Consider the following 144179-nt stretch of genomic DNA (forward strand, 5'->3'; position numbering starts at 1 on the left):
GGAGCCCTGTGTCGAGGTTATCCCAGCAGCTTGGGACGGCCGGTGGGCGGCGGCATGGGCGTGTCCGCCCGTAGGGTGCCGCCCGCACTCCTCCGTTCTTCTTATACAGCAGTGGGTGGAGTTGCCTCCTCCCACTCTCCGCCCGGGGGCGGAACCTTGTGGTTAAGAGACTGGCAGTGATGTGAGCTCACTGCCAGTTATTGGTTCTGCTTTCATCTAGTCAGTCTGTCTGCAGTTTACCTCAGCCAGTCCCTAGTTGTCTGTCAGCCCTGCTATCCTTTCTCAGCCTGTTTCTGTTGGTCCTGTTAGCCCCTAGTCTGGTCTGTCCCAGTCAGCACTAGTTGCTATTCAGGTCCTGTCTATCTGCCTGTGAGCTCCATCTCCAGCCCTGCTTGTACTTGTAAGTTTTGTTGGTTTGTTCCACCTGCCTCTTCTGTCGGCACTCTGTCCCCTATTAGTAGTTCCATCTAGGTAGTCGCCAGGTCCCTAGCCAGCGCAGGGACCGCCGCCCAGTTGTCCGCCTGGAGTTAGCCAGGGCCGAGGCAAGTAGGCAGGGACAGTGGGGTGCGGGAAGATCAGGGCACCCCATCTGGCGCTCTGGGGGGCAGAGTGCCGTAACATAATAACTGGCCCTTAAAATACTTTTTTTTTCATGGCGGCGATCAGCGCCCTTGCAAACCAGCTGCAAGACCTGGTGCCGGTGATCCGGGATTTGTCAGCTCGCATGGTGGCCCAGGAGCAGTGGGCGTTGTCGCAGGGGCAGAACGCCTTTACCAGTCCCGAACCCAAGTGCCCTCTCCCCGAGGTGTTCTCTGGGGAGAGGAACAAGTTTTTCGTTTTTCAACAGGCGTGTCGCCTGTTTTTTCGGATGCGTCCCCGTTCTTCGGGCTCAGAGGCCCAGAGGGTCGGGCTTATAATGTCCCTGCTGCGGGGCTCTGCCCAGACTTGGGCCTTTTCTATTCCCGAGGGTTCCCCCTCCCTGCAGTCGGTGGACTCCTTTTTTCAGGAACTCGGGGGCATCTTCGATGAGCCGGACCGAGTGGGGTTGGCGGTTTCACGGTTGCTGGCGCTGCATCAGGGGTCGCTTTGTGTGGAGGATTATTGCTCCAGTTTCAGACGCTATGCGGGCGACACTGCATGGAACGAGAGTGCCCTGAAGGACGTTTTTCTGCAGGGTCTCTCGGACGCGGTCAAAGAGCTGTTGATCTCCCATCCCATTCCCGGGTCCTTAAAGGAGGCCATGGAGCTAGCGGTGAAGGCAGATAGGAGGCTCAGGGCTGGGAAGCAGGACAGGCAGACCAGTAGAGTCAGGGAGGTCGTTTGTCCGGTTCCTTCCTCTTCCGTACCAGTCTCTGTTCCCGAACCTATGGAACTGGACCCGCTGGACCCCAAGGAGCGACGCCGAGTTCGGTTATTGCATCATCTCTGCCTCTACTGCGGGAAAGCTGGACATCGGGTGATAACCTGCCCCCTGAGGCCTCAGCGCCCACAGTCCGAATCGGCAGAAAGACTCCCAGTCCTAGGCGATTGCAGGGAGGGTCGCCTAGGACCACAGGTACGTCCTAGACTTCTAATACCCTGCCAGGTTAGATTCCGGAACTTCTCCCGCCTAGGGCAGGCGTTTATTGATTCCGGAGCAGCCGCTAACCTGGTAAGCATGCGTCTCGTTGAGCCCCTGAGGGCGGAATTTTTGGCGCTGAAGACGCCAATTCGTTTTGCTAGCATTGATGCTACTCCTCTGGCTTCGGGCTTGGTACGATGGAGGACCCCAGTGTTACAACTCACTGTGGGGGGTCGCCATTCGGAAGGTCTATCATTCCTGGTGATGGAGAAAATGTCGGTAGACATGGTACTAGGGATGCCGTGGCTGGCGTTGCATAACCCCCAATTCGATTGGGCCACTGGGGAGCTAACCCAGTGGGGGCCGTTCTGCCATAGCCATCGCGCTTCCCGTCCTCCCTGCTCAGTCGATACCGCACTCAGTCCCCGAGGTCTCACTTACCTTCACACCCCGTCCGCCTGCCCTGCTGCTGATGTCGCCACCGATGCCCTGCAGGGGGGACGGAAGAAAGGGGTGGGGTCTCGTATGCAGTTGCGTTGTGAGGAGAGTCTGTCGGTGTTTGAGCCGTACAGGGCGGGACAGAAGGGGTACCGGTCCTCTGGAAATCGCAAAAGGAGGGGTCGCAGGGGGTTCCATAAGTCTGTGTCGAAACCTGTTGTCCCTTCGGTGATGCCCACCTCCGGTCCCCCGCCGCCCACCCCGGTCCGTGATGAAGTTGAATACAAGGCCCAGGAGATCCTGGATTCTCGCCGGGCTACAGGAACCTTACAATATTTGGGGGCCCGGAAGAGTTTTTTGGAGTATGATAGCTCAGATGACAGTGATTTTAAAGTTGGAGATGCCTCAGATTTTGAAGGCAGCGTCATTGGTAGCGAGGATGGGTCAAAAGACAGTGGTGAATGGTTGGACATTGACTCGGAAGACGACCTGAAACATGACGATATGTCAACGGTTGGCCCTGAAGGAAATGGGGCAGCCACAGACTACCGAAGTCATGGACCTGAGGATCAGCCCATGGTGACCGCTCAGGAGGGTCACATTCTCGGGTTGGTACAGCGTTTTCACAGCCGCCTCCTGGATAAGCCTGGTCGAGTTTCCGGGGGCCCGGAGGTCCCCCGTCAGAGGGGGGGTAATGTTACCATACAGCGCGGCACGGGGTCCCGCGGTCGGCGCGCGTCGCTCCGGCGTCGGCTCCAGCAGCCTGGAGCCCTGTGTCGAGGTTATCCCAGCAGCTTGGGACGGCCGGTGGGCGGCGGCATGGGCGTGTCCGCCCGTAGGGTGCCGCCCGCACTCCTCCGTTCTTCTTATACAGCAGTGGGTGGAGTTGCCTCCTCCCACTCTCCGCCCGGGGGCGGAACCTTGTGGTTAAGAGACTGGCAGTGATGTGAGCTCACTGCCAGTTATTGGTTCTGCTTTCATCTAGTCAGTCTGTCTGCAGTTTACCTCAGCCAGTCCCTAGTTGTCTGTCAGCCCTGCTATCCTTTCTCAGCCTGTTTCTGTTGGTCCTGTTAGCCCCTAGTCTGGTCTGTCCCAGTCAGCACTAGTTGCTATTCAGGTCCTGTCTATCTGCCTGTGAGCTCCATCTCCAGCCCTGCTTGTACTTGTAAGTTTTGTTGGTTTGTTCCACCTGCCTCTTCTGTCGGCACTCTGTCCCCTATTAGTAGTTCCATCTAGGTAGTCGCCAGGTCCCTAGCCAGCGCAGGGACCGCCGCCCAGTTGTCCGCCTGGAGTTAGCCAGGGCCGAGGCAAGTAGGCAGGGACAGTGGGGTGCGGGAAGATCAGGGCACCCCATCTGGCGCTCTGGGGGGCAGAGTGCCGTAACAACTCCCCAGTCAAGACTGAGTCAGAGAGAGCAGTGTAAAAGGATGGTGAGAGAGTACATAGCCGATCGTACCACCATCCTCCGTGATGCCTCTGCTCCATACAACTATTGGGTGTCAAAGCTGGACACGTGGAACGAACTTGTGCTGTACACCCTGGAGGTTCTGGCCTGCCCTGCTGCTAGCGTCTTGTCAGAGAGGGTGTTTAGTGCAGCTGGGATGTAGACTATATTATCATTTTTAAATGTTTCTACTTCGAAATGTGCCATATAAAGATTGGTGAACATAGGTGCGAATTTGCTGCCCATTGCCGTTCCACTGGTTTGATAAAAAAAAGTTTTTTTGAAAAGAAGAATAATTGTTTTTTAATGCAAAATTTATTAATTTTAAAATGAAATCTTTTTGTGTTTGGGGCATAAGGAAGTCACTCGTTAGAAACCACTCCACCGCTTTAATACCTTGGTCATGTGGTATGCTGGTATACAGCAATTCTACATCTAGGCTGCACCACATGTATTCTTTTTTCCAGTTTTCTCCAAGTAACATCTCTATTAGATGCCCCTTGTCTTTTATCCAGTTTTCTCCAGGATTCTAAAAAATGACCCCTATCTTGGAAAAACACTAGAAGATACCCCCAAAATCATTTACAGAAGAAATAGAACGATAGGCAATTATATAGCTCCTTCAAATCCGTTGAATAGAGGAGAAAAAAAATTGCATCGAAAGAAAATAAAAATATGTTTACAGGAGGATATAGATGTAACAAAACCCAATGTAAATGCTGTGATCACATGATGCATAAACAACATTTCATTCAAAAACGGGAACAAAAAATCACATGCAAAAGTAAAAATGTTATATATTTATTAGAATGCCCATGCAGCTATAGATATGTAGGGAGAACTACAAATAGCCTAAACATCAGGATAAACCAGCATCGCTATAATATAAAAAGAGGATACACCAAACATAGCGTATCACAACACTTTATGGATAAACACAACAAAACAAGCAAAGGTTTAAAACTAATCCCCCTCGAAATGATAAACCAAAATTCAATAACCAAACTTAGACAGAAAGAAATGTTCTGGATATACGGTCTTAACACTTTAATGCCAAACGGACTAAATGAAGTACTCGAAAAAAATTTAAAAACACTGCTAAATATTGATAAATAATTCAACTAAAGAAGCGACATATTAATCTTTTTAGATACAACATACCTCACAGTAGAAAGGTTGATCAAACATTCAACAGTAAAAGCATCTTATATACTGAAAAAGATGAACACGGAATAGCGGAATGAATTACATATAAAACTGAACAATAAAGTTGTTTCAAAAAAGCTTGGAACGCATAGTGTTCCAAATGAGTTACGTAGTAGGTCAGGTGATCAACAAGCCACCCCCATTCTTAAACACGCCCCTCTGAGAAGAGAATGAGCGTTGCACACTGTGAGTAATTTGGGATATATATATATGTATGGTTACAATTGTAAACGTTAGCTTGACAAAGACAGCAATCGTTGAAACGCGTTGCTTCATTAACCCCTTAATGACATGGCCTATTTTGGCGTTGAGGACCAAGTGATTTTTGGTATTTTTCCATCTCCAGTTTTCAAAAGCCATAACTTTTTTATTTTTCCGTCGACGCGGCCTTATAAGGGCTTGTTTTTTGCATGGCGAGCTGTAGTTTTTATCGGTGCCACTTTTGAGTGCATAGACAATATCGTAAAACTTTTATTATTTTTTTTATGACAATAGGGAGAGAAAACGCACCAATTCTGCCATAGATTTTTCTTTTTTTTTACAGCGTTAATCATTTCTATGTACGGAGCTCTATGAGGGCTTATTTTTTGTGAGATGAGCTGTAGTTTTTATTGGTACTGTTTTGGGGAATGTACGGATTTTTTTTAATCACTTTTATTGCATTTTTTGTGAGGCAAAATGCTAAAAATTAGCATTTTGCCTCTGTTTTTCAGCGTTTTTTTTAACGCTTTTTGTCATACAAAATAAAAAGCATGTTCAGCTTTTTGTACATGTCGTTATGGACGCATCAATACCCAATATGTGGGGTTTTCATTTTTTTTTTACCTTTTTTTATGCTAATTAGAAAAAGCATAAAAAAGGGTTTTTTTTTACATTTTTCTTTTTTTTTACATTTTTCTTTTCTTTTTTTTACACTATTTGAGTCCCTCTGAGGGACTTGTAGCACTGTACCTATGATCGCTGTCATAAGGCATGGCAGAGCTACTGCTCTGCCATGCCTTATCGCTTACACAGGTATCCGGCGTCCTGTTGCCATGGTGACATGCCGGGCTCTCGCGATAACATCGCGAGAGCCGGCCGGAGACACAGAGGGAGCGCGCTCCCTTTGTGAACTCTTTCCTTGCCGCTATCTACTTAGATCGCGGCAGGGAAGGGGTTAACAGCGGAACGCCGGCTGTGACTGACAGCCGGCTCCCGCTGTGGGATAGCGCGAGGTCAGTCATGATCTCGCGCTATCCCGATGACGTACCGGTACGTCATTTTGCGCGAAGTACTTGCCTCCCATGACGTACCGGTACGTCATGGAGCGCGAAGGGGTTAAAAGAAAAAGTGTTTCTTTCACGGCGCGGGATCTCTTTTTTCATTCTTTCCTGTACGTGCTACAGAAATGTTACAGGGGTCTTCCTATAGTTTTGCTACAGGAATGTTACAGGGATCTGCCTATATAAGCACTGCGGAATATGTTGGCGCTATACAAATAAAGTTTATTATTATTATTTATTACTTCTGCTACAGGAATATTACAGGGGTCCGTCTAAACTTTTACTACAGAAATGTTATTGGGGTCCGCATATACTCTTGCTACAGAAATGTTACTGGGGTCCGCATATACTCTTGCTACAAAAATGTTACTGGGGTCTGCCTATACTTTTGCTACAGAAATGTGTCAGGGTTCCGCCTATACTTCTGCTATAGAAATGTTACTGGGGTCTGCCTATACTTTTGCTACAGAAATTTTTTCAGGGGTCTGCCTATTCTTCTGCTACAGGAATGTTACAGGGGTCCGCCTATACTTTTACTACAGAAATGTTACTGGGGTCTGCCTATACTTTTACTACAGAAATGTTACTGGGGTCTGCCTATTCTTCTGCTACAGGAATCTTACAGGGGTCTGCCTATAATGTGGGTGCACAAAGACTGCCTATAGCAGGGTTTAACCGGTCTGGCACAAATACACTGACTGACTAGGGTAGAAATGTGAGCCGAGGTCCTCTGAATCTGATTTCTGTATGTGTAATACCATCTTTAAGTTCCTAGGGCTTGCCTATCCTGTGGGGGCACAAAAACCTCCTATAATGGTGTTTTACCTGTCTGGCACAAATACACTGACAAATTAGGGTAGGGTAAATATATACAAATATATATATGTATACATATATAGATATATAGTCATATAAGGCTGAAAAAAAGAAGTGCCGTGCGTATACTTTCTTCAGCCTATGATGCGTTTTATTTTCATTATTCTCAGTATTGCTATTAATGTTAACCCAGGAGACGGCTATTATATGCCATAAGAGGTTTAAGCGAATCTTCCTGATTTTAAGGAAAGGGTCATGCAAAGGTTTCAAGAATGCAACGCTGCACTGTGGGTGCCAGCAGAAACCTGCCAGCACCTGTGCCTTGTGAGTGAATGTCTTGTCGCCTCAACCAGTAGAAGGGCGGGTGCCAGGCAAAACCTTTTTCGGGTAATAATAATAAACTTTATTTGTATAGCGCCAACATATTCCGTAGCGCTTACATAGACAGGGGATACAGAAAGACAAAAGTACAAACATTACAGAACCACGGTTACATAGTAATCAATTGATGGAAACAATAGTGGTGAGGGTCCTGCTCCAACGAGCTTACATACTACGAATAGTGGGGTGATACAGAAGGTAAAGTGGCTAGAGATGTGCCCGGTATGGCGAGGTGGAGAGTGAGGGATACTATACACATAGACAGTGGTCAGACATTTAGCCGTGTGACGGCAGAAACAGTATGACTGCAGGAGCGGTTTATGATGGCTAGCAGGGATTGCAGTCAGTAGGTCAGGGAGCATGTTATCAGGCGGAGTACAGAGGGGTTTGTTTAGGGAATGCGGTATGCCTCCCTGAAGAGGTGCGTTTTTAGAGCAGGCCTGAAGTTGGTAGTATGTTCCAGAAGACCGGTGCTGCTCTGGAGAAGTCTTGGAGGCGGGAATGAGAAGTTCAAATTAAAGGGGCGCTCAGTCTGGTTTCGTTAGCAGAGCGGAGAGCCCGGGCTGGTTGATGCATTGAGATGAGGGAGGCGATATAGGGGGGCGCTGCGCTGTGGAGGGCTTTGTGGATGAAGGTAGCGAGTTTAAATTGAATTCTGTATTTAACGGGCAGCCAGTGCAGTGACCGGCACAGGGCAGAGGCGTCCGAGTAGCGGCTGGACAGGAAGATGACCCTGGCTGCCGCATTCAGGATGGATTGGGGAGGGTAGAGTCTGGTGCAGGGGAGGCCGATCAGCAATGAGTTGCAATAATCGAGCCGGGAGTGGATAAGGGCAACAGTAAGCGTTTTTAACGTGTCTACAGTGAGAAAAGAGCGGATTCTTGCGATGTTCTTGAGGTGCAGCTGACATGTTCGGGCCAGAGATTGGATGTAGGGGGTAAAAGAGAGATCAGAATCAAATATGACTCCAAGGCAGCGGGCATGTTGTCTAGGAGTTATGGTGGCGCCACACACTGAGATGGAGATGTCAGGAGGAGGTCGGTTAGTGGAGGGTGGAAATACCAGTAAGTCAGTTTTAGAGAGGTTTAGTTTTAGGTAGAGAGAGGACATGGTGTTAGAGACAGCAGACAGACAGTTAGTGATGTTTTGGAGTAAAGGTGCAGAGATGTCACGGGAAGAGGTGTATAGCTGGGTGTCATCTGCATACAGGTTGTATTGAAGGCCAAATCTCCTGATGGTTTGTCCAATAGGGGCTGTGTAGATAGAGAAAAGAAGGGGGCCGAGGATAGAGCCCTGGGGGACCCCAACAGCAAGGGGAAGAGGAGGGGAGGTAGAGCCAGCAAAGGAGACACTGAAAGAGCGGTCAGATAGGTAGGAGGAGAACCAGAAGAGAGCAATGTCCGTTAGGCCAATGGAGCGAAGCATACTGAGGGGGAGTTTGTGGTAAACAGTGTCAAATGCTGTGGAGAGGTCGAGGAGGATCAGTAGCGAGTAATTGCCCCTCGATTTGGCTGTCAGTAGGTCATTGGATACCCTTGTAAGGGCAGTTTCTGTCGAGTGTTGAGGTCGAAAGCCAGACTGTAGGGGGTCTAGGAGGGAGTGCTCTGATAGGTAGCTTACAAGGCGGGAGTAAACCAGGCGTTCTAGTAGTTTGGAGGTAAAGGGGAGGTTTGAGATGGGTCGGTAGTTGGCAGCATCAGTCGCATTCAGAGTCGGCTTCTTTAGCAGTGGGGATATGATGGCGTGTTTGAAAGAAGAGGGAAAGATGCCAGAGGTCAGAGAGAGGTTGAATATAGTGGTGAGATGTGAGATGACCACTGGGGAGAAGGAACGGAGGAGGTGTGAGGGGAGGGGGTCGCTAGCGCAGGTGGTGGGGCAAGCAGAGAAGAGCAATTTGGAGACTTCTTCCTCTGTCACTGGTCTGAGTACAGACAGTGAGCAGGAGCTAGATGCCGTGCTGATGAGACTACGGTCAGGGCTAGTCTGGGATTGGGAAGTTATTTCCTGACAGATGTCATCAATTTTCTTTTTGAAGTAAGCAGCCAGCTCTTCAGCACTGAGATCCGTCACCGGGGGCTGCGGTTTAGGGCTGAGAAGGGAGTGAAAAGTATCAAAGAGCCGTTTAGGGTTGTGCGATAGTGAGGAGACTAGAGAGGTGAAATAGACTTGTTTGGCATGGTGGAGGGCAAGGTTGTAGGTTCTGAGCATGAATTTGTAGTGGAGGAAGTCTGCGGACGTTTGCGATTTCCTCCACAGCCGTAGAGCACCGCCGGATGAAGCGCGTTTGAGGCGTGAGCCAGGGTTGCCGCGGTCTACATCGGATGGCTCGGGTCCTGGGGGGCGCCGCTTCATCCAGGGCATGTTTGAGAGCGGTGTTGTAGTGAGCGGCAGCCAGGTTGGGGCAGGTGAGGAGAGAGATGGGGGACAGAGAGGACTGTAGGGATTCAGCAAAGTTCTGGGTGTGAATGGCCTTAAGGTTCCTGTAGGTACTGTAGGTAGGTGGGTTAGGAGAGATGTTAGGGAGCGTGACAGAGAAAGAGAGGAGGTTATGATCCGAGAGCGGGAGAGGGGAGTTAGTGAAGTTGGAAGCAGAGCAGAGACGGAGGAAGACCAGATCCAGAGTATTGCCATTCCTGTGAGTGGGAGAGGCTGTGAGTTGAGAGAGACCAAGGAAGGAGGTGAGTGATAGAATCTGAGAGGCAGATGGAGAGATGGGGTCATTAGTGGGGATGTTAAAATCACCTAAGATGAGGGTTGGAATTTCACAGGATAGGAAGTGGGGGAGCCAGGCAGCAAAGTGGTCCAAAAACAGGCGAGCAGCACCTGGGGGTGAGAAGAGTTTCAGTACATTACAGCAAGTAACGACAAGTACAATAAACATGGCTAAATGGGTGACCGACTGATACAGAGGAAGACAGGACCCTGCCCGCAAGGGCTTACAATCTACTAGGGAAGGAGACAGTAGTGGAGGGTAACAGCTGCTTATATGGTAATGCATACGATGTACCAACCTGCCATAGGTGGCCATGTTGCCGCTCACATGACTTCCGTGAACTATGTATGCAAAATAAATCGAAATATATTTTCTATCTTCGCACGTATCATGTGCGCCTTTATGCCAAGATAGTACATGGCTTTGATCAATATGCAGCCAGTATGCAATGCTGCACACGTATTTGTCTTGTAGTCTGCATGCTGCTAGAATACGCTCGTCTGTAGGGCTAGAAAAAAATCGTGGCATGTTGTATCTCTTCGTGTTCCTCGAAACGCATCGCCCATTGACTTCAATGGGACATTTAGTGCATTTCATGGTTCTTGCATGCAGTGTGATGTAAATACGAGTGCGATGCGAGGTTTCTTCCGATCCTCTATGAAACGCATGCGAGAGGATCGGAACTTCACAAATATGGTGCGATGTGAAGAACTCGCATCAACAGGTAAATCGCACATTCACAAGCGCGATATCGGGCTGTGTGCGGATAGCCTTAGAGTAGTATATCTCACATGTCCACATTGTGAATATGTCAGTCACATAACAAGCTCCAACTTTATAAGGGCAGCGTCACACGAGCGAATACGCAAATACGCTTACCGCAGTGCAGACTATTTGCGCATAAACGAGGTTTGAAGAGGACCATAATCAGGGTGTTGCGTGCGCATCTCTGCGCATATTACTTTGCACGCACAGGGACACGTCACGTAACGGCGTAACTTTACATGGAATTAAATGGCTATTTAAGCATAATAAGGGCAGATGTCTTCTTTTTCCTGCGTTTCGCGCAGCGTTTCACGCTTTCCCTTGCATATTTTTGCCCCTCCAATAAACTTCTAAGGAATTTTTGTGGCGCAAAACGTAGAAAAGTAGAGAAGGTCCTATTTTGTTCCGTGCACATAAAATGCACGCGCAAAACGCGCTTATGAGAATGAAGCCATTGGAATTAATGGGTTCTACTCTCTGTGTTTACCGCACGCAAATTCTACGTGCGCAAATACCCGCACAGACACGGCCGTGTGGCGCTGCCCTGACTGTCTGCAGCTATCTCAGAGAATGGCGCACTGTTCAAGCCTCTTGGATGGATTACAGAACCGTGATGTCTTTTCCGTAAGCCGCAGATGGAACATGCTGTTCTTTGTTCCACCTGACTTCTCCAAATGAGTTCTTTCAAAGGCATTTAACCCCTTAAGGACACGGTCTATTTTGGGCTTAAGCATGTGACAACTTTTTGAGGATCTCCATCTCTACTTTTCAAAAGGCATAACTTTTTTATTTTTCTGTCAACGTGGCCTTGTTTTTTTTTTTAAATGCTAACCCCCCCCCCCCCTCCATTTTTTAGGCATCACTGCATTCATGACTTCCAGAACTTTCTCATTTTTTCCTCTCTGGAGCTAGTTTTTTACGTGACGAGCTGTAGTTTTTATTAGCACCATTTTGGGGTAAATATAGCTTTTCTGATAACATTTATTGTGTTTTTTGGAAGGCAAAATGAACAAGATAAGCATTTTAGCTTGTTTTTTAGTTGACGTAGGCTGAATGCACATGGCCGGGTCGGACTTCGCATGCGGGATCCCGGCAGACCCCTGTATACCTCTCCAGATTCTTCAACAATTTGTACTATGAATAAAGCATTATAGTTGGGGCCCCTGTTACAGATTTTGCATTGGGGCCCAGGAACCCCAAGTTACACCTCTGAGTGACAGGTTTGTCAGGAGAGGATATCCTGTGGAGCTGGTCCATGATCTATGTGTGAAGGCATGCATGGTCAAGCGGGAGACACTCTTGGAGGTTAAGAAGAGGGATAACGGTCTTGTTCGCATCCTCCTTTGTCTCTATGTTTCGCCCCTTGAGTGGGAAAATATCGCAGATTTTGAGAAAACACTGGCATATCCTGGCAGATTGTTGTCCCGAAGTCAAAGAATTCCAGATGCCTCCGATCATGTCATACCGCAGGGGACCGAATCTGAAGGATATGCTAGTCCATACTGCGTGGGCAGTGAACAATGTACAGCCTAAACAACGGACATTCCTACCCATGTAGAAGGGTAACTTCCCTTGCTTATCCTGCTCTTGCTGCCGGAATTTGGTCAAGGGTGATAAATTTTCCCATCCGCTAACTATGGTGAGACGTATCCTATAAAGCAGGGGTCCCCAACCACCGGTCCGCGGACCGGGGCCGGGCCGTTAGGTTTTAGCGCCGGTCCGCGGCACCGCCGGGAACTTTTGTTCTAAAAACAAGGCCCGCGGGCCGAATCTGGGGAGGGCTGCTTATTACTGGGGGGGCTCGTTATTACTGTGGAGGGGGCTGGTTATTACTGTGGAGAGGGCTGCTTATTACTGGGGGGGTGGCTGCTTATTACTGGGGGGGCTGCCTATTACTGGGGTGGGTGGGGGGGCTGCTTATTACTGGGGGGAGGGCTGCTTATTACTGGGGGGGTGGCTGCTTATTCCTGGGGGGGGGATGCTGGTTATTACTGTGGAGGGGGCGTGTTATTACTTAGGGGTGGCTGCTTATTACTGGGGGGGGCTGCCTATTTCTTGGGGGGAGCTGCCTATTTCTGGGAGGGGCTGCCTATTACTGGGGGGGGCTGCCTATTACTGGGGGGGCTGCGTATTAGTGGGGGGCTGCTTATTACTGGGGGTGCTGCTTACTACTGGGGGGGGGCTGCTTACTACTGGGGGGGCTGCTTACTACTGGGGGGGCTGCTTATTACTGGGGGGGCTGCTAATTACTGGGGGGGCTGATTATTACTGTGGAGGGGGCTGGTTATTACTGGGGGGAGGCTGCTTATTTCGGTGGGAGCTGCTTATTACTGGGGGGAGATAAATTACATGCTGCCCTATGTGTGTGCGGGGGGGGAGATAAATTTTTGCTGCCCTATGTGTGTGCTGGGGGGGGAGATAAATTATATGCTGCCCTATGTGTGTGCTGGGGGGGAGATAAATTATATGCTGCCCTATGTGTGTGCTGGGGGGAGGGCAGGTGGGGGGGGTAGATTATATACTGCCCTATGTGTGTGCTGCCAGGCGGGGGGGGGGGGATATATTATACTGCCCTATGTGTGTGCTGCCAGGACATTCTAAATGGCATAATTAAATAAGTATGCACTAAACTCCAACCCCCTTCATAACCCCGCCCCATATAACGAAAGCCCCTCCCATGTCCCACCCCACCCTGCCGGGCCTTGTAAAAATGGTCTTGTTTGAAGCCGGTCCCTGGTGCCAAAAAGGTTGGGGACCACTGCTATGAAGGACAGATTTACATGTGCTTCGTCCTATGTAGTTTATACCATCATCTGTCCGTGCAGCCTCCTGTATGTAGGCGAGACCACCAGAGATGAGTGAGCATACTCGCTAAGGCACATTACTCGAGTGAGTATTGCCTTATGTGAGTACCTGCCTGCTCATCTCTAAAGATTCGGGTGCCAGCGGGATAGAGCGGTGAGTTGCGGGAGTGAGCAGTGGGGAGCAGAGGAAAGAGAGGAAGAGAGAGATCTCCCCCCCCCCCCATTCCTCCCCGCTCTCCCCCGCCGTTCCCCGCCGGCACCCGGATCTTTAGAGACGAGCGGGCAGGTACTCGCATAAGGCACTACTCGCTCGAGTAGTTTGCCTTAGCGAGTACGCTCACTCATCTCTAGAGACCACCATGGAGGTCTGCAATAGAATCAATGGTCATAAAAGTAGCATCAGGACCAAAAAAAACTGAACTGGCGGACGCCAAACACTTTGTGGAAAGAGGACACACAGTGAGTCAGCTTCGCTACCGAGTTATTGATCATGTGGTGATAGAGAAAAACAACTGAAGATCAAGGAGCGCAGATGGATCTACACGTTGGACATGCTCCCACCACGAGGGTTAAACTTGGATTATAATCCTTTACCCTTGTATTGGGGAAGTTGAATTCAAATCAAAGCATCATTAAGGCAGATAGAATCTATACACAATCACATATGGGGCACTGCGCTGTAAAGAAAGGTCTCTGCCAAGATGGCGTCCTCCTGTGCTGATGTTGGTCTCCATTGTGTGGCCTCGCGAGATGGGGTGGAATTCTCCCGCATGCACGGTAGCCTTCAAGGAGCACTGGTATTACAGCGCGCTCCGTTGCCGGAGGGAGACGCCTCATGCTGCTAATGCTAGGTCTCCATTGGTCCGGAGATCCATGCGGTTCACCTGGGACACAGGTGAGGTTTTAATTTTGTCTGCTTGCACAGTGGTAAGCAGTTTGAGAAAGGCTGAGTGTTCAGCCGAAGTGTCATTATTGTCATGTGGAATTGGATTTACTAATAAAATGAAAACCATCCTTCAATGGACGCCATCCACATGGAGTCTGCGCAAAAATGGAGCATGCTGCGATTTTTCCTCCGCTCGCAGAAACTGCAATCAGTTTTTGCAAGCGTGCAGGAAAAAGCGTTTTCCGTAGCATGCTATAGACAGTATTTGCTGCAGATCCACGGTGCGGACGCCCGCTGCGGATTCCACAGCAAAAATCTATTAGTGTGCAGGAGGCCTTATAGTGTATCCTGTGCTTTGTATGCCTGCTGCCTATTTATGTCCAGTTACTTACTGTTCAGTTAGGGGTTATGTACGTTCATACAGGCAAGGTGATTTAGCTCGGACTCAACGCTTGCATCCATTGAATTCAATGGGGGCCGTCCGCATGGAATCCATGCTATAATAGAGAATGCAGCGATTTTCTTCCACTTGCGGAATACGCAATGACGAGTCGTTGCTCTACAGACCTGTATATAAAGGGTCAGGTATTGATTTGCAGGAATACTGCCATCCAATAGGTGGCGCTGCAGAGGTATCGTTCCATCTTCCTTATTTACATATATTACCCAGAGGAGCATGCATGGCCTTATAAGTCTCCTCACTCACCTTCTTGGTACTCTCCCTAAGGAGAGATGTTACCCCTCCCGAGCTACATTATTGTTCACAGAGCTCCAAATCCCCTGCTTGCTTTCACACAGTCCTAAAGTTGAATATTAGGACTTCAGCTATCTGCATACAAATAAAGGGCTCACTCACACGGGTATTTGTCTAAAGTATTCTGTACACAGCAAACAGACATGTACATATGTATTTGCTGTGTATGTTAACCCTTTCCATTCCACTGTCTGACATCTAAAGACATTCTGATTGAAGGCTGTACAGCTCCGATGTCGGAAGACGTCCAGCAGGGTAGTCTTACTGTATATTACTGGTCGCTCTGTTGTCCGGCGCCTCTCCAGCATGTCCCATACTGCAGTACTGGCTCTAGCTAGCAGATGGCGCCATTGTATAATGGCAGAAAGAGTCAGTAGCTTGAAGGCTTATTCACACAAGGTATATCAGCCGCGTTTTCATGGCCGGCCGATATACGCGACCATCTGATGCATTGGATTCCAATGCATCAGTTCAGATGGCCGATTTACGGGTGCGTAAAAACAATCAGCTCGAAAAGATATACAGTGCACATTCCGGACGGATTACGGCGGCCGGTTTCATAGATTCCTATGGGAGCTGCCGAAAAAGGGAGGTGGGAGGGGGATTAGCAGAGGCTCTGCTAAACTTTCTCTCCCTTTCCGCCCCTTGATGGCTGTTGGCAAAGGGACGGGGTGGGGTGGGAGATTAGCACACTACCTCCTACCCCCTCTTTTCGCCCCTTGTTGGCTGTCAGCAAAGGGGGAGGGGGGAGTTTAGGAGAGCTAAACTCTCTTCCCCTGCCCGACGGTATTCCAAGCTCGGTGTATACTCGTCGCACCCGAGCTGTATAAACGGGAGATGCAGCCGTGACTTGTTTACGCTGTTGAGGAATATGCCGCGCCTGAATTCTATATGACTGACTGTAGATTTTGATGCAGAATTGCCGGCATGATCCACTATTTTCAGTTCCAAACAAAGATCTGAGCATTGGCAGTGCGGATTTTGGGGATGAATATTCCTCAGCAGGGTATATTCCGCAACGCTGTTATGGAGTATTCCATCCTATATTAAAGGTCACTAATGGAATTGCCTGAAAAGGAGTAGTGTAAACATCCCAACAGGATCCTTTTAACCCCTTAGTGACCAGCATCAAAGTGTAAAAAAGTAAACAAAAAGTTAAAGATTCAGCTGCCCTCATGGATCGGATCCATGGGGGGCAGCTGAGATTACTCACCCCCAACCTCCGCGCTGTCCCCCGCTGACCCATCGCCGCTCTTCTGCGCATCCATGCCAGACGGATGATGTCACGCGCATGCGCAGAAGGCCGGGAGCCCCGGCAAATTTAAAATCTCCTGGCTCCCGGCTCCTGAAGGTAGCTGGAAACCAGGAGATGTCACCGGGGACTGAGGTGAGCGGTCCCCAGGGCGTATTTACATCTTTATCAGCACTTCGACCCTATTCACCAATCAGGTTGCTGGAATTGTGAGAGAGACAACCCAAACAACGGATAACAGTGATCATTTAAAGTAAAAAAAGAGTGTAAAAAAAAAAAAGATTTAAAAATTAAAAAAAGTTTAAAAAGCTTACATTTCATCTCCCCTCACGGATCATATCCGTGAGGGAGGATGAAAGTACGTACCTAAGGCCCCCGGATTCATACGCGGACCTTACCCCAGCTTCTGCACACGTGTCCGTTGCCAGAATGGTGGATGCATGCGCAAAAGCTGTGGATTGCCAGGATAACTTAAAATCTCCCCGCTCCTGGCTACAAAACTTAGCCGAGAGCCTGGAGATTTCACGGGGAGCCGCGGTGAGCGGTTCCTGGTCACGTGTTTGCCATTATCCAATGGATAATGGTGATCACGTAAAAGTAAAAAATAAATTGATGTTTCATCTTCCCTCACCAATGCGATTGGTGAGAGGAGATGAAACTTTTTACCGGAGGCCTCCGTATTTGAAACCCGACGCGATCCTCCGCCGTGAACCTTCCCGGATTCTGCACATGCGACCGCCGGCAAAATGCCGGACACATGCACAGGAGTCGGGGAGCCCAGGAAATTTAAAATCTCCTTGCTCCCAGCGACCGACGGTTGCCGAGAGCCTGGAGCAGTGACCTTGTTGAGCGGTCGCCGGTCACGTGATGAAAAAGTAGCGCTCTAACATAGGTCAGTCTCACATGACCGGATAGGAATTACGGATTCCGCATGCGTCTGATCCGTGGTAATATGCAGATCAATCGCATTGGATTACACAATTCGGCTCACATTAGCGGGTTGGAATTGCATAATTCACTCGCAGAAAAGAGAACGCAGCAGGTTCTATTTTACCGCGGATATCCGCAACATAGAGCCCATTGTGCTCCGTGGTCGCAGATATACCCGCAGCCCATACGCAACTACGTTGTATACGGGCTGCGGGTACCTGCGTCATCGCTAAGCGACGGTGCGGGAAATGCAAACAAAAAAAGGTGTACTGCGCATGACCGCCTGTGTGAGTACGCAGTTAAGCGCAGTGCATTACGCGGCCGTACGCAGGGTCACAGCCGGGATCCGCTGCAGGCCTCTACAAGCGGATTCCGCCTACGGCTGCGTGAGCCCGGCGTTATTCAGACCGCTACCTGTAATACGTAATTTACAAGAAGCCCCGGGAACGCTCACCTTCATGCAGTTCCAGGGGCAGCTTGTTGAGCGTCTTCTGTGCGAGACCGCCGCACCTCATCAAGCTTACGGAGACTCACGGAACGCCACTTTTTACACCCCATTCCTGCTGATCAAGAAATACCCCACAAAAAGCATGAGAGGAGGAGGGATACACTGTTTTATTGCCCCATGTACCCATCCCAACCATGCCAAAACGCCAAAAATTGGGGATGGGGGGGGATTATTTTTAGGGAGTTAATTTTTATTCTGTACAAGTCAGCAATGGGGCCTGGAGTTTATTCAGTTGTGCCCTGCAATCCAACGGGTGTTCCCCCCATTATAGGCCTAGCCATGGGTCTTGCAAGTAGATTAGGGCCACAATGGGAATATTTCTGTACACGGGACAAACGGGGGTATCCATTTTGGGGTGAATGTCTTCATTCCTATGTACACTGTACAAAAAAACATGTTTCAAATTGACAAAAAATGAAAATCGTAATTTTTTTCCTTCTGCTTCGCTTAGATTCATTTAAATACTGTGGGGTCAAAATACGCACTACACCCCTAGAGGAATTTGTTAAGGGGTCTAGTTTTCAAAACGGGGTCATTTGAGGGGGTTCCTTATCATTTTGGCCGCTCAATGGCTCTATAAGTGGGCAATGGGGCCTGGAATTTATTCAGTTGTACCCTGAAATCCAATGGGTGCTCCTTCCATTATAGGCCTTGCGATGTGTCCTGTAAGTAGATTAGGGTCACAATGGGTATGTTTCTGAACACGGGACAAACAGGGGGATACATTTTGGGGTGAAAGTCTTCATTTATATGTGTGCTGTATGGAAAAAACTGTTTTTAAATTGACACAATTGCCCAAAAAATGAAAATCGTAATTTTTTCCCACTGCTTTGCTTGGATTTATTCAAAAATTGTACGGTTAAAATACACAGTACACCCCTAGATAAATTCGTTAAGGGGTCTAGTTTACAAAATGGAGTCATTTGTGGGGGTTCTCTATAGTTTTGGCCACTCAAGAACTCTACAATTGTGCAATGGGGCCTAAAAGGCCTTCAAGGAAAATTTATGTTCTAAAAGCCAACGATTACTCCTTTCATTTTGGGCCCCGTTGTACATTCAGACATAAGATTAGGGCCACAATGGGTATGTCTCTGAACACGGGAGAAACAGGGGTATCCATTTTGGGGTGCAAGTCTTCCTTCATAGTGTGCTGTACAAAAAAAGCTGTTTTTAAAATGAAAAATTGCCAAAAAAACGTAAAACCCAATTTTTTCCTTTTGCTTTTGTGGGATCAAAATACGCAGTAGACCCCTAGATAAATTCGTTAAGGGGTCTAGTTTTCAAAATGGGGTCATTTGTGGGTGTTTTTTATGGTTTTGGCCGCTCAAGAGCTCTACAAGTGGGCAATAGGGCCTAAAACGCCTTCAAGCAAAATTTCTGTTCTGAAAGCCACAAACTACTCCTTTCATTTTGGGCCCCATTGTGCATCCAGATATAAGATTAGGGCCACGATGGGTATGTCTCTGAACACAGGACAAACAGGGGGATCCATTTTGGGGTGTCAATCCTCATTTTCATGCGCACTATAGGAAATAGTAAGTCTTTAAAATGACATATTTGCAAAAATATGAAATTTTACTTTTTGTCCTCTAAATTGAATTCCTGAAAAAAAAAACTGTGGGGTCAAAATACTCATGACACCCCTCAGTGAATACATTAAGGGGTGTAGTTTTTAAAATAGGTTCATTTGTGGGGGTATCTATCATTCTGACACGCATGCGCCTTTGCAATCTTGGCTTGGTATAGGAAAACAAAGTGTGCCTCAAAATGCTGAAAAGTAATGTTAAATTTGTATGTCTCCTAAATGGTTAAAAAAAAAAAACACAAAGTTTTTCAAATGTGCGTCCAGAATAAAGTAAGCTGATGGAAACATATATCTTAGCAAAAATGTGTACAGCATGTTTGCACATATTTGATATATTACAATTGAAAATGTGAAAAAATGACAATTCTTTCAAAATTTTCCCAATATTGGCACTTTTAATAAATATACACAAATTATATCGTTCTATTTTTACTACCTAAATGAAGTACAACATGTGGCGAAAAAACAATGTCAGAATCACTTGGATATGCAAAACCTTTACGGAGTTATTCTATGTTAAAGTGACATATCTCAGATTTCCAAAATTTGGCCTGGTCATTAAGGCACAAACAGGCTTGGTCACTAAGGGGTTAAGAGTCTGTTCCATGAAGGAAGCCCATTTCCATGTGTAATATTAGAGCATATAGAAATTATTGAAGAGGTCCCAAGTTTGGAACTGCCCTCTCTGCAGACACTAACAAAAGGTAGCTCTTGCTGCAGACCGATCTGCAGTTCCTGAAGAGTCCCTGAAGCTGGACCCAAAGTGGCTCTACTGTACATATATGGATGTGTAGGACTTATAGGTGATCTTAAAAGATCCATGGTCACATAAACTCAGATGTACTTCATTTAATAACATAGAAGACTGGAGGTGTAATGTCAACATCAAAGGGTGTCACAATTAGTCAACTCCAAGAACATTCCAGACGGTGTTTGAAGATTCCTGACATTATTTCTTAAGACAGGTGACCAAGAAATGATGTCTAAAAGGTCATTTATGTGCAAAATATAAGCAGAAGCAATATGCAATGTCGTAAAGCAATACAGATGTTACACTGTAAATGGCATCGGCATCTATAATAATACTCCAGGTGACTCTTGTTGGCTTCACCCGTCTAATATTGAATACAATTAACTAATTAATTTGATTTACTTACAATACTTCCAAAAATGTATTGAAGGACAACGAATAAAGCCTCATTACAGCAGAAATGTCAAGGTAGGACAACTATTGCACTGGGCTACATACATAATGCATAGACCCTCCATGGTTTGTGATGCCTTGGATTGACATACACTGAACGGACACTTTATTAGAGACACCTTCCCCTTTCATGATTGGAGCTTCCCTGTATGGAAATTAGACATGTGACTCCAGAGTTCAGCATAAAATCAAGTGGGAAGGTTTTTGGTGGATCCATTTTTCAGTGTGAATCCACATCAGAATGGGAAAATCCAGCAATTTGACCGACTTCTAATGAGGCTTGGCTATCGGCGATAGCAAACACTACCAACATTGTATGGCTTTTTTGGTGCAGTGGTGTGGAAAATATATACCAAGAATGGTGTGATCCAGCAAAAACATCCAGCGAAAGGGAATCCTGTGGACCTAAACAACTCATCAACAAAAGGGGTCAGAGGAGAATGTCAAGAATCGTTTCGATGAGCAGGAAGTGCACAGTCTAGCAGATTGCAGCTGAATACAATGCTGGTGCTCCAACTAATGTGTCCGAATGCATAATTCATCATTTTTTAGCACGGATGGACTATAACAACAGGCAACCAGTTCAAGTGCCATTTCTGTTTAAGAGAAACAAAAAGGCAAGACTCTAGTGAGCAGAAGGCCACACAAATTGGATCATCGGGCAGTGGAAAAACATCGCCTAGTCAGATTAATCCAGATTTTTGTTGCACCATGCTGATGGGAGGTTTGCATGGCCAATATTCCTATGGAGCAATTTCAACAACTAGTGGAATCTATGCTATGACAAACTGTTGCAGTTCTGAAGACCAAAGAAGTTCCAACACACTACCAGATGGAGGTCTCTAAAATAGTGGCCATTCAGTGTATATGTCTGTTACTTACTTTAGTCTGTCTAAGATTCTTGGTCTCTATTCGCACTGCAGCTATGTAACAGCCTGTCGAGATTCTAGTGCAAGTTGGCAAGACCTTTGCTGTCGCCAAAAGCACCTGGACCCTTGTGGAGACTTGAGAGACCCATTTATAAGTCAATGGTATTCATCACGATATGTTGGAATCACTTTGATAACAGATCTTTCATACAAGACCCTTTTAACCCTATCCAATCCACTGTCTGACCTCTGAAGACATTATGATTTAAGGCTGTACAGCTCCGATGTTGGAAGACGTCCGTCGGGGTTCTCTTACTGTATATTCCCAGCTTCTCTGCTGTCGGAGCCTATCCAACGTGTCACCTCATGCAGTACTGGTTTTAGCCAGCATATAGCGCCGTTGTATAACGACAGAAAAAGAGGAAGCCCCCTACGAAAACCAGGATACAAATTGGATTGGAAAGGGTTAAGAATAGAAGCCAAGACAGAAGTGTGAACAAAGCATTCATGGGGTTCTCAAGTTAAGAAAAAACATTTTCATATGCCCTATTAAGGAATTTTCAAGCATTAATAGAAGGGAGTCCTAAGTTCAAGAGTCTCATCTCTTAGCCACTGTCAAGAATGACTACAAAATTGGGGGTCTTTTCTACTATTCTGCTTTTCTGCATCTTGGAGTATGTAAAATTCTGTAAATCATTGTATGGATGGATTTGATTCGGAGATTTATAGATTCATGATATATAAATGTCAGATGAAATTTTGAGTGAACCACTTGAGCGACCATTATGTGAGTCTCTGGTAGATATTAGGAACCTCAGAAAGAGTCTATCCCATTTTCTCAGTCATTGGGAAATCTTCAAACCTCAGAAAGCCCACAGTTGGAGTTTCACTATCTGTTGGGCCGAGGGAGTTTTAAATGGGTCTTCAGGGCAAGGACATTATCAACTTCTTCTGCAGGCTGCAGACTATGCCACTGGGCTATTGGTCTTCGTGGGTGTGCAAGCATGTCTGACCAGTGTCTTAAAGCATTTCCTGAAGATCGACAGCCAAGAAATATCTTCCCAATCTGTTCATTCTTATTGACTTTATCATAGTCCCACACAGAGATGATAAGATCCACATTCTAAAGGAAAGACAAGAATTAGAGTTAAACATGGGGCCTACTAATTCTCCCCGATTGGAAAATGTTTTAAGACTCTGACATAGTCATAATGATTTACTCTACTTTGGCTAATAAATGCTAAAATAATTAAGAATTAAACATTAATTTGAAATCAGACCTTCATTTGCTCCAGAGTTACATCAAAGGTAAATTCTTCATTGAAGTAGGGGTTCAGTGTGTTCTTCTTCACTCCTGTTTTCTTACGCTTCCACTTCTTCTTATTCAGGGCAAGCTGCACCTTCACGTATGGATCTGTAAGGATAAAGTGCTAATAGTTTACTGTAACTATTTCTTTAAAAAAAAAACAAGATCATTAGGATCTTGTACTTATACTTAGTGTAAAGACTGTGGATGTGGAACCACTGTGTCAACCCACCGGGTAGGCGAAGGTCTGATCCAGCATGGCTGACAGCTAACCCCAGTGTTGGAGGTAAGATACCAGATGAACATCCCCGTATACGGATAAAAACTAGGGAAGATATCTTGCCCTGAGCTGATAACCAGGAGAAACCCCTGCCTATAAGCGGAGCACTCGTCCCGATAAGGATGACCCAATGGTCCTACTCTAGGCGCTGACTTACCCTGGCGAGCCAGAACACCTATAGCACAAAGATAGAACAACACTGGAGAGTACAGAAACAAAGGAAGAACAAGTGGGCAAGGATAAACAGAGAAGCGGACAACTGGAATAACAGATCACGGAGTACGCGAACAAAGAACACAGAACATAAGCAGACAGCAAGGTAGCTGCTGAAGCAGTGGCTGGACATGAAGTGATAGGAACAAACTCTCAACAACACTGCAGCAAGGTCTGAAAGGCCCAGGGCAGCTATATAGGACAGTGATTAGAAAAAGAGCATCAGCTGAACAGGAGACCAGAAGCTAGAAGCCCTAGGAGAGCTGAAAGAGAGTGAATATAAGCTTAGGGAACAGAGAGAATGAGAGGACGCCCATATTTGCCAGACACAGAAGCAGAAGATTGTGTCGGAACTCTGTGCCTAACACTTAGTATCGAATCTCTCCATTTTTAGCTTTTAGGTACTTCCCCCTAACAGGAAAATGGGTCGAGAGACAAATTGTGTGACAATTCGCACTTAGCATACCCAGAAGGACTTTGAGTGATTGGTTACTTCTCCGATCAAGAAAGAGAATTTTGGCTGCAACACAGGAAGAAAAGGGAGAGAGAGTGCAGTAGTTCAGACATAGGGAAGGATCTGCATTCTGGGAGAGCAGCTCAAGGAACCCCTGCAGCAGAGAGAGAGATGGTAGTGTGGGATATTTGCAGTTTGCAGAGCTCAGAGGACTTCCAAAGTCAGGGAAACACTGCCATGTGGACAAAGAGAAAAGACCCACACAGACCAATATTGTCTCTGCAAGTGCTTAGGGATCAACTACAGTGGAACAGCTGCTGCAAAGGAGGGAAAGCCAGAAGTCTGTGGAACCGTTTGCTCCTTTTACTCCATTGTGAAAGATAACACCAGGAATCTTCAGGAGCATCCACTTTGGAAATTAAACACACAGAAGTGCACAGACAGAGCAACCATACTGGACTTGGAGTACTGGACTTGGTAACGTAAGTGAGGGAGACCTCATAAAACAAACAGTGTGTACACTTCAAGTAACTATATATAGACTTAGCAGGCATGCTGATAGAGATCCAGGGCTTATACTTTGCCTTTGGGATTAAGTATCTGGCTGAGTAATAGGACTATGTTTACTAGCCAGAACTAGCCTGGGACAATGGGACAATTTTGCCACATAGCCACATTACCTGAAAGTCCATTATCGTCCATTTTCTTAAGCTTCTTTGCCTCTAGAATGACGACGATTAGCTTTGAAGTCACAGGGATGTATTTCAGTGAGATGCAGATTTCTCCAAGTCGTTCGGTCTGTGAAGACATATGAGTAAAAAAAGAGGAAGATGTTTAGCAGTCATATAGTTTGAAGCTCCCAAGTCAGGGTGAACAAGCCATACTGCCGGGGATTAAGTATACCAAAGGCCCCGGGCTGTTTGCACAACTTGCTCCTCCCGCAATCATTTTTTTCCATAACTTGGACAATCCCTTTAACCCTTTCCAATCCATTGTCTGACGTCTTCCTACATTCTGATTGAAGCTTGTACAGCTCCAATGTCACAAGACGGCCGACAGGGTATTCTTACCGTCTATTGCCAGCCACTCCGCTGTTAGAGCCTCTCTGGGGCACACACACTGGCTTTAGCCAGCAGATGGCACCATTGTACAACAGCAAAAAGAGAAAGCCTTTTAGGAAACCCTGAATCCAAAATTGGATTGGAAAGGGTTAATGGTATTAATGTTATAGTTAGTATTGAGGTCACTCACATTATTTCAGATTTCTAGGGGCCAGAACAGGAAACCTGCCAAGACTTAAAGGGGTTTTAGGAATGAGATAAAATAACATACTATGCAGTGCGCACTAGTTAGATGGCAAATTTTAGGCTGGCAGGTAGGTACACAGTACTGGTCCATCTCCTCTCCCTATATTGTTTGTGCGCTCATACCGGGCGTCAATAACCCTGAACATCCTGGAGCACTGACGCATGCTTCATCTAATTTATTTATTTCTAGACACGTCTTAACGCCCCTTATGCAATGTCACAGTAGGATCGCCCACTTTCATTCAGTGAGCACGCAATACGTGCGTTCCATGAGATGACCCGCAGTGATAGAAAAGATGTGCCCACGTGATGACATCGCCATGCAATGTCATCGCAAAAATGCCCCTTCCCCTCCGTAGTGAGCGGAAGACGCTCAGAAGCGATCCATGTGAACTTGTACAGGATGGGAGTAGGTAAACTACCTGTTAGGTTGTGAATCTGGGACCTATTGTTCTACAGGCTTCCTGGTGCACATCTTCACAGGTGAGGGGTTAATTGAGCTGGCTGGGTGTGGTTGCTCAGGTCAGCCAATCCCCGGGGTCTGGGTGTAGATATATACTCCAGCCCCTCTGCAAGAGGAAGCAGTTTCTCCTTAGGGCTTCTGTGTTCATCATATCCCCCTTTTTCAAAGTAAGTCTCCGCTGTTTACCTTGAAACTTTACTTTTTGTTTTTGGTAAAGTGTCAGGTTGAGCGCAGGTTTTGTTGTAATTTTCAATTTTTCCTTGTTTCATGCTTTGGGGAGCCACTCTTTTCTAAGAGCCTCCCCATAATCCTTGAAGCTCTCCTCTCCAAGGGTGGATGCCACCAGCATAGGAAGGAGCAATCCAGGATTTGCTCCCAGGACCACAGGTGAGGCACCTGGATCCTCAGCTTGAGCTCAGGTGTCAAGACCAGGTGAGTCCACTATCAAACTATTATCATTCCGAGGCACTATCCTATCTTTTAAAGAATTTCAGACCATCATAAAGGCTTTTTCCAGCCATCACTAATCTCTGCAGACTCTTTCCATCCTACTGCTACCCCCAATTCCCTTTTTAGTGCCTCATCATTGTAATAGTGCCCCCATTTGTACCTTAACAGTACTAGTGCCCCTTTTGTGCCACACATTTACATGTGCAACTGGCATTTGGCATGTAATGTCTTTTGTATCTCTGCATTTATAGTGTCTCTTTTCTCTTTTGTGGCAGCCTACTGTTCCTCCGGCCATAGTGGCCTTGGTGAATTTGCAGGTTTGTAGCCATATTACCATGCCACTAATGTTACATTCACAGAATTGACACTTTATTAACATCATCCCACCCATCTAGTACTAAATTCGCACAATCCAACAATATTTTGAACCATTGGACCTACTGCTCAAACGTACAACCACAGCTAAAAAACATTCCCTGCACCATTACTCCATCTCCACCAGCCTGAACTGTTGACACATGACAAGAAGGGTTCATCAATTCATGCTGCTTGCACCAAGTTCTGATTCATCAGTATGGTGCACCAGGAATCTGGATTTATCTGACTGGTAGATGTTTTTCCACTGCTCAGTGATCTAATTTTTATGCTTTTTTTACCTCCCATACCAGGGTTGCGCGTCGATTTCCATACAGGGGAGCTCCAATCGTGAAAGGGAAGGTGTCTCTAATACAGTGATCGTTCAGTGTATATTTGGTAGTAATATTACACTTGACAATATTGGCATATCTGCTTCTTACCTCCATGGTTGATTTAGCACTCAGCTCCTTCCACTCCTCAATGACATGATTTAGATCCATGTTCCGCAATGGCAGCCTCACCTCACCGATGACATCATGCTTCGAGAAACGATTAAAGTCAAAGACCTGCATCACAACGTCTGTCTCTTCCAGTTCTGTCTGTAGGAGCTGGAGTATAGATCACATGATCAGTGTGGTCCACAAATGCGTACTTAGTAGACAAACACAGTGTATATCAAGGATAGCCCAGATATTATCTCAATAAAGTAATAATGAGGAGAAATCCACTAGAAGACAACTGAGAGCCCAAGTGGCCAATTTGCTCCAGTGGTCAATGATTGTCAATACTGAACTCTATGGTGATAGCAATAACAACTTGAAGCTTCACGTTACACCTCTGAACCACATTCAGAGCTCATCTCTACAGCACAGGAAGTATCAGACAATTTTTAGGCTTAGTGGTCATTGTGGAAACTGCAGGATTTCAAGATCTTGGACTTGGGCATTTTAGTTAACTGGAAGCTTAACTAGGTCAACCAATATCAGGCAGCTGCTGCCAAGGCAAATGGGATCATGGGGTGCATCAAAAGAGGTCTAGGTCTATATATTCAATATATTTTTAGTGGAATATATTTTTTAGGGTATAAAACGTTAGTAATTGTGTATACAAAGTAGAATGCAATAAAAAAAAAAGTACAACATTTCAAAAAAATGGAAATGAGGAAACAAGAAAAATATTCCACAATGGGAATTTTTGTAACCTTGTTCCCTCTTTTGGGAGCAGTTCTCCCTTCTGGCAAAGGGAACTATAAGAAAGAAAGGACCTGTCCAGTGATGATGAGAACTGAGCTTTATGTATAAAGTATACCCTAGGGCAGTGGTGGCGAACCTATGGCGCGTGTGCATTATCACTGCTGGAGGACCACTGTGGGGGCATTATCACTGCTGGAGGACCACTGTGGGGGCATTATCACTGCTGGAGGACCACTGTGGGGGCATTATCACTGCTGGGGGACCACTGTGGGGGCATTATCACTGCTGGGGGACCACTGGGGGGGGCATCATTACTGCTGGGGGTCTGCTGGGGGGCATTATTACTGCTGGGGGACCAATGGGGGGGGGGCATTATTACTGCTCGGGGATCACTGGAGGGGGGGGCATTATTACTGCAGCGGGGGATCGCTGGGAGGGGCATTATTACTGGTGGGGGATCGCTGGGGGGGGCGTTATTACTGGTGGGGGATCGCGGGGGGCGTTATTACTGGTGGGGGATCGCGGGGGGGGCGTTATTACTGGTGGGGGATCGCTGGGGGGGCAGTATAATTGCTGGGGGGACTGCTGCGGGGGGCATTGTTACCGCTCAGGGGGAATTTGTACTGCTGGTGGACCGCTGGGGGGCATTATTACTACTGGGGGCTGTCACTACTATTACTGCTGGGGGGTGTCACTATTATTACTGCTGGGGGGGGTGTAACTATTATTACTGCTGGAGAGGTGTCACTATTATTACTGCTGGGGGCCGCTGGGGGCGTGTCACTATTATTACTGCCGGGGGGTGTCACTATTATTACTGCTAGGGGCCGCTGGGGGGTGTCACTATTATTACTGCTGGGGGGTGTCACTATTATTACTACTGGGGGCCGCTGGGGGGTGCCACTATTATTACTGCTGGGTGGTGTCACTAATATTATTGCTGGGGGGTGTCACTAATATAACTGCTGGGGGGCCGCTGGGGGGTGTCACTATTATTACTGCTGAGGGGCCGCTCTGGGGGGTGTCACTAATATTACTGTTGGGGGGCCGCTCTGGGGGGTGTCACTATTATTACTGCTGGGGGGGAATCACTAATATTACTGCTGGAGGGCCGCTCTGGGGGGTGTCACTATTATTACTGCTGGGGGACCGCTGTGGGGGTCACTATTATACTGGGGTGTCACTATTACTGCTGGGGGGAGGTCGCTATTATACTGGGGGCTGCTGTGGGATGTCACTATTATTGCTGGGGCGTCACTATTACCACTGTGAGGTGTCGCTATTATCGCTGTGGTATGTTTAAATGTGGCAGAAATTGGCAGGGTTGTTTCAAAATAGACAGGGTGCAGATTTTGACTGCTTTTTGGATGTTTAAAATGCTGCTGAATTTGCCACAGAATTTTCCGCTGAGGACTTTCTGCAGTATTTCCACATCCAAAATGCAGTCAGAATCTGCACACTGTCTATTTTGAAGCGGACCTGTCCTTTTGAGGGTGAGCACCCACTGGCGTTTTTTTACCTGCGTTTTGCGTTTTTCCTGCACAGGCATAGAGATAACATGTGTTCCTGTCCACTGGCGTTTTTTTTGCGTTGCGTTTGCGTTTTTAACATAGGAACTGTCAGTTGCATATGTGTCCTTATTTTTCTCCTAATGCACCCATGAAAGTCAATGGTAATTTATGGAAAAGCCGCGAAAACGCCGCGAAAAACACGCGGAAAAATCGCGGGAAACGCGGCGAAAACGCTGCGTTTTTTTCCCGCGGAAAACGCAAACGCCAGTGGGTGCTCGCCCTTAGAATGACGGGGGTAAAAGCGTACGTCGTGATAAGCCCCGCCCCCTGACATGTTGGCACTTTGCGATAAATAAGTGGGTTTTGGGTTGCAGTTTGGGCTCTCGGTCTCTAAAAGGTTCCATCACTGGTCTAGGGCAAATTACTACATATTTTGTATACAATATATTCATACACAAACTGGTTCTTAAGCATGGAAATACCCTTTAAATATTAAGTTCGTTGCAAACCAGAAAAATGTGCTTACTTATCCTTTAGTAGCTGTGTGTTACTTTAAGACAGCGGTCCTTCTACAAATTCTCCCAGGCAAAGCAAAAAGGATTAAAAAGAAGAAGGCAGATCCTAAAATAAGCTTCATCTAACAAGATCCAGGGTGACATTATTGATCTGATGCTCACAAAGCGGTTTCCTGGTTAGATGTTTCTTAGATCGTAAGGTGACAGATACATGGTTATCACACTTGAAAGGTATGTCCAATTGACAAGAAGCCTGTCAAATAATCCCTCAAGGTTTATAGACAATATTCCCCACAGGATGCGGCTGCCGCCAGAATTAGTTAATAGAGAAAAACAGAAATTCAAGGGCAAAGGAAAAAATTTCCAGAGTTTTATGGGAATGTGTGATCAGAAAATTAAATATCATTAAATCAAGTTTTAATGTAAAACATACTTCAAAAATTGTTTTTTTGTTTTTTTTTTAATTTTAAAATTTTGATAACCTCTCTGGGTATTTAGTCTGCCCATTACATTTATTCCTTTAGGTGCCCACCTTTGTACCCGCTCAAGCTCTGATATGTCCTTCTTGAGTATTGATGCCCAATACTGTCCACAATATTCCATGTGTGGTCTGACCAGTGACTTGTAAAGAGGAAAAACAATGTTCTCATCATGTGCCCCTAGACCTCTTTTGATGCTCCCCATGATCTAATTTGCCTTTGCAGCAGCTGCCTGACACTGGTTGCTTCCGTTAAGCTTACAGTTTACTAAAATCCTGCAAATCCCACCATGACCACTAAGCCTAACAATAGTGTGATACTTCCTGTTCTGTACAGATGACTTCTCAGCAGTCCTCTTATTATTATTATCACAGGCAGGATTACAAACGAAGGGTGACACCTACATATCTATACAAGTAGCACAGGATCCCCTATTCAAAACAAATAATGGTCACAGCTCACCTCTTCCCCCTCCCTGCATAATGAACTCTGCACAGATCACAGAGCATAACCACAGTAGTCTCCTATGGAAGTTAATGAGTCCCTTGCAGTCCACAAGTTCCTATCACCGTGTGCCTGCTGTAAGGCACATCTCTGAGTGCTGTTAACAGCAGCTCAGGCAAGATGGCCAAAAGTCATATACAGAAAATCTACAATCAGAAATTAAAATGAGATGTGAAATAAGAATATTTATCAGTGTTTGTTTTTTTTTAATAGTAAAAAACATATATAGGTCATACATGGTTTGCCTTTGTAAAACTGGCAAACTGAGCAATCACCCAGGGCAACCCTTCCCTAAAAGTAGAGTAAAGCCACCCATTATTATTCAGCGGCGTATAGGTAGTATCGCTTTAAAAATGAATTGTAGTATTAGGAAGAAACTATATTACATGTTTCCATGTTTAACGCCTGCATACCTTAAAGTTGAAAGATTCATTAAATGTTGGGCTCAGTGTCTTGCGGTGCACCTTCGTCTCATTTTTCTTGCGGGTATCATTGGTGAGGTAGACAATGACATATGGGTCGGATGTTCCTCCGCTGTCCATAGCCTTCAGACTAGCAGCTTGCTTCACTGCCACAGTTATCTGTAATGAAAAGCACCTGTTCGTTACTACCTGACAGATCCGTTCTGGAATGAGCAATATCCAATTTAAAGAACTCCAGTCCATCGCAGCACTTCTCCAGACTTAAATCAGAGCTGCACAGAAATTTGCTCCAAGTATACAGTATGTGGCGTTAAGCTAGAACTAACCTTTTCCTCCGTAGATACAGTTTTTCTGAGAGCCATGATAGGCATTGTCGTACTTACAATACATAGCATTGCTATGTAGAATGTGATGGCAGTGTGTGCACCTTGGTTCTGCAGGAGCAGAGGAGAAGGGAGGAGGCGCCCGGGCACACACACTTTCACCCACAGCAGCACCGAGCAGAGGAGTAGCGGCGCTTTGAAGACCAGAAGGAGGTAAGTATATGCATTTCAGAGAGGCGCTATTACTGCTGGAGCTACTGTGGGAGTCACTATAACTACTGGGGCCGATATAGGGGACACTATTAGTAATATTGTTTCCTATATCAGCCCCAATAGTAATTGTATTACTACTGAGGCCAATATAGGGGTTACTATTACTACTGGGGCTACTGTGGGGGTCACTATTACTACTGGGGCCGATATAGAGGACACGATTAGTAATATTGTTTCCTATATCAGCCCCAATAGTAATTGTATTACTACTGAGGCCAATATAGGGGTCACTATTATTACTGGGGCTACTGTGGGGGTCACTATTACTACTGGGGCCGATATAGAGGACACGATTAGTAATATTGTCCCCTATATCAATCCCGGTAGTAATAGTATTACGAATGAGGCCAAAATAGGGGTCACTATTACTACTGAGGCCAATATAGGGGTCACTATTACTACTAGGGCCAATATAGGAGACACGGTTACTACTGAGCCCACTGTTGCGGTTACTATTACTATTAGGGCTAATATAGGGGACACTATTACTATTGGCATTGTCGCCCTTACAATACTTGTCTGGAGAACAGTAAACAGCAGCTACCCAATGAAGGGAAAATAGTTTATCAACATCTGGAATGTTTTCAATATTAAAAAGGTGTTCCCATCGTAAAAAGTTATGATTAGTGATGAGCAAACTTTTGAAAAGTTTGGTTTAGCCGGTTTGCTACACTTTTGCAAAAGTTTTTGTTTGGTCCAAATTAGTTTGAACCAAAATGGAAGTTTACCCAAACCCCTAAAACCGGTGTATAACACTGCCTAAAAGCCATAAAGCCACGTATAACACTCTGAGATTGTTATAAGGGGTTTTTATGGCTCTTAAGCAATGTTATACACCAGTGTCCAGGACTACCCTGTTTCGGTTAGAACTTTGCTAAAAACTCAGTTCTAGTTCATGCTCAACCAAAGTTTTAGCAACGTTCAAAATGAAACAGGGTTCTACTGGTTTGCTTCGCTCAACAATAGTTATGACATATGGGTAGGATATAATATTGCTTACTAATTGGTTGGAGTCCAGCCACTGGGACTTCAACTATAGACTAGAACAAGAGTAGCACAATGCTAGTAATACACAATGGCCTTTTTGGGTTCTTCACTCTATATTCCTCCACCTCCAACCTGGCATTGTGCAGGTACTTCAGTGCTGAGATAGCACCCAAAGACCAAGACTGGCGCATTAGATTTGTGACCCCAGCGAGGTATGACTCTTGACTGGGGCTGAATTATAGTTCTCTGCAAGGCCATAGATAGGGTGCAGGGAAATAGCAACAACTTATTTGTTCTACTGATGAGTGATTCCTTAAAACATGCGGCTCTCTAGTCTATCCCAGATAGTCAGAAGCATAGAGATTGGTCATACGACATTTAGGATGCTTTCCTGCCAGTCCGGAAGAGTGTCTACTGCAAATCCTATACTTATCATTAGATAATTTCATACATTTGTCATACTGTAGATGCCAAAGTTTACCTCCTCTCTTTGAAAGTTATACTCCACAGAATATTGTAGTCGTCCGCGGGATTCATTCTCCTGCGATTTCTTTAGTAAGTCTATATCTGGCTGGACCTAGAATGGGACAACATAAGATCACGTTCATCAACTTACACTGTACATCTTCATAACGTTTTGTGTTACGCAGAGGCGTAACTTGAAGCTCCTGGGCCCCAATGCAAAACCTGGAACAGGGCCCCCAACTATAATGCTTTATTCATAGTACTGGTCTCCCTGTATGGAGAAGAGAGGCCTTATGGGCCCCCCAAGGCTCCTGGGCCTGGGTGCAACCGCATCCCCTGCATCCTCTATAGTTACGCCCCTGGTGTTACGTATGATCATGGAAAAGTGAAAAAATGTATCATTGCCATTAGGATAATGAGTAGATTCCTAATGTTTATTGTTTTGGTGGCGAAAAAACTATAAAAACCAAATGTATCACTGACTAACATAGTAACAGAGTATGTAAGGCCGAAAAAAAGACATATGTCCATCCAGTTCAGCCTATTTACCCCCACCCCCCCACCCCCAAATGCTGATCCAGCCTAAAGCAATTTGCTGACTAAGCGGTCACCAGTAGAAGTGTTGTTTTATATTTTTTGGGTTTAGCACAAAATGAATAACTGGACCTTCTATCTAATTGCAAATGTTGCCACTATATACAATTATTTCATTGTAAGATCAAACTACACCAACAAGCATTATGTAGTTGTCTTCTACTACCGTGCAATTGACAAGATATATTGTACCTCCATAAACTCTGATTTTCTTTTATGCGGTAGTGAACTCTTTGGGCGCCCCTGGGTTAGGGTGTGATTGAAAGTGCTGCCATCTTTGTTATCGTGCACATACCCATATTATAAAAATATGTGGTTGAGCTCCATCATATGGTACCCATGGAATTACAGCATATGTGCCAACGCTATGTATAGAAATCACAGCATGCTTGCTGAGTCCTTACCAGGCTTGTAGTAACGCTGTTCTTAAGAGCCCCAAGTTTGATTTTCTCTTTGTCTTTGCCTTTATTCTTCTTCCGCCGACAGCAGCAGCAACAACAGCAAATTATTATTAGAAGAATTAAAAAGGCTCCGACCGCGAACAACGTGTAGACGGCCCATCGTGGTACTGGAAAGAGTACGTTGGAATGGCTGAATAATTGTATAAAAAATGCCAACCATGCAGAACATAAAGAAATACTAGAGAAATCTATCAGTGTTCCCAACTCCAGTCCTCAGGGACCGCCAACAGGGCATGTTTTCAGGATTTCCTGTGTTGCACAGGTGATGTAAGTATTGTCAGTACCTCAGGCATTGTCACAGGTGTTCTTACCATAGGAGATCCTGAAAACATGACCTGTTGGTGGTCCCTGAGGACTGGAGTTGGGGACCCCTGCTTTAGATGATATAGTACAAAGTTGTACAATGATAATTATTCAACAAAGGTAAAAAACTACTTTTTTTTTTTCAATAAACCATGAGGAAACTTTTGAACTTCTTTTTAAGCCCTTAAGCACACAGTTATCTTGGGTCTTGAGCTGACAGTGATTTTTCTTGTTTGTGGATAAGTGCCTTTTCGAGATCCATAATGCATACACGCATCTTATTAAGCTCTGCTTCTAAGTTTGCCTAAAGGCTGCACAGGAGCTAGTATTGCTGGCTCACAGTGGGGAGGCTGCAGGAGATTTCTGTCGTCTCACTCCCCCGCCCCTCTCCACTGCCTTAACATAGTGGCTGTTCAATACTGAACGGCTGCTATATACACTGAGCGATCAGCGATCCGCTCATCGTCCATCATTATGCACCATAAACGATGGGAGATGAGCTGATCATTCAGTGTAAATAGCAGTCCAGTATTGAATGGCCGCTATGTTAAGTCAATAGAGAGGGGCAGGGGAGCACAAGGAGTAAAATCTCCTGCAGCCTCCCCGTCCCCCTGCTGGCTGCTATGTGATTGAGCCAGCGCTACTAGCTCCCGTGCAACAGCACATGAGCGAGTACATGCAGGGACGAGTGTTGGGCATCGTTTGCCCGACATTCGTCCCTTCTAAATAGGCTTTAAGAAGAGTACAAAAATATCAAATCACATCGGGAGGGCAGTAGTGGGTGAAAGTGGAAGCCCCTTTCCGCATTTAACCACTCAGATGCTCTGATCACTGCTGACCTTGACATTTGAGGGGTTAAAAAGCTAATTTCCTGGCCCGATGTAAATGTATATCTGCACCCCCTTAAATGTATGTCAAATGGCACCAAGGGGTTATAGCAGTTAATTGAAAATGTGTTTCCTAAACCAAAGAACCCCCTTTAAAAGCTATGATTTTAGCAATACTGAGTAGCAATTGACTATCACCTTCAGAGAAATGGAACAGACTACCATTGTCCAAAACAATCTATCATGACCATTCAACATTATTACTCTTACTAGTAAGTCAAAGTCCAAACATCAATGTTATAGAAAAGGACAACTGAACTGTAATACTCACATGGAATACGGTTCAGAACGCTGTCAATCCAGGAGACTATCACCGAGCTACTGGAACTGTTGGTCGCGGTGCTAGCTGTAGGGTCAACTGTACTATTTGTCTGATTAGCCATTATGGTGATTGGATAGAGGAAGAATTCCCCTTCCAATGTGCAAGACCTGGAATAAAATGTTGCAGTTATTACAGACTAATTTAATAAGATCAGCTATTTTAAAAAAGTTTATATATTTATAGGCGGCCCATACGTAGTGACCAAGGAGAGGCAGCAATCTCGCAAGACGTCTTCTTCAAGTTATGTCCAAGTTGGAAAGTAATCAGTGTGTGCTGGAAGTTGAAGGAAGGAAGGAAATCACTTCCTGACTGGATGAAATGCAGGAACTGTGTATGGCGCTCAACCTCTTCCTTCATCCTATAACGCTGCTGCTCAGTGCTAACATGTTCACATGCTATTAAGCTATTGGGTTCTGCTGCACTAAGGGGGCTCCTACACAGGCTTCAGCGCCCAACATTCGTCCCAGCAATAATCGCGCAATGCAGGGAAGTAGAGCGGGCCAAAATTCCGAAAGATATGTTTGTCTCAAAGCCAACATGTCACCAAAAGACCCCCAGACCCGCAGTGAAGATGGTGGGGGCAGCATTATGCTTTGGGGCTGGTTTTACGTTTCTGGAACTGAGGCTTTAGTCAAGGTGGAGGGAAATATGAACAGTTCCAAATATTCAAAAGGCTGATGATGAAGAAGAATTTCCCCTTTCAGTACAACAACGACCCAAAGCAGATCTCCAAATCAACAAGAGAATGGCTTCACCAGAAGATCAAATTTTCCATGCCATGGTTTCCCATTTAGTGTGTAATGATGACCTGTGTTTCCCCTTCCCATGTGCAGAACCTTACATTCATCTGTGTTAAACCTCATTTGCCAATTTTCTGCTCCCAACTTATCCAGATCCATTTGTAACCACATTCTGTCCTCTCTTGTGATAATTACTTTGCATAATTATGTATTATCTGCAAATATTAATATTTTACTGCACAATCCTTCAGGTCATTAACAAATATATTAAAAAGAATATGGTCCAATACTGCCCCCAGTGCAATTTACTTCATTTACCTAAAATGTAATTGTGCTAAAAAAAAATACCCTAAAGTCTTGGGCACTACGGGTCTCCCTTCCTGCTAACTTTCTGTCCACTACCTGTTGTCAAGTGTGTCACTGGAGACAGCTCCACAGCAGAGCAGGAGTTGGAGGTGGAGGTTGAGTCATTGTACTTATTGAAGTTTGTGAGTGCAGAGGGGAGAGGGAAGGAAGAGGATGGATAGACTAGCACACAGATGTCCTGCTGGAGCTAATGGTAAGTTATCGGCTGTTATTTAGTCACACTTCCACTGCTCAGTACTGTTGTACATAGTCCTACATGACGATGTTATGCCTGTATGTGTGCGTTACAGGCAGCTAAAGAAAATAATTTGCAGCTCTCTGTGCACAGTGTATAGAACACAGAATAGCAGCCAGGCTCCTCCCACCAGTCCAGAGAGAATTGAGAACCAGAGGGGGGAAATGAATAAAATGCACGATATAGTAATATAATATAATATCCTATAATAGCCAGAAATGATGTTATTCTTCATATATGCACATGGCGTCTTATTCTGAAAAGTCATCTGAAATGTAAGGTACACCTTTAAGAAGCAAAAACCTTTTTTTCAATGAATCCATTCAACATTTTTAAAAAAGTATACATCTAAGAAAGAAGACCCCAACATGGTGTGCCCCTAACTAAAGCAATCCCCTCCAAGCTAAACACAAAAGCAGCAAAAGTCTTCATCTACACTGATAGTGGTACACCGTAACAACTTGCAACGAGGTATGACTGTCTTGCATAAGGCATGGAATTGAAATACAAAGTATATTAGAAAATGACCTTGCTTTTCGTTACACAGTGATTGGACTTTGTCTACATAACGCGGGGGAAACACTTTTAGCATATCGCTCTGCACAACCCTCCAGTCTGTGAGCCCTGATGCATCCTATAGTACAGCAGTGATGGGACCACAGGTTTCCATGTCTTGCACATTATCTTATGTATTTGTCTTTTCATTTGTGACATATATACCCCGCCCTACACCTCTCGCTCCTTGTTATGTGCTGGTTTTACAGGGATTCTGTGCATTCCTCCATATTACCGTCATTCTGCCTATAAACCTTTTGTTTACTTTGCCTTTTGTGATAAGAAAAAGTCTTCCTTCTTCCTGATACTGACTACTGGTCTCTATATACTGAGCCTAGAGAAGCATTGGGTGCAAATAACAGTCATCTATTAGGGCTTCTTCAGATGGGCCTTAATAAATGACTGCTATTTCCATTAGCTGTGTTTTTGCGCAGTGAACGAGGTTGATTTGCGCGTGTCTGCGCATCGTACTGTACATTTTGCGCACACAGGGCAGTTCATATGCGCACATGACACCCCACCCGGATTTAAAAAGCTATTTAGCCTAATGAGGTGAAGATGTGTTCTTTTCCTCGCAGTTTTGCACAGTGTTTCACAAATCCCTTTGCATTTGAGCACGTCCATAGACTTTTATGGTGCGCAAATGTGCAAGAAAATAGAGCAGGCCCTATTCTGGATCCTGTTCTCTGCGTATTGTGCATGCTAATTCTGTGCGCGCAATGATGTTTGCGTGAAGCCACCCTTAAACCCAACAATGGCACTCATGGATCCCACCTATGCAAAAGAAAGGGGCGTCCTGACAATATCTGATCTCCCCCCCCCCCCCATCCCCAACACACACAACACGCTCCTCATCTTCTGCTTAGGTTTCAGTGTAATGTGGTGGTCCCTCTGCTAGGGGGTGCTGTTTATCCTTTTGTCTACACTGCAATGAAGGATCTTGTAGTTCTGTCTCCTTGCATGACCCTGGCCCCACGACGCACCCAATGCTGGGTCTTAGCTGTCATCTTCCTTTCCATACCAACCCTGTCCGGGAGTGCAGCTTTTTGAAATAGCACCAGTCTTGTGTGTTGAAGAATACATTTTCCATGTCTGGACTGTGAAGGCATCTCCTTCACTGCTGACGTTATAATGTTACAAATAAGGATTATTGTATAAAAGTATCATTCAAGCATTGCGCCGGCTACTGCAGTCCGCGTAGATATGGATTCCTTTCTGCTTAGTGTACTGTGTTGTATCTTAGTTCATTCTCAGGGTTATTTCCTTGTACTCGTATCCCTACAGAGGCCGGTTCCAGACGGCGTATTTCACCTCCATATTTGGTCCGTATTTTCTGCACCATAATATGGAACTAATGTAAATCTAGAATACTATTTACATGGCCGTTTTGTAATCCCTTAACGGCGCAGAACGTAGTTACACCCTGTGCGCTCGGGGTTTGTATGGAGGGGCACCGGGAGTCAATCCCCCTCAATACAATGCAGGTGTCGGCTGTTTCTTACAGCTGACACCCGCCAGCACCAGCTTTGTCTTTAATAGCTTCTCTGTTTTTGAGTAAGTTAGGAATGGGTGCAAAGGGAGAACAACAGTAAAACTTCTCTTTATTCTCTCCATTCTGGGGTTTGTGAGCCTGTGCAAGGGCACAACCATAGGGATTGCAGAAGATGGAGTTGCACCCGCGCTCTGTTACCTTTTAGGGCTCAATGGCCCCTCTTCCACAACAGAAGACACCAGACTTATAAATGGCACGTCATATATGTAGGCCTTGTTAGAGTTTTTGCACTGTGACCCGAGAGTTCAAAGGTATTTTCACACATGGCGGAAAATTTCAGCAGCAAAATCCACAGCATTTTCACATCAATAACCGCTGAAATATCTGCACCATTGCTGTGGATTTTGACTCCGATTCAACTGCGTACCAGCAGCTAATTTCAGCTTGAGCATAAGTACCCCTTTTACCTCTAAATACTTTATGCTGCTAGCCCCAAGAGGACAGCACACATCGCCACCTGGCAACTGCAACTGGGTGTAGTACCCGAGAGCTGGGGTCCCACAGCACTGCTATTGCTACCTCATGTAAAATGTGTATATATATTTTTTTGTAAATGTGTATAATTATGTTAACTTATGTGTATGACCTCAAATGGTCAATAATGGGTTAATTTCTGGTGTTCTTACCTCCTAACACTGCATGACTGTGCATAAGACACCCTAACCTGCTCTCATACCTGTCAGTCACCCCTAGCTAGCTTGGGATTGGATAAAGAGTTCCCCTAGCTCAGGATTGGTGGACAGGATAGGTATAAAAGGTAGAGAGTGAGCGGGGTTGGCTAGTCTAGTCCAGGGGAGCCTAAGATGGAGACTGGGAAGGAACCAGAAGATCTTATTTACTTATCAGCAAGAGTCTAGTCCTGCAGACAGTCTAGTCCTGAAGATCGCTGAGAGAAGACAGCCAGAAATAGAGACCAGGGAGTTACAAGGAGAACATCTTCAAAAAGTCTTCCACAGGGAACATCTACCAGTGTGGTGGGGAGCTTCAGTACGAAATCAAGTTTGTCCTGGAGTTCCATAGTAGAGAGCAACAGAAACAAGTAGTCGTAAGTAAGTATGTCACCGGTTAAACCTTTATGGTCCCAGTCCACTAGCTGAATCTATAGTGAATGATGTACATGGATTCTGTGATCTAAATAATATCACTGTAAGGAGGAGAATGGTGTAACTGCTGTTGAGACAAAGAACCTGCCTAATAAAGTTGGAATTGTGTGTTCATCTAAAGTCTGCTTCCTGAAGTGCTTCCCACCACCTATTACAACTGCACTGAGGTACCACACGACACTACAGGAGTGCAAGGACTACTACCCCCATTTTTGTTTAGTTCCACGTTTTTTATACTTTATTATTTTTGTTCGGAATAGGTCCCTACCCATATACGGACTACGGACTGGCCTCACGACAACTACCATGTTTCCCTACGCGACTCCGCGAGTAGCAGGCCATAACAGCTGCCTATATCATTTATTGAATTTTAGTTATTATTTTTTACCACTGGTGTAGCTTAGCCCAACAGACCACCATTTTTAGAGCCACCGTGACCACCATCTTATCTGTGCCCTACTGATTAAATGCCTTCTAGGTCTGGGTCACTGCATGGGCACAACTGCCACTAGTTAGATGATGCCACTTTCGTATCGTCTGACCAGTGGCCGTGTTCAGTAGCATTGCTCGGTACCCTCAGGATCAGCTGTTTGAAGAGACAACACTTGGGTGAGTACTGCGGCCACTTCTCAGACCAGTGGCATCACGTTCAGTCATCACGTGGCCTGAGAGTAGCTCAGTCTCATTAAAGTGAATGGCAGTGAGCCGCTACAAAAGACACTGCTGCTACAAAATGTACAGCACTGTGCCTGGTGTGCCATGAGGATGCCATGGCACTCACTTGAATCCTGTTTTCTTTTTAAACATATGCTTTGCTGGGGTCCTGAGCAGCAGTCCCCCATCAAGTAAATATTGATGACATATTCTAAGTGAAACCGCTTCTAACAATACATGCACACGGGTGTTAACAAAGTTGCGCCTGAGATTCTCGGGCACAACTCGGATAGGGCAGCACATGGCACATTGACATATGCTATTCTTGCCTAAAAATTGGACAAGAATAGGACATCTTGTGATTCTTTTTTACTTGGACTGCCAGTCAGAGTAAAAAAAAGCCTGTGCGCATACACCCACTCAATAGCATAGGTAATATTTCTGTCCGATTTTTGGTCCATTTTTTTCCTGAGAATTGGACAGAAATATTGTTTATGTGCAAGTACCCAAAGGGTGCGTTCACATGTAGCAGATTTGTTGTAGATTTTGGTGCAGAACTGCAGCAGATTATAACCCTTCAATTAGAATACAACTCAAAGGGTGAAATCTACTGCAGATCTGCTCTAGGCTTGGGTCACATGGGACGGAATTCCACCGAAAAACCCAGAGAATTCCGTCTTTAGCTGCGGGTTTTGGAGCAGTTCGGCCACTGGCATTCCGCTGCGGCTTTCTCTCCCCATAGAGAGGAGAGAGGCCGTTGCGGAAAAGAGAAAATAATTGACATGCAGTGAAATTGAATTTCACGCCGCATGTCAGTATTTGTGTGGCTTGGCCGCAGAGTGTGGATGAGATTTTTGCAAAATTTTGTCCACTTTGTTGGCTAATCCCAGGATTAAGAGCCGCGGGCAGAATTATTATTACTGCCGCCAGTATGGGGATCACTATTACTGCTGTAGCCACTATGGGGATCACTATTACTACTGCGGTCACTATGGAGATCACTATTACTAATGTAGCCACTATCTGAGGACTGTTACTGCTGCAGTCACTATGGGGATCACTATTACTACTGCGGCTATTATGGGGATCACTATTACTACTGCGGCTATTATGGGGATCACTATTACTACTGCGGCTATTATGGGGATCACTATTTCTACTCCAGGTACTATTAGGATCACTATTCCTACTACGGTCACTAATGAGGTCACTATTGCTAATGAAGCCATTATCTGGGGACTGTTACTACTGCAGTCACTATAGGGATTACTATTACTACTGGGCCCACTATGGGGAACACTATTACTACTGAGGTCACTATGGGGATCACTATTACTGCTGTGGCCACTATGGGGATCACTATTACTGCTGTGACCACTATGGGGATCACTATTACTGCTGTGACCACTATGGGGATCACTATTACTGCTGTGACCACTATGGGGATCACTATTACTAATGTAGCCACTATCTGGGGACTGTTACTACTGCAGTCACTATAGGGATCACTATTACTACTGCGGCTATTATGGGGATCACTATTTCTACTCCTGGCACTATTAGGATCACTATTCCTACTGCGGTCACTAATGAGGTCACTATTGCTAATGTAGCCACTATATGGGGACTGTTAATACTGCAGCCACTATAGGGATTACTATTTCTACTGGGCCCACTATGGGGAACACTATTACTACTGAGGTCACTATGGGGGTCACTATTACCACTGGGGCCTCTATGGGGGAAATATTACTACTGTGACCACTATGGGGGTTATTATTACTACTGCCCACTATGGGGGTCACTGTTACTACTGCGCTCATTATGGAGGTCACTGTTTGGGCTCATTTACACAGGTGTAAGCACATTTCGGTTATACAAATATGCTGTGGCCCTTAGTGAAATTGAGTTTGACACCCCTGTTCTATAGTAATTGATACAGGAAGACAAAGAATGCTTAGTAAAGTATGCCTGAAGGCTCTTGTCGTCTCTGGACCTAATTTCAAGTCCACTCTAACTATGTCACAATGTATATTTAAAAAATTCTTAATACCTTGCAGTTTTCCCTCTGGCCACTAAGCCTGATAAGAGTCTTACATTTCCTGTTCTGTACAGCAGCCTCATATAGCATAATCACAATAGATTGGAGGGGACTCATTGACTTTTGAGTGTTGTGGGCATGCTCTGTGACCTGGCAGGAAGCAGGAGGTGAGCTGTGACCATCACCTATTGTGAATAGTAGATTCTGTGCTACTGTACCTATATATAAGTGTTACCTTGGGCTTTTAATCCTGCCTGTGATAATAATGAGACAACTATTGAGAAGTTTTCTCTACAGAACAGGAAGTATCGAACTATTTAAGGCTTAGTGGGCAGAACTAAGAGGGTAAAACGCTAAAAAAAAACCTCTTTTTTAATTTTAAGTTATTTCTAAAAATTAATATATTTATGCTAGAATAAAGTATGTCAACGGGTTCTTCATTTTGTTTCAGACATGATATGAGTTGTATAGTCTTGGATTATAAGGTGCATATGGTCACGGTTTTGGTTGACGTCGGTGGTGAATGATTTTCTTTTTTATATATGTATTTTTTTAAATTTGATTCTGAATTTTTTTAACTTATTTTTGTAACTAATTTATGAACTACTATGTCCCCCATGATGTCATATTAGACCTCTGGGGTTCATTCACATTATCTTTTTTTTTTTTTTTTCAATTTCAAATTTTTCCACTGTAACTGGAGCATCCATAATAGCCCCAGTTACAGGGAAAAACATCTCTCGGCTGAGACAATAGTCACTAACAGAGCTGATCTGGGTCTGCTAGGACCCTGCAGCTCTATTTTAGCAGGGGGTCATGTGATCGCCGGGTCGAATAGCGGAAGTAATACTTTCCCTTTCATTCTTCACTACATAGTGCTCATTGAGGCAGACGTAGTTAAAACCGCTTCTGGCTTCTCCTCAGGTTCCTCAGCAGTCACTAACAGCCAAGGACCCGACCCGCTCCTGTTAGATTGCAGCAGCAGGAACTTTAATCCCACACCATAGTTTAACTATTGGCCAGGATTAAACCTCAGGACCAAGTGCCGTAAATTTACTGTGCTTTGCCCTTTTTGGCCTCATGCACACGGGTGGATTTGAGTTGCGGAATCCCACTGTTCAAGTCGCCCATAGGAAGGCATGGAGCGTCCTCAGCTCCACGCACACATGCGGATTTGATTTGCAGATTCTGCGAGCGGAAAATAAATCACTGCATGCTCCATTTTAGCGTGGATTCCGCGCGGACGGGATCCATTGATCTCTATGGAAGCGTTCAATCCGCAATGCGTCTGCAATTACATTGCGGATTTGTAGGCAGATACTTCTCAGGTTGCTTGGAGATCAGGCAGGGAGATGGAGGAAGGCACCATTGGGCTTGTGGATGATCCACTGTGCAGCCGCACGGAAAAACCATTGAATTCGCAATTGCCCGCAAGTATTTAAAATTCAGTTACGCAATGACTCGCAGGTCATCCATGGTGGAAATCTACATGCGGAATCCACGTGTGCCGTGTGCATGAGGTCTAACTAAGACTCGTTCACTGACTTCAGAAATGACAATGTTGATGCACACAGAGCTAAGCAATGACAGCAATGTGAAAAAGCAGGGCTTGGTGTGATGACCCTTGGTCCCCATACAAGTCCATGTACATTGGCTGAAAAATGTGCTGGGGAAGGATATCAGACATACAGGTCCTTAGCCTACTATGGGACGTGAGCTGGAAGAAGCAGCAGCTCAGGTTGCACTTCTTCATCACCGATGATATCATCATGTTCCTTGTAGCGTCACTGCAATATTAGCAGACAACGTGGAGGAATGGTCCGTCTGCATTCTGTGGGAGTGAACAAGCCTCAGCCTTCTTGTTCCACGATGCATGAAGGGGTGGCATAACCCAGCACCAAAATGGAAGCCCTACTTAAAGGGGTGGTCTCGCGAAACCAAGTGGGGGTATACACTTCCGTATGGCCATATTAATGCACTTTGTAATATACATAGTGCATTAAATATGAGCCATACAGAAGTTATTCCACTTACCTGCTCCGTTGCTAGCGTCCTCGTCTCCATGGTTCCGTCTAAATTCGCTGGCAGCTTGCTTTTTTAGACGCGCTTGCGCAGTCCGGTCTTCTCCTTTCAGCACGAGCCGCTTCAGTGTGCTCCCCGCTACAGCTCTTCTGCGCATGCGCAGATGAGCTGTCACTGCTCGGGAGCGCGCTGGAGCGGCCATTCTGTACCTTCCTCTGTTAGAGGAAGGTGCAGAGCCGCCCAGCTGTCCGGAGAAGCCGTCCAGCTGTCCTGCTGTCCTGCCGTCCAGCTGTCCTGCCGTCCAGGTAAGTGATGGGCCGGGGGGGTCTGCCGCTGCGCCGGGGGAGGGGGGGGGGCTGTCGTCGCTGTCGCTGCGATGGGGGGGGGCTGCCGCTGCGATGGGGGGGCTGTCGCTAGGCCGGGGGGGGCTGTCGCTGCGATGGGGGGGCTGTCGCTAGGCCGGGGGGGGGGCTGTCGCTAGGCCGGGGGAACTAGCGCTGGGCCAGGGGGGTAAGTGATGGGTCGGGGGTGATGTTCACTGACAGGTGAAGGCCCCGGAGCCCAGCGCTGGGCTCCGGGGCCTTCACCTGGGCTTCGGAACCTAGCGCTGGGCTCCGGGGCCTTCACCTGGGCTGAGGGTCTAGCGCTGGGGAGCCGGGAGCGTAGCGCTGGGGAGCCGGGGGCTAGCGCCGGTTACCTGCTGCCTGGCGGTGGGTGACTGGTCGGCGGCTGCGGGGCGTCTGGTCGGCGGCTGCGCGGCGTCTGGTCGGCGGCTGCGCGGCGTCCGGTTGCCATGGAGACACAGCTGGCAGCGTCTCGGGAGCGCGCACGTCGGGCTGCAGCCATCTTGGGGAAACTTTTATAAGTTGCTGAAACGCTGGAACGGTAAGTACAAACCAGCTAGAAATGTCATTTACAGGGGGGCTTAGTAATGTATGTTTAATTATGGGGACTGGGCAAAAAAAAAAAATCACTGCTTCCTCGAGACATCTCCTTTAAGGGTGACTACCCAGTAGGGTTTTTTTTCTGCAAATATGCTGCTTTTTTTCCCCAGATGTCTATGGGACTTCCCAATTTTAAAAACGCAACGCAGCTTTGCGTTTTTAACTTTAGAAAGTCCCATTGACCATTGGGGAAAAAAAGCAGCATATTCGCAGCAGAAAAAAAAAACTCTAGTGGGTAGTCACCCTTAGGGCGGACACCCACTGGCTTTTTTTTCCTCCACTGCGCTGCGAGAGCAAGTGAAAACTCTCGCCTCGCAGTGCGAGAAAAAAAACGGTATGAAGCCGGGATATCGCCAGTCTTTTCAATAGGGCCAGTGGCAGCAGCGCTAGCCACATTGAAAAGATATGGAGAATACTGCAGACTTCTGCCACAGCTGTCAGAGCTGTGACAGCTGTGGCAGAAGTGCAGCATGCTATCCCATTGCTTTCAATGGGATCGGCGCTGCTGCTGGTCCCATTGAAAGCAGTGGTTTTTGGCAAACCCTGCAGTATGATTTTTGGGGAAGGGCTTGAAATATAATTGGTAAAAAAAAGTTTTAAAAAAAGTACTCACCTGTCCACCGCTCACACTCGTCCTCCGGCTGGCTCCCCGACACTGCTATCCAGCACTTTCAGCAGGCGGGGATTTAAAAATCCCCACCTCCTCAAAGGGCTGTGCTGATTGGCTGAGTGCTCAGCCAATAACAGCTAGTGCTTAGCTATTGGCGGAGCGCTCAGCCAATTACAGATAGTGCTTAGCTAGTCATTCATGAATAGCACTATCTTAGCGCCGATCCCATTGAAAGCAATGGGATAGCATGCTGTACTTCTGCCACAGCTGTGATAGCTGTGGCAGAAGTCCGCGGTATTCTCCATATCTTTTCAATGGGGCTAGTGCTGCTGCTGCTGCTGGACCCATTGAAAAGACTGGCGATATCCCAGCGTCATCCCGTTTTTTTTCTCCCACTGCGAGGCAAGAGTTTTCACTTGCTCTCGCAGCGCAGTGGAGAAAAAAATACCAGTGGGTGTCCGCCCTCAGTCTTCAAGATATCTCTTATTAGTGCGCAATGTATCTATTAGGCTGGTTTCACATCTGCATCGGAACCTCTGGGTATTGGTTCCATCATAGATGCGGCTCAAAAAAACGGAAAAAAAGCACTGCATGCAGCGCCATTTCTTCCGTCCAAAAGCCGAGAAGCTGGGCGGAAAGCAGATGGACCCCATTATAGTGAATGGAGTCTATCTAGGCTGTTCGCTTGCATCCACAGACTGAACCTTTTGGCCGCAGGGATTCCCCTTTCCTGCTCTACAAACGGAACCCCAGGCACAGATGTGAAACCACCCTAAGGCCTCCTTCCCACGAACGGATTTCCGCCGTGTAATTCGCGGCGGAAATCCGCTGCGCTGCCCGCTGCTATTAGGTTCTATTGAACTTAATAGCGCAATGCTCACGGTGCGGAATTCCCCGTCCTCACCCGCAGCATGCTCTATTTGCTGCAGGTGTACGCGTGGCCGGCTTCCATTGCAGTTAATTGAAGCCATCCGCTCACGCTATTTTCCGCTGTAGCACAGCGGAAGATAGCGTGAAAACGCTTCCCCGCCTACCGCCGCCGCGTCATATGATGCGGCCGGCGTGTCACATGACATGGCCGTCCGCGTCATGTGACGCGGTGGGCGTGTCATGTGACGCGGCCGGCGTGTCACATGACGCGGCGGCGGTGGGCGGGAAAGCGTCCTGCGAGAGCGAGGATGCCGGATCCGCTGGTAAGTATGGGGTCTCTGAGGGGCGCCGTGACGGGCTTCGCCGCGGAATATTCCGCGGCAGAGACCGTCACGGCAGTGTGCAGCCGGTCTAAGGGCTCTTACCCGTTTGCATTTTTTTAACACTGCAATATCGCTGCGTTTTTATAATGCGACTGTCAATGGGACTTTCTAATGTTAAAAACGCATCGCACAAAAATCGCAAAAGCACCAACTTGCGATGTGTGTTTAACATTTAAAAGTCCCATTGACAATTGCGTGAAAAAAAACGCAGCGATATCACAGCGTTAAAAAAAACGCAAGTATGTGGAGCCCTAACACTAAATAATTCCTGCTCTTTCTATAAAATGTAATACTGAACAGCTGAAAGGGTGAAAACTACAGCACCAAAATCTGGGACAAAATCCACAGCAAGTCTGCCATGTGTGAACGAGGCCTTAAAGGTGGTTTCCCACGACTTAAATATGCCTCACAACCACTCTGTCCTTCCTGGTTGCTACTGATCAGCACATGTGACTATTGCAGCCAATCACTGGCTTTAGAAGGTCACTGCTATGGCTAGTGATTGGCTGCAGCAGTCACATGTCCTGGTCAGCAGCAACCAGTAAGGAGAACAGAGTGGTTGTTAGGCAATTTTAAGTCATGGGAAACCCCCTTTAAGACATTTGTACATGACCTAATAGAAATGTAATTAGTTACAATGTCTTCCATGACATCTGTAAGCAAGCAGCAAACACAGAGATGTGGGGGAGGTTTTTGGTTTTTTCCACATGTCTTAGTTATGATGCAAATCTCAACATTGGATTTAAAACCTGTAGTTTTTAGCTACTGAAGCTAAATGCTACAAATTTATAACCATTAACATGATATAATAAGTATACGTTATGCAATAGATTATACACATCTGCTCCACACGTAAAGATACATCATACTTCCATAGCACACATGTCCAACACTATCACTACTAGGGCTACTATGGGGATCAGTATTACTACTGCAGCCACTATGGGGCTTCACTGTTATTACTGGGGTCTCTATGGGGGCACAATTACTACTGCAGCCACTATAGGGGCCACTATTACTATTGCGGTCACTATGGAGGTATACTATTACTAATGGGGACACTATTGGAGGACTATTACTACTGCGGCAACTATGGGGATCACTATTACGGCGGCCACTATCGGGATCACTATTACTATTGGGACCACTATGGCAATAACTACTACTACTGAGACCACAATGGGAAATTACTATTACTACTCGGACCATTATGGGGATAACTATTACTACTGTGGCCACTATGGGGGTCACTATTACTACTGGGGCTACTATGGGGATCACTTTTACTACTGGGACCATTATGGGGATAACTATTACTACTGTGGCCACTATGCGGATCACTATTACTATTGGGGCCACTATGGAGAGACTGTTACTTTTGGAACTACTATGGGGTCACTGTGGGGGTCACTATTACTACTGGAGGCACTAAGGGGAGACTGTTATTACTGCAGCCACTATAGGGTCACTATTACTACTGGGGCCACTATGGGGGCACTATTACTACTGCAGACACTCTGGGGTCCCTATTACTACTGCAGTCCCTAAGGGGGGGGGTCACTATTACTAATGGGGCCATTATTGGGAGACTGTTACTACTGGGGCCCCTATGGGTATCACTATTACTACTGGGGCCCCTATGGGGATCACTAATACTATTGGGGCCCCTATGGGGATCACCATTGCTACTGCAACCACTATGGGGATCACTATTGCTACTGGGACCGCTATGGGGATCACTATTCTGCAACTATGGGAGTTACTATTACTACTGGGTCCAGTATGGGGATCACTATTACTACTGGGGCCCCTATGGGGATCACCATTGCTACTGGGATCACTATTGCAACTGGGACTGCTATGGGGATCACTATTGGGCAACTATGGGAGTTACTATTGATACTCGGTCCACTATGGGGATCACTATTACTACTGGGGCCACTAGGGCGGGTCACTATTATGGCTTGGTCACACATGTATAAAGGTATTTCGGTCTTGCATATTTGCATGATTAACAATTGCTTATGCCTGCGTTTTCTGGCTGCCCCAGTGTGTTTATATGAGCACAAATACACTGCGTATTTGCGCACGCAAAAAAATGCAAACAGGCTCATTAAAATGGTGTGCAAATATGCGGGCTTCCTGAATATTCACTGTGTATTCGCCCACGCCCATTCACTTCAATGATCCATGGTGGTGCATAATACGCACCAACATAGGTCATGCCACGTATTTTTCCACGACGGCTGTACATTGCGTGAAAAAACATGCTCATGTGAATGAACAACATTGAAATCGATGGGTTCTATCCACTGTGTATTATGCGCACAGAAATTGTGTGCGTAATACGCTACGCAAATACGCTCATGTGAACAAGCCCTTACTAGAGAATTACAATCGGCCCTTTGAAGGCAACCATCAGGCTGATGAGGCCCTTAGTGAAAATGAGTTGACACCCATGATCTAAATGCTATATATAATACTTATCTGGCTCTTGTTTGCATGACTCATATGGTTACTATTTGTCTGCGCAGTGTACAGTATGCACCAGATATCTGGGCAGTGTTGGTGGTTTTAGGTGGGTGTTATCTGCACCCAAATATATGTCAGGGATTGGTTCATACTAATACACAGGTAAATAATGACAACAACTATCTGACTGCCTTTCCCTATGCAAATTTCACATGGGGGACATCCTTGACGTAAGAATAGAGGCTTGTAAGGACAGCTGTCATATATTGCACTGTTTGCCTCTGCAGTTTTCTGACATACACAATTAGTAATGCAGTGTCCGGGGAGCAAACCCACAGCCGAGGAGATAACGGGGTAGATAAGGCCTTGCCATGGAGATCTACCATCTCCTCCCCTGGGGGTAGCGCAGGACCCAACTAAGTTACTGCTGGGGGAGTTTCACAGGGAAAACCCAATACGCGATCTACCTTAAGGTCGTTGTCACTTGTGATGCCACCGTTCCATCCTCTGTGGTAAATCCAGAAGTTAGAATAAAAAGTCCACACACAGGGAAAACTTTCTGAGCAAAACTGGGAATGGTCGGTAGTGCTTGTTTATTTGAATAAACTATCAACAGTCCATAAACTTTACATCCACCAGTACAACACCGATGCAAACAGAATAATGGTGTGACAGGGAGGATTCTCAGAATGAAAAAGAATCCACAGTCCCAGTTATCTGTGGGGTTCTGCTCCCGGCAACTCTCTTCACTCTCTCTCCAGCCCTCTACCGGTACACACTCACATTTGGAAGTTGCACTCAGCATTGCATGGCGGCTCCGCTCACTCTCTCTCAGTACTCCATACTAGCTCTGAGGCGGCCTGGGTGAATTGGACCCAGGGCAGACATCAGGGCATCGCTCAGCCTCTTCCATCGTGAAGATTCTCGTAAGACGAAGTACAATTTCTCCCACTCAATGAAAGTTCCTTTTTCTCCTCAAGACACGCACCGCTGCTTGCACTCTTGCAGACTCAGACTGCCTTGGACTAATTTGCACAGCATGCTTGCAAACACATATACAGAGCACAATCACATGACTTACAAGATGATACATTTCTCAAATATAACCCAGACATTAACCCATTCAGTGTTGCAGAGGTGCAATACACATCAAATGCATACAACATAGAAGACACTGACAATACAAAGGCACGAGACAAACACATTCACACTTAGGGCTTAGTCACACGGGCGCATCGGCGCCCGTGTTACTGCAGGAAGAAGACAGACGCACTTCAGGACGGATGTCTCTCTGCAGCGCCGGAAGAAAGAACATGTGACCGGCTTCATTGACGGTTATGTGTTCTTTCTTCGGTGCTGCAGGGAGTCGTCCGTCCTGAAGTGTGGCCGTCTTCTTCCTGCAGTAAGGGCTCAGTCACACGGGCGCATCGGTGCCCATGTGACTAAGCCCTTAGGGTGCCTACCCACTAGCATTTTTTTCCGCTGCGAATTCGCTGTGTTTTTTTTCCAATTGTCAATGGGACTTTCTAATGTTAAAAACGCAACGCACCAAAAACGCAAGTTGCCGTTTTTGGTGCGTTGCGTTTTTAACATTAGAAAGTCCCATTGACAATTGGAAAAAAAAACGCAGCAAATTCGCAGCAGAAAAAAAACGCTAGTGGGTAGGCACTAGAGATGAGCGAACGCGTTCGTCCGAGCTTGATATTCGTGCGAATATTAGGGTGTTCGGGATGTTCGTTATTCGTGACGAACACCATGCGGTGTTCTGGTTACTTTCACTTCCTTCCCTGAGACGTTAGCGCGCTTTTCTGGCCAATTGAAAGACAGGGAAGGCATTACAACTTCCCCCTGCAACGTTTAAGCCCTATACCACCCCCCTGCTGTGAGTGGCTGGCGAGATCAGGTGTTCGCCTAATATAAAAGTCGGCCCCTCCCGCGGCTCGCCTCAGATGCGGTGTGAGTTAGATGAGGGACAGTGCTGTTTATACCGGAGCTGCTGTAGGGAAAGAATTGGTAGTTAGTGTAGGCTTCAAGACCCCCCAAAGGTCCTTATTAGGGCCACTGATAGCTGTGTGTTGGCTGCTGTTAGCAGTGGGATTTTTTTTTCTTTCTCAAAATCGCCTCTGCAGACCGTTGCACCTGGCATTAGGGACAGAAGTGCTGCATAGGCAGGGAGAGTGTTAGGAGTGAGTGTAGCCTTCAAGAACCTCAACGGTCCTTTCTAGGGCCATATTTATCCGTGTGCAGTACTGTCCAGGCTGCTGTTGGCTGTGCTGCATTTTTTTTGGGCTTCTCAAAATCGCCTCTGCAGAGCATTGCACCCTCCATTGATACTGCAGGGAAAGAATTGTATAGGCAGGGCCACAACACAGTTATTATTCATAGAATATACGCAGTGCTGCCTGTTGGTGGGAAAAAACTGAAAAGAAATCTATTTGTCCAGCCTGTGTCCGTCCTTACGCCTGTGGAGACGTGTGAGCTGCGTGAAAAACATTGCTAAATCATACGCAGCCAGCTACGCTTTACTGCTGGGTTCGCCATTTGCTTTCCTTAATTGGGGAAAAAAATACCTGCTCTCCAAGAGTTATAATAACTCTGCTACCCTCACGTTCTGTGACACATAAGCAGGGACACAGCGCAGTTATTAAACTTCGCAGGTTCATTGAATATACGCAGTGCTGCCTGTTGGTGGGAAAAAACTGAAAACAAATCTATTTGTCCAGCCTGTGTCCGTCCTTACGCCTGTGGAGACGTGTGAGCTGCGTGAAAAACATTGCTAAATCATACGCAGCCAGCTACGCTTTACTGCTGGGTTCGCCATTTGCTTTCCTTAATTGGGGAAAAAAATACCTGCTCTCCAAGAGTTATAATAACTCTGCTACCCTCACGTTCTGTGACACATAAGCAGGGACACAGCGCAGTTATTAAACTTCGCAGGTTCATTGAATATACGCAGTGCTGCCTGTTGGTGGGAAAAAACTGAAAAGAAATCTATTTGTCCAGCCTGTGTCCGTCCTTACGCCTGTGGAGACGTGTGAGCTGCGTGAAAAACATTGCTAAATCATACGCAGCCAGCTACGCTTTACTGCTGGGTTCGCCATTTGCTTTCCTTAATTGGGGAAAAAAATACCTGCTCTCCAAGAGTTATAATAACTCTGCTACCCTCACGTTCTGTGACACATAAGCAGGGACACAGCGCAGTTATTAAACTTCGCAGGTTCATTGAATATACGCAGTGCTGCCTGTTGGTGGGAAAAAACTGAAAAGAAATCTATTTGTCCAGCCTGTGTCCGTCCTTACGCCTGTGTAGACGTGTGAGCTGCGTGAAAAACATTGCTAAATCATACGCAGCCAGCTACGCTTTACTGCTGGGTTCGCCATTTGCTTTCCTTAATTGGGAAAAAAAAATACCTGCTCTCCAAGAGTTATAATAACTCTGCTACCCTCACGTTCTGTGACACATAAGCAGGGACACAGCACAGTTATTAAACTTAGATAATTCATTCACTAGAGGCAGTGGGGCCTTTCGTTTTCCAAAAAGGGCAAAAATTATATTTGGCCTGCAGTCTTGCGCCAATTTATTTCCTGCCTGGGAAATCTAATCACTGGTAATACAGCATGCTGAGGGGTAGGGGTAAGCCTAGAGGACGTGGACGTGGACGTGGCCGAGGACGCGGAGGGCCAAGTGAGGGTGTGGGCACAGGCCAAGCTCCTGATCCAGGTGTGTCGCAGCTGTCTGCTGCGCGATTAGGAGAGAGGCACGTTTCTGGCGTCCCCACATTCATCGCCCAATTAATGGGTCCACGCGGGAGACGGTTATTAGAAAATGAGCAGTGTGAGCAGGTCCTGTCCTGGATGGCAGAAAGTGCTTCGAGCAACCTATCGTCTACCCGCAGTTCTGCGCCGTCCACTGCTGCCAATCCGAATCCTCTGTCTGCTGCTCCTCCTTCCTCCCAGCCTCCTCAGTCCACTACAATGACACCTGCTCAGGAGCGGGAACACTCCCAGGAACTGTTCTCGGGCCCCTGCTTAGATTGGGCAGCAGCGGTTCCTCTCCCACCAGAGGAGTTTATCGTCACTGATGCCCAACCATTCGAAAGTTCCCGGGGTCCGGGGGAAGAGGCTGGGGACTTCCGCCAACTGTCTCAACAACTTTCTGTGGGTGAGGAGGACGATGACGATCAGACACAGTTGTCTTGCAGTGAGGTAGTAGTAAGGGCAGTAAGTCCCAGGGAGCAGCGCACAGAGGATTCGGAGGAAGAGCAGCAGGACGATGAGGTGACTGACCCCACCTGGTGTGCAACGCTTACTCAGGAGGACAGGTCTTCAGAGGGGGAGTCAAGGGCATCAGCAGGGCAGGTTGCAAGAGGCAGTGCGGTGGCCAGGGGTAGAGGCAGGGCCAGACCGAATAATCCACCAAGTGTTTCCCAAAGCGCCCCCTCGCGCCATGCCACCCTGCGTAGGCCGAGGTGCTCTAAGGTCTGGCAGTTTTTCACAGAGACGCCTGACGACCGACGAACAGTGGTGTGCAACCTTTGTCGCGCAAAGCTCAGCCGGGGAGCCAACACCAACAGCCTCACCACCACCACCATGCGCAGACATATGATGGCCAAGCACCCCGCAAGGTGGGACAAAGGCCGTTCACCGTCTCCGGTTTGCACCCCTGCCTCTCCCCCTGTGCCCCAACCTGCCACTGAGATGCAACCCCCCTCTCAGGACACAGGCACTACCGCCTCATGGCCTGCACCCACACCCTCATCTCCGCTGTCCTCGGCCCCATCCAGCAGTGTAGTTCAGCGCACCGTTCAGCCGTCGCTTGCGCAAGTGTTCGAGCGCAAGCGCAAGTACGCCGCCACGCACCCGCACGCTCAAACGTTAACCGTCCGCATCGCAAAATTCATCAGCCTTGAGATGCTGCCGTATAGGGTTGTGGAAACGGAGTCCTTCAAAAGTATCATGGAGGCGGCGGCCCCGCGCTACTCAGTTCCCAGTCGCCACTACTTTTCCCGATGTGCCGTCCCAGCCCTGCACGACCACGTCTCCCGCAACATTGTGCGCGCCCTCACCAACGCGGTTACTGCCACGGTCCACTTAACTACGGACACGTGGACAAGCACAGGCGGGCAGGGCCACTACATCTCCCTGACGGCACATTGGGTGAATTTAGTGGAGGCTGGGACAGAGTCAGAGCCTGGGACCGCTCACGTCCTACCCACCCCCAGAATTGCGGGCCCCAGCTCGGTGCTGGTATCTGCGGAGGTGTATGCTTCCTCCACTAAAGCACCCTCCTCCTCCTCCTCCTCCTCTGTCTCACAATCAAGATGTGTTAGCAGCAGCATGTCGCCAGCAGTCGGTGTCGCGCGGTGTGGCAGCACAGCGGTGGGCAAGCGTCAGCAGGCCGTGCTGAAACTACTCAGCTTAGGCGATAAGAGGCACACGGCCCACGAACTGCTGCAGGGTCTGACACAGCAGACCGACCGCTGGCTTGCGCCGCTGAGCCTCCAACCGGGCATGGTCGTGTGTGACAACGGCCGTAACCTGGTGGCGGCTCTGCAGCTTGGCAGCCTCACGCACGTGCCATGCCTGGCCCACGTCTTTAATTTGGTGGTTCAGCGGTTTCTGAAAAGCTACCCACGCTTGTCAGACCTGCTCGTAAAGGCGCGCCGGCTCTGCGCACATTTCCGCAAGTCCCACACGGACGCTGCCACCCTGCGCACCCTGCAACATCACTTTAAGCTGCCAGTGCACCGACTGCTGTGCGACGTGCCCACACGGTGGAACTCTACGCTCCACATGTTGGCCAGGCTCTATGAACAACGGAGAGCTATAGTCGAATACCAACTCCAACATGGGCGGCGCAGTGGGAGTCAGCCTCCTCAATTCCTTTCAGAAGAGTGGGCCTGGTTGGCAGACATCTGCCATGTCCTTGGTAATTTTGAGGAGTCTACCCAGGTGGTGAGCGGCGATGCTACAATCATTAGCGTCACCATTCCTCTGCTATGCATCTTGAGAAATTCCCTGCAAACCATAAAGGCAGCTGCTTTGCGCTCGGAAACGGGGGCGGGGGAAGACAGTATGCCGCTGGATAGTCAGGGCACCCTCCTGTCTATTTCTCAGCGCGTACAGGAGGAGGAGGAGGAGCATGAGGAGGAGGGGGAAGAGACAGCTTGGCCCGCTGCTGACGGTACACCGGCTGATTGCCTGTCATCCTTTCAGCGTGTATGGCCTGAGGAGGAGGAGGAGGAGGAGGATCCTGAAAGTGATCTTCCTAGTGAAGACAGCCATGTGTTGCGTACAGGTACCCTGGCACACATGGCTGACTTCATGTTAGGATGCCTTTCTCGTGACCCTCGCGTTGCACGCATTCTGGCCACTACGGATTACTGGGTGTACACACTGCTCGATCCACGGTATAAGGAGAACCTGCCCACTCTCATTCCCGAAGAGGAAAGGGGTTCGAGAGTGTTGCTATACCACAGGACCCTTGCGGACAAGCTGATGGTAAAATTCCCAGCCGACAGCGCTAGTGGCAGAAGGCGCAGTTCCGAGGGCCATGTTGCAGGGGATGTGCGTAGATCGAGCAGCATGTACATCCCAGGCAGTGCAACAGTCTTTAAGGGCCTGGCCAGCTTTATGGCTCCCCACCAAGACTGTGTCACCGCTCCCCAGTCACGGCTGAGTCGGCGGGAGCACTGCAAAAGGATGGTGAGGGAGTACGTAGCGGATCGCACGACCATCCTTGGTGACGCCTCTGCCCCCTACAACTACTGGGTGTCGAAGCTGGACACGTGGCCTGAACTAGCCCTGTATGCCCTTGAGGTGCTTGCTTGTCCTGCGGCTAGCGTGTTGTCGGAGAGGGTGTTTAGTGCGGCTGGGGGAATCATCACAGATAAGCGTAGCCGCTTGTCAACCGACAGTGCCGACAGGCTAACACTCATCAAGATGAACAAAGGCTGGATTTCGCCAGACTTCTGTTCTCCACCAGCGGACAGCAGCGATACGTAAGCAATACGTAGGCTGCACCCGCGGATGGAAGCTACGTTCTCTCTCACCATCCAAAACGGGGACATTTCTGCTTCATCAATCTGTGTCTAATATTCCTCCTCCTCCTCCTCCTGCTCCTCCTCCTGAAACCTCACGTAATCACGCTGAACGGGCAATTTTTCTTAGGGCCACAAGGCTCACTCAAATAATTTTTCTGAACAATTTTTATAAGTTTCAATGCGCTTAAAAGCATTGGAACTTTAACTTGAACCAATTTTTCGTTACACTGGGCTGCCTCCAGGCCTAGTTACCACTTAAGCCACATTAACCAAAGCGATTAATGGGTTTCACCTGCCCTCTTGGCTGGCCATGGCCAATTTTTGGGATGTACATTAGTACTGTTGATACAGCAATTTTTGTGGGCCCTCGCCTACAGTGTAATCAAATTAATTTTTAGCCCACCTGCATTACAGCTGACGTTACCTCAGCTGTGTTGGGCAATGCAATGGGATATTTTTGTGTACCGCCGGTGGGTTCCAGGGAGCCACCCATGCTGTAGGTGCACACTGAGTTTTTAATACTTCTGTACACTTCTAAAGAACCCGTCTGACTGGGGCATGCAGTGTGGGCCGAAGCCCACCTGTATTACGCACGACATTACTACCTCAGCTGTGTTGGGCAATGCAATGGGATATTTCTATGTACCGCCGGTGGCTTCCTGGCACCCACCCATGCTGTAGGTGCACACGGAGTTTTTACTACATCTGTACACTTATAAAGAACCCCAGTCAGACTGGGGCATGCAGTGTGGGCCGAAGCCCACCTGCATTAAGCACGACATTACTACCTCAGCTGTGTTGGGCAATGCAATGGGATATTTCTGTGTACCGCCAGTGGGTTCCAGGGAGCCACCCATGCTGTGGGTCGACAGGGACTTCACAATAGGGAGTTGTACCTGCCTGTGTCTATGAATTAAAAAGCCCGGTCTGACTGGGGCATGCAGACACCTTGACAGAATGAATAGTGTGTGGCACATAGGTTCCCCATTGCTATGCCCACGTGTGCAGCTCCTGATGGCGGTGGCACAGGATTCTATTTCTCATTGCTTCTGTACAGCATTGTGGGCTATCGCTCCGCCACTTTTAAAGAGGGTCGCTGCCTAGCCGTGCCAACCTCTGCAGTGTGTGCCTGCGGTCCCTCGTCATGGCAGACGCAATTCTAAATAGACATGAGCGTGGTGTGGCATGAGGGCAGCTGAAGGCTGCGCAGGGACACTTTGGTGTGCGCTGTGGGGGGGAGGGGGGGCGGTTGGGCAGCATGTAACCCAGGAGAAGTGTCAGTGGAGTGTCATGCAGGCAGTGATTGTGCTTTGTTGGAGGTAGTGTGGTGCTTAGCAAAGGTATGCCATGCTAATGAGGGCTTTTCAGAAGTAAAAGTTGTTGGGAGGGGGGGGGCCCACTCTTGCCGGTATTGTGGCTTAATAGTGGGACCTGGGAACTTGAGATGCAGCCCAACATGTAGCCCCTCGCCTGCCCTATCCGTCACTGTGTCATTCCCATCACTTTCCTGAATTGCCCAGATTTTCACACATGAAAACCTTAGCGAGCATCGGCGAAATACAAAAATGTTCTGGTCGCCCATTGACTTCAATGGGGTTCGTTGTTCGAAACGAACCCTCGAGCATCACGGGAAGTTCGTTACGAATAACGAACACCCGAACATTTTGGTGTTCGCTCATCTCTAGTAGGCACCCTTATGGAGAGGCCCCGTTAACTCTGGGTCACTACAGTAGCATAGTAGTAACATAGTATGTAAGGCTGAAAAAAAACATATGTCCATCCAGTTTAGCCGATTACCCCCAATGTTGATGTAAAGGAAGGAAAAAAACCCCAATGAGGTAGAAGTCAATTTTCCCCTTTTAAGGGAAAAAATTCCTTCCTGCCTCCAATCTGGCAATTGGAATAATCCCCGGATCACCGACCTCTCTAAAGTTAGTAATGATTGCAACGTGTAATATTGTATCGTACTCTTTTATCGAGTTTGCCATCCCACGTACTCAGCCAGAGAGTTCCATAGTCTCACTGCTCTTACAGTAAAGAACCCCCTTCTATGTCAGTGTAGAAACCTTATTTCCTCTAGACGTATAGAGCGCCCCCTTGTTACTGTCACAGTCCTGAGTATAAATAATTGACATAATGACTGATGCTATGTGTCTAATGATGACTTAAAAACATTAAGATATGATAGGGCACATTTATTGCTCGTGTTGGGGCAGAATTCTGGTATTTCGACAAATTTATCATTGATTTATGACAAAAAGAACAGATAGTGCAAAGGTTAAACGGTAAAAAAATAGAAGATTTTGGTTAATGCGAAAATACGCTTCTTAGCGGCAAGCATCTGAGAAAGCCCTTAAATTGCAGAAGGGAAGAAAAGCTGACAGAAAACTCACATCAAATCTCTCCTGAGCATAAATATAACCTGGATGGTCCTATGTCTTGTACAACGGTGCAGATTTACAAAGACTGTTTTTACAACTGCGGCAGGGTTCCGTTTTTTTCCGAATGGAGCAGGAAAGGGGAATTCCCTGGCCGAACAGGTCCATCTAATGACTGAACCAAAATGCACCAAACAGACCCCATTGACTATAATGAGGCCTGCTCAGTTTCCGCTCAGCTAATAAAGAAGCGTGCAGCACTATTCATTCCAGTATTTTGTCCCATATCTGCGACGGAAATTCCCAACGAAGGTTCCAGCACAGATGTGAACCCGGCCTAATCCTCTGTAATATTTAGACGCAATGGCCACTTTTATTATTGGTATTGCGCCAGAGTTTTGGCATAAGTTGCACCTTCTTCAGTGCAAATCAGTGTAAACAAAATTGACTATTGTGTTTGCGCCAAAAAGAAGAGATGTTGCCTCTTTCACGCACTTTTCACGGATTTAGAGACATTTCTGAAATACAATTTTTTAAAAAGTCACAAAGTTTGTCATAATCTCACTCCAGCAGCAAAGTGACTCCACGTCTCCAGACATAATATGCAAAGATGCAAGAAATTTATCAACATCATACGACACTTGATACAGTTACAGAATTTCAAACTGAAGAAGGGGACAAAAGTAGAGCGCACCAGAAAAGTGGCAGCAAAAATCACCCTGATGATAAATCCCCCTCCCCCCCATGAGCGTAGACCACACAGTCCAAAAATGTGTCAAATTTATTACAGGGATGCATGATGTCAGATGAATTTGCTGCACCGATTAGTTACTTTTGTGTATTTTTGCACCACCTGTTAGGCCGGCTTTACACGGATGCGAGCACATTTACACCTGCATGTTTGCGCGATGGGCGTTGCAATTTTACACACACCTCTGTGTATTTTACTGTATTTTTTGCTAGGCGTGTCAGGCGTATTTGTGTCTGCCTATAAAGACAAGCATGCTCCCATTGATTTCAATGGGTAATTAAAGGGGTTGTCCCGCGGCAGCAAGTGGGTCTATACACTTCTGTATGGCCATATTAATGCACTTTGTAATGTACATTGTGCATTAATTATGAGCCATACAGAAGTTATCAAAAGTTTTATACTTACCTGCTCCGTTGCTGGCGTCCTCGTCTCCATGGTGCCGACTAATTTTCGGCCTCCGATGGCCAAATTAGCCGCGTTTGCGCAGTCCGGGTCTTCTGCTGTCTTCAATGGGGCCGCTCGTGCAGAATGCCGACTCCGTGTAGCTCCGCCCCGTCACGTGCCGATTCCAGCCAATCAGGAGGCTGGAATCGGCAATGGACCGCACAGAAGAGCTGCGGTCCACGGAGGGAGCAGACCCCGGCGGCCATCTTCAGCAGGTGAGTATGAAGACGCCGGACCGCCGGGATTCAGCGCCGAACGGGGGGGGGGGGGGTTAAAAAAAAACAAAAACCCGTTTCGGCGCGGGACAACCCCTTTAAGTTAAATTAGCGTAATATCTGCTATGCTCGTGTGCATTGTGCGCAATTTGCACACCCACACATGGACTTCTATGAGGACCTTTTGGTGCGCAAATGTGCTCAAAAGTAGAGCATGCTGCATTTTATTTCGCATGCGCAAAAAAGTAAGTGAACTCAACGACATCAGTGGGTTTTATTCTCTGCGTACTATGCATGCAAATACGCCCGTGTAAAACCCGCCCTAAGTTACCTTATTGTCTGACAACATTTTGCATCAAATTCTTTAGCATAGCTTTGGCACATAGTGTCCCATTTTTATCCGCACCCCCTTCTCAGTAAACAATGCCGATTTCCGCTAACCCATGCCCTGGTCAAGTGAAGTACAAAACATGAGTAAGGCCGGTTCACATCTGCTTTTCTCCATCTACACAGCCCCTATTGGACAAACCATCAATGCTGTCCGTTTGGCGTTGTTCAGTTCGTCATAAGGCGATCCGTTCGGCCAGGGGATTCCCCTTTTCTGCTCCCTGAACTGTGAAAGCAGCTTAAGGCTGGCTGTCCACGGGCGATGTGGTATCCTACGGCGAGTCTCCGCCGTGGGAGCTGCTGCCCGGGAGCAGGAGCCACTGCCGAATCTCCGCAGGTCAGCCCTATCTAATAGATAGGCTGACCGTGGAGAATTGGGGCAATTCGCAGCATGCTGTGAAAGGCCCGCTGCGAGCGGAGAATCGCAATGATTCTCCGCTCATGGACAGGTGCCGGCGCTTTCCATAGCAATGCTATGGGAAGCATCGGTCGGCGTGATTCGCCGGCGGTTTACTGCCGGCAAATACACTGCCGTGGACAGGGGGCCTAAAACACATCATAAATGTTGTGCGCGGCAGGTATACCAGTCTTCTGCACAAACTGAACCACACTGAGCTTAGTAAAACTCATCCATTGTACAGAATCTTAAATCATGAATGTAGCAAATCCAAGCGTATCATGTGTCACCCGGGTGAGATTACCACAGTGGATTTAAGCATGGAATAGGATCACAGTGTCAATAGAAAATATTGGTACGTGTTGCTTGTTCTTGTATAAGGTCACCCATAAAAAAGTTTGGCATTGTGCCAGAACAATTTGCATTCTTCAAGCATGTTCCATATCCAAGCTGGTATGTCTAGCTGATTTTTGTTGTAAGGCAAAAATTCTTTGAGATCTTGTCTGACAACGACTTTATCTGTGGGAACAAAAGGATAAGCATCAGTTATGCTGAAATTCAACATACCTGATCTAATATTTCCTCGATATCTGCAATCAAGGGACATTTGGGCAGCCTCTCTCACATCGTTGACCGATCCCAGTGGTGAAACTATTGGGGATGCGGTTGCACCCGGGCCCAGGAGCCTTAGGGGGCCCATAAGGCCTCTCTTCTCCATATAGGGAGCCCAGTACTATGAATAAAGCATTATAGTTGGGGGCCCTGTTACACATTTTGCATTGGGGTCCAGGAGATTCAAGTTACGCCTCTGCCAATCACATTAAAAGTTGCATGTGACACCGGCAGGTAAAACCACAACTTGAGCAGTTTTATACTCACTAGCTTAAGGAAAACTGAATTAGAATGAAAACTGCTAACATATACAGAACACAAGTTATACATGTTAATGGTTGGAAATAGGGGTATTCGTCATGTACACACAAATGGCACTGTACTCTCAAAAAAAAAGTCACCTGAAAGTTTGTGTACACTTTAAGTTCAAAGTTGCATAAGGCTGGGTTCACACAGGGCGTATTCCCGTCGGAAATCTTGCCGTTTGGCCGCAGCAAAAAACGCGAGATTTCCGCCGGGAGAACCGCCGTGGAAAAAGCCACGGCGGCTTTGAAGCAGCCCGGCCGCTCGCTTTTCCGTTGCAGCCGGCGCTCCATAGAGGAGAGCGCGGCCGTGACGAAAATAAACAAAAAAGAAAAGTAAATAGACATGCTGCATCTTCTGAAACCGCGACTGCGGCAGCCGCAGTTCCAGCTGGACTTACCGCAGCGGATTGGCCGTCCCGTGTGGACAAGATTTCTGAGAAATCTTGTCCACATGGCTGGCTAATCCCGATATTAGCGGCAAAACCGCGGCAAATCCGCCCTGTGTGAACCCAGCCTAATGGTAAATTGTGTACAATTATGGCACTAATGTGATTGTATTAGATTATAGGGCACCTGAAGGCTAAATCGAAGGGTGACTACTCCCTACTGATCCTCCTCGATCTCTCTGCAGCGTTTGACACTGTTGACCACAAATTCCTCCTCAGTATGCTTCACTCTTTTGGACCAAAGGACACTGCCCTCTCCTGGTTCTCCTCCTACGTATCCAACCGTTCATTCAGTGTCCGCTTTGCTGACTCAACCTCCTCTCCTCTTCCCCTTGTTGTTGGGGTCCCCCAGGACTTATCTACACAGCCCCCATTAGACAGACCATCAGGAGATATGGCTTTCAGTATCATCTCTATGCTGACAACACCCAGTTATACACCTCTTCCCATGACATCACAGCAGCATTCCTCCAGAACGCCACTGACTGTGTGTTCGCTGTCTCTAATACTATGTCCTCTCTACCTAAAACTAAACCACTAAAAAACTGTCCTACTTGTGTTTCCGTCCTCTATTAACCGCCCTCAGCCTGACATCTCCATCTCAGTATCTGTCACCACGACAAATCCCAGCACACCCGCTGTCTTGGGGTTATACTCGACTCCGTTCTCTCCTTTACCCCCTACATCCAATCTCTTGCCCAAACATGTCAGTTGCACCTCAACAACATTGCAAGAATCCGCCCCTCTCTCACTGTGGACACGCTAAAAACGCTCACTGTTAACCTGATCTACTCCCTTCTCGATTATTGCAACTCGTTGCTGATAGGCCTCCCCTGCGCCAGACTCTACCCTCTCCAACCCATCCTGAATGCGGCAGCCAGGCTCATCTTCCTGTCCAGCCGCTATTCGGATGCCTCTGCCTTGTGCCGGGCACTGCACTGGCTGCCCGTCAAATACAGAATTCAATTCAAACTCACTACCCTCATCCACAAAGCTCTTCATAGCACCACACCGCCCTACATTGCTTCCCTCATCTCAATCCACCACCCAGCCTCCGCTCTGCTAATGAAATCAGACTAAGTGTCTCTTTAATTCGAACCTCTCATTCCCACCTCCAAGACTTCTCCACAGCAGCACCAGTCCTCTCGAACGCGCTACCTCAAACTATCCTGGCTATCTCCGACACACACAACTTCAGGCGTGCCCTAAGAACGCACCTTTTCAGGGAGGTATACTATATCTTCCAAACCAAACCCTTCTTTACTTACACTGATAACATGCTCCCTGACGTACTGACTGTAATCCCTGCTAGCCGCCATCAACCGGCACCTGCAGTCATACCGATTCAGCCACTATACGGCCTGACCATTGTCTATGTGTATAGCATCCCTCACTCTTCACCTCGCCATACCGTGCACATCTCCAGCCCCTTTACCCTCTGTATCACCCCATTATCTGTAGTATGTAAGCTCGTTGGAGCAGGACCCTCACCCCTACTGTTTCCATCAATCGATTACTTCATGTCACCTTGGTTTTCTTTCTTTCCCCTGTCTTGTAAGCGCTGCGGAATATGTTGGCGCCATATAAGTAAAGATTATTATTATTGTTTTATGATAACTGTATTACATTTTTCTCCTCATAGGGTTCTATTAAAATCATATGTTCTAGAAAATCATGATTTCATGTACAATCGCCACGTAGTTTTCCAGACAGAAAGAAATATTCTCCCCTCAATGGCAGAAAGTTAGAAGTAAAAAGAATATGTTCATACTTTCCCTAGACCAGTGTACTGTAGTGGTTCCAATGGACAACTTCCAATGAAAAGCTTCTCTTTGTAACACGTAGTCCATATTTGAGCCAGGATTTACTACAAGGGTGGTTTCATATAAGGGCTTCAACAGGCGAACGTATGCGCAAATACACTTGCTGGAAAAGAGCGTATTTGCACATAAACAAGAGTTGTCTGCAGGGTCACACCCTTTCCCTTGATTTTTATAACCTGCCATAGACTTCTATGGCAGCTTTCTATGTAACACGCAGAAAGATAGGGCAAGTCAATGGGTTTGCTTTGCCACGTTATGCGGGCGTGAGTTTCATGCATACTAGAAAAAGTGCGCAAATGCGTTTGCCTGTTTAAGCCCTCATGAGGTGCTTTTTGGAAAAACACCAATCCAGCAGGAAGGAGAAGTATAAGGCCGGCCTCAGACTGGCGTATTTGCGCGCACAATACGTAGAGAATACAAGGCATTGATTTCTATGGGTCAGTTTACATTTCCATATTTATTCGGGTTTTTTCAGTCACGCAAAAAAAAAAAAAGAACATGCTTTATTTTTCTGCATAATTATGCACCAAAGGTCCCTATAGAAGTCAATGGGTGAGCGCAAATGTGCACGCGATATGCAAGAAATGCGTGAAGCACTGCGTAATTGCGCAGGAAAAAGAACACATTTGGAACTGGCTAGCCATTTTGATTGGTGTGTCTTTGTTTGCCCCGCGCAAATGAACATGCCTTGCAGGCGCAAAAACTACAATAAAATACGCCAATGCACGTAAAGCCACCATTACTGCTGTATATATTTAGTACAGATGTCTATACCAGAAGCTCAACTGTGACTGCGCAATTAACCCATTAATACAGGGATACAGCTACTAGAGTCGGAGAAAGAAACGTATTTAATCCATTGCCACTGTGATAACCCAGCAAAACCCCTTGCTGGACCTTGTGGGAGTAATGCGAGATATTGGGGTGCCATGCTGATGCACTTGAGTAGAGGGGCATTTGCACATTGCCCACTGAAACCATTACAAAGCACTTGTCAAAAGTTTGAGCGAAGTTTAGGCTTCAAGAAGTTCAGACTGTGTCAATATTTATACTGCTACTTCTTCAATGCAGATAAATCTCGCACAAGGAAAGCCAAAAACCTACCAACTTCCATCAAAAGCAACACAGTATGCCCTTGCCCCAACCAGACAAATAGCATAGAAAGTTAAATGAGCAACAAGGGGCTTACCAGGACCATGCAGTATGTCCTTTCCGCTGGCACCAGCCTTGTTTCCTTGTCTCTCCTGTACCCTCAACGAAGTCACACAGAACTGGAAATTCAACTATATTGCAACCTAGAGTGACACCACACCCACGGTCACACAAAGACCATTACAGTGACGCAGGGAGATAAGTACATAGACTGTCACAACTGGGAGGCTCACTTAGAAAGCATGTAGTTGTAAGGGCACAGGACCTGGCAGCAATCATGGCATGAGAATGGCACGCTATACAGGGTGGAGTCAAAAAGATGGATCCAGTGCTGTATCTCAATAACAATAGTATACTTGAAAAGAAAGGCATGGATGGTATAGCGCTCGGGCCCCTGTAGGCACTAGAACATGGATTTCAATTTCGTATTATGGCCCCTGTAAACAAGAGAGTAAAACCCAGTTGCAAATTTTGTATTATGGCCCATGTAAGCGAGAGAGTAAAGCCCAATTGCAAAGTTGAAGAGTAGCATGTGAGAAGCAGAAATCCACTTCCACGGCTCTCTAGGTCCTGTGGGAGCACTGCTATAACTGAGTTAAGGAAAGTGTATTAAACAGCGGTCTCTTTCTGCTAGGATACATGCAAGGAGCCGTCGTTGAACTTGTGTTCATTCCAGGGACTCTCCACACGGATCGGTACCTGAATCTCCTATAGACAACAGTGGATGACTTCCTAAATGGTCCAAGTGGATTTCTGCTTCTCCCATGCTACTCTTCAACTTTGCTGTTAGGATCTCTTCTCTATCTCTTACAAGGGCCTCAATATAAAATTGAAATCCATGTTCCAGGGCCCCCAAGGGCCCATGTGTCATATCATCATGTAGAGCATCCATGTCTTCCCATTCAAGTATGCTATTATTATTTCAATATAGGACACCAGTATTGAGATATAGCACTAAATCAGTCTTTTGACTACACACTATAAAAAAACTCATGTAGAAGAGTTTTTAGCAGTGCAAGAGTTAAACAGAGGTCCATAAATATGACAGCCCACTGATTTTAATAGTTTAATATTATAGAGGGGATGCAAAGAGTGTCTCTCACTCTGGAAGATCCAGCATGTCCATGCATTACACAGATAGCCACAGATTTCAATGGGAACTGTGTAATTCTTCATTTGCCCTGTGGAGGTGCTATAGGGAAATGGAACAGTTGCTGCCAGAATTTCTCAAAGATTAGGTCTTATCCAGACAGCGCCCGTTGGAATGCTTGGGAGTCCGAGCTGAAGCACTGCTCTGACCCCTGTGTGGTAGCCAGCATTTGTAATTGCAAGCGTAGCTCTCATTGAAATCAATGGGAGCTGCAATTGTAATTGCAGGCTGGAGTTCCATTGATTTCAATGAGAGCGCTGTGCTGGCAATTACAAGCTCCGGCCACTACACAGGACTGGAACAGTGCTTCTGCTCCGACCCCAGGGTATCATGGCGGGTGCTGCCTGGATAACCCCTTTAATTGATGAGATCTATCCAGATCTTCTACCAAAAAGATATTGTAACAACTTTAAACCTCCCTTATAGTGAAGCTATATTCAAAGATGGAGCTTTAAAGTTTTGACAGAAGTACACGTAGTTCTTCGATCGCTCATTGATCACCATTTAGTGATTGTGAAATGCTTCATACACTATTGTGGAACTACAACCTCCAGAGTCTTGTTGCAGAGATTATATACAGCATACGGATGTAACAAAGTTTAACTTGACTGCGATATCTTTCTATGAGAAGTTATCTGATCTTAAGCCGTTGAGAATCAAAAGTTCTCTTATATTAACACAATAGAGGCCATTGAAAAGCTATTGAATGGCAAATAAACTGCGGTACTGAACTCTTTCTTAACGTGTTAAGTCTCACGTTAAACTTTGGTACCTCTGTGCCACGTGAAGATTTGCATTGAAGACTGACAGACACTGAAAAACATGTTTTGCATTTTTCCCCACCGCCGACTAACCTGCAGAAGAGTGACTCATTTGTTCTCGTGTCAGCTGCTTCATCGGTAAATCCTATCTTGGAAGGAAAAACAGATTAATAGGAGTTTGGGAAGATAAAGGAACAGTTGCCAGGTCTTACGGGTAGCCTCAAATCATGCAAAAGCCCAACCACGTTGACAACTGTGGCTGTAATCATTGCGTCTCCCCTTAACCCCTTACTGACCGCATTATGTATATATACGCCATGTTGTTGCGAAAGGTGTATGGAGAGTGCACGGTAGCCACTTCATATTTAGAGGGTGTCAAGTGTTTTCAACAGCTGGCAATCACCAGCAGCGGGCATGATCAGAGAGGTAGCTCCGATTATTGCCGTTAACTATCTAGATACCATGGTCAAAGCTGACAATGCACTATGCACTTAAACGGCAAGTTGGAGAAGGGTGCTCCATTGGCATCTCCATTACATAATCGTGGTGTGCCAATGGGTGAAGGTGGCAGTATAGGACCTAGGGAAGACTCCCACGGCTGTCATGTATGGATGCCTATTAAGCCCTGCCTGTGTTAGGGCTTAATAGGCATCAGTAAAGAGTACTTTATACTAAAATGCTGAAAATATTGAATAAAAAGTAATCCAAAAAAAATGTACGGCACTAATAGAAACTACAAAAGTGAACAAAAAAGTTATGGGGATCAAAATATGGCAACATAAAACAAGTTTTGTTTTTTTAAAAAAAAGTTTCCTTACTTCTAAAAATGTAGTAAAACATTGAAAAACCAAATATATTTGTTAGCACCGTAATCATACTGACCCGCAGAATAGAACGCACACGTCATTTTTACTGCACTGAGAACACTGTAAACTAAATCCCTAAAAAAAGCACTATAGTCTTCCCACAAAAAACAACCCCTCACAGCTATGTTGCTGGAAAAAGAAGAAAAAACATATGGCTCTTGGAAGGACTTTAGTCTTGAATGAGTTAAAAAAGTTGTCCAAATCTGGAACTTTACCAAATAGTCTTTGCTGCTGAAAAACTCCTCTAATCAACAACTTGAGCATCAAAAATGTTAATGCACCCATGTAGCCCATTGCCAAAATGTAGCTTTCGCAAATACAAGGTGACGTCATTCTGTCCTCAACCTGCTTGTCCGGTTACTGTAGCGTCTGCCTAGACCGCAAATATCACTTTCCAACAAAATCCAGTCGGAAATTTGGTTATTTTCAATATAAGAAATTTTACACACTACGAACTGTAAATGACAATTAATAATTGGTGCAAACTGGGTAAAACCAACCTATATGGGCAGTATATCTGGTAAACTAGACACATGGGGTATGGCCTGGCAGAACAGCAGATCTAGTTGAGCAGGAACATATAATGTTCACCTGATCTTTGATAATCTTGAATGGGGCTCTAAAGAGGTGTCTAACCAAGGCAACCCCATTCCTTATGTCCCCTTAGGATATCATAGAGGGGGGTCCTCTATGAAGAACTATAAGGCTAGGGTCACACAGGGCGGATTTGCCACGGTTTTGCCGCAGCAGATCCGCCCGCGGCCGCTAATCCTGGGATTAGCCAGCCATGTGGATGAGATTTCTCAGAAATCTCGTCCACACGGGACGGCTAATCCGCTGCGGTAAATCCGGTCGAAACCGCGGCTGCGGCGGGCGCAGCCGCGGTTTCAGAAGAAGCAGCATGTCCATTCTTCGCTGCGGCCGCGCTCTCCTCTATGGGAGCGCCGGCCGCAGCGCGGCCGGGCCGCTTCAAAGCCGCCGCGGCTTAAACCGCGGCGGTTCTCCCGGCGGAAATCTCACGGTTTTTGCTGCGGCCAAACCGCGAGATTTCCGACGAAAATCCGCCCTGTGTGACCCTAGCCTTAAGGACTTTCCATTAATAGTCAGATGAGAGCTCTGGTGAACGTCCTCCATGACAGCCAAGTAGACCACCAATGCGAAAACAAAAATCTGGTATTACTTTCCAATGAACGTTCTTAGACGATGGGATCCAATATCCACCTCTTTTTATTTAGTGAATTAAAAGCCAGCAGAAGATATATGTTTTCAGGATGAACCCCTTCATCAGTCAAGCTGGGAAACACATCACTCTTGGGGCTGCAGAGGTATGCACCCAAAAGTGCTGGTGACACCACTACCGGAAAGGACTTGGGGCTGTGACACCAGGAGAAGCGCCTTTCATTGGAGAGTTGCACCAAGATATGTCCCTGTTTAAGCCAGGCTCACATTTTTCAAGTGACACATAAAAAAGTTTTGTGCAAATGCAGGTTACATCAAAATGTCAAGAGAGCCGAGTTGTAGTAGTTAGAATGTGTAGCAATGAGGATCATAATGAAAGCGAACCTAGCTGGTAAAGTCATCATTTACCTTGTAGGACCAAACCCAAACTGCATATTTGAACAGCTCAGCTTGTTGTAAGAACACCGAGGGAGTATTGTTATCTTTCAGCTACTAGAGATATATATAACCATTATTAATCATTTCCTCGATCACGGTGGCAGAATCGCTTTTTGTCACAAGGTAATAACTTCCGTGCATTACTGTGCTACAGGGTTCTGCTCTTGGTCAGCGATGGTGAGCCACCTATAGAGTTCTTCTTCAGAAAGTTATCACTGCAGTGCTATGAAAAAGTATTTGCCCCTCTATTCTGCATATATCTCAGACTTTAAAAGTAAAGAGAAAGTAATGTTACATAGGGAAGGGAATTCAAGGGCTTTTTTAACCCTTCCTGTCTGCCTCATATAAATGACACGGTATTATTAGTATATTGTTTCACCTGCAGCATTTGTTGATTTTGTGCGCTCCCAAATAGTAATAGAGCTCTTTTTACTGTCTCACATAGTAATAGTGCCCCATATGGATCCCTACACAGTAATCATGTCCATCTTTGTGCCCCTACAAAGTAATAATGCCCATTTTTATCTCAACAGAATAATAACGGACCCCTTTGTGCCCAAAGTACAAATGATCACCTTTGTTCCTCCTGGAAGGTAATAATGCCTGTTTGTGCCCCTTACAAATCAGTAATGCCCTCTTTTTCCCCCCAAACAATACAAATTCCAATGTTTGTGCCCTCTAATAAGGAAAAATGCCCCATTTGTTCCCTTGAAAATAATGAAATGTGTACTCATCTATCCCTGATCCTGATGAGGGGAGCAGCTGAAGTCTCCCCTATCTGATGTGTTCATTGAGAATGAGCATGTAGAATGATGCAGTAACATTATTGTGCCACCTGGTTCGGGGTACTAACTTCCAGTATGTGGTCCAGTCATCTTGCAAGCCACAGCCTAAAAGCAGCCTGTGACTTATGGCTTCCTGCCATAGGTGTCAACTGTATCCATGTCCCGAGATGCAAAAACAATTGAAAGTGGTGACTGCCTGGGAATCTAGGTCACTAGTCCAAAAATCACATGCATGTGCCCCAGATGCCCAGTGCTAGCAATGCCACTATCAAATATAGAAGCTGCTACCAATTGCTAGTTAGGCTCATGCCATGATTGATCACATCATAGAGTTCAATGTGCAAATAAGAATTTCGGCTTGTGGAGAAGATGTGATCTAGACCAACAGTTTTTGAGCTGTCAGTCTTTCACATATAGAGGGTCAGAAGACGATTGCCCTAAAGACGATTGCCCAAGTGAGCTTCCCAGTACACTAGCAAAACCTTATTAAATGCAGCTGCTGTCCTGATGTTAAAGTGACCCACCAGTTTTGGGATAAAATTCTGTCCCGGGACCAGAGGGAACCAGTTATATTACCTGCACTTGTTGTTCTCTTCTGTCCCTGTGATTCATAGGTTCCAGGTCCCATTTTAAGTCATCCAAGATGGCCAATGCAATCTTCATGTTACCTAATCCCCACAGTACATTGGCAGTGTTAGACTACCAATTCATTTCTGCTCTCTGATTGGCCAGAACTTCTTACATGATCTGCACTAACCAATCAGAGGGAAGTGAACACTGTGTGTTAGGTAGTTTGAGAATTTGTGCAGTCATCTTAGACATCTGATGCTCAGGTTATATACTGTATATCTTGTCCTGATGCTCAGGTTATATACTGTATATCTGGTCCTGATGCTCAGGTTATATACTGTATATCTGGTCCTGATGCTCAGGTTATATACTGTATATCTGGTCCTGATGCCCAGGTTATATACTGTATATCTGATCCGGTTTCTCAGGTTATATACAGTACGTCTGGTTCTGATGCTCTGGTTATATACTGTACATCTGCTCCTGATGCCCAGGTTATATACTGTATATCTGGTTCTGATGCTCAGGTTATATACAGTATATCTGGTCCTGATGCTCAGATTATATATAGTGTACATCTGCTCCTGATGCTCAGGTTATATACTGTATATCTGGTTCTGATGCTCAGGTTATATACAGTACATCTGGTCCTGATGCTCAGATTATATATAGTGTACATCTGGTCCTGATGCCCAGGTTATATACTGTATATCTGGTCCTGATGCTCAGGTTATATACAGTACATCTGGTTCTGATGCTTAGGTTTTTGGTTTCTATGTAATGTCAATTGAGCAACTTTACCCTTCAGCTATAAGACATTTAAAGACAATTGTGTTGCAAATATACAAATTATAACTGGCTTTTCAGGCTATGTACTTTTTTTAAGGTCCATGGGACCTGAAAAATCTGGTCTGATCATGTCTAAAAGTGGACTTGTCACGTCCTCTAACCAATAGGGTGGGCTGCATACCTTCATGCGGTTGCTGCTTTACACATATGACTGGAGCCCCTAGTTTAGATCCTCTTTCTGGCATTAGTCATACTGTAGTGGATATAATCTGCGTGCATATGGTAGATACAGAATGAAAAAGTAAAGTCCCCTGGTGCACGCACCGAGTCATGACTGACTTCTAGGGTGACGTCACATCATGATATTTTTCTTGGTAGACTGTCTTTGCAGGGTGGCTTGCCATTGCCTTCTCCAGTCATCTTTTACCCTCCAGCAAGCTGAGTACTCATTTTACCGACTTCGTAAGGATGGAAGGCTGAGTCAACCTTGAGCCGGCTGCCTGAACCACACAACCTTCAGGTCATGAGCTAGAGCTTAGGACTGCATTTCTGCTGCGTTAACACTGCGCCACACGAGGCTCACAGATACAGAAGAGTGGGGCACAAACCCTTTTCCCTAAATGTTCCTTTGTCTCCTGAGTTTCATTCCTTCTATGCCCCACAATGGACCAATGATTAGGAGATGTATACTACACTTTGTATGACCTGTTAAGAGGAGTGTGGGCAGGGAAGTGACAACTGTTCTACGCATACTTCTGGGGCAGAAAAGTAGTGGCTGATTTGGGTGGAAACTGTGGAATATTTGTTTTTCTACACCCACAGTAACTACTATATTGTGTCCAACTATGGACACAATCTTGCATCAGAACCTGCGGAAAAAAAGTTAATTTCTTACAGAACTTGTTTTCTTAGTTAGGAAATAAAACGCAATGAAAATAAATATTAGCTCCTATGCACATAAACTCCTAATCTGGAAAAGATGTTGTCCTGATAATCTCCTTAGCTCCCCTCGTGCTAAAACTGGCACCTACTCACCCGCTACCGGCTAAATCTTCTTTCCTAGTCAGGCTGAATGTGCGTCCTGTTCAAATCCCATCCTACATCTAATGTAATTAGTGACTGTGCTAATATTCCTGGGCCCCAGAATTACCTTCCAGCCAACCAGAACGTTCCCAGCAATAGATAATTTCAGGATATTTATAAGGTAACCTCATGGGAGACCAGCACCCCTCTAGCCATTGTCCATTTAATAGGTTTGTCCAGTTTAGACTACCGGCATGATCTGCTTTTTTGCATGCAGAATAAGGCTGGGTTCACATATGCAACTGCATTTCCATTTTTCTGCTGCATCATAGAAACAGAAAATGATATCAGTGCCGGATCTGTCACATAACACTCATCAATAGAGCCCTAAAAAACCTCATTCACTATAATGTGTTTAAAAAAAAAATCTTATTTGTATAGCGCGAACATATTCCACAGCGCTTTCAGGTAATTTATTTATTACCCCCCACCAAGCTGGGTACTCATTTTACCAACCTCGGAAGGATGAAAGGCTGAGTCAACCTTGAGCCCTGAACTACACGGGTATTGAACCCACAACCTTCAGGTCATGAGCAAGACCTTAGGACTGCATTTCTGCTGCCTTAGCTCTATGTGTTCCATTGGAGTTTCATCATGATGTCTGTCATTTTGCCAGAAAAACATACCGCAGCATGGTGTACTATTTTTTCCAGCATCTATGGCAGAACTTTTGCATTTATGATAGAACCCCCAATGCAGATGTGGACCTAAACTAACACTGTATAATTCATCCTTTGAAGGAAGCCCTCGATCAGTTACAATTCACTACCTAACCTCAGGAGAAGTCATCAATAGTTGATTGGTGGGAGTCAACTGCATGGGATCCCCGCTAATCAGATGATTGCTGGCTCTGCTGTCAATGAGGATAGCGCTGGAAGCAGATAGCACCATCAGTATTGTAGCAGTCCAGTTTGGTACTGCATTCACAGTTCCCATTCAATTCAGTGAGAGTGGTGGCCGTAGTACCAATTCAGGCCGATGCAATGTTGACAGAGCAGTCTGCTTCCGGTCCAGCGATCAGCTGATCGGTGGGGATCCTTAACGGTGGAGCCCCACCAATCAACTATTGATGGCCTGAGGATAGGTCATCAATAGTAATAGTCACAGACGAACCCTTTAAAGTCACCAAGAAAACTTTTGGGAGCCACACATTTTTCCTGTATTAACATGGTGCTCTTTGCAGCTGTTCTTCTCAACTGACTGAAACTATGTGCAAAGCAGAGGGACCCCCTCCGTGACATCATTGTGCCCTAATAACGAATTTGACCAGAAACTGGATATGTTTCCCAGTGTGTAAAAGTGATAATTACCTCCACTTATGAGATACAATTCCCAGACATGGAAGTTGTCATAGCACTGACTGCACCTGGACTTCCAGGTTGGTCTGGGCTATGATGCTCATATTGGCATATGCACGTTTCACTCAGCCTTGTAGGTCGAGGGTTAAACATCCATTCTGCTGTTTAGCCGCTGAGCTGGCTAAGATGATTCATAACTTAGCCAGTCAATCAGGTGCTTTCTTGTGCTATTTCTAGAACTGCTCCTCTGAACAGAGGTTGCTGGTTATACAGAGTATGTACTGGCCATGCTGTGCTATTGGAATTGTTAGTGAAGTCCTCAGTCCAAGTATTCAGTATTAATGATTTAGTTAGCTCAGTACTTTGGGTTTACTTAGTATCAGAAGATAAGTGTTTAACTTAGTTATCAGGTACTCTCAGACTGGTCTCTGGTCTCTCTCCTACATTGGGGTTGCCCTTTTCAGGGCGGATGCTTCGCTTGAGGGATCGGTTCAGTTCAGGTGGATCTAGCGATCTTATCTGTAAAATCCTCCGTAAATCTCTAGATCCTGTTATCTTTATTAATTCTGAAAAGATCGGTATTGCCAGTCACCAGTTTTACCCCGCCCTTTTTATCCAAAATTTGTTACGTCCGGTTGTGCAAACTAGTCAGTCAAAATGTGATAGAAGTACATAACATAGAGGAAACCCATGCAGCTACAATGGAGAGGATGGTACCCAGCTCAGGTTGGCTCTATGCTTTCTAATAGTGAATATGGTATGATAACCAACTAATGGTCCTTGCTTCCTTTCCCTGCAACAAAGGATTGATGGGGAAAGTTGAACAAGGGCCAAGAACACTTTGCAAAAATTAATTGATGTAGTGGTATGAACGTCACTCACTGAGGCAGAGGAGTCTGTCTACTCTGAAAATAAGCCCTAGTTTTATTTTTCAAGATGCAGAATGATTTTTCAGGATGCTTGAACTATAAGCCCTACTCCAAAATTAGGCCCTAGTTACAGTTAATAAAAAAGTCAATTTAAATAGTGTCCAGGCAGCTATGCATGTAAAAAGTCTTTTGAAGCAAAAATTTAACATATGACCCTGTCTTATTTTTAGGGAAAATGCATAGATAACACAGGTATCCATCATAGATGGATTCAACTTAAAGTAAGAAAAAAACCTTTGGGGATACCTAAATCATTGAGCAAACAAACAACAAATGAAGAAAAACTAAGGATCTCAGACCAACAAACCCCCTATGACAATACAAAGGGTGAGAGAGATCAAGTCAAAGAGTGACCAGCCACGAAGCGGTCATGACAAGTCCAATTCAAAACAAGTCTTTCCTAATCCTAGTGCTACCGGACATGGAGACTATTACATAATAGTTCACTGCCTAGTCTCCCTCTATAGGTCAACTTCCAGTCCCACAGAGACCAACAGGTTGAACTGGAAATGTGCGACCACTCCAACCTAAAGGTCTACTTAAAGGTCTTATAATAGGGATATAATTGTTCAATAATGAAAATAATAGAGTACTACCAAAAATTCTGGAAAATCATGCTATGTCTTATTTTCAGGGAAACAGGGTATCGCCATCTCCAATTCAGTTTGTAAAAAGTGGCAATGCCAGTATATCTATCTATGATGATTCTAGACAAGTTCTATTGGATCAACGCGTTTCCCTGGAGAACAGAGTTCATCAGGAACCATATTACTCCTCTCAATGGACAATAGCTCGAAGGCCCTGCAGAAGGGTGCTTATTAGCTAAGTCTAATATTAAATTAAGGCTGAATAGACTGTATCAAAGAATGCATGAGACAAAGTCTAGGTTCTAGCCTAGTCTTAGGTTAATAGACCTGCCAAACAAATAGATCCACCATGTAATCTCTAGATCAGCATGTAAGCTCTGAAGGCTCTGGTATGTCTGATGCATTCTTGACGAAGAGGAAAACAATCCTAACAGATCTTGTTTCAAAGTAGAGCCAAGATCAAGCAGCCGTCTGCACAGTAGGATTATTAGTGTGTGTGTGTGTGTGTGTGTGTGTGTGTGCGTGTGTGCGTGTGTGGTGGTGGTGTGGGGGGGCAGGGGGCTTCTTCATTGCCAGAGGGACCTGAGAAAGTATGGAGTTGTGGGAGTCCTTGAGTGACCAGGTGACAGAGAAATGAGCTGCATCTCAGACAGATACTTCCTGTCTGGGTATTGGAAGAGCACAAATGACTTGAAGGGGAAAGGGACTTTATTTGTATAGCGCAATTCAGGTAATTTATTCATTACCCCCCAGCAAGCTGGGTACTCATTTTACCGGCCGAGAGCTTAGGACTGCATACTGCTGCCTTAAAGGGGTTGTCCCGCGCCGAAACGGGTTTTTTTTTTTTTTAAACCCCCCCCCCCGTTCGGCGCGAGACAACCCCGATGCAGGGGTTAAAAAAACCACCCGCACAGCGCTTACCTGAATCCCGGCGGTCCGGCGTCTTCATACTCACCTGCTGAAGATGGCCGCCGGGATCCTCTGTCTTCATGGACCGCAGGGCTTCTGTGCGGTCCATTGCCGATTCCAGCCTCCTGATTGGCTGGAATCGGCACGTGACGGGGCGGAGCTACACGGAGCTACACGGAGCCCCATTCAGAAAAGAAGAAGACCCGGACTGCGCAAGCGCGGCTAATTTGGCCATCGGAGGGCGAAAATTAGTCGGCACCATGGAGACGAGGACGCCAGCAACGGAGCAGGTAAGTGAAAAACTTTTTATAACTTCTGTATGGCTCATAATTAATGCACAATGTACATTACAAAGTGCATTATTATGGCCATACAGAAGTGTATAGACCCACTTGCTGCCTCGGGACAACCCCTTTAACCCTTTCCAATCCACTGTCTGATGTCTAAAGACATTATGATTAAAGGCTGTACAGCTTTGATGTTGGAAGACGTCCGTCTGGGTTCTCTTACTGTATATTGCCAGCTTCTCTGCTGTCGGAGCCTATCCAACGTGTCACCTCATGCAGTACTGGCTTTAGCCAGCAGATAGCCCCGTTGTATAGTGGCAGAAAAAGAGTAAGCCCCCTAGGAAAACCAGGATACAAATTGGATTGGAAAGGGTTAACACTCTGCGCCACATCAGGTCCGTTGATATTACAAAAGGACTGCATACATTTATTGTACATTGGGGTGAAGGAGTTTTTTGACTGGGGGTACACTTTAAATTGAAGCTTTCTCTTTTACCAACTTTTACTCAAAATGTGCAGTATAAAAAGTACGACATTTGGCTGTGTAGCTTAGTTTTGATTGCCATTGGCTCATTTTGGCGCTAGACTTGCACCACAATAGTATCTGGTTGTCAGGCTGCTCATTAGCCAATCACTGTCTTGATTTCTTATACGTATTCAGAATGCTGAGCAGCACAGTGCACAATTGTCCTGGTAGTACATATCACCAGTGCTGAACTTCTGAGCACATCCAGTTATATATTTAACCCATACTAATTCCGCCACTGTGTGCACTATCACCTTTTTGAGTAATGATGCTGTTAGCTTGAATATGCTTACAATCCATCTATTTCAGAATGCATGCAAGCCTTTAGGCAGGAGCTACATTTCAACTTTGGCCTCAACACTTTTCAAAGTTGCCATGTAACTCTAGCCGTAATAGGCTGTATATAAAGGCTGTTTGTGCCATTTTGGTTGAGTAGTGAAATGTCCGGATGTTCTACAGTTGGCGTGCACTTTATAGCATGTAAATCATCAGTCATGTCACCGGGCCATTTTAGTCCATTACCATAATTAAGTCATCATAGTTCTTCATGAGCTTAGAAGAAGCCATGCTTCTCACTGGAGAATGAAAAAGGTTGGGTACCGTGTTAGCCAGTAGAGCAAAATGTGACTTTTCTTAGTAAGAGAAACCAAATCATCTTGTAGATATGAGACCTTTTAATGGCTAACAAAAATACATGATGTTAATGCTAGCTTTCAGACCTCTCAGGGCTCTTCCTCAGGCATAATGGAATAGATCCAAAGAGGCATGCATACTTATGGCAAGGCACGGACATTGATGTGTTTGTGTTATGTCATTTACAGATCCTTACCAGTGATGGTCATGGCGGAAGCTCCCACAATCGTTATTTCGTTGCTCCTCTGGAATTCACATGTTTTCGCATTATTATTGCTCATATATAATTTACTTTTGTGTGCCCTTTTATACTACACTTTCTCTGCTCTGCTTCCATTCACTGAGTAATGATAGTTCCTGTTTAAAAGCACAAGGACGTTCATTACGGGGACGACTACTCAGCACTCTTCGTCCGACAAGTCAACCTATGCAAAAGGGCCTCTACAAGTATTAATTGTGCAAAGTAAAAAACTCCTTTTGGATTTTTCAGAATTGCTCTCAGCAGAATATTTGTGATCAATCATATTACAAGGTGTTAACCCCCACATAGTAGTGGCTATGCTCATATAACTGCCCATTAATATTATTTCAGCCACATGGAGTTTGGCCATAACATGTGCTAATGTAGTGGCCCAGTGCATGCTTTCCTGGCCCCCTCCATAATGTCATACATGTATGTCATATGTAGATGCATTGTGCAAAACTGTCTTGTCATTTTGTTATGTGTATTGCACAGCTGCAGCAAATGAGAGGTTAATGTCTGCAAAGTGTGAGCTGACTGTCTGTAAATGTATCAATTCATGTCCTGTCACGTGGTATGAGTGAGGTTATAAATATGAGTGCTTGAGAGCGGGAAATGAGTTCAGTTCAGTTCCATCTTGAGTTCCATCTGAGAGAGTAAAGCACAGAGGCACATGGGGGCACCTTTAGCCCTCATGTGTTGAAGATGGAAAAGGAGGAGAGATTTCCCTAATGAAAGGATCAGCATGATCAGTAAGTGAGCCCCCAGAGAGAGAGAGAGGGAGAACTTGAGCCAGTCCTAAGGCTTTTCTACACAAGGCCCGGTGCATAGGTAGTCTTCTACTCAATTGTTCACGCCCAAGCGTCCTGATGTCTGGTATCGCTGGGTGGAGGTATGCGTTTTCTATTGTCACATGCACAGGCATCCTGAGGTCTGGGACAGCTGTGTGGAGGTACTCATGTTCAAGTCTGTCTGTATATATCCATAACGCTGCCTGCACTTGGAACACTGTCTATCTTTGCCTTGTATTCTTGGAGTGTTTATTCAAGTAAAAGTTAGTCCAGGCCCTGACCATTCCCAGGGACCTGAGGTACTCTATTCCTGTCTGCAGCTTATTTTTTCCCTGCCGGAGTTCAATCTGGTGTGTACTGGAACAGTGGCGTCACCTGTGACTAACTCTTTCACTGTTCTACAATCTATTGGGCATCCCTATCCTAGGGGTGTCCGGAAGAGGCCCAGCACTACCCTGGCCTTGGCTGCGTGTGTCCCTCCAGGAAGGAGCGTCGTAAGTGCCGCTGTGACAAGCCAGCATCTTGCCCTCGAAGCTTCTCAGCGTATGCCATGTGTCCGGGGTCACCCTATGGGACACTGCACCAACCGCATAAGAAAGTATACAAATAACCCAGGCATAGTGGTTCCAATACTCATGTGCCAGTCATGGCAGCACCCACAACATAACAGTGCTGAACACATTTGCCATAGCAGCTGCCTGTATGTAATGTTCTCTTCTTGAGCCATAGAAGATTTATGTGGAGTGATCTATGACTGATCATTCCTGTAAAGACAGTTCTGCCTATGGCCTTGAAATTCATGGAGTTTGAATAGTCAACAAAAAAATCAAAAACCAAAGTGCCTGTCTGTTTAACACTTTCCAATCCAATTTGTATCCTGGTTTTCCTAGGGGACTTACTGTTTTTCTGCCGTTATACAATGGCGCTATCTGCTGGCTAAAGCCAGTACTGCATGAGGTGACATGTTGGATAGGCACCAACAGCAGAGAGGCTGGCAATATTCAGTAAGAGATCCCTGATGGACATCTTCCAACATCGGAGCTGTACAGCATTAACTCATAATGTCTTTAGACGTCAGACAGTGGATTGGAAAGGGTTAAGCTCTTAGTCAGTATAAAGAAATGTGCTCCATAAAACCCGGACCGAGAATGAAAGAGACTTGGATAATGCGATTTGGCTGTAGGTATCCAAGTAATGTCGCCTTTAGTGGCAGGTCTGGTCATCAGGAAGAACGGCTATCAAAACAGGAAAAAGGAAAGGTGATTGTTTCCATTAAACCATAAACAAAAAGTATCCAGTAATTCCACCAGCTGATTTACTGTTTCCAGAAGGCATATACAAACACATACGTACATATAAGCAATGGATCAACCAATTAAGGAATTGTGACACCTAGTGTCCAAAGCTAGGAACACAACCTAGCCACATTCTTCCAGTGAAGTCATGTCACCTCCTATGTATTCTTTCTGTGCTATTAGGCCCCCTGTCCACGGGCAAGGCAGAACATCACTAGCGATTTTCCACAGCTGGGGAGCAGGGGAGAGAACTGACAGTTCTCTGCAGTGAGCCTATCTGACATATAGGCTCACCGCGGAGAAACGCGGCAAATCGCAGCATGCCGCGATTTGAATACTGCGAGCGGAGAATCACTATGATTCACCGCTCATGGACAGGAGGCTGTGCTTTCCATAGCAATGCTATGGAATGCACGCACTACGCTACTTGCTATTGCTCTGAAGCTCATTTATTGAATGGCCAAGCACTGCGTGTGATTGGCTGAGTGCGATGACTAATCACAGGCAGCACTCAGCTGTCATTCAATCAATGGCTGAATACTGCCTGTAATTGGCTGAGCGTTCATCCAATCAGATACAGTACTTTCAGAAGGCGGGGATTTTAAATCCCGCCTGCTGAAAGAGCTTCAGAGCAGTGCAGGGAGAAGACAGGCAAGACGCGCCTGAACCTCAGAAGCTGAAGAGAGGTGAGTATATTTATTTTTTTATTTTTAACACATTCTAAGGATGATTTTCAAGAAAGGGCTTATATTGAAAGCCCTTCCCTGAAAATCCCTGCAGGGCTTGCCAGCAGCCCATTGCTTTCAATGGGACTGCAGAAGTGCTAGTCCCATTGAAAGCAATGGGAGAACATCGCGATCTTCTGCTATAGCTGTGACAGCTGTGGTGGGGGATTCTTTACTCCCTACGGGGAGTCCCTTTGTCACTGATCACTGTGACAGTGCTGTCACAGTGTTCAGTGGCAATGGGACTCCCCGCTGGGGAATATTGAAGCACACCACGGACCTATGGTGCACACATGTCCTCTGTTTTGCAGGTACATAAAACACGGACATGTGAACACACCATAGGGAACCAATGGTTCTAATAGGCACGTGGTGTTGTGCGAATCCACCCTCACAGTACAGTAAAAATGACACGTGAACTTTTTTCTGCAAGTCAATATGATTACAACAATACCAAATTTATACTCATTTGTGTTCTAAAACTTTTATAAATGTTTTAAAAATGCTGTTATTTAAAATCACCATATACTGAGCCCCACAGCTTTAGGGGGGGGTAATAAATAAAAAAGTTACCTGAAAGTGCTGTGTAATAAGTTGGCGCTATACAAATAACAAGATTTATTTATTTATAGGTAGTCAGAAACATATTGGCCTATCTGTCCTTAATCATAGCTATCCACTGTGTGCTTATTGTGTATGTAGAACACATCCCATGACATGAACCCTTAAAACACAGATTTAATACTGATAGATGGTAATATAATTAGAATAGTATGAAGAAAAACTCATATTTATTAATGTAGTGCAACAGGACACAATTCACACCAACACTAGGGCTAGCATGCAAGACAGAACACCATTAGCACTGAGCATGCCTGTTCACACCTGATGTCCGGCCACCTGCACAGACACTGAACATGACACTGTTCGCACACATATACACTGAACACATGTAACAGGCATGCAGGAAAACCAAACCCTAGAGCAGTGTTGGCGAACCTTATAGAGACCTACTGCCCAAACTGCAACCCAAAACACACTTATTTATCGCAAAGGGGCCAACACGTTAGGGGGCGGGGCTTATCACGGTGTATGATTTTTACCTCCATCGTTATAAAAAGGACAGGGCTGTTTCAAAATAGACCCGGTGCAGATTTTGACTGCTTTTTGGATGCAAAATTTGCCACAGAAATTTCCGCTGAGGACATTCTGCAGTATTTCTGCCATGTGTTAACATACCCCAGCAGTAATAGTGACCCCCAGAGCGATCTCAGTGGTAAGAGAGACCCCCCCAGAGTGACCCCAGTGATAATAGTGACCCCCCACAGAGCAGCCCCAGTGGTAATAGAGACACCCCACAGCGGTCCCAATGGTAATAGTAACACCCCACAGAGCGCCCCACCAGTAATAGTGACACCCAACAGAGCAGCCCCAGCGGTAATAGTGACACCCCACATAGCACACCAGCGGTAATAGTGACACCCCACAGCAGCCTCAGCAGTAATAGTGACCCTCACACAGCGGCTCTAGCGGCAACAGTGACACCCCATAGAGTAGCCCCGGTGGTAATAATGACACCCCACAGAGTGGCCCCAATGGTAATAGTGACACCCCACAGCGGCCCCAGCCATAATAGTAACATCCTACAGTGGCCCCAGCGCTAATAGTGACCCCCATAGCAGTCCCAGTATTATTAGCGACATCCCACAGCGACCCCAGTAGTAATAGTGACATCGCACAGCGGCCCCAGTAGTAATAGTAACATCCCACAATGGCCCCAGTAGTAATAGTAGTAATAGTGGCACCCCACAACGGCCCCAGTAGTAATCTTGTCTGCTACCTGGGTTCCACCTAACACAGAGCCACATGGAGGCACCTTCAGCCTCCTTGTGGTGAAGATGGAAGTGAAATAGAGATTTCCCGTGCTTATTGTGTTCTGGATGTGAGTGGAGTGAGCCCCAAGAATACGAGAGAGCATTTGTAAGTAACTACTTCTTCTCAAAGCCAGTGCAGAGGTACTAATCAATCCTCTAAGCTTTCTTACACGGCCATCCAGAGCCAGGATCACCGCGTAGAGATACACCCTTTAATTGTCACACACGCACGACTCAAGGCAGGGAGGAGGTGCTTCAAGTCAATAGTTGTTGCCTGAGTGTCTGTGGAGCGACCCTACCCCTTTCCTCCTCCAAAGTGTTCCCCTTCCAGGAGCTGTTCCTGACAGATAACGTAGACTGTCAGGAGCATCACCGCTAGCAGCCCCGCCGCTGAGTAAATACCGGCAGGGGAGCCATGGCACCCCGGCTGGTATTCACTACCATGGTGAGCAGCCGCCGGTGCACGTGCCAACAGGGTGGGCTCTGCCTCTGGCACGCGTGCTATAGGTTTGCCACCACTGCCCTAGAGTGAAGGAGTACCAGCTTCCTCTAGCAGAAGGACTGGTATATATATGCAGAAGACCTGTGGGGATTGGCTGAAACTCAACACCCAGCCAGCTTAATTAACCCTCACCTGTAAAGCTGTGTTCATGCAACCCTGTAGAAGCACAGGTCCCAGAGGCACACACCTAACACCTTGTCATTGTAGTGTATATGTGTGCACAATGACTCAGCTAAAAGCATAGTAAAATTAATATTCTTTATTCTTACTGGATTTCTTACGTCTCTTTCACAGGTGATAATCAAATAGGAAGTGGATTGTGGGTAGCTGGTTATCTGCCCCCCCCCCCTTCCCCCCCAAAATGTGAGCAGTCTGAATGAATTTTTTTATAAGGAGACAAATAGAAAATTAAAGTGCACTTACAGATGGAAGGACTGGTGTAACTATAGGGGATGCAGAGGATGCGGTTGCACCCAGGCCAAGGAGCCTTAGGTGACACATAAATCCTCTCTTCTCCTTATAGGCAGCCCAGTACTATGAATAAACCATTATAGTTGGGGGCCCTGTTACAGGTTTTGCATTGGGGCCCGGGAGCTTCAAGTTACGCCTCTGCATTAAGGGTTTAAGAGACGTTGGGGGGCTCCAAGATAAACTTTTGCACCCAGGCCCATGAGCCTTTCGCTACGCCCCTGGATGGAAGCACTTGATTCGATGAGCCCAATAGCGAGAGCTGTAGGGCCATGGCAGCCCCTTCATTCTAGTGCTTAGTGGTTCATACAGCATGAATTTCCATGGTACGAAAAAAAACATTTTTTAGAATGTATGGAAAGAAGTGTACAATCTAAAGTGCACCTTTCACTGCATGGGAGAAAAGCTTTGTACTACTTGAAAGTGAAGTACAGCACTTGTGAATGAGTGAAGTATAGACAGGCGTGCCAATTGGCATGTTTTTAAATTCCCAAAGTTCAGGAATTTCAACCTCACATACTATTCATATGTGAAACTTGAGTGGTGGAGGGGATCAGCAGCAGTGGCCGACCAATGAATTGTCTTCTAATGTTCTTCATTTCTGCTATATAACTATTAGACACTACTTTAGCATGCGTTCTAAAAAATACTTTAGTAGTTGTTAGGGATGGGTCTTCAAGTCAGTTTCTATAAATGAAGCCCTTGGATCGGCCCCCAAATAGTCTCTCTGCATCTGAAGAGTTCTCTCAAGTCGGCCATACGCTTCAGCTGAACTCGCCAATATGCTCAGTCCTTTTGTTCTTAAGAAGATAATCCACTGCAAACTGACAATAGCTCTCCCTTTTCAGAACACATACATGCCGGGCCAAGTTCAACATGTATGTGTATGGGGCGGAGGCTTGGGGGTAGGTTACTCGGATGACCGCTATCTGAAGTACATGGACAGTTTCAGTCCCCATGATAAAGCCACCTTGTGCCCCATCCTACCTTATAAGCCGGTTGAAGAGCTCCTCTTCCTCTCTTGATCACATTAATGCGCTCCAGCTCTCTAAGACCCTCTTCTGGTTCAGCTATTTATTCTGTACTGGACCATTCTGTGGTTCCATATATGTACTATTGGCGATAATTCTGGTGAATGGGCAACCACAGAAGTGTGACAATGTTGTGGAGGCTTCCTGTGCCCCCTTGTGTGTGCGGCTGAGTATTATCCCGCTGGAAAATGCCTCTTGGAAGCCACTATGAGAGGAACACATGTGGCTGCAGGATGTCCTGAACATATCACTGAGCTGTCATTGTCCCTCGTACCACTACTAGGGAAAAATGACTATTCTATGCGACGGCGCCCCAGACTATGACACCAGTAGTGGGGGCAGTATGCCCAGGATTGAGGCACTCACCCTGAGGTCTCTAGACATGAACACGACTATTATCCCAATAAACCGGATTCATTACTGAAGACAACCCAATTCCAGTCCATAGCAGTGCAGTTTTATCGTTCATGACACCATTGCAAATAGAGACAATGGTGGGTGTCAAGGGCAGTACATGTAATGAGCGTCGTGAAACCAAATGTCTTTCAGCCAAGTGCCTGGAAATGGTCCCCACAGACACAAAGGTCTATAACGATGGCACCACCTGTCTCTGGATGGTGAACAACTAAACAGATGGAGCTGCTCGTGCTTGTCAGACGATCAGATGAACCTCTCTACTGTTGTCTGTTGAGGGCGCCCTGAGCCCAGTCGCCTTGTGTACGTGCCGTCATGCATCCACTGGTCCCCTTACCTCCTAATAGTCTGGTCACAATGGCCCAGTTGGCGGGCAATTCATCAATATGACCATCCAGCATCTCGCATTTAAATAATGCGCCCCCTCTCAGACTCTGGTAATTGGGCAAATTCTCTTCGATTGCATTGTAGAAGCATGTCTAGCGGCCAACAAGCTCTACACAAGCGGAAGAAGTCACTACACACAAGTAGCCTCTGAGAGCCTTTTTATAGGCCGAACCATCAGTTCCCCCCTGAAAAAAAAATGAAAAGGGGGGAACTGATCACATGTTTTGCCCAGATCCCTCCACTAATTTGAAATCCATCTATAGTGTTGGAATTAAATAGACATCTGCCAATCTAGCATATGTGTCTTGTCAGTGACTCTATAGCCATGTAGACGTTTTTTATTCTGTTTTTAGATGTCTATTAATCTGATGACACAACACGACCATCTCGGTACACGTGAATGGATGATAGTTACTAAATTACTCAAGAGGTTTTCAAAATCAGGATCCTGAAAGAAGAAGTATGTACAATTAAGTAATCCATCAAAACTGACTCAACAGTTTCTCCAACACTATATCTGAGTTAAAGTTCACACCAGCTATATACAGCAGCCCAATATATCACAGCGGTCATACATAATCATTCAAGTTCCAATGTAACAGGAGATCTGTGTGATGACGTGATGATAGGTTTGGTTATAATCGGTATTACACAATATCTCTATCCCCAATGGGTGAAAATGCTGAAGTACTCCCTGACAATCGCTTCGTAATAGTTCAAAATATTAAATCAAAAACTTTCTAATATGCTTTCTTGTTAGATTTGGCTGAGTTCCTTTGCTGCTGGTTACTCGAAACCCCCGCCACTTTGATCGATCACTGAGTCCTGTTATTGGTTGCAGCCTCTATGACATCCCGTAAACTGGGCGGGACTGCAGCTGTAAACACAGACTGGAGCGGTGGACTGAGCACCGCCGCAGAATGCAGCAGGAGCAGGGAGAGGTGAGTATATCACTGTTTGTTATATTAGTGCATAGGGAGGGGGTTTTCCAGCTACAAAATAGAAAGTCTGACAAATCTAGGAGGTCCAGCTAAGTAGCAGCAACCTGTAACTTTCATCTGCTGCTCTGGACCCTCTGCTTCATCCTGTACAGCTGCCAATCTGCCACTGTGCTTACATGCATCAAGGGATGAAGTAACAAATGTGGATAAGTTCCAGATGAATTACTTCCTAGGATACTAAAGGAAGCAGCGGAGGTAATTTCTGAACCACTCGCCATAACCTTTGAAAATTCCTGGAAAACAGGAGACGCCCCAGAAGATTGGAAAAGGGCAAATGTTGTCCCTATCTTCAAAAAAGGGAGGGATCCAGGAAACTACAGGCCTGTGAGCCTGACTTCTATACTGGGAAAGATCTTTGAACAAATTATTAAACAGCATGTAAGCAAGCACTTGGTTTAAAATGGAGTATTTAACCAGAGCCAGCATGGGTTTGTAACAAACAAGTAATGCCAGACGAATATAATTTCCTTCTATAACAGAATCACCGACTGGGTTGATCAGGCTAATTAGGTGGAAATAGTATATTTTGACTTCAGCAAAGCATTTGACAAATTATCTCATTCCATACTTATTGCAACTGTTAGGTGGATTCACAACTGTCTGAGTGATCGTACTCAAAGAGTGGCCATAAATGGCTGCACATCCAAGTGGAAGAATGTTTCAAGTGTGGTACCACAAGGCTCAGTCCTAGGCCCAGTGTTGTTCAACATTTTTATAAATGATCTGGAGGAGGGAATTGATGGGAAACTGATCAAATTTGCCAACGACACAAAGCTTGGAGGGATAACTAACACTAGGGGAGAGAGAGAGGATTCAAAAAGATCTAGAAAAGCTTGCACAGTGGGTGGCGACTAACAGAATGGCATTTAACAAGGAGAAATGCAAAGTCCTACATCTGGGCAAGAAAAATGAAAAAAGCACACACAGAATGGGAGGAATTAGGCTAAGCAGCAGCACATTTGAAAAAGACTTGGGTATACTAATAGTTCATAGTCTATGAGTCTGAACATGAGTCAACAATGTGATGCAGCATCCAAAAAGGCAAACACAATTCTGGGATGTATTAAGAGAAGCATAGAGTCTATATCACGTGAGGTAATCATCCCCCTCTACTCTTCCTTGGTCAGACTTCATCTGGAATACTATTGTCAGGACTGAGGTCCGGGATACCGGAGGTCCCTGAAAAAACCCACAACCCCTGTCCCTACCTACTTGCCCCCCTGGATTAAGCCCCAGGGTGACAACTGGGCGATGGTCCCTACACTTACTAAGGAAGGGGAACACGGGGACTAACGAATAGACAGACATTGGAACAAAACAACAGCAAAGCGGGTCAGACTTTCCGGGTCAACAACGAGAGGGTACACGGTACAAGAGGGTCAGGCAAGGCAACATCAGGTCCAAAAGCAGGAAGTCAAAATCAGGAGTCAAAACACGAAGTACGCGGGTGTAGCAGGAAGACCAAACTAACACTGGCACTGGAATGCAGACACAGGCAGGTTTAAATCCTGTTAGAACTCCCGCCCCAACAGATGATTGGGGCGGGGAGTCTGACAGGAGCCAGGTACAGCCAAGCATGCTGGAGAACCTTCCCCCCCCCTCTCCCTGCAGAAAGTAGAGCAGGAGAGGCATGCTGGGTTGCCATGGTGCCGAGGACATGGCGCTGGGTGGTCCTTGCTGTGAGTTGTGGGAGTGAGCAGGGGGGAGAGAGTGAGAGAGAGATCTCCCCTCCTTTCCTCCCCGCTCTTCCCCGTCGCTCCCCGTCCCCCGCCGGCACCCGAATCTTTAAAGACGAATAAGGTACTCGAATAAGGTACTCGAAAAGGCACTACTCGAGCGAGTAGTTTGCCTTAGCGAGTATACTCGCTCATCTCTAATCAACATGCATACAGCATAACTTTTTGCACAAGGGTGTGTGGGCGCTTCTCTCATTGATCCTTATGGGAGAACACTTGCACAGAGTCGGCTAAAAAGAATCAAGCTGTGTGCATGTGATGCTTTCTCAGGGGGCAGGAGCACAGGAATGGGGAACCCGGTGAGTATAAGACACAGATTCTTGGAACCCCACTGTTCCCTCACCTTAGTTTATGGGGCTCCAATGTTATAACAAGGCCCTAAAAGTTAGAAAAGGAAGTTATAACTTACTGAAGTGCAGCATCCGGAAATCAAAAATGAATGTGTATATTTTCTGTACATAGAGCGGAATGCTTTACTCTCATTGGACCAAGGAACTCCATTCCGCCACTGGACAGAGGGAACTGGATGAAGAATATGCAGCGTCCCTCCAGGTATCTTATGAATGAGAGTTACATGGACTTGAGCTTTGCACATTTGTTGGTGCTAACACCTTATAGCTGATTATAAATGCATGCAAGTACAGTATATATATATATATTAATCATTTAATGGCATTTTATTATAGCAAAGCCGCTAGTACATTATAAAGAAGCCATGAACATTAACTGATTGTTTGTTTCCAGATCTCAAAATAATGACTTTGGCACTTCATTATGGGAGAAAGGGAATAACCTGACAATCTCCAGGGAAACTAACGCGAAGCAACACTACTCATAAACAAGGGAAGTGTGATTGAGCAATGGATGTGGCTGCGAAGCACCAAGGGAAATTGTTTAAATGGCGCATAGAACTATTGTTGGTTCTTACACTGAGCCAACAATACTCCTATGTGCCATTTAAATAACAGTGAGAGTTGGTGCAGTCATCTCTACTCAGCACTTACATGCATGTAGTGGCGTGCCTTGCAACTTCTGAAGAACAAAAAAGAGGGGCAGATTCATAATGTTTCTGTTAGGCCACGCCCCTTTTACAACCCCGCTTCCAAAAAAGTTGGGATGTTGTTCATAATTTAAATACATGTAAAGAAATAAAGAATACAATGATTGCGATTTTTCCATTAACTGGAGCATTTCAGACATACTATCTTAGCCTTGCCAAAGCGGTACAAGAAATCCATACTGGCGACCTTGACGATATCAGCAACAGTTTCCCAAGAATATGTTCTGTTTCACCTACCGCTATACATTGAGACGCAGCACTAATAAAGACATGGAAGAGACGTTGTCTAGATGGGAGCTTGTGTTGTTTTAGGACCTCTATATACTGCTCTGCATTGATAGTGCCTTTCAGGATGTGTAAGCTGCCCATGCCATAGGCACTATAGCAATACTATGCTATCAGAGATGCAGGCTTTAGAGCTGTGCGCTGATAACAAACTGGATGGTTCCTCTCCTCTTGAGTCTGTGGGACACGGCGTCCGTGGTTTCCAAAAAGGATTTCAAATTTTGAAGAACAGTTTTTTGGTAACAAAGCTTCGAGGTTCATAGCCCCCAATCCTTTATTTTGTCCTGCCCGCTTTGCTATATAATGAGTGGTGCCTATTTTCAGCACAAGCAAAATAGGTGAGCGCACTCCTGCCCTGTTTTTGTGTTTTTTTTCTGCGAATCTGTATGCTACGAGGGGCTACCCAGAAAGAAACGAGATAGGAAGATGAAACTTTCCATTTATTCCACATACTCTTCATTGATGCCAACACACTTCTTACATCGGTATTCCAAGTTCTGTAAGCCTTGCAAAAAGAAGGATTTCGGTTGTGCCTCGAACCAGTCATTCGTAGCAGCCATGGCATCAGAAATGGTGTAAAATTTGGTAGCCTTGAGGTGTTTCTTCAGGTTTGGAAACAGATGATAGTCTGAAGGAGCTAGATCTGGTGAATAAGGTGGGTGGTCAACCAGCTGGAAGCCTAGCTCCACCAGTTTTGCCGTGGTCGCTTGTGCAGTGTGAGCAGAGGCGTTGTCTTGCAGGAACAAGATTCCTTTGGACAGCTTGCCGCGCCTTTTGGCCTTCAGAGCTGCCTTTAATTGGTCCAAAAGTTCAATGTAATACCTTGCACTGATGGTGGAACCATTTGGAAGGTAGTCCACTAGCCGCACGCCCTCCTTATCCCAGAACACAGACGCCATCACCTTAGTGGCTGAACTTCTTTGGGCGAGGAGAACCACTGTGCCTCCACTCTTTTGATTGCTCCTTTCTTTCAGGGTCATACAAAGGAATCCAGGTTTCATCCATAGTGACCAGTCCATCCAGGAAGTTCTTATCATATCACCGAAAAAGAAAGAATAAAAATACTAACTTTATTAATTAATGGTAATAGGACAGATTCAAAACATATATTAAAAAAAGAGAGGGGGGGGGGGGGGGATCTGGTTAAATAGATGGGTACCAGAAGTCCTCACACCCCAAAACCCATTACTCCTGATTGTACTATCACAGAGGGAAACACACATGCATACAACTAATATAGGTTAAAATGCAGTATGTAAATTAGCCTTTAGTTGTGAATTAACAGTAAAATCACCTGGGTAGGGAAGGAAAAAACCTTTTTAAATTTTGTCTGAAGAGCACCTAGGTTTGCTATACAGACTGGTACTTATTAATCCATGAGACAAGGCAATCGCTGCCGATTGTCACTTATTTTGATCTTTCAGAATAGGGAATCAAAAACATTTGTCACCGTCACATTGTACGGGGTAGAAGCATCTCCTTACGGGCTGTGCGAATGTATGTTTTTGACATGTTACGTTATTTATGCTTTATTGGACGTGAAAAATCATCTGTTTTAACTGATATGTTCCTCTCATTGCACCTGTTGTGCGTCAGCGATCTGCTTCTCCAGCCATGTGGGTGTGATGATTCTCAAGAGTTGAGTGTCATGCCCTAAACAAAAAGTTTCTATGAAGTAATGGCCTCAGGCTTAATGTTGATTTAGAGTCCAATGGTATGACGAAGTGTATGTGAGAGCGGAAGAGTGTAATCACAATGCATGCACCCACATGAGCGTTAGTAGAACTATATAAGGGAGTGGCTTCCCACTAATGGTAGGTCAGTTGAGTAGTTTGCCAACAAAAAAGCTGCCATGTGGCAAGCTAGTACAGGAGTAATCGGATTGCCTAAGAAACACTGTGATTGCCAGGACCATAGCGGTTGTATGCCTTTGCTTCTGTGCATTGATCCCTCAATTATAACTGGTGTTGAGGGATCAAAGAGTGTCGGACCAACTTTGTGATCATCTGTGGGTTGGAGACAAGAGAAAAAGTCGAAGAATGCCAGGGCTGTGACCAAAGTTCCGACTGTGAGCCTGAGACAGAGGGGAGTAAGAAAGTGACCAACTACTACCAGGCTAGGTACCAGAGGATGTGAGTGAGATGTGTATTTATTCACACCCTGATAACCATTGCACTAAGCCACTTGTTTAAGTGGAGGACATCTCTGCAAGGAGAAGAAATCACTTGATTACATTGAACTTGGACTATATAGAGACACTTTCCCTTGAGGCCCATTGCTACAGAGACTAAATGACTGCCTTGTTAGGGCTGATAAGACCTCAAGACTTTCACACCGTGGCTGATTTATGTTGTACTCGGATGATAGTCAAGTTTTCAAGAATGTATCCCTCTGCCAGCCTTGTATCTCAATCACTCCATGGCGACTCCAGGAGGATTACTGGCATCACACCTCCTCCTGAACCTTACAACGCCTTTTGCCAAGCCCTGGTGAACCTTGTACTTCCTAAGGCATAAGTGACAAACTCAATAAAGTCCTTTTGGAACAATGCTACATCGTCACTCACTTATTCGTGCCTTTCAAAAAGTTGCAGAAATCTGTCAGGCTGAATGGGTCAGCTGCAGGAAATTGTTGCATTGTTGCCACTGCGCTTCTTGCCTAAATTCTGTAGGTTTGAGCTTGGGGGGGCGTACGGTAATGGTATCATGCGTTACTTTATATAGCGGCAGGTCTCACAACTTTATAAGGACTCTCCTGGAATGTCACACTGACACTTGTTCCTACTAAAAATGTTGCACCCCTCTGAATGAAAGGATATTATTGTATAAAAACATCGATGCAAGCGAGTAGGAAGACGTTTGGAAGAACAGTGACTATACAGTTATCCCGCAGACAATAACATCAGGACGTTGAGTGCTTTCCAGAACACCAACATATAAGGAGGATTAGCGTGCCTCGTGCCCCCCCTTCTCCTGGTCACATGGTTACTGGGTCAGCTGATACATCTCATGAGATGAGTGAGACTGCTGGGTCATTGCTGACAACAGAGGAAACACAGCGGGCATAAGTATATATACAGAATAAAGGTGACAACAAAGCCTGTCACTATGGATGTGTCAGTAGTGTGGGCTCTGCTGCTTTGTGCTTTGGTCCAGCATGGATCAGCGCTCATCAGGTGAGAGAGAACCTATGCACAGATTATTCTTTCCATACAATTGTGTATAGCACATTGCAACAATATTGCAACATTGTATTCTGTATGTTCTATCTATGTATGTATCTATCTATGTATCTATCTATCTATCTACGGCTTATTATTAATAACTGGATGGAGTTCTGACTGTATGCACACAATTCTGTACATTACCGGTATCATGTTTAAAGGGGGCTCATAAAGCTTAGATACCTAATAGCATTTAGTGCTCTATGATCTCATTGCCATTGCTGCAGGCAGTTATTTACCTATCCACGCCTATGCAGACTGGTATATGTTCCAAGAGAATAATAAATAGATCCTATCTATGGGATGTGAATAAATACGATCACAAGATCAATGCTTACGGACTAAATATTGATATACGGTACTTCGGGCATCTCTATTAATGCAATTGCTCTAGTTATCTGTGTAATGTTGAGACTATTGTGCAATAACCTTCCATATGGTTGAGTGAGTGCCCACCAGCCTTACTAGGTATGCATCACTATGTTAGGATTAGATGTGTTTGAAGAGGTTCAGTCGCCTACTATTTGGAGTGTAAGGACAATAAGCAACCAAAAGGGTCCATGGCTGTGACTAAGGATTGGTGTTTTGTATATGTCTACTCACAGTCTGCACCCCACCGTGCCCAGTGAAGTTTGCTGATAAGTAGTCCTGCTATTGTCAGCCGGTTATGAGTAGTCCTCAGTATGCATGATACCCAGGTTATACCAGTATAGTCCATATCACTGTATGCAGGATGTACAACCTATACTAGCTGTACACTATAATTATATACAGAAGAAACCCAGGTTATATCAGTATGGTCCATATCACTATATGCAGGATGCACAACCTATACTAGCTGTACACTATAATTATATACAGAAGATACCCAGGTTATACCAGTATGGTCCATATCACTATATGCAGGATGTATAGCTTATACCAGCTTACATTAAAATTATATACAGAAGATACCCAGGTGATATCAGTGTGATCCATATCACTATTTACAGGATGTACAACCTATACTAGCTGTACAGTATAATTATATACAGAAGATACTAGTGTGGTCCATATCATGATGTACAGGATGTATGACTTATACCAACTGTACACTATAATTATATACAGAAAATACCCAGGTTATGCCAGCATAGTCCATATCACTATATACAAGATGTATAACTTATATCAGCTGTACACTATAATTCTATACAGAAGATACCCAGGTTATGCCAGCATAGTCCATATCACTATATAAAGAGTGTATAACCTATTTCAGCTGTACACTATAATTCTATACAGGAGATAACCAGGTTATACCAGCATAGTCCATATCACTATATACAGGATGTATAATTTATATCAGCTGTACACTATAATTCTATACAGGAGATAACCAGATTATACCAGCATAGTCCATATCCCAATATACAGTGAGATGTATAACATATACCAGCTGTACATATACAATTATATACTGGAGATATTTAGATTATACCAGCATGGTCCATATCACTATACACAGGAATGTGTATAACTTATACCAGCTATACAGACATAATTATATACAGGAGATACCCAGGGTAAACTAGCATGGTCTATATCATCACCTTTTCCCCAGTGGACCACAACTCCAGACTGTTATCTGCACACGTCATCAAATCTTCTGGGCCTCGCAGTCTTATGCTGCTCCCACAGCTCCTCCTGGGAGTTGTCAGGTGCTTAGTACAGCAACAGCGTGAGACTGTGAGGCCTGTAAAATAAGATGACGGGAGTGCAAATAGAAGCCTGGAGTTGTGGTGCTGGGGGCCAGAACACCAGGGGGACGTTCTCCTGGGATCTTCGCTACAATGGCAAGGGGGGCCTCTGGCCCCCCCTGTCTTAGCGGCTAGGTTATAAATACAACCCCTATAGCTACTCCACTGTTAATGTATTCCAGAGATCCCCGCCCATCTCCGTTCAGTATGTCACCAGCAGGCGCGCTACAGATCCCACGCCTATGTGGCTGCGCTCCCGTTCTGAGCAAGTCATCTCTTCATATCACTGCGTCTGCGCTTTCATACTATAGTGTTTCTGGCCAATCAGTAGAACTATCAGCTGAATCTCGCTGTCACTGCCACTCACTCACTTAACCCGGCGGCATCACAGCGCGACTCTTTATCTGTGTCTCCAGCGCGGTCTGAGCACTAAAGACACAGTGTAGGAGTTGGGCTCTGATGCTGCCAAGTTATGTGAAGCAGTGGTGAGAGGGACTCAAACTCCCTGTCACCACCATGCCACTAATTTGTAATAAACGTACTGGATAGTTGTAGCATTCACCAAAAAAAACTAAAAAATAACTGTGTCCCCTCAATAGGTCAGATTATTCCATGTGAAATCCACTTACGAGGGGATGCAATATTTTAATCGTTTGGACTGTTATGGAAACAGCAATACCACTTTTTAAATTTTATTTTTTTAATGTGACAACTGGGAAAAGGGGAGTCATTTAATGACTTGAACTTGTGATAGATTGCTCATACAGTAATGCAATACCATAGTAGTGCATTATTTTGTATTCTGACCGGCAATCTATCAAGACTTACCACAGGCCACAGGCACACCTTGAGAGACGATCATTCCTGACACCCTAATGGGCTTCAGAACACCCCTGGCCACAATGGCACCCGAACGGTTCACAGTGATCGTATCGTGAGGAGGCTGTTTGGGCCCCTAAATACCAACTGGGGCATTTAAAGGGTTAACAACCACGATTGGTTGCTTCATACACAGAAAGCCAGTGTGCATCGTACATGTACAGCGCATGTTGGAAAGGGTTTCCAATCCAATTTGTATCCTGGTTTTTCTAGGGGGCTTACTCTTTTTCTGCTGTTATACGACAGCGCTATATGCTGGCTAAAGCCGGTACTGCATGAGGTGACACGTTGGATAGGCTCAGACAGCAGAGAGGGTAAATTACAGCTGCTGCTACCGTATATAATGATCGAATCGATTTATATGTGAAATTGTCTTGAATAGGAGGTCATCTCATTATCAACATTCTTTGACTAATTTCGTCTGGGTACCATCACAATGGATTTGAAGCAATGCCATCAATATGTGATATAAGTGTAGACTTTCAGTGTTACTCTAAGGGGTTCAACAAAAATGAACTGGTTAGGAATTACAGCCATTTTTTACATTTTTCCTCGAGTGTCACAGACTCAGAAGTAATTGGACAACTGACTAATAAGCAGTCTGGTGTGGCTGTTATATCATTACCATGTGACAAGTTAAAAGGTCTGGAGGTGATTTCAAGTGTTGAATTTGCAATTGGTAAGTGTTCATGAGACTCTCAATGTGTCAGAAAGAGGCATCAATGCAGGTGAGGTAGGTCACCATTAGGGTAAAAAACAAAAATCTATCCAAGAGATAAGAGAAACTTTAGGAAAAGGCCAAATCAACAATCTGATACATTCTTAAATAGAAGAACGCACTGGTGAGCTCAGTGACACCAAAAGGTCTGGAAGAGTCAAAAAGACAACTAAAGTGGATGGAAAACCCCTTCACAACATCTAGCTGACCTAAGAACACTGTCAGGGGGGTAAGCGAATCATTGTCAAAGTCAGCATATGTATAGATGCCTTAATGAATCGAAATGCCAGAGGGTTTATCTCAAGATGCAAGGCACTGGGTTCACTCAAGAACAGAAAAACCAGATAAAACTTTTCTAGAAAATATCTAACAAATCTTCCAGTTCTGAAAAAAGATTCCCATGATTTTGATACCAAGATTAACTTGTAACAGAATCATGGGAAGAAAACAGTATGAAGAAGAAAAGCAAGGGGCTCATGATCCGAAGCATAGCACGTCATCTGTCACCCATGATGGAGACAGTGTTGTGCCATGATCCTGTATGATGTCAATCAAAGGCATAACTTAAAGCTCCTGCGCCCCAATGCAAAACCCCAACTATAATGCTACTGGGCTCCCGATATAGAGAGGAGAGGCCTTATGGGCCTCCTAAGGCTCCTGGGTCCTGGTGCAGCCGCATCCCCTATGGTTACACCAGTGGCATCAATGGAACTGGGTCACTGCTGTATATCGATGATATGACTGTGGATAGATGGAGCAGGGTGAATTCTGAAGTGTAGAGAGCAAGATTTTCTGCTCAGATTCAGTCAAATGCTGCCAAAATGATCGAACAGTGCTTCACAATAGATATGAATAATGGCACAAGGCAACCTAAAAGTTTCTTAAGGTAAAGAAATGGAAAAATCTACAACAACTGAGTCATCTGACCTTAACTTGATTGAGCTTTTTCCTTTCTGAAGGCCAAGCTGAAGGTAGAAGGACCCACAAACAAGCTGCAACTGAAGACAGCTGCAGTAAAGGACTGGCAAAGCATCTCAACGGAAGAAACCCAAAAGTTAATGATGTCCATGCCTTCCAGACTGCAAAGTATTTACACCCAAATATTAAAATTAATCTTTCTATTTATCATTATGTTAGTTTGTCCAATTATTTTTGAGCCTATGAAAATGAAAGGACTTTCTAAAAGATAGCCTTACTCTGAGATGTAACTAGAAGCTCTTGGGCCCCAATGCAAAATCTGTAACATGGCCCCCTACCTACCAAGTGCTGTTTATAATACTGGTGTCCTCTTATGTCATGGAGGGGCCTTTGAGCCCCCTAAGGCTCCAGGCCCGGTAGCAACTGCGACCCTGAGTCCCCTATAGCTACACCCCTGGCTGTACTATCTAAATGGTTGAGTTATCATTTTGGTTAGGCCCCTAGAATTAAAGCTGAGAGGCTACACTTCACATCTTGGTGGGTTTGCTTCAAGTCTATTGATGATCTCATGAACTTGTGATGAAAACGTAAACTGCTTTCACCGGTAAATCCGGGTCAGACTACCGTCGTAATAGAGGAATTAGGGACTGTAAGCACTAGTGCATGCACACCCTTCAGTTTACATATGGGATTAGTCAGCACAAAGGTAAGTAAATACATTCCTTGACTTTCTTCACCAGGATTTATAGCCTATAATACATATTATGGGCCACAGATACATTTACAGCTCTGTTGCCTTCAAAGTTGAAATCTTCCAGGCAGATGAGAGAAATTGATTTGTGGCTGATTCAGTTGCTAAGTATAGGCCCAACTAAAGAAATCTCATACAGCAAAGTGGAAGAAACCTCATACATCATTACTGTTAGCTATATTGATCCAGACCTCTACGACTGCAGCAGCTCCGGTGAGACTATATTACATCATTTCGGTACATAAGTACAAAGCGCTGCCCACACTTACATTAGTATAACCTGCATATTTTAATGTACATTGATGGGCATAACGGATAATGTTTGCACTTCAGTTATGCTTTGTTCTCCTAGCTTAAGCTTAAAATGCCACAACCAATACCTTTGCCAGGTTACAGTATTTTAACATGTCATATATGACATAACTGAAGTACAATGTGCATGAGTTATGCCAATCGCTTGCACTGTGCAGGACTCCCATCTACGGAGAAACTGCATTATTCGCAAACAACAGGGTAAAGGCCCATTTACACACACAAATATCTTTAAAAAGATTGAAAGATCAGCGATTGTTTTGCATAAAGTACTAATAGTCACTAATTGGTATTAGTACTTTATTAGCTTCAATTGCATGCAAATGAGCTTCAGAGAGTTGTTACAGAACTCAGCAGGAGGTCTGAGCTCTGTAATTAGCTCCATTGTTCAGCCAAGGACTGCTAAGAGAAAACAATGTAATCTCTAGGTCCCTGTGGAGAATTCAGCACCATGGACAGCAGACACAGCAAGCGGTCCTGCTTATCAGATATTCTGCCAGCAGGGCTGAGAGATGAGAACAGCTGTAACAATGTTATCAGCTGTAATCAACTCTCTGTGGGCAGAGCACAGCATGTGGTCCTGCTTATCAGCTGTTCTTTTGAACAATGGTTTTCAAGCAGAACTGAAAACCGTAATTCGGCCAAACAGTGAAAGATGGGCACATTTAGACACAACGAACATCGGTCAAAAGACAGCTTTTGAGTGATTTTTGAGCGATAATGATTGTGTTTAAATGGGCCTTTAAGGAAAATACGCCAGTGTTATGAAAAGAGAGTAAATGGGAAACAAATACCAAGGTATTGTCCTGGCAAAACATGGCACCACAATAGAAGTCTCCATTGATATTTTCTATGGGATGCTCTCTGTACCATGTGCAAAGGTATCTTGACTTCTTAAGTTTGCTATTGCTATACTGCTTTAATATGCTTTCTATTACCCTTACATGTCCATGTCTGGAGCCATCCAAAGAAATGTATGCTTGACTGAACCATTTGTAAGCCAATGGACAAGGGCATAACTGCAGGGGGTGAAGAGGTTGTAGTTGCACTCAGGTTCTGGTGCCTGAGAGGGTCCAGAAACCCCTTTGTCAGATAAGAATACAACAGCCATAATGCTAAAGTGGACAAAGCCTAAGGCCTCATGCACACGGCAGGTCTGGATTCCTCCTGCTTTATCCGCGACCTCTCCGGAATGACAATTGCGGATGGGGTGCGGGTTGGAAGGCTTCCATTGACTTCATTAGGAGCCGTCCATGCGGGAACCGCAGGTAAATGGAGCATGCTGCGATTTTTTTTATCCACGCCAATTCTTCATGCACACGAGTGGAAATTAATTGTGATTTCCGCACACGGGTGAAAAATCATTGCAATCTCCATTTTCCTGCGGTTCTCGCATGGACGGCTTCCATTGAAGTCAATAGAAGTCGTACGACCCGCGGCCCATCTGCAATTGACATTGAGGACTGGCTGAGAATTCCACGGGAAAAGCAAGAGTTTAGCAAAAAAATCTGTACTGTGCATGTCCAATGGCGAGCCACACAGACCATCCGCAGTACAGAGAAGACAGGTCCAGGCAGACGCCGGCAAAGAAGACGATAGGTAGGCAGCGTCACCTGCCGCAGTCAGGGCCGGATTCCACAGCCGGAATACAGACTTTCCGTGTGAGCGTGGCCTAAGGGTGGTTTCACATCTGCAGCAGGGATTCTGCTTTCTTGCTCCGTTCAGAAGAAAAGGGAATCTCAAGACGAAACTAAACAGCGCTGGGCAGACCCCATTCACTATAATGGGGTCCGCTCCTGCTTTCCACCCAGCTGCCCGGCTTTTGGACAGGAGAAAAAGTGCTGTATGCATCCGGCAATTTCAGCCGGATCTACAACTAAACCTCTAACTGGAGGTTCCGACGCAGATGTGAAACCAGCATACCATGGAGAGAAAGGTTACAGCAGCATAAAGGCTTCTTTCCTGTAACAGTTGTAAAATGGGGAAATATTCTACCTCAGGAACTAGTGATAACAAGTACGACCAATCACTGCAAGAGAGTCTCATTCAACATCCTTCACCATTAATCTACTCCTAGGACAACTATAAAATGCCATACTAAGGATTTATACTCATGATTCATTAGCTAAACTAATACTCATATCTTTCGCCTCAACATAGGATACCGTTAACAAAGTTTACCTCCATCCGTCGGACTTTTTCTGAAGCTGTTGGGGAGGTGGAAAAAATAACTGGAAGTGAAGGATACAAGAAGTATTACAATGGATTTCCACCAAACGGAGGTCCTACACCGGAGACACTAAAGAACTATCTGGATGTAAGTCATAGAGAAAATATGCTGTTAGTTATTGTCTAAAACCTCCAATGTCTACAACATAGTAGATACAGAAACATGGCTGACTCCCTCACCTATCTCCTCGCCTCCTCTAGGCTCAGTACTATGGAGAAATTGGCATTGGAACCCCTCCACAAACATTCACTGTCGTGTTTGACACAGGATCTTCTAATCTCTGGGTACCATCAATCCACTGCTCCCTTCTGGACATTGCTTGTTGTGAGTACTTTAAATCCAAGTATATAACATTATATATGTGTTTACAAGGAACAGTTAAATTATGAGGTTACCAGTTATGCATTATTAGTTTTAATATTTGATGGGTGACAACCAATATGGCATCCCGGTTAAAGGTCTGAATCGGATGCTTTAAACACCTCTTCTGGATCGGACATGGTAGTTGTCCAAAAGGACACATATACACTCTTGTAAAAACATGGAGAACAAAAGGAGCAATTACAAGACTAAGCAAGGGGAAAAAAGGAAAATTTCATCCAAACGTACTAATATGGGAAAGCCCTGCCTACAGTGGGACGATCGCCCTGATAAGGGCGGCCACATATCAGGAACCTGGGGGCTGCCTAAACAGTCCCTAGATAGATAAGGGAATTGCTATGGACAGATGTTAGTAGCAATAGTCTGAAACGTTTAAGGAGCAGATGTAACATCACAAATAAAAATATCAACACCAGGAGCTTATATGATTGCAGGATGACACCATCGAAACATGACTAGACCAGAATTCCACCAACAGAGGAATAACTGGAGCTCTCCAAGAGGAGGGGCTGGAGTATATATACTATAACAGTGGCTGATTGGCCAGCTGTGGATAACACCTCCCTACTGACCAATCAGAATGCATACCACCAGATAGATGTGACCTGATCACCGCCTGGTGCACCAGCGCTCCTGTCACATGAACAGGGCTGATGTCATGAAGTTAGCCCAGGCCTTTCTCCATGTAGATTTTGTTGCGGCTGGTGTGCCATGACACCCAGATTCATGAATGAACAATCTGCCAAGTTATACTGTGAAATAGACCATATCCATGTGATGCACAACTGAGCAGATTTTCACAGGACAAGACATTAATGACCTCTCGATAAGTAATTCTACATTCAACTGATGCCTTAGGATATATTGTAGGCAATGACAATGACTGTTTATCTTAGCAGTCTCTTCTTTTTTCAGTGCTGCACCACAAATACGACTCATCCAAATCCTCCAGCTATGTAAAGAACGGCACAGACTTCTCCATCCAGTATGGCAGCGGCAGTCTGTCCGGATACCTGAGTCAGGACACTGTGACGGTGAGCTCTCAAGCAGTCTTCTGCTTCTGTTATATCCCCCAGAAACTATTGTCCATGTGGGGGGGGGGGGGCGCCAGGGAGCTGAGAGGAGAGAGAGATCTATCTCACTCTCCCCCCCCCCACCGCCTCCGCATGGTGCTCGGATGAGTAGTCAGTTACTCGAAAAAACCGAAGCTCGCTCGAGCATCAGCCTTATATAGGTATTTACTGACTTTGTTTGGTCTTGGACTCACATATACCTCCCTGGAACTTTGTTGGTCTTTCATGTCATCAGTGTCATACTACTTAAGTTTTTTATGTATTTCTATTGCTGTGCGATCGGATCAGCCCTCTTTGGGTCTCTAGGTTGTGTAGCCTTTGTTGTGGATTTTATCTATAGCTTCTACCTTTATATACAGGTTCACCTGTGCGACCATTTATCCGATTGTGATTTCTGGTCTGTCTGTATTTTGGTTTTAAATTTTATTATCCAGGGATTATTCCGACTACCATTATGGAGTCGGGAAGGAATTTTTTCCCCAATGGGCTAAATTGGCTTCTACCTCATTGGGTTTTTTTTGCCTTCCTCTGGATCAACAAGGGGGAGTGGAAACAGGCTGAACTAGATGGACATTGTCTCCCTTGAGCCTAACATACTATGTTACTATGCACCCATATAGCAGTCTTCGGTGTCTACACTCTATCAATAAACTTTTCATTTTGTGTTGTCGGTGTGCAACAACTTTCTTGTGATTTATTTTTTTGGACTTACATTGAAAATTGGGCTTTACCATTCCCCTTGTCAATAAGGTATATCTGACAGTATAGGGATAAACACCTTTGACAAGAAGAATGGTAACCCAGTTGTCAATTCAGTCCCACTTTAAAGGGGTTGTTCTGAATTTTTCTTAAATACTGCTGTTTTATCAGAAATAGCGCCACTAATGTTAATGGGCAGTTTCTAATAAAATGGTATATATATATAAATGGAGCTAACTTACAACACCAATACCATACACAACCTTTGACTGAGAGTGGCGCTGTTTCTTGACAAATACAAGACAAACTTTTTTTTTTTACTAATCTTGGACAATACATATAACCCTGAAGATTTTCTATATTTTTTTATATCACAATCAACACAAAACCCAATAGCTTTTATTGTGTAGTCCTATATGTATATTGTATATAAGGACACATTCATCGCTCTACATTTATAAAGGTACAATGGTAAAAAATGTGATATGTAATTTGCTTAACTCCAGTCACTACCTACTGGCTAGTAGAAATTTTGGGTTGTCCAAGCCTACTCGTTGGTGTCTGTACAGAACATACTCTGCTGATTAAGGCCTCATGTCCACGGGCACACATGCATTTCAAGTGTGGAATCCCGCAGCGGATTCCACCTGCGCCCACAGACATGAGGCCTAAAAATACATTTTCTTACCTGTCCGGTTGCCGTTTGCGTCTTCTCCATCACGTGCATGCGCCAGGCTTTCTTTTTAAATCTCATGCTTTCCCGCGGATTTGCGGCACGGATGCAGTGTCAGCTGCGTCCGTGCTGCGGATCGGACGGCTTCCATTGAGTTCAATCGAAGCCATCCGTGCAGGAATCTGCAGAAAATGGAGCATGCAGCATTTTTTCCCCGCGCGTGCGATACGCACACCGGCAAAAATGGCTATGCTCCTCTGGGAAAATCTATGCAAATCAGAAAGATGGAAAATACCTTAGTGACTTTATATAAAAAGGTATTTTTCCATCTTTCTGATTTGCATAAATTTCCCAGAGGAGCATTGCCTTATAAGCCTCCTTACTTAGCATTTAGGTGTCCCCACACCCCTTCTGGGTGCTCTTCTTGGGGAGAGACTATACCATCCCCATATCCACTCACCCTTAGGTGTCCCCAGGCACTTTTTGGGTGTTCTCCTTAAGGAGAGACGACGACCCCCCGACCCAAGAGTTATGCACTAACAGCAGACGTTGCTACCAACAGATGTACTATGAGGAATACCCCACTACTGGAATAGGAATATTTGGAGGAGAAGTGATGGGATTTTTGTTCTTATGTATTGTCTTCTTCCCTCTATACCAATTGTATCCTCAGATTGGCAACCTAGCAGTGAAAGGACAACTTTTCGGGGAAGCCATCAAGCAGCCCGGTATTACCTTTATAGCAGCGAAGTTTGATGGTATTTTGGGAATGGCTTACCCACGAATCTCAGTGGACGGGGTCCTTCCTGTTTTTGACAACATGATACAGCAGAAGTTGTTAGAGAACAATATTTTCTCCTTCTACCTGAACAGGTAAGAACAGAATCCTTAGGAGAAATGTTGTATCTGTTTGCAGCAACTGACATTTAGTGATTAGATATTCTGGCACAGTGATGGGGTCATTGTTCACCTGTGCAAAACTCCAATGTGCACTTCGAGGTTCTCAATGATCACAAAGGGGCTTCAGGCACATAGTAACTGTGTGACCACCTTCTGCATTGAACTATCAGACTTCTTTCTTTAGATTCAGGGATTCCCCACATCTCTGTGGCTAGAAGAATGCCCCTCCTACAGGCTGACTGGCCCACATGTAACCCGTGCATTTTGCCACATATTTGGCTGCAGAAATTGTTATTTATGAAAAAAATCATATATAATCTATGCGCCATGGACAAGTCCTGAATGTCAGTGCAAAAATAATGGAATTTGATCAAATACTCCCTTATTTTCCTAGAAACCCAGAATCCCAACCTGGCGGCGAGTTACTACTAGGTGGCACCGACCCCAAGTATTACACAGGAGACTTTAATTACTTGAATGTCACCCGCAAGGCATATTGGGAAATACGCATGGACCAGTAAGTAGTAGGCAGATGCGATATTCTTTTTAATGTGCATTGTTTTTCTTTGAACACTATATAGCAATTAGGGCCATATGTCGACACCGGAACTGTGGCAAAGGGTAACGCCCAGGTCACGCTCACAAACTTCCCATTGGCTGCCGGTAACATATTGCACTAATACCAGAGCACCCTGCATGCAGCATTTTCTTATTGTCCCAAAAACTTGCAATTTTTTTTTCTTTATCATCCTTTTCATAAAGCGAAAAAAACAATCAGCTGGCGAACACATCCCAAATACGGAAAAATGAACGGCCTGCAATTTCAATTTTCTTCTTGGACAACTGGTGGCGCCGTGGAAGCATTTGATATCTCACACGATTCATTTGTGTGAACCCTGAGACTCTATTAGGCTCCATTCACATCTCGGTCTGTTTTCGGGATTTTGAACAGACACCCGGACAGGCCCCCTGATCAGAGCTGAAAGCGAGATGTGAAACAGAGTTTCTCAGCACCAGTCTTCAAGTACCCCAACAGATCATGTTTTCAGGATTTCCTTAGTATTGCACAGCTGATGGAATTATTGTCAGTGCCTCAAAAATTTCCACTGGTGCTCTGGAGATAGGATATTCTCAAATGACAAACTGTTGGAGGTACTTGAAGACTGCAGTTGAAAAGCACTGCCATATGGGGTAGGTGATAACTGTCTGAAGGGTAGGGGTCTCTGACTGTTGGGACCATCCCCAATAACAGGAATGGAATTTCATGCCCCCTTTTAAATGGAGCAGCAGGGGAGCATGAACACTGCTGGTTCATTCGACTCTGAAGCCGGCTTCACGCGGACGGATTTGTGCATGTAATACACAGAGAATAAAATCCATTGATGTCAGTGGGTTCACTCACATTTCCATATTGTTCTGTGCACATTTCAGTCACGCACCAAAATATATCCGTCTTATATGGATTTTGACGAATGTGTTGCTTATGTGATCCCTATAGGTTGGGTGTTGGAGATCAACTCACACTATGTAAAGGTGGCTGCGCAGCCATTGTAGACACTGGGACCTCGCTGATCACTGGTCCAAAGGAAGAAGTGATTGCCTTGCAGAAAGCTATCGGAGCCATCCCATTAACTCAAGGAGAGGTGAGCTTTTTCCCCCTGAACATGTTTTTCAGCTACTCTATTCAAGGAAAGCCTATTACAAATAAAATAAGTATTCTAAGGGTATAGGCCCATTTACACAGGACGAGTGTCGGCAAACGATGCCTGATACTCGTCCCTGTGTCTCCGCGCTCCTGCACAGGATCTAGCAGAGCTGGCTCGCACAGTGACCCAGCCAGCTCTGCTAGTTCCTGTGCAGGAGCACAGGAGTAAGGAAACACAGGGACGAGTATCAGGCATTGTTTGCCCAACACTCATCCTGTGTAAGTTATGGTACTTTCAGTAGCTGTTGTGGTCAACTGACTATTTGAATGTGAAGGAGATGGGTTGGGTGTGCTTAAGAGCCAAAACGTAATGCACTAAAGGTGTTGTGCCAGGACAGCCTTTCATCTGAATGGTCATCTTGTAATACTACATTTTCCCTGTGGTGGCACTGTAGGTAAAATTTCTGACTTGCCATGAGCTATCCAACAAAATCAGTTGTTTGCTGGGCTAGTGAGAGCAGGATCAGGGGCCATCACCTGTTTCACATTCTGAAAGGGGATTTCTCTGATGTGAGGTATAGAAGGTAGGGAGTGCCACACAAGTTGAGGTTACTGTGTAGCCATAGTAGTGAAAAGCACTAGCTAGAATGAGAAGGTGGTACAAGGTTGGCGTGGTTGGGTCTAGTTTTATTTTATGACAAAACCGAACAGCGCCAAACAGACTCCATTGACTATAATGGGATCCTTTCCACTCAGCTACCCTGCTTTTAACCAATATTTCAGACCTGAGGTTCTAACACAGACGTGAAGCCACCCTTACCCTTTTACTGGTTAAATTGTTTTTAACAAAAGTGGTAAAATTTAGGCCACAAAAAAAAATTTGAAATGATCACTTTTGAGAACATTGGCATTTAAAGAGTTTTTAAACATTGCGTAATGTGTCGAGTGTCCCCGGAGCCACGCAAGGTGTGATAAATATTTAGAGACTGTGTAACTGAAGTGGCCTACTACGGAACTAAGTGATTGTGCATATGTGAGAAGCTTGATCATTAGCAACTGGCCTAAAATTGTGCTAGAGGTGGAAACTTGTTCCTGCCAAGGCCAGCAAACCAAAATAGTGTTGCAAAGAGCAAAGTCGGGAGGGGTATTGTCTCTCCTTGAGGAGAGCACCTAAAAGGGGAGTGAGAAGACTTATAAGGCCCATGCATGCTCCTCTGTGTAATATGCAAAAAGGAAGGTGGAACAAAGAGCAAAGTCAGCGCTAGTAGAGTGTTGGAAACTGTCTCAGCATTATGAAACTGAGTGTCAAGTTAATGTACCCCTAATTCCTCTTAACCCTCGTGTGGGACCATGGGGTCTATTTGAGCCGACCTTGTTCATTGCAGCCCTGGTAACACACCAGGGTTAAATTAAATGTACCTCTGATTTAGCTGCCAAGAAAAGTTTATTGTTGTTTACTGGGTTCCATGTTCTGCTTCTTAGGCCTCATGTCCACGGGGAAAATCAGGCCCACTACGGATTCTCCATGGAGAATCCGCAGCGGGTCCCTCCTGCCCCGCGAATATGAGGGCTGAAAATAACAATTACTCAACTCTCCGCACGCTCCGGATCTTCCCTTCTTCGCGGCTTGATCTTCTCTCCATCGCGGCCGGATTTTTTTTTTTCCTTCGTCCCGGCGGATGTGCTCATCACGCCAGCTGCGTGCTGCGCGCATGCGCCGGGCATATCCACCGGCCCGAAGAAAGAAGATCCGGCCACGACGAAGAGAAGATCAAGCAGCGAAGAAGGGAAGACCTGCATCGTCCGGAGCAGGTGAGTTTATTCTGGTGCCGGTCTCCCGCGGATCCGGACGGCTTCCATAGGTCTCAATAGAAGCCTGCGGGAGCCGTCCCCGCGGAAGACCCGCACTAAAATGGAGCATGTCCGGATTTTTTCCTACACACGGGACCCGCGCCTGCAGGGAAAAATGACATCCGCAGGTATTTAACTACCTGCGGGTGTCTAATGCATCCCTATGGGGTGCGGATCTGCGTGCAGGAAAAACGCTGCGGATTGTAAATGTTAAAGGAGATGTCCCGAGGCAGCAAGTGGGGTTATACACTTCTGTATGGCCATAATAATGCACTTTGTAATGTACATTGTGCATTAATTATGAGCCATACAGAAGTTATAAAAAGTTTTTTACTTACCTGCTCCGTTGCTGGCGTCCTCGTCTCCATGGTGCCGACTAATTTTTGGCCTCCGATGGCCAAATTAGCCGCGCTTGCGCAGTCCGGGTCTTCTGCTGTTCTCTATGGGGCTCCGTGTAGCTCCGTGTAGCTCCGCCCCGTCACGTGCCGATTCCAGCCAATCAGGAGGCTGGAATCGGCAGTGGACCGCACAGAAGAGCTGCGGTCCACGGAGGAAGAGGCCATCTTCAGCGGTGAGTAGAGAAGTCACCGGAGCGCGGGGATTCAGGTAAGCGCTCCGGTGAGCTTTCTTTACCTCCCTGCATCGGGGTTGTCTCGCGCCGAACGGGGGGGGGGTTTAAAAAAAAAAAAAACCGTTTCGGCGCGGGACATCTCCTTTAATTTGCCCGTGGACATGAGGCCTTAGGGTGCTTTTAGAAAGAGCGATTTTAGTGTTTGAGCTAGAAAGCGACCAATGACAGAGTTCGATGTGTAGTCTGTTTATACAGGCAGATAAATCGTTCGGTTGTCCACATTCGCTCTAGCCGTAAATGTGAACGACTGAATGATCAGTATTTAAACTGAACGATTAGCGAGTGATCCAACGATAATTTTCATGCTTCCATGAAATGAACGATAAGTAAATGAATTGGCTGTGTTTACACGGAATGATGATTGTTCAAATTTGAACAATCCAGCAATATTTTTTTTAACAATTATGGTTCCGTGTAAAAGCACCGTTAGTCCACCTGTACGTGGGGTCTTCCACAGGCAGCAGGAATGCCATATCACAGTCTCTATTACTTTTTACCATTACCTCATTACTAAGGCCTTCTTCTGATTACCATATTTGCACGTGTTTTTGTGCGTGTAAAATATATACACCCAATGTGCAGGGAATAGAGCCCATTGATGTCAATGGGTTTGATCTCTTGAGTTTGTGCTCAAGCCACCATAGAAGTGTGAGGTGTGCGAATACGCACTCAATATGCTCTCAAATACACAATACGCTGCGCAATTCCGTGAAGAAAACAACACATCTGGACCTCATTAGGCTAAATAGCCTTTTAAATAAACTCTTACATAAAGTTTTATAAGAAACTTTAAAAAGAAAGTTAAGGTAAAACTCTTTTGTTTTTCAGTACATGGTACAATGTGAGAAGGTCTCCTCATTACCTGTCATCTCTCTGAAGCTTGGAGGGCGAGAATACACCCTGACAGGAGAACAGTACACACTAAAGGTAAAGTGCTGAGGCCACTGTAATTTACAGGGAAAGCTCATGTTATACCAGGTAACTACATGGTGAGAAAGATGCAGGGGTGTAGCTACAGGGGGTGCAGAGATAGCGGCTGTTTCCAGACTCTGGTGCATGAGGGATCCTTCTGCTACATAGGAAGACATCAGTACTATAATTGCCTCAGGATCAGTGGACGTGGATCCAATGAGCCACAGACTGGTTTGACTATGGGCCAAATCCCGGCAACATCTGGGGTACCTCGGTCTTCACCCTGTAACTCCACTAGTCGGGATGTGAGTTTTGCTGTGGAGTCCGCAGGCCATTACTCAGGAAGTAGTCCCAGTACTGTGGTGGCTGACACTACTTAAGGCCTAGGCGCTTATGTGAGGGTGTGAACAGGAGCATAGTCGGACGGCCTTCATCAGGGGAAGGGGCACACTTCAGCATAAGGAGCAAAGCCAGAGGTTGGGTCACAGAGAAGAGGCATGGAGTGGAAATTCAGGCTAGACGTCAAGGCAGGCAGTGGACAACAGAGTAATTGATATCACAAGCCAAGGTCATAGTCAAGGAAAAGCCAATCTCAGGAAACTAGGTAGTCAAAACAACTTGAAAGCACCTTGAGCAGACCAGAAGGACCTCAATACTCGGACACCTTATGGAGGGTGCCTAAGTATTAAGGTCCTTCTGGTCTGCTCCCTTCCTGGGAGGGAACACTGGGATTTGGCAGGGGACAGATAAGAAAGTTGTGTGCTGGCCCTTTAACAGTGCTTCTGAGTGCATGTGCGCCCTTCAGGCTGCTATCATGGCCAGGCTGCGGCCCGATCTCTGCCAGGAAGGGGGGGCTGAGTGTGTACCCCAACTGCCAGGAAGGGTAAGTCGCCAGCTGCAGCTACAGATTGTAACAAGATGTTCGGGGGGAGGGAGGGCTCTTACAGACTGGGGCCAAGAAGCCTCAAGTCACATATATGAAAAGATGCTCTAGAAGAGTCCTGAATATAGCTAGCCTTACACTTTTTTATATTTTGACAGGTGACACAAGGAAGCCATACAATCTGTGTGAGTGGCTTCATGGGTCTCGATATTCCTCCTCCAGCTGGACCCCTCTGGATACTGGGAGATGTCTTCATTGGACAATATTATACTGTATTCGACCGAGCTAATGACCGGGTTGGGTTTGCTAAAGCGAATTGATGGAAGTAGAACATAGTCCCAGGAATTTCCGATCTTCCCATGAACTTTATGCAGCAACGACTGACTATCTGGTTAATTAGAAAGCACTTTGGTAATATTTCAGTGGCATCACTTGACCTGTTTTAGTTGCACCAAATTAGCCTCTGCCATTTACTCTTGAATATCCTCCACAGTGATTAGCTGAAGAAATTCTACTCACTCGGTGTCTATGGAGAGCATTTATAGACATGGTACCAGTAACACCCAGCATGGTACCTAGTAAACACCTTTATATAACACCTAGCAATAAATGAAACTCCATTCTGGGGTCAAACTAAGTGAGTTTTTGTATTTATGAGCAACTTAAATTGTTTTGTGGTTGTATCTGTTAACAAAAGTAGTTACGTTCAAAGAAACACAAGTCCAAATACTTTTCGTTAGAAGGTTATGTTCTTAAGAGGTACAACTAAGGATGGTTTCACATCTGAGCTCGGGGTTCTGCTTTCCTGCTCCGTTTGCGCCGTCTCTGGAACGGAACCAAAGAGCGCTGGACGACCGCATTGACTATAATGGGGGCCACCCGCTTTCCGTCCAGCTCTTTCTTACAGCATTTTGAGGCTGGTCTGTGACGGAACCTCCAGCCGGAGCTTACGACGCAGATGTGAAACCGGCCTAATCGAGTTGCATGTTCACGGAAATAAAACTGTCCTGAGTGGTATTATCTATGCATCTTCTGCCACATTTGCCCAAAACACTTATGACTAGTCCACCCAATTAAGGGCCTTCCTGCCACAGAAAGAAAAAAATACATCAACCTATTACCATGTTTCCCATTAATTTTTGTTCAGAAAGGTTTAACTTTTTTACATGTATAGCTGCCTGGACACTATTTAAATTGACTTTTTTAATTAACTGCTAGCAGGCCTTAATTTTGGAGTAGGGCTTATATTTCAAGCATTCTCAAAAAGCCTGAAAAATCATTTTGCACCCTCAAAAATTCTGGAAAATCATGCTATGTCTTATTTTCAGGGAAACAGGGTAGTAGGCAGGTTGCTATGCTCATATGTCCTAGCAACAGAGTTACCTATATGTGACCAATTTCCAAAAAAAAGACTTTTATAACAAGTCAATTGGGCATGTAACAAAAGTTAGAGAAGTTGGCAGCCCGGCAGCTGAGGACTTCTCCAATCTTGGACTTTTATGACCATGACAAAGTTATCACCGTAAAAAAAAACATAAATAAAAAAATCTAATCTGGTAGTCCGATAACTGGCATAAGGCACAATCACCATATAAAGACTGTATTGTTTCCATGTCTACATTGCCGGGAATGTCTTTTGTAAGAAACAATGTCCTTCAGTTTTCTCGCTTGTATGTTGTGCGCTTCCCGACTTGACTCATTTTACCCAGCATGCAATGTTTCAGCTGTATGCAAGAGTAATATTACTTATATTACATTGCCTTTATAATCACACTTCCAATACTATTAGATATGTTACTAAAATAAATCTACCCATAACGATGTGGTTTGAGAGGATTTTGTATGCAAGTTGTTTCCACTGCTTCATTCTCCATAACGTTATATAGGCAGTTAGTATTTCTTACTGCCGACATATTGAATTTAGCATGCCCGATCCTTTTGGGTGACTGGGAGTTGCTTACTCCCCTCTCGCAATGGGGGTTTCTGAGGAAGTTGGGAAATAGTTGGCCCACGGTTGTCTTGTGTGTTTGGCTAGCTTTAGAAAGGAGGGCCAAGCTGAACCTTGCCACTTCCTGCCATCCCAAGCCTTGTTTGGCAAGAGAGGAGAATGACCTATAGGCTCATGTACTTTCTTTGCTTGCATTGTGGGTTATTGAAAGAGATGGGACGCAAAGTAGGTTCACGTATCCTATGGTGAATGGGGAGAGAAAATTTGAAGTTAGGAATTCTCTTTTCTGTAAACATCACAGCTGCCTCACACCTCAATACTAATTATTCATGCACCTTTCTACCACTTAGACTTTCACCTTCTCCTCTCACCCATTGATTTAGGCTTAGTTCACATCAGTGTTGTGTTTTCCACTTTTCTGCCCCATCAAAAACTAAATAAATAGGTCTGTTAAAAGTCCCATTGATTTTAATGATTAAAAAAATCTCTTCCGTTGGCTTCTGTGTGAATGTGTTCCGTCATGGATCTTAGAAAAAGCATCCGTTTCGGATCGGTATGGCTTCAATTTATAACAGATCTGATACATATTGCTGATGTGAATGGCGCCTTATAGGGTTCAAATTCCAAATTCATGTAGATTTTGGATTAAAATCATATTGATTTTTTTTTTAAGGCTTTGAGCTATAAGGTGTCAAACTAATTTACTGTATTGTATTGAAAGCAACCCTCCACTTTTGGGACAACATTCTGTACATGCAGCTCTTCTTTTCTGCTGCCCCTCTAATCCACCGGTGTCCGGCTCTGTTTTTGGCTATTCAAGATGGCTATTTTTACACTACCTAATACACACTGTTTACTGCTCTCTGATTGGCTAGTGTTGATAACATGAGTAGCTCTGGCCAATCATAGAGCAGGTATAATGCATTAGTAGTCTAACACTGCCAATGCCCTGTGGAGATAAGATAGTCTGAAGATTGCGTCAGCCATCTTGGATGGCCGAAAGCATTACCTTGAACCAAAAGCTTGGAAGGACAACGGAGAATCACAACTGCAGCTAATATAGCGCCCCCACCTCTCCAATCCGCGGACAGAATTTTGTACTGAAACCAGAGAGTTGCTTTGATTTTCTTTTGCACTAGATGTCGTATGCACTGAATCCTCATCCTTCACTCAATGGGATAGTGATTGATAGAGATGAGCAAATCAATCAGTCACTTTCGATTTCTACGCACCATTAGTCTACATTGGGTGACTTGACCTACTGTGTTTGCTGTTGGCAAATCGAAGTAAAAATACAGCAAATGGGTTTTCCCTGTGGCAGGCATTTGCTTCCTGTGTTGAAAACTATACTTATAGGGCACTTGTAGTATTAATTTAGGTACCAGTAATGATAGCATTGAGACACGGATGATGGCACGAATTCTTCATCCTAATGACTACTAGTTGAACGAATATATATATATACAATGTAAAGTTACAGCATCCCTTATAATACTATGATTATCCAACCATTCTTGAAAACATATGGTAAGAACTGTTAGATCTCAAACTAATCTTGTGAAAAGCAAGAATTTACAAAACAAATCAGTTCTCTACAGGGGTGTAGCTATACGGGGTGCAGAGGTAGAAGTTACACCAAGGCCCTGGTGCCTGAGGGGGTCTGAAGGCCCCTCTGCCACATTAGAAGACAGCGGTATTATAAATGGCACATGGTAAATAGAGGGTCTCTATTACATAATTTGCATTACATAGTATACTAGGCTGAAAAAAGACAAATGTCCACCCAGTTCAGCCGGTGTCTACCCCCCCCCCCCCCCCCCACTACCACCACCACCCTTGTTGATCCAGAGGAAGGCCAAAAAAAAAGCAGTGGGCAGAAGCCAATTTACCCTCAAAACATTGGGGTCCAGCATCTTCTAGTTCTGCCTGTTTCTGTACTTTCATGGATGAGGCCTAGAATATTGAAACATGTTCTAAATTACTTCTTGCGCTGTATTGGAGTATGGCGGCTTTGTTGGCATTGAAGGGTGTTTGTGAAAATCCTTGACTGTAATAGAGAGTAATGTCCTCATGCAAAAGTTATAAAAACTACCCCAATCCCCTCAACTTGCACATACTAATGATAGTGTGCTCCAGGGTCCTAAACACTAATCCTTATTGTCCAAGAGTGTAAGTTGGTGACCATGGCTCTTGTGGTATTACAGCTGACTATAGACACTAAAGGGAAAATTTATTCAGAATTTTGCCCAGTTTTCTGGCATTAAAAAGTCAAATATTTTTGTCTAAGCCCTACTTGCTCAAAAATTCCTGACTTTTCCTCTTTTTGCTCCCTGTACAGCACTTGCAGGTCTTAATCAGGTAATAAAACACTAGATTAAGGCTGGTTACTGGGTGTGCGATTTACACCTGAGAGGTTCGGGCGCAACTCGCATCGGACACGTGTACTTGTGCCGTCCGATATACTGACAGCCCGCACATTGATATGTATATGCATGCCCTAAATCTCGTCTGTGATATGGCCAAGAATAAGACCTGTGATGAGTTTTTTCACGTGGACCATCAGCGGTGTGCATCGACTATAACGAGTCCGTCTGCTGTCCATGAGTTAACAGCAAAAGGCTCCAAAATACGCTAGTGTGCCCGAGGCCTAAGTACATTTCCCTTTAGGTTCTTTTCAGCAAGTTAGACAATTTTGGTTATATATGCTGACAATCATGGTAAGCCATAAATGTTACATTGATGACATATCCCACCATCTCTGGTTCTATAGTACCTGCTAATAAATCTATGTACCTGATTTAATGGTCACTTCCCTGTATGGTACTTGTAATGCCTGTTCCGTGGTGACTATTGTAATGACCCATGTTAGAGGTGCCTTCAACTCTGATCACGGACTGATGGTGAACAATAACCTATGTGGAGGCTCCAGCTTATTGTATGGAATGTACTGATGTCGGAAAATAAAGAACAAATCTTCCCATTGTCTCGGTTGTCTGTACTTTACTTACTGGTGTAATAAGGTGAATGAGGAGAAGCGACTGTGTAGAGTGATTGGTCCTCGAAGGAATATAATAGTTATCTATACTCATAAGACAGAACTCGGCTGAACCCAAGATGTTGGGGAAACGATCAGTTCTGATGAATTTCGCAAATATGAATTTTCTGGCACAGGCACCTACGAGCAAATACTGTGATAATCAGTGGTGTAACTATAGAGGTTGCAGTTGCCACTGAGGGGACTCATGAGATCTCCTCTTTACACACTTAGGCTTCTTTCACACGAGCGCATATTCACCAGGCCATCTCCCATTTCCCCTCCCTCCCCATCGCAGGCTCACCTCTCTTCCTCCCCTCTCGTTCTGTGCAATGGGAGGGGGCGGAGCCAGAGGCGTAACTTGAAGCTCCCGGGCCCCGATGCAAAACTTGTAACAGGGCCCCCAACTATAATGCTTTACTTATAGTACTGGGTTTCCTATATGGAGAAGAGAGGTCTTATGGGCTGCCCAAGGCTCCTGGGCCCGAGTGCAACCGCATCCCCTGCATCCTCTATAGTTATGCCCCTGGGCGGAGCTAACTGCCGGTCCGCCTCCTCCTATTGATGGCCATGAAAAAGGGGCGGAAAGAGGTGTCCCGCCCCTTGTCCATGGCCATCAATGGGAGGAGGCGGGCGGATCGGCCCTTAGTTCCGCCCTGTCCCCTCCTATTTCAAAGAACGAGAGGGGAGGAAGGGAGGGAGGAAGTTTAGCAGCCACGCTGCTGAACTCCCTCCCGCCTACGGCTGCTGCCATGGGCTCCCATAGGAGCCCATGCAGCGGGCCGACGTATTCTGGCCCAAACTTAGTTCCAGGACTATGTTTTGGGTCCGACGTAAAAACGCCCGTCGCTATATTGGCCGGCCGGGTGATTTTACATCTTACAAATACGCCTATGTGAAAACAGCCGGCCGATATGCGCTCGTGTGAAAAAAGCCTAAGGCCGGGCTCACGGTCCGTAAGTGTAAAACGCTGCGAGGATCTCGCAGCATTTTACAGTATTCTTACAGCTATGGAGACAGCTGTGACCCTGCAAATTGCTGTGCACGGTGGCGAAATTGTACTGCGCATTACAGCTCACGTGAGCCTGGCCTGACTCTCCCCTTAACCCGTTAAGGACCAAGCGCTGTAAGTTTACGGTGCTCGGTCCTAGGCTTTAATCTCAGACAATAGTAAAAATATGGAATGGGAATCAAGCCCCTGCTTTTGCAATCAATCAGAAGTAGGTCAGGCTGTCAGCTGTTAGTCACAGCTGATAACCCGAAGGAAAATGGAGAAGTGGTTTCTAACCCCTTCTGCCTTCTCTTTTCCCTAGTACACAACACTAAATGAGTGCTATGTACTAAAACGTGAAAGTGGAAGTATAACTTTAACTGCACAAGCCGGCAGTCACATGACCGCTGAGATATCCTGCTACAGAAGGGCTGCAATGTCTTAGCAGACCCTGATCAGCTCTGCCAGTAACTATGGTCACTACAAGGGGATGTTTTATCTTGTAACTCAGGCTCCAGCTACAGTGGAAAAGTGTGTAATTAAAAAACAAACAAACATGTGAATGACCCCCAGAGGTCTTCTATGACGTCATGGGGGACATAGATGGTAAAATAAAAAATAAACACATGTTCGTGTCTGAAGACCTAGGGGTGAGCAACTCAATCCTGTCTTTGCTGTGGAGCTGCACACTGCCCCCACTGCTGGTGTGATGGTCTTGGCCATTGCGTATGATAGTCGGTTTCCCCTAGTAATGGTATGAGGGACAATGACAGCTCAGCGATATGTTCAGGACATCCTGCAGACACATGTGTTCCTCTCATGGAAGCTTCCAAGAGGCATTTTCCAGCAGGATAATACTCACCTGCACACAGCAAGGGTGTCACAACATTGTCACATTTCTGTGGCTGCCCGGTTGCCAGATTTAGCGCCAATATAATATGTATAGGACCATCTGGGATGCCAACTTCAGCAGCCTACGAGTTCGCACAATCTAGAAGCCCAGTTACAGCAAATGTGGCGCAATATGCCGCAGGATATCATAGGGAACCTGTTTGCGACCATGCCCGCCCATATCACATCCTGCATTCAAGCTAGAGGGGGGTACAACTGGGTACTAGAGCCTCCATGCCCACCTGTATCACATCCTGTATCCATGCAAGAGGTGGCCCAACAGGCAACTAAAGCTTTTCTGTCCGCCTACATCACATCTTTTGTGAGGTTGTGCTGCTGGGACCTGTTGTTCTACAGATTTCCTGGAGCACGCCTTCACAGGTGTGGAATGATTGTGCTGAATAGGTGTGGTGTTCTCCAACCAGCCAATCACCACAGGTCTGTTGCATATAAATATCAGCCCCTCTGGCTGAGGGAGCTGGTTTTCCTTATACCCCTGTGTGTTTGCATTCATGCTGTTTGTTTGGTGGGTGTGGGCTGCGGTGCTGGTTGCCAGACATGTGGTGTGAATAGTCTGTCTTGTTAGAGTAGGGTCCCGCGAGACAACGAGGACCCTGAAGTGGGCTCACGGGCTTAAGTATCTTGGACAAAATACGAACTAATACCTCGTACATTCTATAGATATTCCATCTGGCTATGTGTGCAGCTATGAGGTGAGTGTTTTGAGCCTTTGTTAGTCATGAGTTATGTCTGTTTCTTAGTTATGTTCCCTGTTTATGAGTTCTATCAATTTCTGAGTTCCTCTTGCTGTTTCCGGGATGTCTGTCCTTGAATTATGTCCACTGTTTCTGAGATGTCTCTCCGCTGTTTCTGAGTTCCGCCGGAGTTTGCCAGTTTGAGTATGAATGGCGTAACATCTTGTATCCAAGCTAGAGGTGGTACAACAGGGTACTAGAGCCTCCCTTCAAATATTCAATTTTCTGCAAAAAATGATCCTTTTGCTCTGATACTGTAATCACTTATATTAATGTTATAATCACATCTTAATAGATGTTGCATGCACGGCAGCACAACACAGTAGCGAAGAGTAGGAGTGGCATCACACTCGTCTCCAGAGGAGTCAATGGTATTTCTTTATACACTGAGGCCATGTAAACAACCCTCTTGTATTCAGCCCGGACCAAGAAAAAGTCAGGGAAAATTAGTAACTTCCTAAAACTATTCTTCCTCCCTCAAATGAAAGAAGGCCAACTAGCTACCTTATGGGCTAATGCCCACGGCCGGATTTCCGCCGCGTGAAATCTGCTGCGTTTCACCGCAGCTATTAGGTTCTATTGAACCTAATAGCTCAATGTACAAGCTGCGGAATTCCACCGCGGAAATCTGCAGCGTGAAATTACCAGCGGCATGTCCTATTTGCCACAGGAATATGCATGGACGGCTTCCATTGTAGTCAATGGAAACCGACCGTCACGCTAAACTTCTGCTGTAGCACAGCGTGAATACGCGCCCCGCCGACCGAGTCATTTGCGCATGCGCGACGGCAGTGTCCTACAGAGCTGCGCAGAGGATCCGGTGGTGAGTATGGGGTCTTTGGGGGGGGCCTCGTGACAGACTCTGCCGCGGTATTCTGCTTGCGGAGCCCATCACAGCCATGGGCATGAGGCCTAAATGCTCCTATAGCAGGAGAAGAGCTAATCAAAGCAAATGGACCTAAATAAACTGGGGGCTTGGGTAGAAAATGGTAAATGAAGTTCAACATTGATAAACTTAAAGGGGTGGTCTCGCGAAACCAAGTGGGGTTATACACTTCCGTATGGCCATATTAATGCACTTTGTAATGTACATTGTGCATTAAATATGAGCCATACAGAAGTTATTCCACTTACCTGCTCCGTTGCTAGCGTCCTCGTCTCCATGGTTCCGTCTAAATTCGCTGGCAGCTTGCTTTTTTAGACGCGCTTGCGCAGTCCGGTCTTCTCCATTGAGCACGAGCCGCTTCAGTGTGCTCCCCGCTACAGCTCTTCTGCGCATGCGCAGACGAGCTGTCACTGCTCGGGAGCGCGCTGAAGCGGCCATTCTGCACCATCCTCTGTTAGAGGAAGGTGCAGAAACTGGAGCTGCCCAGCGGAGAAGACCAGCCCAGCCCAGCAGCCCCCCAGGTAAGTGATGGGTCGGGGGGGGGGGGGGGCTGCCGCTGCGCCGGGCTGCGCCGGGGGGGGGGGGCTGCCGCTGCGCCGGGGGGGCTAGCGCTAGGCCGGGGGGGCTGTCGCTGCGCCGGGGGAGCTAGCGCTGGGGAGCCGGGGGCTAGCGCCGGTTACCTGCTGTCTGGTCGGCGGCTGCGATGCGTCCGGTTGCCATGGAGACACAGCTGGCGGCGTCTCGGGAGCGCGCACGTCGGGCTGCAGCGAGCGACGGGGAAAGAGCCGGCGGCCATCTTGAGGAAACTTTTATAACTTGCTGAAACGCTGGAACGGTAAGTACGAACCAGCTAGAAATGTCATTTACAGGGGGGCTTAGTAATGTGTACTTAATGGGGGGGGACTGGGCAAAAAAAAAATTAACTGCTTCCTCGAGACATCTCCTTTAAGGTTATGCACGTGGGTTTTTTTTGCCTTCCTCTGGATCAACAATCATAGAATGGTAAAGTTGGAAGGGACCTCCATGGTCATCTGGTCCAAACCCCTGCTCAGTACAGGAAGGGGGTTGGGGGTGGAAACAAGCTGAACTGATGGACATTTGTCTTTTTTGCAGCCTAGCATACCATGTACTATATATATGAACATCTCAGGCCCTTTTCACTCTGTATCAGTTCTATACTCCTCACCTACCACCTGCCAGGTTTTCTTTTTCGCCCCTCACATTGCAAAAAGGTATTCGTCAGGGATGCATTTGGCGGCCTGATCACACCACCACCCTCTGCAAAATCTGCATTTCTCTCCTTCTGCTCTGAACACAACAGTCCCTCTCATGAACATACTGCACAACCACTTCCTGTCCGGGCTGGAACTCCTCCCTAGGAACAGACTCTGCAATTACAGTGGTGTCTAAGAGAATTCTCTCTCCACCCCCCCATCCCCCTGCTACCGCCCGCTGCTCACGCCCCCCCCCCCCCCCCCCGCTACTGCCCGCTGCTCACGCCCGCCGCCCCCCCCCCTTCCCGAGCATGCTTGGACCAGTAAGCAGTTACTCGAGAAGAGCGATGCTCGCTCAAGTAACTGCTGTATCCGAGCGTGCTCGCTCATCTCTCACTGGTCCCTAAGGGGTTAATGTTATATTTTGAGAGAGAACTGTGTTTTTCTCTCTATATACAGATATACAGATCAGTGAGGGTTGTCTTTCTAGTAAGTAGGTCATTAGGCTGGACTCTGCAATTACCATCCCTGCATTTATCTGCTCTGAAGTTATACTTGTCCGATATGATGTCATCCATGTGCGTATATAATAAGCCACACCCACCAGTTTACACCTTGCACAATCGGCGTATGCATAAGGGCTCGTTCACATCAGCGTTAGAGATTTTTGTTTTTCTACTGCGTTCGGGGAGCAGGAAAATTGCACCACCTGGCTGGACAGTCCCGTCTTAGGGCTTTTACCCGCTTTTTTTTTTTATGCTGCGATAAAATCGGAAAAGCACAAATTTGCGATTTTTGTGCGATGCGATTTTAACATTAGAAAGTCCCATTGAAAAAAAATGCAGCGACATCGCAGCGTTTAAAAAAAAACGCTAGCGGGTAAAAGCCCTTTATGATGGAACCGAACGGCTCCTCATTGCTTATAATGGGGTCTATACGATTTCCCGCCTGCCATCAGGCATTTCGCCAGAGGTTCACAGGACAAAATAGCGCTGCTTGCTGCCCTATAGTTTCCTATTTGCTACTGGAAATCAGCAACAAAGGTTCCGTACGGAACCTCCAGCGCCGATGTGCACGAACCCTAACCGAAGTCAATGTTGTTTGTCGTCATCAACAAGTGAGGTTACCTTCAGCCATGGACTGAACACATGGCACAAAGTTGTCAAGCTTTAACCCCTTTAAGGCTGGGTTCACACGGGATGGAATTGCCGTGGATTGTGCACACAGCAATTTCGCCCGCTGGTCCTAACCCCGGATTAGCCAGCAAAGTGGACGAGATTTAGCAAAAATCTTGCCCACACGCTGCGGCCGATCCGTGGCAGCCAAGCCACGCTGAAACGGACATGCGTCGCGGAAAACAGAGACGCAGCATGTCAAATCATATGTTGTTTCTGCAGAGGCCTCTCTCTTCTCCATGGGGAGGGAAAGACGCAGCGGAATGTCGAAGCAAAACCGCTCTAAAACCCGCGGGTTTTGAAGCTGCGTTTTCCAGCAGAAATCTCGCGTTTTTTTGGTGCGGCCATTCCGCGAGAATTACACTGGAATTCCGTCACACTGGGCGGATTCCGGGCGGAGATCTCGCAGTTTGGCCACAGCGAAAAAACACGAGATTTCCACCAGGAATCCGCTGCTTCAAAACCCGAGGCACTTAGCTGTGGGTTTTGAAGCGGCCTGGCGCGACGCTCTTCCGCTGCGGCTGGCGCTCCCATAGAGGAGAGCGCGGTCACAGGGGAAGAAGAAAAAAAAAGAACTTGCTGCGGATGGCTAATCCGCGCCACAGCGCCGGTTTCTGCCAACTTTGCCACGGATTCACCGTCACCCGTGTGGATGAGATTTCTGAGAAATCTCGTCCACATGGCTGGCTGATTCCGGGATTAGCGGTCGCAAGCGGATTTGCCGCGGTGAAATTCCGGACGGAATTTCCACGGCAAATGCGCCCAGTATGAAGCCAGCCTAAGTTTTCCAGGGAGAACTGTAAGCACAGCTTGCCTTGATTTCAGTCAGAGCTGTGCCTGCAGTTACAGGCGCTGGCCACTACATAGAGGTCAGCACTGAGACTTCCGCTGCTTCCGCTCCGACCCCTGCGTATTTGTGGCGCTGAGAGCGTGCGCAAAAATAGGACACGCCGAATAAAAAAACTTTTATTTAAATTTTATGGACAAAAAAAAAAATTATGGAACTCGCGCAAGGAAATCGCATGTGAACGCAGTCTTTAGGCCGCTCGCACACCATTTTTTACAGCGTTTGAAACGCCGCGCTAAACGCTGGAGAAACGCGACGTTTCTAGCGCTGCGTTTTTTTGAATACTGCTCTATTTTCGTGCGTTTCAGCGCAGTTAAACGCGCCTCATTGTAATGATGGGGCGGGTTCAAAAAATGCTGTCGACCGTGTTTGAAAACGCCATTTAAAATAACGTTGCAGACGCCGGTGTGAGAGCAGCCCGAGGCCGGATTTACGCGAGCGAGTGCGATATCCGTCTGAGTAACTTGAGCTGATTGGCCACATGATGATTTTAGAGTTGCGCCTGATATTCTTGCATTTTCTTTGCGTTGCGAGACGCACATAACGCACGTGAATATGAGTTTCATTCTTTTGAAGTCATATTTGAACGACGCTGCGAGGTGAAAAAAAGCTCTGCACGTTCTATTTTTCCGCGTCCCTCAGAACACATCGCGCATTTTTCTCACAATGCCGTGCGATGTCAACGCGAGTGCGCTGTGATGCTTCCCATTGAAATTAACACTTGCTAATCCTACAACGCATGTAAAACAAGCGCCGGACGAACAGAAATTCACGGAAGTGATGCGAAGCTGATTTAGCATGAAGAACGCCTGGCATCCATGGGTTAAATGCTAAGTGCGATATTGGGCTGAGAACCCCGGCCTGATATCGCACTCGCCTGTGTGACGGTAGTCTAAAAAAGCTTTTTCTAACCAATTTTTCAGTTCGAAAAACGTACAGAAATATTCTCCGCCTGCTGTACCCTAACACGTGCGATTTCGGATGCGAGCGTTCCAAAGAAAGCGCTTCATACCTGCGTCCTTGCAGTTTTCACGTGCATGAAAAAAAACAAGCACTTTCAGTGCCAAAAAAAATCGAAGCGCGCTCGTAGACAAATCGCACGGCATGCAAGGGCGATGCAATTTTTTTGAAGAACCCATTGACAATAAAGGGCAATTCTTAGTGAGGAAACACCCAAAAATAGGACATGCGGCCATTTTTATATCTGTCCAAAAAAAAAATGTACATGTGAATATATAGGTATTTTTCGTGTGCGTGTTTCATACATATCGCTACATGGCGGACGGAACTCGTGAGTGAAAATCACCCATGTAAATACAGCCAAGCAGAATGGAAGCAAAAGGGCAGCATTCATGTTTTTTTGTGTTATTGAACCCCCCCTTGAAGCCAATGGGTAAAAATAAATGGAACATAGAAATTGAGCGGGAAAGCTTCATGCTCAGAACCTTCTACAACAGGCAGAGGGCGCTGGAGAGCACACCGTGTGGTGAGTGCGTCAGCTGGTCAGGTGACTGGCAGGTCAGGTGACGGTCACGTGTGTGCGGAAAGAGGCTGCTGATCTGCTCTGTTGTGTCCGGACTGCTGTAAGGAAGCCGCCATGGACTCTGCGCTGTTGTGGACGCTGCTGCTGGGCTCTCTGCTGGTAGAGCCGGGGACCGCGCTCGTCAGGTGAGGAGGAGCGGGTTGTATATAGACATGGCGGCGGGGTGAACAGCTGCTGAAGGACTACAACTCCCAGAATGCCCTGCTAGGACTTGGTTGCCCTAATTTTTTTTTTTTTATTATTGGGCTAATTGTGTCGGCGAGGGAGGACTGAAGCGTCCGTTTACAGTAAACCATTATTGTGTGTCCGAGCGGACGGTGTCCGAGTCCGCCTGTGCGTCCAAAAATGGCCGATCTTGCTGCGGATTATGCACCATTGAAATCCACGGGCGTAAATATGTGCCAAAATCTCAGGATTCCTGCGTAGTTTTTGCGTGCAAAATCAATGCGAATTCGTATGTTTTTTTTAATATGCGCCGTGCCTCTGTGAATTATAAGACTGCCGACGGGTAGAAAAAGGCAAGGCGGCAGCGTATTTCAGCCCGCGAATACACCGTGTATTCAGAATTGTCGCAGCGGGTTTTGACCCGGCCGTCTGCGTTCACCCTTACTCAGGCCGCACTCACACGGGACGGTTCCAATTGCGGAATCCGTGGCAAAACGCGGGCGTTAGAAAGCACGTAAAACCGCTTCTGCGCTCACCGATACGAATTGCGTTTTCCGCGAGCGGAGATGCTCTAGGTAGCCACGGATTCTGTGCGGACGGCCTGCATTGGAGTCAATGGAGGCCGCCTGACCCGCAGACCTTGCGCAATTAACATGGCATATAGCCAGCGGGTACCTGCCGCATCACTCAGTGACGGCGCAGGAGATACGGTAAAAACAAACGGTACTGTGCGTGTCCGACAGCGAGCAGACGGGTCATTCGCAGTACATAAACTCTAGTGTGCGGGGGCGCCGGCCGGCTCACAGACGGTAATGCCATGGTCAGGAATGCCGTCAGCATCGGCGGGGGTTACACGGGGCAGCAGAGGGCTTAGAGGAGCGAGTCCTCGGCATTCCACTCCTTTTCTGGGAGCTTCTCAGTAGTGGATCAGTGGGCGTCTGCCACTTGCCACAATCCGCTATTGTCGAGCCCGCTGTCATTACCGACAGAGCTGGAAGCGGACAGCTCTGTCCATGTTACAGTGGCCGGTGGTGGTAATGCAGGTACGGCTCCCATTCAATTGTATTCCATGATGGGTTAAGTCCTGGAAGCCCCTATAATAATGACATTCCAGACTCCTCACCCGTCCTCCCAGAAGATGTTACAATAGTAGCGGCGGGGAGTTTCTCATTCTGTCTGCAGGAAGGTAACAATGTATCACTATAAGGAGTGTTATGCTGCTGTGCTGTAGGCATGCTGATGCTTCTAGTCCGCCTGGTGACCTCCCAGCGAGTGATACTGAGGGCGTATAACAAGGTTGCCCGCCCGTCTGCAGGTCTGCACAGGTTGTCTGATGGGGTAATTAGCGTGAAGCTCATCACGAGGAAGAACTGGTCCTGCCCATAACTAAGGCACATGAAAATGGTTTATGGCTGGCGTAATATAGTCTGATTATTATACATGTATACTTCACTACTGTGGTGTAAAAGAACGGCCCCCACAAGTATGAGCGCTCGGCTGTCTCCAGAAGCCCCATGGAAACAACTGTGCACACATGGCCACTGCTCCATTCCTTCCGGACCCTCGGGGACCCCTGTTCTCCTCACTGGTGGAGGTGTAGCGGTTGGTCCTCCACCGGTCAGATACTTACCCCTTTCCACATGATAGAGAGTAAGTCATTTTTCTGGGACAACCCCTTTATTTAGTCACGGGGCCCTTCGCTCTTGTCCTGGCAGTATTCTCCCCATCGTTTTTTATAGCAGAGAAACCAGTTTAAAGGGCTTGTCCGGGACTTTTACTATTGATGACCTAAGCTTTCCTGAGGATAGGTTCTGACTAGTGGTGGTCCGCCGTGTGGGGTCCTTGCGGATCAGCTGATCGCTTGGCACTGCTGTCAGTGCTGGACTACAAGCACAGCTTCGGCTGAATTGAATGGCAGCTGTGCCTGTAGTACCAAAACGGGCCACTGCAACGTCGACAGCGAGTCAGGTGACCAGCTGATGCCAAGGGGGGAACCCCCGGCCAATCAACTACTGATGACCTATCCTGAGGATAGCGTGAATCAACAAAGGCTCCAGACAACATCTCTAATGCTAACCGAGTAGAAACTGTAGTTTCTGGTTATGTTGAAGGGGAAGCGCTGGAAACGTCCTGTTTGTTATTTTGTAATCTGTTGGATTGCAGAGGATCCCCAGACTGGATACAAGTAAGCGGGACAAGGTTCACAAGAGGAGGTATTACAAATAGTGAGGCATTGAATCCCGAAGTGCATCCTAAAGATGCTGAGCTTGTTAGCTTTAGTTACATTGGACCAAAAACCCTGTAATGCAAAGTTAAAGAGTTCCTTTTGTTTTTAACCCTGTTTTGTCTGACTTTGCTGTTTTCTCTGCAGGATCCCGTTGAAGAAGATGCCGACCATCCGCCATACTATGGCTGGCGCTGTTGATGACATGCAGAAGTGGTTTGGAACTAAAGGCAAATATTACCCCGGATTTCCTGCTAGCACAGAGCCCACGCCAGAGAAGCTGCTCAACTACCTGGATGTAAGTGTGGCGATGCCTAACTTACCCTCTGTACACTCCATAAACAACCTTAGTACCCCAGCTATTGGTACAAAAAAGGAAAATGCCACTTGAAGGGGTTGTGCCAAGATAGAAAGTTATCCCCTGTGCGTTTGATAGTGGCTAACCTTCGGATGGGTAGGGATTTGACCACTGGGACCTCCACTAATCCTGAGAGGCCCCTGTGTGAAGGAAGCAGCATGCATGCTGCCCCTCCATTCATTTCAGTGGGAGCACCAAGGATTGTGGGAGGAATGTTTGACCAAGCCGGAGGCGGTCGCTTCCTTGGTTTGTACAAACGTAACAATGTTTAGTGTGATTGTTTCATTTTTAATGTTCCTAGCTAATATTATAAAAAAGGGAGACTGATGTAATTCTCACACTGACTGGAGAGATCTATAGTGATCCAAAAATAGAGAAAAATCCCAGCACTTCCTAAAAAGTTCAACTTCCTTATAAATCCATAAAAATGACAGACGTGGTGACGGCACATGGCGTTTCAAGCGCTGGCGCTCTTAGTCATGGCATACAAAAGAATGAAACACTCCAAAATTTGAAAGCGGTAATACACATCACATGTTAAGCACGCGTCAGTTGATATATTAAGCCCATGAGTGCCAGAGGAAGGGGGACAATGGTCACAGCTCACCTCCTCCCCTGTACAGTGACCCATCAGAGAACATGCCTACAACACTCTCCCATAGAATTCAATGAGTCTCCTCCTGTCCATTGTTTCTACGGACTATGAGGCTGCTGTAAAACACCTCTTAGTGCTGCAGTCCAGGAAAGATGACCGCCCCTGTAGTCGTCTACAGACAATAGAAAAAAAAAATCTACAATCTGAAAATAGATAAGAAAAATTGAAAATGTTTCACTATCTAATTTTAATTTGTGTGTATATGTGTATATATATATATATATATATATATATATATATATATATAATATATATTGTGATGCAGTTCCCTTTAAGACTTCTGGAGCCGGCGGTCACATGACTTCGCATCACAAGGTTGCATACAGTCCATAACAATATGGGCCTTTTGTCCCATGTCTGGAGCAATCCTCTGTGCTGAATACATCTGCAGCACAAGTGGTGGTGTGCTGCAGTGTGTCCGCCTGTGCTCCGGCTGTTTAGCTCGCAGAGCATGGTGTATACTGCATATAACTGTATCCGTTCTTCAGCTGAGGGGATGCGCCACTTACCGGGTCTGCAGCCTCTGAATGTAAACAAGTTGTTATTCAGTGGCAGCAAACAAAAAGATTAAAGGGGTTTGTCCAGGGCTAGGAAAAATGGGTCTGCTCTTTCTTCCAGAAACAGCGCCACATCTGTTCATGGGCCATGTCTGGTATTGCAAGTGACTGTATCTGAACAAAATTACTAGACACAACCCACGGACGGATGTGGTGCTGTTTCTGGAAGATTGACAGACACTTTTCATTCTAGACAAACCATTTGTGGATGTTACCCTTGAATCCCTTCCTGTCGATCAGCTGTTCATTGGGCTGATACAATCCTGCATGAGGCGATTTCTGCAGGAAGCAGACAGCTCCGTTTCCATGCAGTGGCCAGGTTTGATATTGCACACGAAGTTGCCATTCACTTTAAAGCCTGCAATACCAATCCTGACCAGTGCAGGGGGAATGAAGCCGTCTGCTTCCTGCAGAAGTCAACTCCATGAATGAGCACACTGACCCTGAGAGCAGTTAATTAATGGGGGCCCCGAGCAGCGGACCCCCACTGATAAACCATTGCTGCCATATGCTAAGTGTTTAGTGTTTCGAATGGTTGTCCACTTGTAAAGGCCCATTTGGACACAACGATTATCGCTCAAAGCCATCTTTTGAGCGATAATCGCTGTGTGTAACTGCACGTACATCGTGCAGTTTTCGTTAAGCCGTCGCTCATCATTGTCTTTCAGTGTGCTGCACACCGAGCAGAGAACAGCTGGATGCAGAAGACAAGCGGGGACACCACGCTTGTCTTCTGTACCCTCCGCTCAGAGCGCTTGGATGTACAACAGCCGGGCGCTCAGAGCGGGGAACAGCTGGATGCAGAAGACAAGCGAAGCGATCATCTTGTGCTGTAAATGACACAATGATTGTCTCACAAGACATCTTTTGAGCGTTAATCCTTGTGTCTAAATGGGCCTTAAGGCTGGGTTTCCACGGGACGGAAATCTTGCGGTTTGGCCGCACCATAAAACCGTAAGATTTCCGCAGGATGAGCGCAGCTTCAAAACACGTGGCATTTTGCCCTGGGTTTTAGAGTGGTTTTACTGTCGGCATTCCGCTGCGGCGCCTCTCCTTTCTACGGGGAAAAAAAAGAATTGACATGCGGCGCAGAATTTTAAGCCGCAGCATCGCCGGTTACGCTTGGCTTTGCCGTGACAGATTGGCCACCCTGTGTGGACGAGATTTTTGAAAAATCTCGTCCACGTGACTGGCTAATCCCGGGATGAGGAGCCATGGGCGGATTTCCCGCACGGAATTTCCGCAGGAAATCCGTCCCGTGTGAACCCAGCCTTAGGTTTTTGTCGGTGGAAACCCCTAAGCACAGAAGTGATATGTAATGATGGAGCGTGCTTATGTAGACTGGCATTTCAGACTAAGTAAACTTTGCACCGGTGTGAGTGCGACACATAGTTTAAGAAGTGTGAGCCTCTTAATACTGTTTCCCTGAAAATAAGACCCTGTCTTATAAACTTTTGCACCTAAAGAGAGAGGCACTAGGCCACCTTTTCAGGGAAGGTTTTATTATACTTGCCTAGCAGGCTCGGCCCAGGTCCACTGCTCTCCACAGCTGGGATGCACTTTCCGCAGTTCTCGGCTGCTCATACAACATAACTTTCTGACTGAACAGCTGTTGAAGAACCAAGCAATGCAGCGCTGAATGGACCAATGCGATGGCTGTGATTGGTTTATCAAGCGCCGCATTGATTGGCTGAGCAGCGCTAGAAGAACCAATCAACAGCCAACGAATTATAGAGGTGGGTTTTATGAATTAGGTGAGCCACGGCCAATCACAGCTATTGCATTGATTCATCCAGCGCTGCAATGATTGGCTGAGCAGCGATCGAGGAGCCAATCCCAGCCATCGCCTCTTGAAGGTTGGGTTTATGAACCCCGTAACCAGGAAGTGATGTTGTACGAGTGGCTGAGGACTACGGGAAGCACGCCAACCCTCTAGAGAGCAGCAGGAGGGATCTGGACCGAGCCTGATAGGTAATGTATTCTTATTTTAGTTTATTTTTTTAAGGTAGTGTAACTGGGACTTATTTTCAGGGTAGGGCTTATATTTCAAGCCTCCCCAAAAATTAGTCTAGGGCTCACTTCCGGAGTAGGTCTTATTTTCGGGGAAATGGCGTACACTCCTCACATCTGGCAGCACCCAAGTATACTACTAGCTGGCGTATGTTTCAGCTATAACTTACACCGGGTACTGGCATAAACTACAGTAAATCCAATTGGCCAGCGAGGCTCCACCCTCTTCTAGAACCGTTTCAGGGGCCGAGATTAAAAGGCCAAAAGTTGCAAATTATTGCGTGCCATAATTTGTGGCTTTATATGCCAGAAATCTAGCATGCAACGATTAAGGCTGCGTTCACACATAGCAGATGTAGGCCGTGAAATAATCTGCACCGTGTGATGTGGATTTTGGTTCAGATCTTTGCAGAAAATCCTAATTCTCTGATATGAATCTACTATAGTCATATGTCCTGGTGTGTTCATGAAGCCATGGAGAGTCAGTGCCCCCGCTGCTCTAGGGTTACCATCCCATGTGATGATGTATGGTGCACGGTGAAGAATAGACATGTCATCTTCTTGCTATGAACGACACATCATCACGTGATTGAGGAGCCCAACAGATCGCTGATCCGGGGCCAGAAATATATAGATCCGAAATAACTGGGGAACTCCCGAAAGGTCTACCGACTTACTAATAAGTGAATCCATCTTGTATGGGCTGGGCTGCCCTCCAATCAGCATCTACCTGCAGCGTGCACTAGAGCAGAGGTCCCCAACTCCAGTCCTCAGGGACCACCAACAGGTCATGTTTTCAGGATCTCCTATGGTAAGAGCCCCTGTGGCAATGTCTGAGGCACCGACAATAATTACATCACCTGTGCAACACTGAGGAAATCCTGAAGATCTGACCTGTTGGCGGTCCCTGAGGACTGGAGTTGGGGAACCCTGCACTAGTGTGTAAGCACTTTTTGGGGCAGGAGGCGTTGGAAATGTATGGAGGTTCAAAAAAGTGGTAAAGTTGCTTCATAAGTTACAGGATGTTTTTGACATTTTTGTTGCTAAAGTTCGTCACTTTAAAAAGACAAGAAAACAAAAGTTGTTTCTAAAATAATCCTTGGGGCCCGTTTGCACGGTCATTGTGACCCTCGCTGGACTGCGGGAATCTGAATAACAATCGTTCAGTATAAATGCCCACATGATTGGAAGGACAACCGATGAAAATCAAGCGACGATCGGCCCCTGTGAACAGGCAGTCGTCCATCTATGAATGACTGCCTGTTTACTGTGAATGGAGGCGTATGGCCAGATGGAAGCCCAGCGCGCTGCACCTTCATTCACTGAGCCCCTAGAACCCGCTGAGAGCGGAGATCCTCTGTACGGTAACGTGAAGGGCCCCTAGAACCCGCTCAGAGCGGAGATCCTCTGTACGGTAACGTGAAGGGCCCCTAGAACCCGCTGAGAGCGGAGGTCCTCTGTACGGTAACGTGAAGGGCCCCTAGAACCCGCTGAGAGCGGAGGTCCTCTGTACGGTAACGTGAAGGGCCCCTAGAACCCGCTGAGAGCGGAGGTCCTCTGTACGGTAACGTGAAGGGCCCCTAGAACCCGCTGAGAGCGGAGGTCCTCTGTACGGTAACGTGAAGGGCCCCTATAACCCGCTGAGAGCGGAGATGCTCTGTACGGTAAGGGGTCAGCGGAAGCTGTTGCTTCTCTGCGGTGTTCTCCTCAGTGTCCACATCTCCTTATGTAACAGTCTTCTGTTGCTCAGAAGTATGTGATCATTTCCTGGCTTTTGACACCAGTCTTCCTGCTTATACTTTCCTCCAGCAGCCGTGAACGGTCTAACTGGTTCCTCGAGTCTACTGTAATGTCTACCCAGTTATAATGGGAGAATCAGATTTGCAAGCAGTTGTAGTATGATGTACCTACTCCCAGTGTCTGGTGCTGGAAGGGGTTGTGCCAACGTTATAGCTATTTGATTGGTGAAGTTCTAACTGCTAGGATCCCCACCGATCACAATTAGGAGTGCCAAAGGCCCCTGAATGAATGGCCTTGCAGTCAGAGATGCGCACTATCGCTCCATTCATTTCAGTGGGACTGACAGAAATAGCCGGGCACTTGAACTCGACCGCCCGTGGCCTACTGAAGGGAATGGCGCTGCAATGCTCAGCCGCTACTCTATACAGAGGAAAATGGGGGTCCCAGCGGGCGGAGGATAAAAGATTTGCTTTTCTCTGGCCGCATACCAAGAGCGATTTTAGAACTTTTATTTTTCCAGCGCAGGGAGGACTTGTTTTTGGCGGGATGAGCTCTAGTCTTCAATGATCCCATTTTGAGAACGCAACGTTTTGATCACTTTCTTATTCCTTTTTTTTTTTTTTAAAGACTTAAGATGAACAAAATCTGCAGTTTTGGCATGTTTTTTAGTTTTTGTCCTTTTTACGGCATTCACTATGCGATAGACTTGATTATGGTGATATTTTTTTGCAAATTTGTATTTAACCCCTTAGTGACCACACTTTTTTTTGCTTTTTTTCCATTTTTGTCCCCCCCCCCCCCCTTCTTTTTAAAAATTCATAACTTCTTTATTTATCAATCGACGTCGCTGTATGAGGGCTTGTTTGTTGCGGGACGAGTTGTATTTTCCAATAATGCTACGGTATTTATTATACCATATAATGTACTGAAAAACTTTTAAAAAAATTCTAAGTGGAGAGAAATGGGGGAAAAAAATGACATTCCACCATCTTTCAGTGCGTTTTGTTTCTACGGCGCACAAACTGCAACAAAAACGACATAACTTTATTCTATGGGTCGGTACGATTAGTACGAGACCAAACTTGTATAGTTTTTATTTCGCTGTACTACATATATATATATATATATATATATATATATATATATATATATATATATATATATGATATTTTTTTTTTTAAGATATTAAATTTTTTTAAATTATTTACTGTCTCCATCTTCTGCGCACAATAACCTTTTTGTTTTTCCTTCAATATAGTTGTGCGAGGGCTCATTTTGTGCGTTACATCCTGCAGTTTCCGTTGGTACCATTTTGGAATACATAGGACATTTTGGTCGCTTTTTCTTAGATTTTTTTTTTTCTTGGTAACAGTGTTTGTTTTGTTTTTTATTTTCTGTCAACGTTCCCCTTGCGCAGTAAATAATGCATTAGTTTGATGGATCGGACTTTTATGGACGCAGCGATACCAAATATGTATTTTTGTTTATTTAGATTTTTTAAAATTGTAAATATGTCGGGGGGGGGGGGGGGGTTGAACGTTTATTACGTTTAAAAAAAACAAATAATAAGTAAAACTTTATTGTTCTTATTCTTACTTTTTCTTTCAGTCCCCCTGGGGGACCACAACTAGCGATGCTTAGATCACTTATGCAGTATGATGTAATGCGATAGCATTACATCATACTGCATTTTGATAGGCATTCTGCCATGACAGCCCTGGCGCCTTTCAGAAGGACCCCGGCTGCCATGACACCCATGCGGCTCCCCTGATCTCACCACGGGGATCCGTACGGGACCCCCGAGCATCATTTGGGAGATTTAAATGATGCTGTCAGATTTGACAGCGGCATTTAAAGGGTTAACAGTCCCAATCGGCAGAACGGGGCTGTTGCCCGCAGGTTTCAGCTGTAATAAACAGCTGACACCTGCGGTGTATGGAAGGAGATAGCAGCGCTATCTCCCTCCATACATGTCCTGCAACGGCAGGAGGTAAAAAGACTATAGCATGGTGACTAAAGGGTTAAAAAAAGATGTTTTTATTTGGTTTTTTTATTGCCACATACAAATACTTCTAACATGGTGCTGTGCGAGTTGTACTATCTAATGGTACCGTTTGGTGATCCATATGACTTCTTGATTACTTTCTATTCCTTTTCTTTTTGTGAGATATGCAATATTAGCTATTTTCGACATTTGTATTTTTTTTAATTAGTTGTTCCACTAGAGGACTTTAATGTCACTACGTTTGCTTGCCCCCCCCCCCCCCCCCTCATTCAGCCTTTTACATGCCATGGTAACGTCAACTGTGGCATGTAAAGGGTTAAATGGCTGCTATCATCTGTTTCTCAGGTCCCATCGATATAGCTGGAGCCTGGCTGTCATTAAACATCTGAGCCCCTATTCCCCTGGCTCAGGTGACCCGTGACAGGCTTCTGAAGTAACGCTGTGAAAAGGCCTATGCATCGGGAAAAGGCCCCTTTAATGGATGGGAGTAAAGGGGTTAAATATTCATGATTAGATCATACGCAACAGGACTGGTTTCAGTTGTCTAAGTACCATATATAAAGATACTTGTTATGGCGCCCCCTGCTGTTCTTTTGATTCCTTCTCATGGACACCAGACACGTCTAGCGGGGAGCAGACTCTTATACTGCGCTGATTCTCATTGGAGGCCAGCTCAATAGTAGGAGGCGCTCCGATACCCATGGCGGACTGGCAGAGCATGCGTGACCTCCAGGCTGCGACCCGTATGCACACACCCTTTGTGACCTGAGTTAATGGATATTAATTAGTAAGCTAATACATTAAAGTCTTTGCTGCTAGTACTAATAGTCCATGAAGATGAGAGAAGTGTCCCTGGTCGGGGCGGACGGACACAGCGGACCACTGATAGCTGGAGTTTGGCTCAGCTATGTCCCCTTCCTAGCCCACGTGGTCACTTCATGCACCGCCAACCTCTAAACTAGTTTCACTGTGATTGATATAAAACAGGAAAAATGTCCAGATTTAACCAGTTACTTGCTGGCATCCTGATGGGTTCCATATCTTGTCACCGGGGTCCGATTTTTCTCTGCAGTTGGGGTATTCTCACACGAGGCGTCAGTGCGGAGAGTTGAACAAACTTTGCTCGCGGAATTGACGTACGCTGCTAATTTCACCTGATGCAGTTGCACACCAAGAAAAAAAAAAGCGCTCCGTGTGGATGTCGCCAGGGACTCCATTGTAACCGGTCTATGAAAAGGATAAATGTCCGTATACGCTGCTTGTCGGACCTTTCTGTGTTAAGTGCATTGATGTAACTGTTCTATTCATTCTCGTCAGGCCCAGTATTATGGGGAAATTGGCATCGGAACCCCTCCGCAAAACTTCATGGTGGTGTTCGACACCGGGTCCTCCAACCTCTGGGTGCCGTCGGTCCACTGCTCGTTTTTGGACTTCGCCTGCTGTGAGTTTACTCTTTTTCTGTGTTTGAGCCGATGCGTTTCGGATGATGTTTTGTACATTTAAAGGGCTTTTTCTCTTCTTTTATCTCACACTTTCAACTTCTTGAATGTGCTGAAAATAGAGATGAGCGAGTATACTCACTGAGGCTAACTGTTCGAGCGAGTAGTTCCTTAGCCGAGTATCCTCCCGCTCGTCTCTTCGGGGGCCGGTGGGGAGCGGCAGGGAGGAACGGAGGGGAGATCTCTCTCTCCCTCTCTCCCCCCCCCCCGGCTTACCGCCGGCCCCGAATCTTTAGAGACGAGCTGGAGGATACTCTGCTAAGGAACTACTCGCTCGAGCAGTTAGCCTCAGTGAGTATACTCGCTCATCTCTAGCTGTAAAGTAAAAAGCATTAAATACAATGTTTACACTAGCCGCCAGGAGATCAAAGGAATGTGGAGGCAGCTGCCAGGAGCCCAATGGAATGTCGCGGCAGCCGTTTGCACAGCTGGGAGTGTATTTAAATACAGACTGGGCTCTGCACACAACTCCTGGAGGTCCTTTTACATGAAAATGAAGATGATAATGTGTTATTGGCCATTAACACTTTATGAAAATAGATTGCTAAATCTTGCAATTTGGACACAAGTGGTCCTACAACACCCTCCTCTAGTGGGTTGTTCAGGATTGGAAAAAAACATGGCTGCTTTCTTCTAGAAACAGTGCCACACCTGTCTGTGGGCTATCCGGTATTGCAGTAGAGCTCCGGAGTAATTGAGCCTAGGCTGCAGTATTGTACGCAGCCTGTAGGTAAGTGTGGGGCTGTTTTTGTAAGGAAGCGGGGATTTATTTATTTATTTTAATCCTATACACCCCCTTTAAGACCTCAGCGTTACTGCTGGTACCATAGAGTACTGGATTTGCTACTCGATATGACTGAATTTGCTTTCAAATGAATAAACCCAATCTCCCCTTGTAACAGGGATGCACAAGAAGTACGACTCCTCCAAGTCCTCCACTTATGTGAAGAATGGTACAGAATTCTCCATTCAGTATGGCAGCGGGAGCCTGTCCGGATACATCAGCCAGGACGCTGTAACAGTAAGATCAAGGACTCGTTCTATTCTTGGTCTATTATTCTTAGACTTTAGTTTTATAGACTTTATAAGGCCAAGCAGGGCAGCGTCTTAGAAGATACCAACTTCATTCTCTTAAAGACAGGGTGTTTTGTACCTTAAGAACCAGGCACTTTTTAGGGATTCTACCCATGTGGTGGTTTTACTGCCCTATTTCTTTTCTCCAGCTACCAAAATTATTTTTGTTGTTTTTTTTTCCCCCGTGTGTCCTTTCTGTGGTTTTTAGGGCTTATTCATATATAAGCTGCCCCTCTTTGCAAGGGGAGGAGGTGTGACGTTCCAGGAGCTAGTGCACTGAGCTCCCGCCCTCTCTCCGCCGCTCGCCACTGTTTGCAATAGGAGGGACGGGGGCGGAGCTTAGTTTCATGCAGCTTCGCTGTGACAGAGGGCACCCGGCGGTCACATGATCGCTGGTTTGCATAGTGGAAGTAACTCTTCTGCTTTTCACTTTTTAGTATAGCGCTCACTGAGCTTCTCCAGGTCCTTGGCTGTGTTTGACAGACGAGAACCTGACCTGTTCCTGCATGATTGCAGAAGCAGGGGCTTTAACCCTTTCAAATCCACTGTCTGAAGACATTCTGATTCAAAGCTGTACAGCTTTGATGTCAGAAGACGTCCGGCAGGGTATTCTTACTGTATATTACTGGCTGCTCTGTTGTTAGGGAACCTCTCCAGCATGTCCCATACTGCAGTACTGGCTCTAGCCAGCAGATGGCGCCATTGTATAATGGCAGAAAGAGAGAGCCCCCTAGGAAACCCTGAATCCAAAATTGGATTGCAAAGGGTTAATCCTGTGCTGTATTTCTACTATCGTCCAGAATTAAAGCCCAGGACCAAGCACTGTATTTGCCGCACTTGGTCCTTAACGCTGCATGGCATATAGTTGCGTCCGGCAGCTTTGGGGTATGAATAGAGGGAGATCACGGGTCAATCCCATTCCATACAATGTTTCTTACTACCGCCTGCAGCAGCTCCGATAAGCTGCGCTGCTTTTCGGAGCTGTTAACACTTTAAATGCCGCCATCAATTCTGCCTATGGGTTTGCAGGTTGTCATGCAGAGTGCCTATCAAGCCATATCGTATGCATTCCAAAATGGGGGGGGGGGGGCACATCCTTAAGGAGTTATGGTATGGCGCATAAGGAAGGTTATATCTTAGCCCTGCCTCCTAGTTCCTGCTATATTGTGTGTGTTTCCACTGCTCAGACACCTTTTGGCGCCATGATGGGTCGTGTCTTTTCCACTTCCATGAATAAATATTCTCATTTTCTTCTTCAGATCGGAAGCATTGTAATAAAAGGCCAGCTGTTTGCAGAAGCCATAAAACAGCCGGGGATTGTATTTGTGGCGGCAAAGTTTGATGGCATTTTAGGCATGGCCTATCCCCGAATCTCTGTGGATGGAGCACCTACTGTGTTTGATGACATCATGGATCAGAAGCTCGTAGATGATAAAGTCTTCTCCTTCTATTTGAACAGGTACGATTTAGGGCCGGGTGATATGGCCTACAATTAAAATGCTTTTTTGTTTTCTTAAACAAGCCCAGGTCTTTCTCACATCTGCGCTAGAAGCTCAGTTTGGAGCCTCTGACACAGATTGGTACAAGATGGCACAGCAAAATGCCAGGCGGCGTGTCGGAAACCCACTGAACCCCATTATAATCAATGGGATCCGTCGAACACCATTCCTGCCAGTTATATGCTGAATCCAACACTTCAATCCTCTTTGTTGGAGCCGAACAACAGAAATAATAGCACAGATATCAACATAGCCTGAAAGAAGATCAGGACGCATTCTTATCTCCTAAGAGAGTTACATACACAGTGATTCTTTAAAGGGGTTATCCCCAAAAGGAAGTTATTACCTATTCATGAAACGGGAAATACCTTGCTGATCAGTGGGAGTCTGACCGCATTGTGAAGCGAGGGCGGCCATACTTATACACCCTCACTTCATTGAGATAGCGGAGCGCTTGAACTTGGCTCGCGTTGAACGGCGCGGAGGTGTGCATGGGAGTCTGTTCCCCGATGATCAGCAAGTTATCTCCTATCCTGTGAATTGGGGATAATTTGCTTTAGTGGGACAACCCCTTTAATGTATACTGATTGTCAGAATGTTTAGGATAATTCGTGTGTGTGTGTGTGTGTGTTTGAATTGCTGTGCATCCACATCACTTATACAATAGAATGGGGTGTGAACTTCAAGGGTACATACATTCCCCCATGTACGGCACAGCCCGCCCAATGTAAGTAGGGACCACAAAGAGGTGTTCAGAGGTCTATAGCAAAAATAACTACTACAGGGCAGAACCCAATAATAGTTGGCGAGTGTATTGTATGGGGTTTAGATTTGTCAAGGAGAAAATATAGTACCAAGTGTTGCCACCAGGGGAATATGTGGCGCTGGACACGACTAGTATTGTAGATATAATGTAGCTAGTGAAGGGATTCTGCCAATCTGTTACTCGGTATGGTACGACTGCAGAGCGATGGCTCTCACACCGCCTGAACGTGTCTTGCTGGTTACACTGTAATATCAGTGAGGCGCTAACAAATTCATCAAACGTGTACAAGAAGCACATTGTACCGTAGCGGTAGGAACATAATCCTGTCCCAAACCAGTGAATGTTTATCCTTGGCCATTAATTGTGATGTACAGCTAGCTTACACTTCAGCAGCTCCATATATTTACCTGATGACATTTGGTACTTTATTTTTTTTTTTTGAGAAATCTAAACCCTGTACCCCACTGAGTACACGCCAACGTCTGTTGGGTTCTGCCCCGTAGTTGGTGTTTTTTTTTTTTTTGTTTTTTTCTTTTGCTGTATTCTTCTGAGTACCTCTAGTTTAATTCTGATCACCCTTTTATTAGACCCCACATCCATCACAGTAAATCCCCCCCACCCCCATGTACCATCATTTGCCGCAGCCACACTTCTCCTCTGTGACATAGGAACATATATGTTTAAAGAAAGGCTTTTGTCCCACCTTGGTCGAATCACTCCTCCTAGCAGGTATATTCACAAGTCTTTGCCATCAGATTATTCTGGCACTTCATGCAAGTAAATTTCATAGACAGGAGTATTGATTGTGTGTAAATCTTCCTGCTTTATTTCATAAAAATGTGCAAATCACAGATATAATGGAGTACGCGTTTCAGTTCTTTGTCAGAACCTTGCTCATCTCTGAGGCAATACTCCTGTCTATGACATAGGAACATAGTCTGACAAAAAGAGAAAAGTCCATCCTGTTCAGCCCGTTTCCACACCCCCTTGTGCGGCTCTACCGCTGTATATCGATAAGCCACGGAGCGATGTGCCCAGCACTGATTGGCTGAGGCTCAGCCAACCAGCGCTATGCTGGATACCCATGTTCCACCCACCCAGCCGCCTCCGACAGCTTGAACCTTAACCTGTTGCTACTTCCCCCTCTGCCTGATATTAACTCTGCCCCCAATTAGCGGGATATCGTTGATTCCACTGTTCTGATGAATATCAGAATTGTGCTGTTAAATCAATGAATTAATTCCATTAATAGTCCAGCCCTAGTACAAATTGTAATGGATATGGGGTATATGCAGACAGCAGATGCTTTGCAGAGGTTTCTGCAGCTGAAAATTGATCCCATTCATCTAAGTGGGGGTCAGTGCTTGCCACCCATGGCCTTTACACAACCACTTGTGTGTTACTCCTTAGATTGTGATGGTCTATAATTGGGACTTGGATAACAATCAGATTTTAATAGTAATTACTGCAGTAGTCCAGGTACTTCCAAAGGGTTCACTTATTTTTTTTTTACTGCAGTGCCATTGCTTTACTTACCAATGCGTCCTCAATCCTTTTTATTAGGAACCCCGCATCTGAGCCCGGAGGTGAACTGATACTTGGAGGCACCGACCCAACATACTACACTGGAGACTTCAACTACATGAATGTGACTCGTAAGGCATACTGGCAGATCCATATGGACCAGTAAGTAACGGCAGGATGGCCTGAACTGTGATGTTTTTCTTCCCCCTAAGGACGGGTTTACACAAACTATTTTCCTATGGGAGTTCATCTGATTTGTGATACGGATGGAACTCGCACTGGAAAATAATCCATTCGTTCCAAGCAGGTTTTTCGCTTTCACGGATACTGCAAGATTGAAGAATCGCATCATGGGTTGTTTTCTTTTGGGGAGTGGGAGGGGGGTTCCGCTGTGAGAATTGCCCATTACCATATTTTTTGTTCTATGTGATGCACGTGGGTTTTAGAGGAGGAAAATTAGTAAAAAAATATTTTGGACTCCCCCAGGGACTTTAGGCTTGTAAGCTCAGTGCTAGGCCATGGCAGGAAATAGACAGTTTAACAGCAGCTTAGCACACATAAGGCTGCACTTGTGTGTGTCGGTCACCAGTTATTGCATGTAAGACAATTTCTCCCAATATCAGTGGGGATAAAAATCACTGACAGATCACTCTGGTAGCGGCATACTGCCCATGGGGGACAAAGGGCTGAGCATGTTGAAATCCAATATGCCTGATCTTTTCCCTGCTGTTGAGGAAGTCTGTTGCCCCCATAAACGTTGGATCATCATCATTGTCCGATCCTGACTAAATCAACAGCTTGGGACAAGTTTTGGCTGACGGAATGATTTGATCCTCTATTGCTTGTTGGAAAAGTTTTCTGATTATGTAAGGTTTGATTATATGCTACTACCCTCACTGCACAGGTTCTTAGAATGGGTGGGGTCTGCTCCTTAAAAAAAAAAAAAAAAAAAATCACATTTTTATGTTTAAGATTATTTAGTAGATTTTCTTTCTCAAGCTCAGCAGGCTCGGAGTTTGACACTGTTTTTTCCAGGTGGTTTTCCACATAGTCTTCTCTGTAGAACTTAAGAAGATAAAGATAATGAAGAGTAACGCCTATATAGATAACACTGGATCACACCGTGGAAACAACTCACCTCCTCCCCCCCTCCCTGCACAATAACCTATGCAGAGATCATGCCCAGATCACGCCTCCATAGAAATCACGTTCACTCCATACTATACATGGTCCTTATAGCTGCGGCAAAGCTCAGACAAGAGTCACCCCCGTAATCCTGTACAGAAAATAGAATAAATTACAATCTTAAAATCAAAAAGTGTCAGTATTTGGTTTAAGTAAATTCTATATTTTATATAATAGGTGATATACCCCGCTTCGCCGAGTTAGTTTGATGCAGGTGTTTACGTGTTGTTCGCATGGAAAATTTTATGAAGTCAAGGTTACTTTAGAAGAACTGAGAAATAAAATATGTATACATATAGAGGAGCATTAGATTCTCCTCAGACTGCATGTACAGATGTCCCTCTGCAGAGTGTGCTACCCCCTCCCACTCTCCTCACTTAGGACCTAAAGAATGCTTGTGCCAAGGCCCAGAATGGTAGTTTTTTTTTGCAATAGCAGCCCAGGGGCCTTTTGAAGGCTCCCAGGGCTACCATTGCAGATTGCCTATGACGCCAAGCCTGTGGCGGGGCTTGATAAGCTGCTTGTCAGATTGTGGTATATTGTGATCACAAATTCATGTTCCCTATGGGGACTAAATAATAATGTAAACATGAACAGAAAAAAGTCTTATTATGATAAAAGAAGCCGTAACTTTTTCTATTTTTCTGTCAACATAGTTGTGTGAGGGCTTGTTATTTTGTGGGATGTCCTGTAGCTTCTATAGGTACCATATTGGAGTACTTATGACTTTTTTTTTTCTTTTTAATTGCTTTTTATTGAGTTTTATTTATTTATTTTTTGGCAGACAGGGTGACCAAAATAAAAAGAAAGCAATTCTGACATATAAATATGGAAAAGTGTGTGTGTGTATGTGTGTGTATATATATATATATATATATATATATATATATATATATATATTAGTGTGTGTGTGTCAAAATTTTAAAAAAATTGGTATTGCTGCATCTGTGAAAGTCTGATCTATCAGAGTAAGGCATTATTTATCCCGCACGGTAAATGTCGTCAGAAACAATAATGCATGCTAGAATTGCTTTTTTTTTTTTTTGGGTCACACTTTATGCAAGTTAAAAATGTAATGAGCAGTTAAAATGGTCACATGTACTCCAATATGGTTCCCATTAAAAACTACAAGACCTCCTACAAAAAAAAAAAACCCTAACACAACTATAAAACAGCTACAGCTGTCAGACGATGGCGGAAGAAAGTTTAATTTTTTTTTTTCTTTCAAACATATTTTATTTTTAGCAGAGCAGAAAAAAAAAATTACATTTTTGTGTTGCCGTAACCGCACTGACCCATAGAATAAAGGTATCATTTCATTTTTACTGCAGTGTACAAAGTAGAAACAAGATCCCCCAAAGAAGCCAGAATTACGGAGGTGCGGGGTTCCATGTCACAAAACAGAAACAGCGGGCACAAAAAAATGCCTGTCAAACTCAGAGGCACAACTTGAAGCTGCCGGGTCCCAGTGCAAAATCTGGAACTGGGCCCCCAACTATAAAGCTTCATTGATAGTATTGGCTTGCAATATGGGAAAGAGGGGCTCCTGGGCCCAGGTGGGCCGGCACCCCCTGCACACTTTATATGTATGCCTATTGTTATACTGGTACAACATAGTACATGAAAACAGAAAAAGCACAATTGTTTGCATATGTGCATTCATTCCTCAGTATGTAGAGAAAAGTATGGCAGCAAACCAGGTGCAGATAAATGATGCAGAGCTTTATTCCTCCTCAAGTCACATGCATTCATTCCTCATAAATCATAACACTTGGCTATGGATTTTTATTTTTACTTTATCAATTATTAATAATGAAAAGAACTACAGACAAGGGCTCCCAAAGTTGAAGTCCGAAAATAACAAAATTAACTATAGTAACCCCCACCACCACCACCACACCCACCCTACCTCCAACACAGCACGACTCTTCAGAAAAAGGAAAGGATAGAAAACAGAGTTTAGGTCAAGCGGGTATTCTCTACTGTATCCCCTCATAATGCACAGGCAGACACCTCTGTAGGGCAGCTCACCCACGCACCCCTGATCTTGTCAGACTTCTCCGGGCATCCCCTGGCCATATATGTAAGCTTATACATAGGAATTATAGAATTTACCACCTGGATCCATGCCCTCCTGTCGGCCTCTCCGGGTGCCTCCAATTTAACAATATTACTTTTTTAGCATAAAAAAGCAGCAATTTATTCAAGGTGCGGGTTGCCCCAACCACAGGTAGACTTCCAACAAGTTTGAAGAGGCACACCCCAGGGTGCATGGTCCTCGGGGCCCCCAGGGTGCATGGTCCTCGGGGCCCCCAGGGTGCATGGTCCTCGGGGCCCCCAGGGTGCATGGTCCTCGGGGCCCCCAGGGTGCATGGTCCTCGGGGCCCCCAGGTAGGATTAAATGAATATGAGAACGTCCCTCCAATAGTCTCGCAGGACACTGCAGTCCCAGAGCATATGCATAACGGTCCCTTCAGCAATTAAGCATTGCGGGCAAGCAAACGCATAACGTGCAGTCTGGAGGGAGTGTAGTATATATAGTGCAAGAACGTGACCTGAATAAGTCAGTCTCTGGCACTAATCAGAGGGAGGGGGGGGGGGCAGGACCTGCTAGTATGCCCCCATCCTCCCCCAATAACAGATCAGGAATATCATTGACCCACTTTCGG

The 144179-nt window shown here is 45.8% G+C and overlaps 3 protein-coding genes across 5 annotated transcripts in view; 2 read left to right on the forward strand and 1 right to left on the reverse strand.

The window, feature by feature from the left end:
• Positions 1-20139: 20139 nt before the first annotated feature.
• Positions 20140-66069, reverse strand: SYT8 (synaptotagmin 8). Of its 3 annotated transcripts, XM_066583108.1 has the most exons (10): positions 65985-66069; positions 61914-62128; positions 35397-35554; positions 33879-34042; positions 32897-32992; positions 30824-30991; positions 26649-26816; positions 24312-24429; positions 22659-22792; positions 20140-22501 (listed from the first exon to the last, which is right to left on the reverse strand). In XM_066583108.1, the coding sequence occupies exons 3-10, from the start codon at positions 35506-35508 to the stop codon at positions 22268-22270; spliced, it is 1194 nt and encodes a 397-aa protein (XP_066439205.1). In that variant the 5' UTR covers positions 35509-35554; positions 61914-62128; positions 65985-66069; the 3' UTR covers positions 20140-22267. The 3 variants fall into 3 exon arrangements, with proteins under 3 accessions (XP_066439205.1, XP_066439204.1, XP_066439206.1); XM_066583107.1 differs by lacking the exon at positions 61914-62128 and having other exon boundaries at positions 65985-66061; XM_066583109.1 differs by lacking the exons at positions 61914-62128; positions 65985-66069 and adding an exon at positions 35642-36395.
• A 27495-nt stretch (positions 66070-93564) lies between these two features.
• Positions 93565-115896, forward strand: LOC136582231 (cathepsin D-like). The gene is made up of 9 exons (XM_066583110.1): positions 93565-93722; positions 101248-101404; positions 101518-101641; positions 102614-102732; positions 104817-105016; positions 105438-105560; positions 106542-106686; positions 109999-110097; positions 111124-115896. The coding sequence occupies exons 1-9, from the start codon at positions 93655-93657 to the stop codon at positions 111283-111285; spliced, it is 1197 nt and encodes a 398-aa protein (XP_066439207.1). The 5' UTR covers positions 93565-93654; the 3' UTR covers positions 111286-115896.
• Positions 115897-124234: 8338 nt separating this feature from the next.
• Positions 124235-144179, forward strand: part of LOC136582232 (cathepsin D-like) — a 24632-nt gene continuing 4687 nt past the window's right edge. The window contains exons 1-6 of the mRNA XM_066583111.1: positions 124235-124374; positions 126786-126936; positions 135281-135404; positions 136365-136483; positions 137796-137995; positions 140365-140487. Of these exons, the coding sequence (XP_066439208.1) occupies positions 124304-124374; positions 126786-126936; positions 135281-135404; positions 136365-136483; positions 137796-137995; positions 140365-140487 (788 nt within the window). The 5' untranslated portion in view covers positions 124235-124303. The remainder of the gene's footprint in view (positions 124375-126785; positions 126937-135280; positions 135405-136364; positions 136484-137795; positions 137996-140364; positions 140488-144179) is intronic.

The sequence above is a fragment of the Eleutherodactylus coqui genome, chromosome 11 (assembly GCF_035609145.1).
Source record: "Eleutherodactylus coqui strain aEleCoq1 chromosome 11, aEleCoq1.hap1, whole genome shotgun sequence".
Taxonomy (NCBI): domain Eukaryota; kingdom Metazoa; phylum Chordata; class Amphibia; order Anura; family Eleutherodactylidae; genus Eleutherodactylus; species Eleutherodactylus coqui.

What these genes read in the sequence shown, in the direction of transcription:
- LOC136582231 (XM_066583110.1), top strand. Translation starts at nt 93,655, where the DNA reads ATGGATGTGTCAGTAGTGTGGGCTCTGCTGCTTTGTGCTTTGGTCCAG. An exon ending in TTCTCCTTCTACCTGAACAG is followed by an intron (nt 105,017 to 105,437) that starts GTAAGAACAGAA and finishes TTATTTTCCTAG; the next exon opens with AAACCCAGAATCCCAACCTG. An exon ending in GAGAACAGTACACACTAAAG is followed by an intron (nt 110,098 to 111,123) that starts GTAAAGTGCTGA and finishes ATATTTTGACAG; the next exon opens with GTGACACAAGGAAGCCATAC.
- SYT8 (XM_066583108.1), bottom strand. Translation starts at nt 35,508, where the DNA reads ATGGCTAATCAGACAAATAGTACAGTTGACCCTACAGCTAGCACCGCG. An exon ending in ACAGCGTTACTACAAGCCTG is followed by an intron (nt 32,993 to 33,878) that starts GTAAGGACTCAG and finishes GTCCCATTCTAG; the next exon opens with GTCCAGCCAGATATAGACTT. An exon ending in GGACGATAATGGACTTTCAG is followed by an intron (nt 22,793 to 24,311) that starts GTAATGTGGCTA and finishes TTATCCTTACAG; the next exon opens with ATCCATACGTGAAGGTGCAG.